The following is a 144,179-nucleotide window of genomic DNA, read 5'->3' as shown; positions in this document are numbered from 1 at the left end:
CATGGCACTGTAAGTGGAAAATTCCATACTAGATCCCATGTGATGGATCACAGTCAAAATGCAGTTGTATAACACAGCTTATTCAATATTCCTGAAGGAAAAATACAATCACTTTCAGGTTGTGAGTATAAGGTGTATATGAAACATAGATGCATTTTATGTTTAAACTTGGGTCTCATCTTGAAATATCTTATTATGTATATACAGTTATCCCAAAAGCCCCCCAAATTCCAAAATCTGAAGCTCTTCTGGCCTCAAGCATTTTAGAGAAGGGATATTCAACCTGTGCTAACAATATGTCACATAGATTTGTGAGGACTAAATGAATTAAAATATACAAATCTATGTAAGAATCCATAGGAAAAGCAATTTGTTAGCTAGTATTGTCACTTACATTTCTAATTGGCTATGGATTGCTAATGGCATAATGTTATTGTTTGCTTTCGATTGTCCACATGTACCTGCCCTTCACCAGGGTCAAGCACTCACTCTTTGCCAGAACTTAGCCTAGACATCGTCATACTCTTGAGTACAGTTCCCTGCTGTCTTGGTCAAGACTTCTCAGTTAATACTCCTCTGGTAATGTAGCAGTCCCCCCGTATCTGCAGTTTCAGTGATGCAGTGATGCAGTAATGCAGTTTCAGTTACCCACAGTCAACCGCAGTTTGGAAATACTGATATTTTGAGAGAGAGACCACATTCACATAACTTGTATTACGGTAGGTTGTTATAATTTTCCCATTTTATTGTTTACTATTGTTTTTAATCTCTTACTGTACCTAATTTTTAAATTAAGTCTTATCATTGGTGTGTATGTATAGGAAAAAACATAGTGTATATAGGGTTCGGTACCATCCGTGGTCTCAGGCATCCACTGAGGGAGTCTTGGAACGTGTACCCTGCAGATAAGGGTGGAATACTGTAGCAGGTTACAGAGAGGTTACCACAGTATTTTGAGTATGGGGGAGGGTAACAAATGGGTAACAAATGTTTTAGAAACATTAATCTGACAGTTATGTGAATGAGGAAAAAATGGAAAATAGTTATTACATGCTTATATTTGTACGCGAAAAAATAAAGGTCAGATTTAGGATGGTGCAATGCAATGGAGATGGGCAGATAAGATGGCCATGAAGGAAGATTTAACTGAGCTCTGTGACTAGCTGGCAGGAAAGAGAGGGAAGATCAAACAAGAGGTGTTTTCCTTTTAATTTTAAACTTAAAAAAAAAAAAAACCTGAAGCACAACAAGTACAAGAAAATTACACAATATAAATATAATGCATAATGGATGCTCACAAAGCCTAATACCTCTGTAACTGCCACTCAAATCAAGAAATAGAATACTACCTGCATCCCAAAAGCTCCCCTAGTACCGCTTCCCATCATACTCCCTCTCTTCTCCTCAAACTCAATTATCCTGACATACAAGCATAGCTCAGTTTAGTCTGTGTTTAACTTTATATCAATGGAATCCTACAGTATGAACCTACTTTGTGTCTGGTTTTTTGTTTTTTGTTTTTTTTTGACCGAGTCTTACTCCATCACCTAGGCTGGAGTACAGTGATGTGATCTCGGCTCACTGCAACCTCTGCCTCCCAGGTGCAAGCAATCCTCTGCTTCAACCTCCCAAGTAGCTGGGATTACAGGCATCCATCACCATGCCTGGCTAATTTTTGTATTATTAGTACAGACGGGGTTTCATCATCTTGGCCAGGCTGGTCTCGAACTCCTGACCTCATGAGCCACCTGCCTCGGCCTCCCAAAGTGTTGAGATTACAGGCATGAGCCACCCCACCAGGCCTGGTTCTTTTATTTAATGGTTTTGAAGTTCATCCATATTATTATTTGTATCACTGGTTCATTATTTTATATTGATAAGTACTACTGCATTGCGTAAATACACCATGATTTATTTATCCATTTACCTATTCATGGACATTTGGACTGTTTCCATTTGGGGATTACTATAAATGGTACTGCTATGATCAGTTATGCATATGTCTCATAGTACTTATCTGCATGCATTTTGGTTGGAAATACATCTAGGCATGAAATTGCTATGTCATAAGGTATTGTTTAGTGCTGTTTGTGTTGAATCTTTTAATCTGGATGTGACTGTACTAGGTAACTCACAGGTAGATTCTATTGTTTTACCCTATCTGTTAGTCTTTGCCTTTTAATTGGAATATTTGGTGAATTTACATTTAATATAGTTATTAATAGATTTTAAATCTAAATCTATTCTTTACTATTTACTTTCAGTTTGTTCTGCTCACTCTATATTCTTCTGTTCTCTTTTCTTGCCTTCTTTATACTGGTATTTTTATTATTTCATTTTTCCCTCCATTAGCTTTATAATTTCACACTTTTTTACTAGTCTTTTAGATGCAAATTTACTTAGTATTAAATTCTACTATAAATCAACATTTCACTTCTTTTCAGAAAATTTCAGAGACTTTTGAATACTTTAAGGCCATTTATCCCCTCCCAGCTTACATGCTTTTGTTATCATATATTTTAATTCTCAAAAAATGTAATTCCATAAGATGTTATTATTACTTTATACAAACAATATTTATTTACATTTGTTGGCATATTTACTCTGTTTTTTGCTGTTCATTCTTTCCTGAATTTCTGCGTTCCCATTTGTGGTCTTTTGCCCTCTGCCTGAAGAATGTCCTTTAGTCTTTGCTGGGGTTTACTGATGATGAATTCCTTTGGTTTTGGTTTGTCTGAAAATGACTTCATTTCACTTTCATCCTTGGAGAACACTTTTGCTGTGTATAAAATTTGGGATTGATAATTTTTATTTATTGATTGATTTCACTTTGAAGTTATCATTTTATTGCCTTCTGGTTTCTATTGTTTTTTTGTTTGTTTGTTAAGATGTCAACTGTCAGTCTAATTGTGACCTTGAAGGTAATTTTTTTTAAACTGTCTGCTTTTAATATTTCCCTTTGCCCTTGGCTTTTAGTGATTTTAATACAATATGCCTAGTTGTGATTTTCTTCTTGTTCATTCTTCTTGAGGTATAGAACTTCTTGTATCTGTGGGATAATACTATCTTTCATAGTTTTTAAAAGCTTCTCTTGGCCGGGCGCAGTGGCTCACGCCTGTAATCCTAGCACTTTGGGAGGCCGAGGTGGGTGGATCATGAGGTCAGGAGATCGAGACCATCGTGGCTAACACGGTGAAACCCCATCTCTACTAAAAATACAAAAAAAAAAAAAAAAAAATCAGCCGGGCGTGGTAGCGGGCGCCTGTAGTCCCAGCTACTCGGGAGGCTGAGGCAGGAGAATGTCGTGAACCCTGGAGGCAGAGCTTGCAGTGAGCCGAGATCAGGCCACTGCACTCCAGCCTGGGCGACAGAGCGAGATCCATCTCAAAACAAAAAAAAGAATTCTCAAGTATTATTTCTTCAAATATTGTTGCTGTCTCATTATCTCTCTGATCTTCTGAGAATCCAATTGAGATATTAGACAACCTCATAGTATAGCTCATATTTTGACTTTTACATTTTTCATTTATGTGTTTTATCTCAGTATTTTCTTCGGATTGATCTTTATAAATGTGACTAATTCTGTTTATCTTTATAATTGTGACTAATGTGCTGCTCAATCAGTCCATCAAGTTCTAAATTTTAGTTTGCATTTCCTAAATATAATTTCCACAGGCTATTTTATTTTTACAGTTCCAATTTTCTGCCAAAATTCTAAACATTGTTTTTTATTTCACTGAACATTTTTGGAGTTACTTTAAACATATGTCTGCTACTGGCCCGGCGCGGTGGCTGAAGCCTGTAATCCTAGCACTTTGGGAGGCCAAGACGGGCAGATCACGAGGTCAGGAGATCGAGACCATCCTGGCTAACACGGTGAAACCCCATCTCTACTAAAATATACAAAAAACTAGCCAGGCGAGGTGGCGGATGCCTGTGGTCCCAGCTACTCGGGAGGCTGAGGCAAGAGAATGGTGTGAACCTGGGAGGCGGAGCTTGCAGTGAGCTGAGATCCGGCCACGGCACTCCAGCCTGGGCAACAGAGCGAGACTCTGTCTCAAAAAAAAAAAGATGTCTGCTACTGTGTCTATTGTGTGCATCCTGATGTAGGATATGTTTGTATTTTCTCTTGTTTCTCTTGAGTTTTGTTCACATTATCTTGTCGTCTTGTGTGTTTTTCACATAAAAACATTTTAAAATTAAATGTTAGATCCCATATATGAAAAAAAGTATGAAAAATTTAAGCCTAGAATGATGCCACCTTCTTCCAGATGGAGTTTAACACTTATTTCTGGCAAGTAGCCATGAACACTAATACTATTCAACCACGTTAGTCAATATTCAGGGATTGAGATGGTTTGAACGTGGACTTCAGTTGCTGGAAGGGCCAGTCTATTTCCCATTCATCGTTTGTCCTAGACCATAGACCAAGTGTGAGATATTTATCACCGAATCTTTCAAGACCCTGGATTACAATTTTTCTCCCTTTAATGCCACAAGCCCTTCCCACCCCCATCCCAAGTGCTTTATTTCAGTAGAAGCATAGAGGCTTCTTACAGATAAAAATAACTCCAAATATTGGCTCCTAACTCTGAATTTCCTTCTTCCTTTGGACATTGGCCTTACAATTCTGTAGTGACTTACAAATAAATGCTCTAGTGTCTTTAAGAACACTGAAGAAATACTTTGTGAATATTTTCTAGTTGTTCATAGCAAGAGTGTTAGTCTGAAATATCTAGTTTGACATCACCAAAAGTTAAAGACTTCGAGTCTGAAAAACGTGAATGAATTATTGTGCTTCCATTAGAAATGTAAAATCCTAATGTGAGACTTGGTTTAGCAAAAATAATTTAGCTTTAAATGTTTTTAATTTGAAGTAACATTTATACACCCATGTGGCATTGTTCCATACAGGTTAAGTATTCCTTATCTAAAATGCTTGGGACTAGAAGTGTCTTAGATTTTGGATTTTTTTCAGATTTTGGAATATTTGCATTATACATATTGATTGAACATCCCAAATCTGAAAATCCAAAATCTGAAAGGCTCCAAAATAAAAGATATTTTGAGCACCAACACAACACTTACAGGAAATACTCATTGGAGCATTTTGGATTTTCAGATTTTCAGATTTGGGATGATCAACCTGTAGTTGGTTTGAAATACAGGACAGAATCTCAATAAATAAGTAAACTGACTCTTGCATTAGATTTTACATGTGGAGAAACATATTTACCAAAGCAATTATTTCTTGTGAAAGGTCTAAAGTGAAGAAAGAATGAGTGACCCTTTCATACTAAGGGGTTGCTAATATTTATCAGTCATGAGCTTGATGTTTTATTTTATCCTTTATATGCCTCTTATCATTTAATATGTTTTAAAGTATTCTCATTTTTAAAATGAAAGCCCTTGGCTTGATGGGGTTAAGCAACTGGCAGGAGGTTCCATGTCTGATGAGTGGCAACACCTAAGGGTAAATCACAGAATGTCTATGTTTTAGATTATTCCATTTCTGTTTTGTAAGTTTGAGACAAGGTGCTACCATCAGACCTTGAAAATTCGAAATAAGGGGAATTAAAACAAGTCCTACCAGCTGGGTGCAGTGGTTCATACCTATTATCCCAGTAATTTGGGAGGCCAAAGTGGAAGGATCACTTGAGCACAGGAGTTTAAGAGCAGACTGGGCAACATAGTGAAACCCCATCTCTACACAAAATAAAAGGAAAAAAATTTAGTCATGTGCAGTGGTGCTTGGCCTATTGTCCCAGTTACCCTGGAAGCTGAGGCAGAAGGAATGCTTAAGCCAAGGAGTTTGAGGCTGCAGTGAGCCATGATCATGCCACTGCGCTCTTGCCTGCATGGCAGAGTGAGACCCTGTCTCTAAAAAAAAAAAAAAAAAAAAAAAGGTGCTACCACTGAGTGGGCCTAGAAACAACAACACTCCAGTAGCAACAAGCACCCAGGACCCTGATCTTGGTTTCTAATACCATTCTCCAAAAACAGGATCCAGGTCCCTCAGAGGAATGGCTTATTCTAGGACTGGGGCACATAATATACAGGTTTAACCTGGTGCATCTTGTAATGCAGAAAAAAAAGGGAGGGCTCAAGAAACAAACTGATGGGGTATTTCAAAGGGACACAGCAGTCAACCAAAGGAGCTCCCAATGGCCAGAGCTGGAACAGCTTGAACAACAAAAAATAATATAGAACTGGATTGTAACCTAAAATATAAAATAGATATCCATGAATCCATACTGATATAAAGAAGTCATTAAAAAATAAATAAATGGGGGGAGAAGAGATAAATTCCCACATAGAAGAATTTGAGGAAATTTGTATAGGTGCTTTCTCTCAAGGAGATGGAACATTAACTCCACACTGCTTAAATGTGAGCTATACGTAGTAGGGACTGTCTTCCAAAGAGGGTGCCATGGAGAGAGGCTAAATGTGATGAATATTAACATCACCAGTGAGAAGTCATATTGATAATGTACACTTAGATACAATGTGATGAGAATGGCTCTTGACCTCTGCAGTGTTCCTCCCCCAAATCTACCACCCCAGTTCAATCAAGAGAAAAACATCAGACAAACATGAATTGAGAGACATTGCAAAATATCTGACCAGTATTTTTCAAAAGTACTAAGGTCATCAAAAAGAAGTGAAGTTTGAAAAACTGTTACAGTCCAGAGGAACTTAAGGAAACAAAAAGACTAAATGTTATGTGGTAACCTGGATGGAATTCTAGAACAGAAAAAAGGACTATCAACGTCTGAGTAAGGCATGAGCTTTTCCAGCCCTGCTGGAAATGAGAAATAAGAAAAGGCATGGGTTTTGGTTAATAATACTATACCAATTTTGGTTCATTACTAGTGGCAAATGTATCATACCCATATAAGGTCTTAACAACAGGGGATATTGAGGCAGGATACATTTAGAAATGATCTATATTATATTTTGTAAGTTTTCTGTAAATCTAAAATGATTTCAAAGCAAAATGTCTAAAGCAAAATGCTAAATTATGTAGTTGTTACATCTTACAGATAACTTATCTTTTTAAAATTTAATTTAATTTAATTTAATTTTTTGAGAAGGAGTTTTGCTCTTGTTGCCCAGGCTGGAGTGCAATAGCACAATCTTGGCTTACTGCAACCTCTACCTCCCAGGTTCAAGTGATTCTTGCCTCAGCTTCCCAAGTAGCTGGGATTACAGGCATGCGTCACCATGCCTGGCTAAATTTGTATTTTTAGTAAAGATGGAATTTCTCCATGTTGGTCAGGCTGGTCTCGAACTCCCAACCTCAGGTGACTCGCCCACCTCAGCCTCCCAAGATAACTTACCTTTTATATTGTTTCTCTGAATATTCCAAAGAGAATACTTACTGCTTTATCTTGGGAACAAAGTTGCTTTTTTTTTTTTTTTTTTTTTCTGTTTTTGTTTTTGCTTTTTTTCTCATTGAGCAGGTCCTATCCTTTTATTTTTTCTTTCTCCAAGACAGAGCCTCATTTTGTCACACAGGCTGGAGTGTAGTAGCATGATTATGGCTCACTGAAGCCTCAAACTCCTGAGCTCAAGTGAACCTCCCACCTCAGTCTCCTGAGGGGCTGGGACTACAGGCATGTACCAGCATTCCAGGCTAATTTTAACATTTTTTGTAGAGACAGAGTCTCATGATGTTGCCCAGGCTAGCCTTAAAGTCCTGGGTTCAAGCAATCCTCCCAGCTTGGCCTCCCAAAATGCTGGGATTATAGGCTTGAGTCAACGTGCCTGGCTTGCATTCTTGTAGTCAATATTCTGCCACATGTTGGCAGAAGCCTGGTAGTAAAGGGAGGCTTGGGGGAGGGCAGGACCTTCTGAAAACGTAGAGTGTTTATCTGTGTCAATGAGGAAGTCCTGTAGGCATCTTTTAAGATGGACGCACAGTTGCCACATATGAAACTTCTCCACGGTTGTCTCTCTCTCTTCCTTGGTAGTCAGTCTCTTTCTCCTTTTGTGGAGTATCTCTGAAAATCCCTGAAAACAATATTTGCTTTTAGATGTTTTAAATTAAATCCTCTATTGTCTTTTTCCTTTGAATCCTCTCCTCTCTTTTCCCATAGAGAAACTCCCAGATTTTTCACTTTAAGATTATGTTACTGAACCAGGTGATCCATCTTGAGCCTTTGCTTCTCAGGTTAAAAAAAAAAAAAAAAAAAAAAGAAGAAGAAGAAGAAAAAAAGAAAAAACCTGCCCATGCTGGGAGATTTAACAAACACTACTACCTCTTCTCTTCCAGATCTTGTCAGCTGCACTATTCCAATCACACTCAAAGCAGATCCACAACTCCCAACCCCATTCCTGTTGGATTTTAGTGCTGGCCTTTTACCAAGAGCTTGCGGCAGCTGCGCCTGCCCTCTGAGTTCCTTAACCCTTTCCTCTTCTTCACTCTCATTTTGAGAGTTAGAGATCTTGGAAAGGAGGTTCATTCATTCTTCCCACAACTATTAGCCATATTATACAGCAGCCACACTGTGCCAGGCACTGAAGTTCTGGCAGTGAAGAAGGCAGGCCAAGTCCCTATCCATGGAGAGGTCACATTCTAATGATGGGTAATAATCAGGGAGCGTTTATTATTTTTGTTTGTTTTTTGTTCATCCTTTTGTTGTTGTTGTTGTTTGTATGTTTGTTTTTCTGAGACAGTCTCGCTCTGTTGCCCAGGCTGGAGTGCGGTGGCATGATCTCAGCTCACTGCAACCTCCGCCTCCCAGGTTCAAGTGAGTCTCCTGCCTCAGCCTCCTTAGTAGCTGGGACTACAGGTGTCCGCCACCATGCCGGCTACTTTTTTGTATTTTTAGTAGAGACGGGGTTTCACCATGTTAGCCAGGATGGTCTTGATCTCCCGACCTCGTGATCCGCCCACCTCGGCCTCCCAAAGTGCTGGGATTATTATTTTAGAATAATGCCTGCATTATTGAATGGGGTCCTTATGATATAGGCACTGTTGTTATTCTCATTTACTGAGACACAGAGGTGTTTACTGACTCACACAACGTCATGCAATGGGTAAGTGATTGGGGTACCATTTAAATCCAGGGACACAGCCTGGGCAATGTAACAAACGTAGCAAGTCCTTGTCTCTACCAAAAACAAAAACAAATAGCTGGGCATGGTGGTGTGCACCAGTAATCCCAGCTACTTGGGAAGCTAAGGTGGGAGGACTGCTTGAGCCCCAGAGATTGATGCTGCAGTGAACCATAATCGCACCACTGCACTCTAGTCTGGATGACAGAGTGAGAACCTGTTTCAAATACATACAAATAAACAGGCAGGGCGCAGTGGTTCATGCCTGTAATCCCAGCACTTTGGGAGGCTGAGGAGGGCAGATCACCTGAAGTCAGGAGTTTGAGACCAGCCTGGCCAACATGGAAAAACACCATCTCTACTAAAAATACAAAATTAACCAGGTGTGCTGGCATGTGCCTGTAATCCCAGCTACTCAGGAGGCAGAGGCAAGAGAATCGCTTGAACCTGGGAGGTGGAGGTTGCAGTGAGACGAGATCATGCCACTGCACTCCAGCCTGGGCAACAGAGCAAGATTCCGTCTCAAAAATTAATAAAATAAAAACAAATACATGAAAATAAATGAAGCCAAGGACTTGGATCCCAGAACACTAGGATTCCTAGTCACTATAATATTGATAAAAGTATTATTTTAGGGTTGATAAATACTATCCTATTTTTCTCTTTCCACTTAAAACATTGTATGATGCTTAAAATATATATCTGTAGTGTTTTCTTATTAAAATTCTAAAAGGAAAAGCAGGTTTCTTTCTTCCCTTTTTTTTTTTTTTTTTTAAGGAAAATGGTGCAGTAGGCATTCACTAGCCGCTTCTGTAGCGTCCATCACCTCTCTTTCTCATTTATATGGTGAAGCTCTTCTTCCCGTCTTTTCTCCTTGCCCCTTTACAGAGCATCCAGGTGGGATGAACCCACCATCAATTCTATGGGTGGGCTCTGATTGGCATAAGCCAAACAACATGTCCTATTCCTTTGGCCACAATGATTGGTAGGGCTAAGGTTAGTGCTTCAGGCATGAACCAATCAGTGCCTCAGGCATGAACCAATCAGTGCCTGGCATTCAAATCACCACCCCGACTGGTTTAGGCTCAAATAGGAAGTAGAGATGGTGACAAGTGAGGCTCCGTCTCCTCCTGGTTGGGAAAGAGGAAGCCCATAACCCCAATAGCTGCCAGTAACTATCAGGAGGAGCGTGGAACGTGAGAGCAGTGTGGGTAAGTGGAGTCAGCGTTGTCACCAAACCGTGCCTAATTTCTGCCTCTCTTCTGGACTCTTCAGTTATGTGAGTCATACTCTTTATTGTATTTCTGTAAGTCATTTTGGAGTTTGTTATACTTTCATCCCAAACCATGTTATCTGATTACAAATAATTTCTTGTGATTTATGCATATACATCATAAATATTGAAGTAGGTTTTTAAGAAAACAAACCCACAAGAAACTTAAAAAAAAAAAATCTGAATTATCCAGAGGGCTTCAAATATCCAGAGAACATTTGCAAACAAATTGGGATCCCTGACGTATGTGCAATAAAGGTAATAATAATAATACAAATAATAAAGGAAAATAAAATACCCATAGCCCAGGTGATTTGTTTGCTTCACATGTGAAGACAATCAAGATTGCGAGTTAGTAGTTTGGGGCCAGATGTAACAGATGCTCACTTAATTGGCCCACAGCATGCTGGTTTCAGATTGTCCTGTACAGTTGTCTTGGATTTTGTTGCTAAAAACACTCCTGTTTTTGCCAAACAATACTGTTTTGGAGGTTTGCCACCACAAACAGAGAGCTTGCTGTGATGAAGATTTGTTCTTTTTGTGGGACCACAGAATACCATTAGATTATAATAATGTGAGAGGGAAGATATCGGCCTGTCTGTGTTCAGTTTATCACGCACTACTCACTAGATTTAAAAGCATAGTTTTATTCTCAATAGCTAGCAACCAAGAGTGAAGATAATAGTGATGTGATTGGGCTTTTAAAATGCACGGGAAGTTGCATTCTATCGGAGTCTGTACGCGTCCAAGGACATTCCTTCCGCAGCCAATTTAATGTTCCGTGGGATCTTAGCCTATGCAGAACAGAAGGCCAAAACTAATTGAGAATCATTGGGATGTAGCACAACAGCTCAGCTTATAGCCAGCTGGGGAGACAGAGCCTGTCGAGGAGTTAGCTCTCTAACGGAGCCATCCCATTATGTTTTCAGCTTCATTATCTGCTTTGTTGGCTCAAACCTGGCAGCTTTCCGCTCTGTTCCTAGAACAAAATATTAAGAAAATAGAGGTCACTTTGGGCAGATCACCTGAGGTCAGAAGTTCGAGACCAGCCTGACCAACATGGTGAAACTTCGTCTCTACTAAAAATACAAAATGATAATAATTAGCTGGTCATGGTGGCAAGCGTCTATAGTCTGAGCCGAGATTGTGCCACTGCACTCCAGCCTGGGTAACAGAGCGAGACTCCGTCAAAAAAAAACTAAAAAGAAGTTGGTCTGACAGTGGTAAAAATAAATAAACAGAAGTGGATAGAAGTTTTTTTCCATTTTTATTTCTTTTAACATTAACTACTCTATCTGACATTTGGAATGTGGATAGACATAAATCATAAATTTATTAGGAATAAAATACATCTGGAACTCTATTAAAACTAATGAGGACGAAACATCGAGTGTGAGTATAAAAACATCGTAGGCAAGCACAGCCCAGACTCTAGACAGACTGTGCTCCCAAAGTCAGCTTTTATGGGTTGTATGGAACTTGGAGCACATCTTCTGATGCACACAAGCATGATGGTCAAAAACTCAGCCTGCTTGTTCAGAATGGCTTGAATAGCAAAACGGTAAAGCCCAAAGCCCAAACACAGTGTGTCAAGGTTGCTTCTAGGGGAAGTGGTTCGGACTTCACACTTGGCTTGCTGTTTGTCCCGGCTGCACTGAGCTTGGGTGTTCCTTGGCAGTTCCCCAGGAGCTTACTTAGAGCACTGTGGGGGAGGCTGTTGATGAGTGGAAACAGACAAGGACTCAGGTGTGGAGGGAACTAGCACTGACGGGGATGCGAGTGTGAGCCAGTCAGGGCACAAGAAAGTTTGTGGCTCCTAACAGCGTAAGCTGTAAGGTCTCTGCTTGTGATTCATCTCCCTTTTAAAAATTCTTACCTTCAAGGGCAAAATCAGAGAGGCAGACCTTGCCTCAGGTCACTTCGTTGGCAAAGGAAATGATGGGATATGTATTCAACTCAAAGAACTGTGGGTGATGTCCAGTGAATATAAGCCCGGACTCTTGACACAGTGAACTTCAGAATTCTGATTCTGGGGACTACCACAGAGTTTTGTGTAGTAGAATAATCCCACTTCTTATCAAAACATGAGCAGAATGTTTTATTTTTTATAAATCTTAAGTTCCTTTTTTTTTTTTCTTTTTTGAGACAGAGTCTAGCTCTGTCTCTCAGGCTGGAGTGCAGTGGCGCCATCTCAGCTCACTGCAGCCGTCACCTCCCAGATTCAAGTGATTCTCCTGCCTCAGCCTCCTGAGTAGCTGGGATTATAGTCATGCACCTGGCTAATTTTTGTATTTTCAGAAGAGATGGGGTTTCCCCGGGTTGGCCAGGCTGGTCTCGAACTCCTGACCTCAGGTGATCTGCCCACCTCGGCCTCCCAAAGTACTGGGATTACAGGCATCAGCCACCGTGCCCAGCCCCTAAATTCAATTTCTATTTTAGGAAGTACACCTTAATTTTTAAATGAAAATCATAAGTACACTTCTTCTGTATAATTTGTGTATGTCAGCAAAACACATTTAGAATGAAATCAATTATATAAACATTTTTTTTCTTGAGAGAGTACCTACCTTTTGATCAGCTCTTCAAAATGTTAATAACCCTGGAAAAACCAAGATTCACTGTTGTACAAAGACAGAGTAGTAATTAATTATGGGTGCAGTTATAGTTAGAGAGTGATGGATGGTTTTTCAGAAGAGCTAGAGATTTTTCAGCAGCATCCATAATGATGACTTTGGGACATATTCATTTGAAAGCACTAATGTCTCAATTTGTTTTAAGATGACAAAAGCAAATTTAAATATGATGCTTGTGAGGTTTTAATTGCATGATCTTGCAGTTTATTAAGCGGAATGGTTATAAATACACAATTATATTACAGGTATTTAAAGGTATGTGAACATATAAGTTATCAGATAGTAATTCCTGATTATTATTATTTTGAGATGGAGTCTTACTCTCTCACCCAGGCTGGAGTGCAGTGGTGTCATCTCAGCTCACCACAACCTCTGCCTCCCAGGTTCAAGTCATTCTCCTGCCTCACCCTCCTGAGTAGCTGGGATTACAGGTGCGCACCACCACTTCCAGCTAATTTTTTGATTTTTAGTAGAGACGGAGTTTTGCCATGTTGGCCAGGCTGGTCTTGAACTCCTGACCTCAAGTGATCCACCTGCCTTGGCCTCCCAAAGTGCTGGGATTACAGGCATGAGCCACCATGCCCAGCCCTGATTATTAAATGATTATTTCTTTCTATGACACTATGTCCAGGTTGTTGTTAATGAAAAAGTATGGTGTGTGAGCTCTTTGGGACTGGGAGCTCTACCTTCCCTGTTCTTTCAATTTCCCTAAAGACCTACTGTCTTGGTCTCCATTTTTTTAATATCCTCCATAATCTATTCCACAGCCAGGTAGGATAAGTACTTGTTCTGGGTTTGGTTCTCTTGCTTGCTTTCTGTCTTCTTCCTGCCTCCACATAATCAATATCTTAGTGATTCTCTTCAGGTGTTTTTCCCTTTGTCAATATCCTCTGCTACTCCTCTAAATTCTCCTCTAATTTTTTTTCTGATATTCTGTTGTAATCTTTGCTCACTTAACCAGCTTTCTCTTGTCAAAGGCCTCCTTAAATTCCCCCACGCTCCGATGTCTTTGCTTGACAAGGAAGATCAAGAACATGAGCATTCAACAAGCATTCCCTCAACACACTGGTTTGTGGCAGGCAATATGCTGGGTGCTGGGGATGAGATGCAGAGTCTCTACCCTCCAGGAGTTGAAATCCAGGCAGGTTAAACAGTCTGGCAAGATCTCCCAGGACCTTCTGTCACTTACCAAGGAAGGAAACGGGCTGTTGAAAATGAATAGTTTGGGTGCCACCCATTCTGCCATTTTATCCCGTGATGTCCCTGACCTTTGTGTGGGTGCTAAATAAGCCATTTCTCAGTCTCGTGTTACAGAAGAAAAGCAAAACTACACAGATGGTGACCATTGTAAAAATAAATTCATTTTTAAAAGTCAGTCATCCTGAGAATAGTCCAATTTCCCCCACCATCTCCAAAAAAGCCTGATTCCTTGCCAACCACTTGAGGATGCATTAATACTTTTATTTCATTTTTCACTTTATTTTTTAGAGTTTTAACTTTTATATTTAGTTCAGGGGTACAGGCGCAGGTTGGTTACATAGGTAACCTTGTGTCATGGGGGTTTGTTGTACAGATTATTTCACCACCCAGGCATTAAGCCTAGTACGCGTTAGTTTTTTTTTTATCCTCTTCCTCCCACCCTCCAAAAGGCCCCACGTGTGTTCCCTTCTGTGTCCACATGTTCTCATCATTTAGTTCCCACTTATAAGTGAGAACTCGTTGTATTTGTTTCTCTGTTTCTCTGTTCCTGCTTTAGTTAGCTAAGGATAACAGCCCTGCAAAAGACACGATCTCGTTCCTTTTTATGGCTACATGGTATTCCATGGTGTCTATGTACCTCATTTTCTTTATCCTGTCTATCATTGATGAGTATTTAGGTGGATTCCATGTCTTTGCTGTTATAAATAGCACTGCAATGAACATATGCATGCATGTATCTTTATAATAGAATGATTTCAGTTCCTTTAGGTATATACCCAGTAATGGGATATGCATCAATACTTTGAGGAAGATTGCTTTGGACTGTAATCCATCAGTCAGTGAACAAATGTTTACTGAGCACAGGTTGTTAGGTTCCAGGCACTGAGGACACAGAAGAGCCCAGGACAGAACCTGTGCCCTGAAGAATTTGGGATGTACTGTGGAGACAGCATATGAGGGATCTAATCCATCACTACCTGCCTCATTTCTCTTAGGCCTGGTCTAATTTCCTTCAAGTCAGATAAGTCCTATAAATAGCTGGTTTGTTTTGCTCAGCAGAACCAAACTTGAACTCCTGATTTCAAAGCCCTTGGGGGTATGGTGAGGCCCCTTCAAGTGGCTCCCTCAGTTGCCGAACAATGACCTGTCTGCGGTTGCTGCTGATTTCACTGACTGTGTGGGATCACTTTTCAATAGAGAGACGGCTGTAACCTTAACCACACTGCATTGAGTCACAACAATATATTTTTTGCCAAATTCTCCAACCAGAGGGGCTGTCTCCCACTTGTGTGTACTCCTGTGAAACTCATAAAAGTGGATGTGATTCATCATATTGCTAAGGCTTTTTCCAGAAATATCTTCATTCGATTTCTGTGAAAACAAATGAAGTAAGTTTTCTCCTTCAAAAGCATGGGATACAGGCTTCAAAGCACTTAAAGGTAAACATGCCATCAGAATGAGGTTTTAACCATGTGAGATTCCGTACTTCCTTTCACCCTATACAATCTACACTTTGCTCCAATGCTTTGAGACCTCACACATGTTCCTCTATTCTCATTCAAGCCCCTAGACTAACACACCCTGGAGATGACAAAGGCTTTCTATAAATGACACTGTTGGTCTTTCTTGTTTTTACCAACACAAGGAATGAATACCATTCTGGCCAGATTGGTAGTCCTATAGATTGGGGGTCTGTCTGCACTCAGTTCTTTTAGCCATCCCTCTGGAGCCCTGTTGCTGAGTCCCTGTGCCTTTAATGGTATTCTGGGCTGATGAGGGCACCCACTCAGTGCCAAGACTGATTGTTTGGTCAACAGATGTCTGGGCCACTGAGATATCCTCACAGGGAGTCCTTTGGTCCTAAAACTTTGTGATGTTGTAGCTCTGGATAGCAGATAGATTGCTTAGGTGTAGTGACCCTGCCTTGAAATAAGAAGGCAGTCATGGGAAGTGGAGAGTGCAGAGGAGAGGATGGAGAGTGTGTTAGGCAATTTTTACATTGCTATAAAGAAATACCTGAGGCTGGGTAATTGATAAAGTAGGTTTATTTGGGTCATGGTTCTGCAGGGTGTACAGGAAGCATGGTGTCGGCATCTGCCTCTGGTAAGGGCCTCAGGAAGCTTCCTATCATGGCGGAAGGTGACAGCGAGCAGGCATATCACATGGTGAGAATGGGAGCAAGAGAAAGAGAAGGAGAAAGCCTAAGACTCTTCTAAACAAGCAGATCTCAGGTGAATTGGGCAAGAACTCACTCACCACCAAGAGGGGATGGTGCCAAACCATTCATGAGGGATTTGCCCCCATGATCCAATCACCTCCCAGCAGGCCCCACCTCCAACACGGGGAATAATATTTCAGCGTGTGATTTGGAGGGCATAAACATCTAAACCGTAACAGGGAGAGAGAGTGGTCCTAGGTATCAACCAAGGAGGCCCCAGCCCAGGTACTTGGCCTGCGTCATGGCACTGCACCCACTGACCACTGGGTCTATTTAAAACATTGAATGTGATCCAAAGAGACTTTTGGTGACCTTGTATCTGTCATGACATTTCAGCATGCTGCCATCTAGTGGATGTGTCTGTGGCTTGACTGACTAGTTAGAGGAATTTAGACCCTTGGATCATCTTCCTCTTGATCAAATTGAGCACTCAACTCTGGGAACTTTGAAATGAAATGTGATCTCCTTACTGGAAATTGTAGCAAAAGAAGGAAGTGGAGACAATAATGGACTATCTATGATCCAGTCTTCCACCCAAGCTCCCTAGGAGGATATTTTCATGGGTGGGGTGTAGGTGGCTGGCACATGATGTTAACAATCCCCTTGTGCTTGGCTTGATTGCTGCTGGAATATCAGTTTTTCCTTGCTTTCCCTATGGGAAAATCTGCTAAAGAAGTGGAGTCTCTTCAACATGTTCCCTGTAATGGGTACCATTCTCAAAGGACTCTACTTTCTCATGGCAACTGCTTCACCTCCTTCTGTCCCTCCACTCCCACTGTGATCAGAGCAGAACCTCACTTTCACTGGTGGCTCTTCTTGTTCAGTTAGAAAGTCTTTATGAGCCAGTGGCCTGCTTATTAAAATCCAGTCAGAAGAGTAGTGATCCAAATGCTATTAATCCCACCTCATTTAACTTAGTGAATTAAATACTTAGGAATACAGAGTGTATCTGGCTAGGTCAAGGTGACCAGAACAAGGTTATCTATGACTGATTATATATTTTAAAATATTATCAATATCTAAGCTTAAACATATTCACTGTGACTCAATTCTCTTCCAACAGAAATATTAATAATCCAAATAATATTCTTTGGGAAAGAACCTGAGCACAGACTAAAATTTGTCCTTCTCTCCCCTTGTACCTCCTAAAGTGAAATAATCTCAAACAGAAGTGGAAGTCATTACCCATTAGTCCTACGGCAAAGGTACATTTATCTCCCACTAATCTCTGTGTCACAACTGCCACCGTGTCTGTGAAGTTGGTCTTCTGCTTCCACAGATTTCCTAAGCCTAAAACACTTCCACAGATGACCTGGCTTCAGCTTCATGGACCACATAATATCAGAAATCAGCCCTCATTTTGCCTCCCAATTTGGGAAAGCATTGTTCTACAGTGGAGGCTTACTTACATCCTTGGCTGTGCCTCAAAATCACTTGAGTTTTAAAAATGTACATGTGCCATAATTTGACACCCGAATATTCTGATTCTTTAGACTTAGGACGAGGTCAATTGTCTGTAGTCGTAACTCCAATGATTTGTTGTCAGAACAAACAGCCGACTGTTCTAGAACTTCCAAGTCTAGTTCCACATGTTCGCTGCCTGTTGTATACACACCATTAGCCATATGGAATGGATCAATTCATACTCAAATGGTAACTCCAGAATAGCACCTCTTACTAAAAAATAGACAAATGCTCAATGTATTCCCAACAGAATTCAGTTGTGATGACTCACCACAGTTCACTGGCCAGAACACTCCCTTTGGAATCCATCACTCTTCCACTTCTACTGGTCCTCCGCCACCCCTGGCACCACTGTTACCCCAACAGCTGGTCAGTATTAAGCTGTCGTCATATACATATAAGGAATTCAATAACTAGTGCTGGGGACTAGGGGGAGATTTGTGAGTCTTGGCTTGATTCCAGATGCAATGCACATTTTGCCCTGGCCAGCTGCTGGGAGACCACAACTTCTGACTCTCCAAGGAAACAACAGATGCTATCTTCAAGGTCTTTACACCCCAAGCATTCTACTCATGCTCATCCAAGACTCAGGACTCCCTTCTGTACCTTGAACCCTTATGTATGTGTTAGAAGAGGTTCTGGGAACACAGTGACATTAAAATCAACCACTGGGCCAAAGAGCTAGGTGAAGAAACCCTTCTTCCACTTCAGAAATGTTCTGGGGCACATTAGGACCTGCCCTGCATAAACCTGGGGGAAGCTAAATCCCTCTCTGGTTGGTGGGAGGTGGTGTCTGAATTCAGTGAGCCCCTTGTGTAATTCATCCTACTAAAACCCAAGGGTGCAATTACCTTTAATAAAAGCTACTCACTGCAGCCATTTTCTCTGACTTGGAAAACGTTCCCAGACTCTGTGCCCACACCCTGGTTTCCTTGGCTTCCAGCTGGTGGCCTCCCTCGCACCTGTATTCTCTCTCTCTGTCCCCAATCCTAGCCTGGGATTGCATTTCTGATCAGCCATCCTACAGGGTTCTGATCTAAAGATGCTGCTTCCTGGGTCTCCAGTGGTCAAGCGACTTTTTCCCCTAACATCCTTTCCAGCTTCCTGGCGTAGAACATCATGGCTCAGGCCTCGTATGCAAACTCCAATTTTTTCAGTAGGTGAAGGGGCTAGCCCCAAGGACTCAGTAAGAAAAATTAATACCCCTTCCTGGATGTTTGGAAGGAGCTGCAGAAGAACACTTAATCCCAGTGGGAGTCTTCCCCTCAATTCCCCAAGCTGTGACTACCGGTCCTGAGCTCTTTCTTTATTGCTGCATCATTTTAATTTATGACTTTTCATCTTCTTTCATCTGACCAGACTGTTAGATCTCTGATGGCAACAATGCACTCCCTAAACTTCGTTTCCTCATAGTATCTGCTGTAACCTTTTACTTCAAATAGGGGATCAAATAAATATCAATACATAGAGATGCTATGAAATATGCAAACATCACTAGTGCCCTCTCTACACAAAGGTAGAGGTAAATGTGATGGGTTCAGGGGTTTCTGTGATTTTAGGTAAGATGTGCTGGTTGGCTAATCAGAGGCTTCTAGAGGGAGTCAATGACAGGGCGGGACTGCTCAGCCCTCACAGGAGGGGGATTGTATGAGTCTGTTTTCATGCTGCTGATAAAGACATACCTGAGACTGGGTAATTTATAGAGAAAAAGAGGTTTAATGGACTCACAGTTCCACGTGGCTAGGAGGTCTCACAATCATGGCAGAAGGCGAAACACACATCTTATATGGTAGAAAGCAAGAGAGAGAATGAGAACCGAGTGAAAGGGGTTTCCCGTTATAAAACCATCAGGTATCATGAGACTTATTCACTGCCATGAGAACAATATGGGGAGAACTGCCCCCGTGGTTCCATTATCTCCCACCAGGTCCCTCCCATCACATGTGGGAATTATGGGAGCTATGATTCAAGATGAAACTTGAGTGGGGACAGCAAAAGGATATCAGGGAGAGCATCTGACAAATGCAATGGATGGATGTCTTGAGAATGATTGAGTTCATATCCCAAATGAGAACCATATGCAATTTCCTATAGATTTTTCCAGATCTCCCCCTCAAAGCAATAAGGGGTATCTGCTGGATGGCTGTAACCATGTTCAGTTCTTCCTCATTCATCAACCTGTGAGGGCATTCACTGGAGTGGGCTCAGACTCTTGCGTGGAATCTTCTTTCTCCAGGCCTGAGCTTTGTTCTGCACCAGCTGTGCTGTGACATCTTTTATTTTCCCCCTTCAAAGTCCACATGACTAAGCACAGAAAGGAACTGGTCTTTTCTGATGTAATTGTTTTTAGCACAGCCTGTAAGTCATGAATCTTTACCTGTTGATTTTCAAGAAAAAAAATTTTTTCCCAATGTGTTATGCAAAATGCTGGCTATATTCTCTTCAAATAAAGTTGCATTTCTCTGTCTTTCTCTACCTAGATGAACTTCTGCTTGGATTCTCTTTATAAGCTTTATTCTCTGTGGGCAAGAAGGATCTCTTTGCCCAGTGAACATACTGTGTGCAGTTGTTTTACACAGCTCTGGTGGGTGCAACTGCTGCTTGCTTGCAGTCTGAGTTGAAAATGGATCTTCCTCTATGCTTCTGTGATACTCCCTGTGGCCGGGAATGAAACAGTTTGAAGTATTCTCACCATCCACTCACTGTGGGCTATGTGGCAGGCCTGTAGGAGGTGTGGTTAACAGGAGGATGAAGAGAAGGAGAGTTGCTGCTGCTGTTCGTAATTAGAGGCTAAGGTTGTTTGATGAGGAGGATAAAGAGTACATAAGAAATATCTTTACAACCCATAATCAATTCGATGTGATCAAAACAATAAATATAATGTAATCACTGCAGAGCCAGTAATAGTTTGTGAAGACAGGGTAGCAGGTATAAGAGGACGTAGGAGGAGGTAGAGGGCAGGAAAGTTGGTGAGGAATTCACTGGGGCAGCTGGGTCTTATGGTGGCATAATGTAACAAAGGAAATACCTGGGAATGAAAGGAATGAGAGAGGAAAGGTTAAGTACCTGGAACCTCAAAAGGTTCCTTTATTTTTTTGAGATAAGGTCTCACTCTGTCACCCAGGCTTGAGTGCAGTGGTGTGATCATGGCTTACTACAGCCTCAACCTCCTGGGCTCAAGCAATCCTCCCACCTTAGCCTCCGAGTGGCGGTGACTACAAGGGTGTGACACCATGTGCCGCTATTTTTTTTTTTTTTTTTAAGTAGAGATGTGGTCCTGCTATCTGGCCCAGGCTGGTCTCAAACTTATGGGCTCAAGTGATCCTCCTGATTTGACCTCCCATAGTGCTAGGCTTTCAGGCATGAGCCACCACGCCTGGGTGACCCTCAAAAGAACCTTGACACCACTGCCAACACTCAGAAACTCTGAGAAGTTGGAAGCTGGCTCTGAGTTAATGAGCTGAGTTTGTGAGTCTTTTTGACAAGAGGTCAGCTGCTATGCTCATGGACTCGTGCGTTGCTCCGTCTTGGGTTCTTGAGTTTGGCCTGAGCCCCAGCCCGTCCCTGTGGGTACAGGTTTTATGGGCTGATCGATCCATATGAATGCTTATTTTCCGCCATACTTTCTACCAGCAGTTCATGGAGAACTCTGCTTGCTGCCAGCCTCTATGTATCTTCAAGGACTTGTGTGACTTACTTTCTTCTGTAGGGCTATTATCAGAAGATTATATTTTCTTTAAGTGATTTTTCCACATCAGGCAGCTCTATAAAAATGGTAACAGTGGGTGGAAAATAAGTTTTACACAAATTCTTAAAAAATATCCTACCTGGTGGCATTCTTTTTCATTTGCATTTGGAGGGGACTGAAGGCTGGGTGAGCAAGTGAGAAAAAGGGACAACTTAGGAGATGCATTTTTGGCAATAGAAGGGGAGGCTTTTCTGGTGTGTGGCTTGGCGGTTCGTTGTTTTGTTTTGTTTTTCTTTCTTTCTTTTCTTAGAGACAGAGTCTCATTCTGTTACCCAGGCTGGAGTGCAGAGGTGCTATCCCTGCTCACTGTAATCTCTGCCTTCTGGGTTCAAGCAATTCACCTGCTTCAGCCTCCCAAGTAGCTGGGATTATAGGCATGCACCACCATGCCCTGCTAACTTTTATATTTTTAGTAGAGACAAGGTTTCACCATGTTGGATGGGCTGGTCTCAAACTGACCTCAAGTGATCTGCCTGCCTTGGCCTCTCAAAGTGCTGGGATTACAGGCGTGAGCCACTGTGCCCCCACCCCGCCTTGTTTTGTTTTGTTTTGGAAAGCAATAAAGCCCAAAGCTCAATTTGTTTTTGATTAGCTGCAGTTGCTGAAAAGAAACTCTTTGTCTCCAGCAAAGACAGAGAGGAGGAGTTTATGTAGCAGTAACGTGATCACGGATATTTGATGTGGCCTGCATAATGAGGCCAACAGTGAGAAGCAAAGACAGTTCTCTAGAGGACACCAAGGCCATAACAGGTAAATGAACACTGTGCTAGATTCAGAAGATGGGATTTCGGGCTGAGTGTGGTGGCTCATGTCACTAATCCCAGTACTTTGGGAGGACGAGGTAGGTGAAGTACTTGAGCCCAGGAGTTTGAGAGCAGCCTGAGCAACATGGCAAAATCCCATCTCTACAAAAAATACAAAAATGAGCAGAGCGTGGTGGTGTCTGCCTGTGGCCCCAGCTACTCAGGAGGCTGAGGCAGGAGGATCACCTTAGCCCCATACTGCAGTGGGCTGTGATTGTGCCACTGTACTCCAGCCTGGGCGACAGAGTGAGACCCTATCTCAAAAGAAAAAGAAAAAGAAAAAACAATGGGATTTTGAATGCATCTGGAATTATGGCTGAGTTGTCTCTTGTAACATAGGTGAGCCATTGAAATCAGAGGTCCTGGGTTCTGAATAGGGCTGAGCTACATCTGTTCTCATGAAGTTCTGGATAGCAGCTGCTTGTGTGTATAGCTTAGTTCTAAGAGCTAGGTTATGAGAGCCTGTCTTATATTTTTTTCTTTTGGTGTTACATAATAAGTTTCTTCTTTTCTTTTCTTTTTTTTTTTTTTTGAGATTGAGTTTCGCTCTTGTCCAGCCTGGAGTGCAGTGGCGTGATCTCAGCTTACTGCAAGCTCCACTTCCCGGGTTCAGTCGATTCTCCTGCCTCAGCCTCTGGAGTTGCTGGGATTACTGGTGGGCGCCACCATGCCTGGCTAATTTTGTACTTTTAGAAGAGATGGGGTTTCGCCATGTTGGTCAGGCTGGTCTTGAACTCCTGACCTCAGGTGATCCGCCTGCTTCAGCCTACCTGCTTGCTGGGATTACAGGCATGAGCCACCGCGCCCAGCCAATAAGTTATTTCTTTTCACAACTGAGACATTCTGGGGTTCATGTGGAAGCATTCAAAAACACAATCACTGGAAAGACTTTAGTCAAGCCATTAACAGCTTGCTGGCACAAAATAAGGAATTGAGAGACGATCTCAATGGTACTGTGAATCTTTGTGTGAACTGAGAAGGTTTTCCTAGTCACAGGACAAGGCTGTCTGCCCTTCAGTTTGTCCCCCCCACCACATCTGTCCTGTACACAGCTGGCAGCTCTCATGAGCTGTGTCCTGAAAGAATAACCAAACATCCTTTGTTTCTCACTAAAGTTCTTCAGCAATTCCCCTTCTTCCCCGATCCCTCCCAGTTCAGCATGTATATTTAAATCAAGAACGGTTCATATTTTAAGAAAGTGAAATACATAAAAAGTTTAAAAATCTCAATTTAAGTATAAATCGCATCTGTCATTATGCTGCCACCTTGCTACCGTAATCACATAATCTTGGCAGCCAATGGACAAATTTGAAACATGTCAGTAAGTCTTTGAGGTTGTGATGTCACACATGTAATTCTACTGAATGGAACAGATTCATGGAGAATCTCCCATTTTTACTGACAGCACCAAAAACATATGCTAATACAATGGCGTGAGTCGCTATTCATTAAACACTTATATTGTATTTCCAATGACAATTGTCAAGGCATGAAAGTGCAAAACATACGCCCAGGTAGAACTTCTGGAGCGCTGGCAAATTAAGACCCTGTCATGTCTTGGGGGGCAGAAGATTTTATCGTATTGGCGGCATTGCTAATATAATAGCTAATTATAATGCTATACATTATATATCATATTAGCATTATAATTAGCTATTATATATAATATATATTATATATAATCCATATTATAATATATATTATATATAGTAATGAATAATATACAATATATAATATATGTTATACATAATATAGTATATAACATATAATAGTCAATATTTGGGAAAGTTTTCTACACATGTTAATAGTTGCAAAACTGTATTCCTTTTTTTTTTTTTCCGAGACAGAGTTTTGCTCTTGTTTCCCAGGCTGGAGTGCAATGGTGCGATCTCGGCTCACTGTGACCTCTGCCTTCCTGGGTTCAAGCGATTGTTCTGCCTCAGTCTCCCCAGTAGCTGGGATTACAGGCATGTGCCACTGTGCCTGGCTAATTTTGTATTTTTAGCAGAGACAGATTTCTTCATATTGGTCAGGCTGGTCTCGAACTCTTGACCTCAGGTGATACTCCCGCCTCGGCCTCCCAAAGTGCTGGGATTACAGGCGTTAGCCACCATGCCTGGCCTAGAACTGTTGTTTTCAGGGGAAGGGAATGTGGGTGTATTAGTCCGTTTTTACACTGCTATAAAGAAATACCCAAGACTGGGTATTTGGAATATGCCCGACCATATTCCATTTTTTAAGGTCCAATTGAGAGAAATGTATTTTTATTATAAAATCACAAATATTTATGGAAAAATTAGAATATACAACTAAGCATAAAAAAGAAAAGAAATCGGCCAGGCGCTGTGGCTCACGCCTGTAATCCCAGCACTTTGGGAGGCCGAGGTGGATGGATCACGAGGCCAGGAGATTAAAACATGGTGAAACCCCGTCTCTACTAAAAATACAAAAAAATTAGCCAGGTATGGTGGCGGGCACCTGTAATCCCAGCAACTGGGAAGGCTGAGGTAGGAGAATTGGGGAGGCGGAGGTTGTAGTGAGCTGAGATTGTGCCACTGTACTCCAGCCTGGGTGACAGAGTGAGACTCCGTCTCAAAAAAATAAAAATAAAAAAATAAAAATCAACAACTCTTCTTTCCCAGAATTAAATACTATTAAAGCCTTGATGCACATCTTGCCAGGTCCTTGGCTGTGTATGTGTGTTGTAAAGTGACCAGCTGTGGCAGTCTGCCTGGCACTGGGGAGTGTCCTGGGTTACTGGGCTTTCAGATCTAAAACTGGACAGTGTTGGGTAAACTGGGAGAACTGGACCATATGGACAGACTCGTGTGCACACACGGATTTACCCACACCATAGTACGTGAAATTATTTTATTGAGGACTCAAGGGCAGGGCCAAAGAACATTAAGCTTTTTCTATGCATTATTAGTATTCTCAGTTTTCAAGAGGGAAACCAGCTGCACTCATGCCTGTAATCCGAGGACTTTGGGAAGCCAAGTTTTCAATTGCTTGAGGCCAGGAGTTGAAGACCAGCTTGGGTCTTTGAGGACTAGTCTCTACAAAGAATGATCTGGGTGTGGTGGTACACACCTGTAGTCCCACTTACTCAAGAGGCTGAGGCACGAGGATCATCTGAGCCCAGCAGTTTGAGGTTGCAGTGAGCTGTGATTGCACCACTGCACTCCAGCCTGGGTGACAGAGCAAGACCTTGTCTCTTAAGGAAAAATAAAAAAAGGAGGGAAGCTAAGGCTTAGAATGGTGTTTTTATTTTTATTTTTAAATGAGAGAGTCTCGCTCTGTCGCCCAGGCTGGAGTGCAGTGTCCTGAACTCGGCTCACTGCAACCTCTGCCTCCCGGGTGCAAGAGATTCTCCTGCCTCAGCCTCCCAAGTAGCTGGGATTACAGGTGCCCACTACCACCCCTGGCTAATTTTTGTATTTTTAGTAGAGATGGGTTTTCACCCTGTGTTGTCCAGGCTGGTCTTGAACTCCTGACTTCAGGTGATCCACCCGCCTCAGCCTCCCAAAGTGTTTGGCATTATGGGCATGAGCCACTGCACCCGGCCAGAATGGTGTTTTTAAATTAATGTCCTGTTAAAATGTTAGGTCTATTTTCCTGTTGGAGTTGAGTAGTGATGTAAGCTGTTAGACACATACATGCATGTTTTTTCCTAGTTTGTCATTAAAAAAAAAATGTTAGTTGGGGTTTTCTGTATACAGACATTATATCATTTATGTAGTAGTGCTCTCATTTTCCCTTTTTTTTTTTTTTTTTGAGACAGAGTCTCACTCTGTTGCCCGGGCTGGAGTGCAGTGGTGCAATCTTGGCTCACTGCAGTCTCCAGCTCCTGGGTTCAGGTGATTCTCTTGCCTCAGCCTCCTGAGTAGCTGGAACTACAGGTGCATACCACCATGTCCAGCTAATTTGTTTTTTGTATTTTTAGTAGAGACGGGGTTTCACCATGTTGGCCAGGATGGTCTCGATCTCCTGATCTCATGATCCACCCACCTCGGCCTCCCAAAGTGCTGGGATTACAGGCGTGATATCATTTTCCTATTTTATGTGACACTTTAGAAAGTCTTTTTCCCTCCTGAGGCCATATAAAAAGTCACTTGTGACTTTTTATCAGAATTCTTAGGGTATCACATGCATTTGGGATATACTTTAGTGTAAGATACAAGGTAAGGATTTAACTATTTTTTTTCTCATATGGATACAGGTTGACATAATCTATCCTTTTCCCTTTTCTTTAAAGTTCACATATTTTACACGCAGACACAGACATGTGTACACACATGTCCACATATATGAACACATTTCTATACCTTCTATTCTGCTCCATCAGTCTATTTCAGAAGCTGTATCCCACTATGCTAATTATTATAGCTCGAGGATAAGAAGTATTACTTGACCAGGTACAGTGGCTCACGCCTGTAATCCCAGTACTTTGGGAGGCCAAGGCAGGCAGATCATCTGAGGTCAGGAGTTCAAGACCAGCCTGGCCAACATGGCAAAACCCTGTCTCTAGTAAAAATACAAAAATTAGCTGGGTGTGGTGGCAGACGCCTGTAATCCCAGCTACTTGGGAGGCTGAGGCAGGGAGAATCACTTGAACTCGGGAGGTGGAGGTTGCAGTGAGCCCATATCGTGCCACTGCACTCTAGCCTGGGCAACAGAGTGAGGCTCTGTTTTTAAAAAAATTAACCTTAACCCTAGGAAATATGACAGTAAAGATGAACCTGTAGGTAACAATTTAGCCGTGAAAGATTTCCTCCAACTCAACCCTACCGTATGTGTCTGGGGATGGTCCGTGGGGGAAACAGTCTATGTTTCAAAGTGTTGATAATTTGCAGTTCCCATAGAGACAGGCCTTGGAGACCTACAACAAGATATAGCCTTGTAAAGCTCTTAATTGCTGTAACAGACAAGTTTTAGCCTTCTGTCTGTTTCACTGCTACATAGCACCACACGGGGATGGAACAGTGTTCTTTCATGTCGAAGGTTTGGAGCTCTTCTGTTTTTTTCCCCTTGGATTCCTTCTATTTTCTGGCTACACAAGAAGGTTTGAAGGGATAATGAGGACAGTGATACCAAAACTGCAGAAAACAAATTGTTGCAGTTTTAAGGGTATTGCAAAATCTGAGATTCTGGTCCTATTTTTGAGTGGCTCAGTGGAGTATTCCCAGTTTTCTTTTTTCATCTTTAGTTTTCCTTTTCATCCTTAACTATGGTATCAACAATTATTAAAAGATACAAAGGAAAATATCAGTGACACTGCTTAGTTGTAGTGATAGAGGGGTTTTCTTGTTTAGTGGTGCTCATAAGAGCCTAACGCTGTTTTCTTTCTCTCTGTTCAGTAAATGTAATTGAAGCTATTTCATGTTTTTTTTTTTGTTTTTTTTTTTTAAGGCACTGAGCAAAGAGACAAGTGATTTCTCATTTTGCTATAATTTCTTAGTGATAGCAAATTGATGTCTTATCAAAAACATGCCTGGCTTGTTTGCAGTTTGCTTTGGCTATTGAACTAATAATAGTAGTTTTTAAAGTTTATCAGGTTTTGATAAACATGACAGTTGTTTTCTGTTCAAGTCTTTAAGAGTGGGTAGAGTTTTTTGTTTTTGTTTTGCTTTTTCACTTAGATGTAGTGATGTAGTCTATAAGCAAAGGCATCTGAAAATAGCCTAAAAGACAAACAGCTATGATTCAGGCTTTGCTGGAGCTTATAATCAACTCCATGCATCCTAAAAAAACTTAATTTAGTTCATAAAGACTGCATTAAGCAAATAAGGTTTAAAAGTCACATATCAATGAAAGATATAAAACATGTATCAGTTTGGGCCATCAGTGCACAATAATAAAAGGGGCAGGAACTTCCTTAATAAAATAGTGGAATGTGCCATTTGTTCTACAAATGGTAAAACTGTGCTAGGAGACATTCCAGCAGCCTCCGTTGCTCACTTTTCCATTTCTTTTTCACATTCACCTTCAAACATTTGGAAATTTCTTCTATTTGCACAGTCAGTAATTCATTCAACAAGGAATGTTTAAGTGCCTGGGATGTGCCAGACACTGGGTGCTGAGGACACAGCAGTGGGTAGATCATAGCCTCTGCCCTCCTGAGACTTACATTCTAGGGAGGAGAGACACACAATAAAATAATGAACCATTCAAGGCAGAAAATGCCAAGTAGTAAAAAGTGCCATGGAGAAAAATAATACAAGGTAAAGGGGATAGCAAATGCCTGGCCAGTAGTTGTGGGTGGCAGTGGGGGATGGGGGAAGGGGGGCATGCTGTTGCGATTTTAATGAAAGTAGAGAAGAAGGCATTGTGTAAAGAGCTGGAGAAAACGCGGGTGTGACTCACATAGGTGCCCCGAGGAGGAACATTTCAGACAGAAAGACCAAGAAGCACAAAGGCCATGCCTGGCGAATTCCTGGAGGAACAAGTTGGGGATGTGATTGGGGTACAGGAAGAGCTGGGAGGGGAGGAGAGGCTGATAGGAATGATCTGAGATAGGACTACACAGTTGTGGATGCTTTTTGGCCATGAAAGGATGTTGTTGGTTTTTCCCTGAGTGAGAAGGGAAGACTTTGGGAGATTTTGAGTGGGGACATGACCTTGGCCTAAGTTTTAATAGGATCCCTGGGCTCCATTATTGAGCATAGACCCTAGGTAGTCAAAGGAGTGTGGGGTGCAGGGGTCTCATCATGAAGCTACTGTAATAAACGAGGAAGAGGAGGAGGTTGGGTGGTGGAGATGGGGAGAAGTGATTAGCATCTTCATTCACTTTGAAGACACAGCCAAAGGTATTTGCTGATGGACTGGATGAGGGATATGAGAGAGAAGAGGAATGAAGATGGTGCCATGGTTTGTGGCTAGGCAACAGGAAGAGTGGAGTTGAGCTAACAAATTGCAGCAACCATCCTTATCTGACTGATGGCTCTAGTTGTGGTTCTGGGTCTCTTTCCTTTTGTCTTAGACCCTACTTCTCTGCTCATCTCACTTTTAAAAACATTAATGAAATTTAATTTTTACAGCAGTTTTAGGTTCATAGCAAAATTGAGTAGAAAGCACAGAGAGTTCCCATATATCCTCTGTCCCCACCCACATATAACCTCCCCTACTAATGGACATCCGCCAGCAGAGTGGCACATGTACTACAACTGATGAACCTGCCGTGATACATCATTGTCCCCCAAAGTCCAGAGTTGACATTAGGGTTCACTCTGTGCTGTGCATTCTATGGATTTGGACAAATGTATTATACCACTGTAGCATCATACAGAATAATTTTACTGCCCTAAAAATCCTCTGTGTACCTAGTCATCCTTCCCCCCAAACCTTTCTCCTAGCAACCACTGATCTTTTTCATGTATACATAGTTTTGCCTTTTCAAGAATGTAAATTTCCTCCGCATCTTTTCATGGCTTGATACTTAATTTGTTTTTACAGGGAATAATTGTATGTACCAGAGTTCATGTATCCATTCACTCACTGAAAGACGTTTTGCTTGCTTACAAGTTTTGCCAATTATAAATTAAGCATAAACAAACGTCCTCGTGCGGGTTTTTGTGTAGACCTGAGTTTTCAATTCATTCGGGTAAATACTAAGAAGCACGATTGTTGGAGTGTATCATAAGAGTATGTTTAGCTTTGCAAAAAACTACCAAACTGTCTTCCAAAGGGGTTGTACCGTTTTGCACACCCACCAGCAATGCATGACAGTCTTGTCAGCATTTGATGTCAATGTTTTGGACTTTGTCCATTCTACTGGGGTATATTGGTGTCTTGTTGTTAATTGATTTCAATTTCAAGACTTTCAGTTTGCCAAGCCTTCCTTTTAAAAATGACCCTTTCCAAGCCCTTGTCCTTCTGGATCAGTAAGGCCTTTGAAACATCCTCAGTTATTTCAAAGTCCCAGATTAAATGAACCAATTGCAGCCCCCTGCAATGGGCTTTGCTAGTGGATGAAGTCATCTGAGACCCAGTGCCTGTATTTACACAGCTTCAGTCCACCTCGGCCTCCCCCTGCTCAGGTCATTGGTCTCTGTGAATGGCCCTATGACTCTCCTTCATCCTGCTAATTTCTAAAGAAGAATACCCACCTTTCCATGAATTGCTGTTCCTGTTCTACGCTTAGCCTATTAGTGTGTATGAACATTTGAGCCATCACATTTAGGCTGATAAGTTTCCAGTTTACATCTGCAATTCTAACCTTTCATCTAACTTCTATCCCTGTATTTCTAGGTACCTAGAGAAGCCTCCCATCTTGAAAATCTTGCTATTCTTTCTCTTGCTGTCTCTCAAATCCTGCACGTGTTTTTCTCTCCCTCTCCCTCAGTGCCTCTCACTTTCTGTCTCTCTCTCTCTCTCTCTCTCTCTCTCTCTCTCTCTCTCTCTCTCTCTCTCTTTAGGCTCTTCAGGTACCAGTCTTGTAAGATTACCTTCTTTTCCTTACCTCCCACCTTAAGTCCATCAGCAAGTCCTATTGGCTCTTCTATCAAAGTTTATCTACCAATTGGACAGTGCTCATCTCCTCTGCTGCCAGCACGTAATCCAGGCCAGCAGCTCTTACTGAACTCCTGCAGTAGCATTCTAACTTACCTCTTGGGTCCACTTTTGGTGCTTTATATTACACTCCCCACAGAGCAGAGTGATCTTTTAAATCAGATCCTAACACTTTCGTGTTTCATGTTCTCCAGTGGCGCCCCATAACTATGAGAATGAAATCCAAACCTCTCACCGTAGCCTAAAACTCTGATGTCAACAGACCTCTGCCTGCCATCCTCCAACTAGTCTTCTACCTTGTCTCCTTCATTTCCAACTTTCTTTTCTTTTTTTTTTTTTTGAGTTGATAATTTTCCCTATTAATCAAACAGGGTCAAATTTAATAGACTATAATGTAAAGATGGGAACAAATTATAGTTTTCCTTATTGTTTTTGCTTGAACATGCATAACTCTTGAGCCTCCATTCGCATAGATGCCAGAAAGACACTTAGATTTGACAAGTAAAGATAATGGTCTTTTGCTCTTTAAAATAGCTCCTTCCAGGTAAATTGATTCAATTAATAAACTTCAAATTCCCTGTCAGGGTCTTTCCTCCCGCTCATCCTGCCCACAATGTCACCTGAATGAAAAGAGAAGTTCATGAATTTCTGGGAAGCAGAGACGCCCTCTCCTTCCTGGTCACTTTGTAGCCTGCACAGGCACAGGGACCTGCTGAAGTGTTACATCTTGTGTGGCATCCTCCTGGTGCCTTCTGGGGAATTCTGTCCTCCTGAACTCTGATATGTCTTTGGATGGACTCCAGACCTCCTCAGGCCATTGGTTCCCTCAGCATTTTCATTTGAGAGTCTGTTGAGGGAAGCAGGGTACTCACAAGCATAAGAAACGCTATGAAGGAGGAAGCACTCAGTGTCAGGAAGCACCATTTCTATGAAAATAAAAACTATTTCCCACTTTCAAACATGCAAACCTAGTTCGCAGCCTAGAGCCTTTCTACTTGCTGTTCTTTCTACCTGGAATGCCTCCCCTTGAGATGCTTCCTTAGTGAGTTCATTCATATCATCCCCGTCTCGGGCTTTCCCTGACTTCCCCAGGTCATGCAGTTACCACCTCCCCATCAATCCCATTCACTGTCTGTCTTATTTCCAACTTTTATTTTCTTGATAGCATTTATATGTTATCAGAAATTATTTTGTTTGCTTAGATGGTTGCAGTATGCCTCTCTCCAGTGGAACATGAGCTGCCTGAAGGCACAAACCTTGTCTCATTTGCCACTGGAGCCTAGAGCTTAGAATTGTGTCTGGCAGTTAATGTTAGCTAAAAAAAACATCTGTTGAATGAATAACTATATTTAAAACTGAATGTGGCCCTCAAATAACTTATCCTGCTACTCCTTCTGATTCCAGATTATTTTTTCCTCTAATTCCATTTTCAAGCCCTGAAATAAAAAAGTCGAAATCATCTTTATGTCCTCCTTCTCTTTGTACCCCATATCCAATGAAACCCTCAAACCCCATCCTGTTGATCTTTCTTTCCTGTGCTTGTTCATCTTTCTTTTTCCCTTCCCTAGTCAGGGGCCTCACCATTAGTTTATTTTTTCCATCGTTGGTCTTTCTTTTCCTAACAATCTGATAAGTGATGCCAAACTGATGTTTCTAAACACTTGTTTTCAAGTTTTATTGTTTTTTTTTTTTTGAGACGGAGTTTGGCTCTTGTTGCCCAGGCTGGAGTGCAATGGCACTATCTCAGCTCACTACAACCTCCACCTCCCAGTTTCAAGCAATTTTCCTGCCTCAGCCTCCTGAGTAGCTGGATTACAGGCATGTGCTACCACGCCCAGCTAATTTTGTATTTTCAGTAGAGATGGGATTTCTCCATATTGGTCAGGCAGGTCTTGAACTCCCGGCCTCAGGTGATCTGCCCGCCTCAGCCTCCCAAAGTGCTGGAATTACAGGCATGAGTCACTGTGCCCTGCCTTGTTTTCAATTTTATGCCCGAATAGGGTCCAGTCCTTTTAGGGATTGGAAGCACGTGCAAAAATATCACTCGCTGCAGCTGATGTGAAGAAGCAGCATCAGGATTTGAATGTGATTAGCTATTAGGGTCACTAATCAACTGTGAGGCGTTATGTACATATTGTGGTTGAAACCAGTATCCTTGAATTTCTTCCAGAAACCACCAATTTAAACTAGAACTAGTAGAAGATATGTCCCTGGTTACCTGGTGCTATTTAATTCTGGCATAATGATTGCATGAGATCATATTAAATCTTTACAGAAGAAATTTTGCAGGTGAAACCTGGTTTCATTGTCTCTTGTACTGGAGGCTCCTTATATCGACTCTAATTGCGAGTTTCAGTGAGTGAGATGGAAGTATTCTTTAACTTAGGGAAAGGTGAAAACACCCAGCATCACTGACTTGCTGTAAGTGTCCTTTTGACCACAGTTTCCTTTTTGCTATGTATTTGCTCTCCAAACAACCTGTAATTTGGTCTTACTGCCCCTCACCCACTGTGAAGATCTGTCACGTGCGCATAGATGGTACTGAGTTTTGATCTTGGCATATTTACTTTTTCTTTCTTTTCTTACTTTTCTTTCCCTCCCTCCCTGCCTCCCTTCTTCCTCTCTTTTCTTTCTCTCTTTCTCTTCTCTCTTCCTTTTCTTCTCTTCTCCTGTCCTTCTTTCTTCTCATTTCTCTTCTTTTCCTTCCCTTTCCCTTTCCCTTCCCTTTCTTTTCTTCAGGTTGCTCTATCACCCAGACTGTGTCACGATCTTAGCTCACTGCAACTTCTACCTCCCAGGTTCAAGCGATTCTCCTACCTCAGCCTCCTAAGTAGCTGGGACTACAGGCGCACACCATCACACCTGGCTAATTTTTGTATTTTTAGTGGAGATGATGTTTCACCATGTTAGCCAGGCTGATCTCAAACTCCTGGCCTCAAGTGATCTGCCCGCCTCAGCCCCCCGAAGTGCTGGAACTACAGGAGTGAGTCAACATGCCCAGCCCAGATTTTGGCATATTTTCTAAGAAAACTCAAGAAATTTATATTATAATTTACAAATCTGGCTTTTGCAAAGTTGTCCGTGTGAAAGGACTTCCTGAATTAGTTCACAATTGGGTAAAGAGATAAGTTTGAGATTTTGGATATTGAATCTGTCTTTGGTGCAGACGCTCCCCGAGATGGCCTGTGTGTGACTTTGGTGGCCCCCAGTGACCCGTTCTCCCTAGAGCTCATGTCCTGGCGTGGTCACCTCCCTCACTGACTCTGAGCTTGGCTGTGTGTCTAACGTTGGCCAATGGAACATCAGCAAACATTATACAAGTGAAGGTGTGCTTGGCTCTTACACTTTGGGACTTGTCCTCTTGGATTGCCCCCTTCTAGAATCCAGCTTCTGTGCTGTGGGGAAGTCCATCTGAAGAAGAACTGAGAACCCTGGATGCAACCCCAGCTGAACTCCCAGTCAGCAGCCAGGGCCAGCTGTCAGCTGTGCAAACAAGGCTATCTGGAACTTTCCACCATCACAGGGACCCAGCCTTGACAAAGGCTTCTCCATTCTCAAAATATCATTGATGTTTATATCATAATTTCAATTATGGTATAACCGATAATGATAACAGGCATAATAGCAAACCTGAACGCAGCATTTGCTCTGCCCGCAGCACACAGATAAATTGTTGATTGTGTGATTACAGCTCTGGTAGTAAAAATATTAAGTTGTATTTTTTTTTTTTTTCTTGATCACTGACTTAAACCACACTTGATCAAATTTCCTTTACCCATCTTTTGACCAGTTCTTCGCAGGAGTAATTCATTCAACACATGCTTATTGAATTCCCACTGTGTGTTAAACACAGTTTATACAGTACTGAACAAAACAAGCAAACATCCTTGCTTTCACTGAGTCTATATCCTAGTGGAAAATATAGATAATAAAGAGTGGATGAGTTAGCTTGGAATTAGTTATATACTGGAAATATTCTTTGTGTTTTTTTTTGTTGTTGTTGTTGTTTGTTTTTTGAGATGAAGTCTCCCTCTGACACCCAGGCTCGAGTGCAGTGGTGCGATCTCCACTCACTGCACACTCTGCCTCCCAGGTTCAAGCGATTTTCCTGCCTCACCCTCCCAAGTAGCTGGGATTACAGGCACCCGCCATCATGCTTGGCTCTATCTATCTATCTATCTATCTATCTATCTATCTATCTATCTATCTATCTATCTATCTATCTATCTATATTTTAGTAGAGACAGGGTTTTGCTATGTTGTCCAGGCTGGTCTCAAACTCCTGACCTCAAGTGTGCCACCTGCCTTGGTCTCCCAAAGTGCTGGGATTATAGGCATGAGCCACTGCACCTGGCGGGAAATATTCTGTGACTTAGAGAATAGTGAAAACACCCAGCATTAATAGCTTGCTGTAAATGTCCTTTTGACAATGCAGAGCTTTCTTTTTTCTGATTCTTTTCCCATCAAACAACTGGTAATTTAGTCTCTTATTGAGCCTTCCCCACCATGAGGACGGGCCACATGCACATGGATGGTGCAACCTAAATACAGCAATGAGTTTACATTATGTGGCCTTTGTAGGCTGGCTGCAGCTGTCATCGTAGCACCTTCAAAGTCAGGGAGAAAGCCCTCCTTGGGTTGTGCTGGTCTGATGGCAGAGGGAGAAGAGAGGTGATTAAAGCCATAGGATGGCTTTGCAGCTTCTGCTTAGGGGTAGCATGCATCACTTCCTCTGGCATTTAATTGGCCAGAACAGGTCATATGAACACTCCTGACTGGATTGGGAAACAAACAGTTGAAAGCATGAATGTATATTCTACCACAGTTAGCAGAACATGCCAGATAAGATGTAGATAAGGGCTAAATAGAAAGAAGAAGGAGAAGAGGAAGAGGAAGAGGAGGAGGAGGAAGAAGAACAGGAAGAAGAAGAGGAAGAAGAAAGAAGAGGAAGAAGAGGAGGAGGAGGAGGAAGAGGAAGGGGAAGACGAAGAAGAAGAAGAAAAAAGAAGAAAGAAGGAGAAGAAGAAAGAAGGAGAAGAAGAAGAAGGAGAAGAAGGAGAAGAAGGAAGAAGGAAGAAGGAAGAAGAAAGGAGACCTGGAAAGAAGTTCAATTTTAAATCGCATGGCCAGGGTGGACTTCTTTCGAAGGAGACATTTAAGCAATCTAAAGGAAGTAAAGGGAGGAACCTTGGAATATCCGAATGAAAAGTTTCAATAGCCAGGTGTGGCGGCGGATGCCTATAATCCCAGCTACATGGGAGGCTGAGCCACCAGAATCGCTTGAACCCAGGAGACAGAGTTTGCAGTGAGCCGAGATCTCAATACTGCACTCCAGCCGAGAGAACAACACTCTGTCTCAAAAAAACCACAAAAAACCTGAAAAGTCTTAAGAAGAGGGAAAGCAAGTCAAAGGCCCTGAGGCAGCATGTGTGGTGATTTGAAGAACAGCAGAGACGCCAGTTGTAGCTGGAACATATGAATGTCTTTGTGGGGTAGTTATTGGAAATGGAATCAGAGAAGAAATGAGGGTGGGTGAAGATCATGTGTCAGACAAGCACAGGAGAGTTTTGAACAGGGGAGTGACACAATCTGACTTGCGTTTAATAGGATCATTCTGTCTGCTGTTATAAATAGGCGTAGCAGGGCAAGGTGGGAAGCTGGAATGTAAATGGTGGAGGCTTTATGTAGTCATTCAGGTGATAGCTAAGGTGGCTGTACCAGAATGGAAGCAGTGTGATGGTGAGAAGCAGATGGATTGTGGATATCCTTTGAAGGTAGAACTGAAAGCCTGTTTTGGTGGTTTATGGGATGGAGAGAGAGATTAAAGATGATGCTAAGGTTTCCTAACTTTCCACTCAAAGTTATTGAAATCAATTTAATCTAAAGCATCAGTTTCAAACTCATTGTCAACCTCAGCTTCCCCCATATCCCATCCTGCCTGGGTTAGTACAGGCCTGAATGGGGAATTTGGCTGCTTGGATTGAGGGTGAGGGAAGTGCTGGGGGTGGGTCCAGGAAACCACCTCCCACACTCATGGTTGATATTCCAAGGTGCCAGGGTGAGGAGGGAGGAAAGGGAAGGCGATGCACCCTTCTTTCTGGGAGCAGAAAGTCTTGTAGCCCTCTGTTGGGGGGTGGCCTCTTCTTTTCTGGCTAACACTGAGCCACCATTGGTGTTCTTTGTTCAGTGGGTTCCCAAATGCTGCTCTCTCAGGTGGGTACTTGGGCAGGTTCTTTGTGCGCTGAGGGGCCTCCCTTCTGCACAGGTTTTCGATAGATGAAGTACTAGACTCCTGACTGACTGCTGTCCCAGCTGGACCACCTGGAGATCAATCAAGCATGGCTCCCTTCCCCGGGGCCCTAGAAAGTAGAAATGCAGGCTGCCCTACTGCCATGCCATACCTTCTCCAGTTCTCTTCCTTCCTGTTCAGCAGGGCATGCCCCCTTCTCTGCTGTCTAAGAAGGTCTCTTATTCTTGCAAACACCCACTGTCTCAAAAAGTGTTTCTTTTGATGCATCGCTCACTTAGTTTCAGGGAAGGGAGGCAGCCCACTGGCTCCGAGACCCAGGATGCGGAAGGAGGGCATGGTCTCTCACCATGAATACTATACTTGTACAAAGGTGACAACCCCAGAAAGGCCCTCTCTGCTCCTCCTTTTTCCTGTCTCATTTTCTTACACAAAGAAAGGGAGGTAGGACCCTGGCTCATGAACCAAGAAGCAGAGCTGAATCCAAAAAACCAAGTAGGATTTTTTTTTTTTTTTTTTTTTTTAAGAGAGCCTCGCTCTGTCACCCAGGCTGGAGTACAATGGCACGATCTTGGCTCACTTCCATCTCCACCTCCCAGGTTCAAGCGATTCTCCTGCCTCAGTCTCCTGAGTGGCTGGGATTACAGGCATGCACCACCATGCCTAGCTAATTTTTATAATTTTAGTAGAGATGGGGTTTTGCCATGTTGCCCAGGTTGGTCTCGAACTCCTGACCTCAAGCCATCTGCCCACCTTGGCCTCCGAAAGTGCTGGGATTCCAGGTGTAAGCCACTTCACCCTGTCGCAGTTAGAATATTGCACGTCCAGGTGTCAGGGAACTGACTGCAGAAGGAAAAGTATAATCTCCTCTGTGCTTTGCCTATGAAGACCATGGACTCTCTATTCATTGGTCTTGCCTTGCAATGGGCTCAAGGACAAGTAGGTCCAGTGTTGCTACTTACTGGGGCCTTCACTTCCGGATTTTACTGTCTCATCTGTGTGGCGGGGATGCAGCATGAGCTCTACCTGGTACCCTCAGTCTCGCTTTCTAGATAGCCCCCTCCTCCCTGCTGCTTGGAAATTCCCCCATCTCCAATTCCACCTCTTTGGGGCTGTCTAGTTTTGGCTCCTAACTACCTTTGATGTTGCCTGTCCTGGTTATGATACTGTTTCTTCTTAAAAATATTTAACTAGGTGTTTGCATTTGGCCTTCTCCCTCTTCCTTTCCTGCCAATCCTCACCTCCTTTCCACGGTGTCTTCCCAAGACATCTGGGTACCAGTCGGGCTCACGCTCACCTCCTGTCCTCCATGGAAGTCGGTCATGGGCCCCCCGTCATCCTGCTCCACTGTGATCAAACCCCTCTGTAGCCAAACCAGAGTCTCAAGGTTTGGCTCGCTATTAGGAGAGAGACAGCACCCTTTCACCTAAAGCAGTCTTTCCTATCTCATTGCCAGAGGTTTGACCGATCTTGCAACGAACCTGAGAATCTCACCAATGAAGATTCATTTGAATCACCCAATGTTGTCATTTTTAGGTATATGGGAGCTGGAGTCAGTTGTGTCTTAGTATGTTACTTTCATTCCATGTCTTCTCCTATCCAGGGTTATTCCAGCTGTTACATTTACCCAGGATAGGAAAACTCATATCCCCAGAGTTTGATAGAAAAATCAGTTCCTGAAAATTTCCTTCAGTGAATGAATATTATAATGGATAACAAGTGGGTGTTAATATTAAATATCCATTCAACACACCACTATTGAGTCCCAATGTTGTTTCATAAAGTGTTACTAGAACTACAGATACAAAAATATCTGGTTGCTGTATCTGAAAGGCTCCAAACTTATTGCAGTGCTTGTTAATGTTGTGAGACCACAAACCCATTTTTAGAAATATGCTGGAGGCTGGGTGTGGTGGCTCACACCTGTAATCCCAGCACTTTGGGAGGCCAAGAAGGGTGGATCACCTGAGGTCAGGAGTTCGAGACCAGCCTGACCAACATGGAGAAACCCCATCTCTACTAAAAATACAAAATTAGCCAGGCGTGGTGGTGCGTGCCTGTAATCCCAGATACTCGGGAGGCTGAGGCAGGAGAATCGCTTAAACCCGGGAAGTGGAGGTTGCAGTGACCCGAGATTGCGCCATTGCAGTCCAGCCTGGGCAGCAAGAGCGAAACTCCGTCTCAAAAAAAAAAAAAAAAAATGCTGGAAACTGTTCCCCTCATTGCCCCGTTCCCTAAAATGTTGGATTGTTGGAGAGCTTGAATATTTTATTTTGGAACTTACTTGTCCAAGACTGCGTGGCTAGGACCTCTGTCTGTCAGGGATCCACTCTGACCTCAGAGTCGTCTACTATGCTAACTTCTAGCCCCAGGCTCTCGTAAAGAAATGCTGTACATTTCAATTAGGATTTCAGGACTCTATCAGCTAGGAAAAGATAGTATCAATTTTCTTAAAATTGTAAAAATAAGTGGATTAAAAAGGTGTGACAGTAAGTAAATGAGACTATATAGGAATTGCAGTAAATAAAAATAAACACTATTATGTTGTTTTGTTTTTCCAGAGCAGTGTGATTTTTACTGGGACATATTTCTTCTATTAAGTTTCACCATGAGTATAGATGTATTTATAGACAAAATGTTTTAATTCCACAAGGCAGCTGGAAATCGCTCACGTTTGCTTTTTGATTCAAAATATTTGTTTATAATTAGTCAATTGATTTAATATGTAACATTAGTGCAAACAAGAAGTGCAATTGACAGGGAGGAAAACATTACTGCGTCTATAAGTGCATAAGCAATGTGTTGATAGAATGAGTTGGTGTTCTTCAGTATAGATGTTTAATATTAACTCTGGTTCAGAATATAGTGAAAAAATATTTGTACTTTTGGTTTTATACTCAGATCAAAATTCCTTCAGAGCAGGTCTTTTTCATGCTTAGGAAATTAAGTTATATAACCTAACATGATAAGTACTATGTTACATGTCAGTGAGCCATGTATGTATTTTTCTTCTGTTAAATTGAAACTGATTTTCCATAGATTGAGCTGGTGTAAATTTTGTATGCAGTTCGAAGTGTCTCCTAGGTACATGTGGTAACGTGTGTTCCCCTTTCTATCCACTTCATGAGGAAGAGACCGGCAGACAGAACAAACGTTTGTTGACCAGCTAATATGAGCTAGCATGATTTATGCTTAATATCTTATTTAGTACCTATAGCCGTGTTCAATTAATTCTTGTGAATGAATGAAGATGAATATTATTTTCAACTCCTTTCTATTTATGGAAGGGTTCAGTGAATTACCTAAATTCATACTAGGAAGGAAGTGGTGAGATGTGAATCTCACCTCTGGTCTGGTCTTCATTGCTTTGTGCCTTGCAAAATTGCCTGATTGTTGAAGGTATGGGTGACGTTGACTGTCCTCATGGCTTGGCACCAAACCGTGGTTCACAGGGGGTCAGAGCACAGCAGCTGTCCAGCTGGCCTCACTTCTTAGCACTGCCATGTTCTGATTGTGTGGTTATGGGCATTCATTTTCTGCACTTCAGGTGCCCCATGTACAAAACAGGGACACTCATGCTATAGGATTGTGGAAAGGCCACGGAGCAAACCTAGTTACTGACTCAAAGGCACTGTAAGAAATGGTATCTATACTTATAACTTAAAGACTGAGAAAGTAATACTTGACAAACTGGGGGAGCTCATGCTGACATTTATTACAGTGTGACTTTTTTTTTTTTTTTTGCCTTTTTTGTTTTTATGTTTTGTGTTTTTCTATTTCTTTGACTGTCCCATCCCCATCCATTTATGCTTCCTGCCCATCAGGTATCTCTTAATCGCAACCTGCTCTCGGTGATTGTGTAAGGCGACACTTTACATGTTGTCTCCCTGAAACCACCTCTTGACCCCACAATTCTTTTAAATTTGCATATAATTTTTTTTTTTTTTGAGAAGGGTCTTGCTCTGTTGCCCAGGCTGAAGCGCAGTGGTGCAATTGTGGCTCACTGTAGCCATGATTACCCTAAATCCATGCCCTCACTCTTCCTTGCTAGACTGCCACTGAGGTCCCCACTTCAGGTGTTCACTAATCAGAAACAGGCACCTCAGTGGCAGTTTAGTGGAAACCCTGATTAGGAATAAATTCAGTGAATGATGTGCAACTTTCTACACTGAAAACTAGAGAGCATTGCTAAGGGACAAAGCAGTAAATAAATGGAGTAATACACCACGCTCATAGACTGGAAGACTCAATATCACAAATAGTCAATTCTTCCCGAATTGAGATTTAAATTCAATGAAATCCTAATTAGAATCTCATTAGAGTTTTTTTGTTTTGTTTTGTTTTGGTGGATTTGATTATCTGATTCTTCAATTTATATAGACAGTGAAAGGGACTGAAAGTAGCCAAGATAATCTTGAAGTAGAAAAACAAAGTTGGAGAAATTAATTTGTCAGATTTCAAGATTTTGTATAGTTGCAGTAATTATATGTGGTGTGTGTACAAGGAGAGATGAACCAGTGGAACAAAATGGTTCAGGAACAGACTCGCAAACACACCTGATTTTTAACAAAGGCTCCACTACAATGAAATAGAAGGTGAGTCTTGTTGATAAATATTGTTGATCAGTGTTTATTTGAAAATAATGAGCCCTAGACTTGTCTTATTTCATATACAGAAATTTAATTTAAAATGGATCATAGAGCTAATGTGAAAATAAAACCATAAGCTTCTAAAAATTAGGATAATTTGTGACTTTGCAGTAGTCAGATTTCTTTAAAAAGATATACAAAAATACTATTCATAAAAGGATGATAAATAGGACCTTATTGAGAATTTGTTCATTAAAATACAACATTAAGAGAGTAAAAAGGCAATACAGAGACCAGAAAAAGATATCTCCATTTTATGTATATGAAACAAAGGACTTATATTCAGAATATATAAAGAACTCCTACCAATCAAAAAGAAAAAGGCAACCAAATGTAAAAATGGGCAAGAGACTCGAATTAGTTTCACAAAAAAAGAGATCCATATGATCTGTAAGCATTGAAATGGCACTTAATTATCCAGCAAGGAAATGCAAATGAAAACTACAATGAGGTGTTACCACACCTTCAGCCAAATCAGCTAAAATTAAAAGGAGTAATAATACAAAGTGTTGCTGACAATGTGGAAAAACAGGAACTCTTATATTGCTGATGGGAGCATAACTTGATGCAATATTTTTGGCACATTTATTTAGGCATATCAGCTGAAGTTGAATACAGCTATACCTCCCTTATGACTCAACAATTTCACCCCTGAGTTTGTAATCAACACAAACGAATGCTACATTCACCAAAAGTCGTATATTACAAATGTTTGGGGCTATTTTCTCCATAATAACCCCAAACTGGAAATGATAAATATCCATCAACATATCCCAAATAGTATTAAGAATTCATACAATGGATAACTACATATTAATAAGAAATAACGAATCTGATGCATGCAAAAGGTGGGAGAATTTCAGAGATACAATTTTAAGCCAAAAAAAAAAAAAAAAAAAAAAAGCCTGATACAAAAGAGTATGTGTGTTACTCTAATTATATGAAAGTCAAGAACCGGTGACATTGACCTATCACAATGGCAGTCAGAATAGTGTTACTTTTTCAGGTGATATTGACTAGGAGAGGGAAGGAAATATTCCCTATCTATCTTTATCTTGGCAGTGGTTATGTAATATGTAATTGTCCATTGTGTGAATTCATATTCCTAGGTATGTGGGGTTTTTTGATGCTACAAAAAAGTTAAAATTTTTTCTCATTGCCTGTTTCATGTCTACAAAAATAGTTTTTGTGTATTGACCTTATATCCAGCAACTGGCTGAATCTACTTATGAATTCTAAGCATTTGTGTATGTGTATCTATTAATCATGTTATCTATCAATGATGACACCTTAACATTTTTCTAATTGTTTGATATTTTATTTCTTTTAATTGCACTGGCCAGAACTTCCACAGGACAGTGCCATACAGAAGAGGTGAAATGACACAGTTGTCATGATCCTGAACTTGGGGGAGAAAGCATTTAATATTTTACCATTAAGAATGTTTTGTTTTTCTAAACACTCTTTATCATATTAAAAAAGCTCCCTTCTAGTCTAAGTTTACTGAGATTAAAAAAATCATAAACAAGTTTTAAATATATATCAAATGCTTTTTCTGCCTCTGTTGAATCATGACTTTTCTCCTGTTAATGTGAAAAATGCTTATTTTTAATATTAAACCAACTTATCACTTCTGCCATACTCCCCACTTAATCATGATGTATTATGTATACACACATACATGTATATATAATTCATGTTTCATATTTGTATAGGATTTTTGTTCCCATGATCATGGGGAATATTTGTCTATAATTTTTCTTTTAATGTCTTCATCAGGTTTTAGTATTATATTAGGGTCATTCTGGATTCATAACTGGAATTATGAAGTTATTCCTTCTATTTCCTGGGAGCATTTAAAATTGGTATTAATTTTTCTTTAAGTGTTTGAAAGCATTTGTTAGTGAAGCCATCCAGGCCAGGGATTTTTCTTTGAGGAAAGTTTTTAAATTATTGATTACATTTCTTTAAGACATACAGAATTTCTTGTGTCAGTTCTGCTTCTGCTGTTTTTTTCAAATTGTCTGTTTGATCTGAATTTTAAAATTTAATTTGGTATAAGATAGCTCACAATCTCCTCCAATTATTTTAATATCCAGATAACTTAATGTTTCCCTTTTTGTTCCTGATGCTAATGCTTTCTCATTTTTTCTTGACCTTTTGTTAGATTTATCAATTAGATTGATTTTTTTCAGAGACTTAAGTTTTGGATTTGCTGACTTTTTTTCCATTATGTATCTATTTTCTATTTCATTGGTTTCCCCATTTATCTTTTATTCTCACAATTAAGTGGTTTTTAGTATATTCAGAGTTGAACAACTCTCACCATAATCTAATCTTAGAACATTGCATCACCCCAAAAAGAAATTCCATACACATTAGCAGTCACTCCTCAATCCTGTTAACCTACTCTGTCCCCCTCCAGCTGCTGCAAATCCACTATGTTTGCCTATTCTGGACATTCCACATAAATGGAATCAGGCACACAGCCTTTGTGACTGGCTTCTTCCACGTAGCATCATGTTTTTAAGGGTCTTCTATGTTGTAGCCTGTGTCAGTAATTCATTCTTTTTAAATGCCAAATAAGGTTCCATTGTATATATATACAGATGCTCTTTGACTTACTGTGGGGTTATGTCCTGATAAATCCATAATCAGTCAAAAATATCATAAGTCAAAAATGCATTTAATACCCTGATAAACCCATTGTAAGAGTTGAAAAATTGCTAAGTTGAATCACTGTAAGTTGGAGACCATCTATACTACATTTGTTTATCCATCTATTAGCTGATCAATAGGTTGTTTCCACTTTGTGGTTATTATCAAATAATACAGGTATGAACATTCACAAAAAGTTTCGTGAATATATTTTCATCATTTCTCTTGGTTATATACCTAGGAGTTGGGATTAGTGAGGCATGTGCCATCTCTGTATTTTTTTGAGCAGCTACAAAACTGAATCTGACGTCTTCACCATTTTACACCCCCGCCAGCAACGTGTGAAGGTTCCAGTTTCTCCCCATGTTCATCAACACTTGCTTTTGTAGATTTTTTTTTATTTTAGTCATCCCAATGACTATGATGTGATATCTCATGGTTTTCATTGGTATTTCTCTAAGGACCAATCTTCTTTGGGGGAAATATCTCTTCATATCATTTGTCTATTTAAAAGTATTTTTTTGTTGTCAGTTTATATATGCTGTATTCAAATTTCTTAATATAATTTACAAATATTTTCCCCATTCTATGGGTTGTCATGTCACTTTCTTGAGGGTGTCCTTTGACACACACAAGTTTTTAAGTCCAATTTATCTTTGTTGTCATTTGTGTTTTTTATCTTATCTAAGAAACCACTACCTAACCCAAGGTCATGAAGATTTGCTCCTTTGTTTTCTTCTAGGGATTTTATAGTTTCAGCTTTTATAATTAGATAAATAATCAATCATTTTAAGTTACTTTTTGCAAATGGTGTGAGGTAAGGGTCCAAATTCATTCTTTTGTATATGGATATTCTTTTATGATTTACTTCATCTTATTTTGGGTTTGTTATTGAGATAAACGCTTAGGTTCCCAATTTTCAAACGTTTTACTTTTCTAATATATAGTATTTAATGCTATATATTTATTTTTGCTATGTCATATTTTCATTAACACTCAGTAGAGTATGTTCTAATTTCCATTGCAATTTCTCTTTGACCCTTTGGTTATTCATTAGTGTGTCACTTAATTTCCAAGCTTTTGAGATTTTCTAGACTTTATTGCCAGCATATAATCTAGTTTGGAAAGCAGCCCAAGTGCATGTGGAAAGGAAATGTCCCCGTGGTTGTTTAATGTAGTGTTCTACAGCAATGATACCAAGCTAAGGTCCAGTCATGACTGCCATGTTAGTAGAGACAGCTTCAGATAATTCTAGCCCCTGGCTGCTGACTGAAGCAGACAAGCCATGCATCCGCACCTTGCCCCATTTGGATTCCTGAGCAAACAATTTGTACATTTAATAAAATGGTGGTTTTATGCCATAAAGTTTTGGGATAATTTGTTAAGTAACAATGTTAAGACCATTCTATTTCGTAGGCTTGATGTTTATGAGAAAATCTATGATTTTGTGTAATCCTTATGGAATATGGGATTATTAAACCAGAGTTTTGAGAAACTAATTCTAGCATAATATATTTTATAGATTTGGAAGTAGCCTAGACCAAAATATTGACATTTGAAAGCTGTAAGTTTAGTAGGTAGTATCACACTCCCGAACAGAATGTCACCAAAAGTTATACACAAAATCTCATGCCTTTACCTACACTTAATTATATTGTAATTGTGTGTGAAAGAAAACAAAACCCAAACAGAAATTCACACAGGAACTATACTATTGAAGGTGACGTTCAGTTCTGAAATGTGTAAGAGGATACTACATATAATTATCTGCTTTACAAGTGGAGGAAAAAAAGTGTTAATGGCTATTGTGATTTCAAATTGCTGGGCCATAAACCTATTGGAATACAGCAAATCTCTGCATCTTTGCTCACTGGTCTAGACAGCTGCCATGTGGGTTCTCGTGCTTCTGGCTGGCTGAGTTAGCAAAGCTCTTAGGTTAGCATAAGGCCTGGTCTCTTATTCGAGGTCCTGTATGACTTCATTAGCCATTTGTAGTACTCTGTGCTCTCAAGGTTGCTGGGTAGAAACATTTAGAAGTACGTACTTGTTTATTGTGAGCCACAAAGGTAAAAAATGCAAGGGTACAGTTAAAGAAAAAGGTGTTTATTTAGGCCATCAACTAGGATCATAATAAATAACACAATATACTAACGTAATAACAGATGTTCTCATGCATTTATCGTGTTTATAAATATAGACGAAAGCTGGCTTACAGGGCTGTTGGGATGAATTTGGAAAAGTGTATTTGGCAATTATACAGTAAAAGTTAACAGTGTTGACTATCAGATTCTATCAGTTTTTAGAATACATCCCCTATACATCTGTGAATAAATGGTAATGGTCTCTGAGAGTTTCTACTTTTTGTGAACATGCCAGAGTTAAGTCAATTGTCAAAGGATCCAAACTGACAATTTGTTATTTGTCAATATTTCTAATGAAAAACAGATCTTAGAAAAATGAACTCTTCTGCATTTCAGTGTAGAGGCTGATATATGACAAGCTGGAATCCTTCAAACAATAATAAAATGTGCCTCAATGAAGTAAAACCCAAAAGTAGAAGTTTATAAATAGTAACTCTGATACTCAATATACAAATGCTATAGTATTGCGTTTGTAATCTGGTAAGTAAATGACCAAATATCTGAATGCAAAAGTGATGAACTTTGATTAAAGCTTAATTTTGCTAGTAAATTTCACACAAAGGGTTAAAATAGGCTAATCTTTAACATAAAGCTCTAGGACAAATAATTTAAACATATCATAAACACTGAAAATGTGTTTTTAATTGTTATTTACAGTTAATCAATGATACCAGTGTTTAGCTTAATCCATCCAATTGCCAGTCTTGACCCCCTCTTTCAACATCTGTTATCAAGATCCTCCTTATAAATACGTAGGCAAATTAATTTAGTGAAGGAGAGCGATCTGTGGTCCAGAGTAACTCAATGTACGGCCATTTGGTTTGGAGACAGCGTTTAATAGGAGTGTCGTCTGTCTGTAGCATGGGATCTTCAAAACCCATTACAACTGCAGTCCCTTCTACATACATGACCTGTTGAATAAAATAAAGCCACCAAGGTCAATCAACAGTCTTAGCAAATTCTTACGTGGAATGAAAACAATTTTTAGAGACTAGCAAATAAGGTATTACATATTGTTGCAGATGAAACTTTACAAGTAATTTTATTTTGTTAGAAATGAGCAGGAATATCTGCTTACTGATTTGTGTCAAAGTAAATTTGTAAATGATATTTAATTGCTAGCTGGCCAGGTGATTTTTAAAAATTCAAGATCGTGTGAATCATAAAACACAGACTGTTTCTAAGAAAAAAACATTCTTCAATGGATCTATACCATCGGAAAGAAATGTTTAATTATCATATTTACATATAATTTATATAGGTCCTACTGCTTTTATACTGAGGTTCTCAGATGCTCATACTGCCTCATGAAATGGAGAGCTATAAAAGGAATATAGCTATTATGTTCTGAGGAACATGTTTCTCCTTCTAATTTAAGTACTGAATTTCTAGAGCTGAAAACAATTTGAATGTCAACAAAATTTGCTATTATGGTATTAAATATTCCTGAAATGCAATTCCATGAGTGCATTCTGTACAGCATGAAAAATCATGGAGAAAAAATTAAAAAAGATGTCAGGACAGAAAGAAAAGTAAAATAGAGGTTGAAGATCAAACTAACCAGATACTGTATATGCAGTGGCAATGATCACATAAATACATACTGACTGGCAGGTGAATACCAAGAATAATTTTATTCTGATTAGTTTACAATGAAACATATTTAAAAAGTATTTTGGACATAACATAATCAACAAAAACCCTAAGTCATTACCAAGGGCTCACTGTGGACATTAATGCACTCCTCGGTGGTTAATTTCTTTTTGCACCAAGACAAATTCTGATGCTGTGTAATTTAAAAGAAACAGACATAGACAGTCTTCTTCCCAAGTATGTAAACTTATTTTTACACATTCACTGGCTGATACACAGTGTAATTATGTTCTTCCAAAATAAAAGCCATAAGCTATTTAACTAAGAAGCCAAAAGAAACAACTTTATTATCCTTAAATGGTAGTTGCCTCTAAAACACATTAAATATAGGAACAGAATATATACTAGATCAGATAATCTTGTGTCATGAATCTACTCATTCCTAAGAAAGCGCTAAAGATATATTGTAATGTGAAATACATTTTTCTGGCATCTTTATTTAATATATTAGTTTCTAGTGTTGATGAAATAAATTGACATTGAAACTACAACTCTGGCTTTTCAGTCCCCAAAGCAAAACGGCCTTTTCTGAAAAGTTATACACCAATATAATTCAAGTTATTAAGTTAAATACAACCGGCTCTGTTTTTCACAAAGAACTTCATGTGCTCATGTCATTAGAGCAGAAGTGCTTGGGCAAGGTACCATGACCCACCTCCATGGCCTCAATCAGGCTCAGATGCCTGGTGGCTCAGACTCCATCTCACTTTGCCAGCATTCTCCTTTTGTCTGTTACCTTTTTAAATAGGACCTTGCTATGCAGCTTTAGTTTTAGCTCTTGAATAACTTCAAAACATACTTCTGTGACTTAATGACTTCCATACTTTGCTTTATAGCTGTTGTATATTACCGTCATTCTAACAGTTCATCCTATTTGTTTTCTCATCTTTTTGTTAGTGTGTCAGAAGCTTGTCCCAAGCATGATTTGAAAACTTACACTATATACAGGTAGAGTGGCCAAGCAGACCAAGGACAGGATTGGGAATCAGGAACTCAGTTCCAATCCCTGCTCTGCCAATGACATGCTGTGTGACTCTGGGTGAGTCACTTAATCTCCCTGTCTCAGATGCCTCATCTGTAAAATATGGATAATATTTGAGATACATCTGGCAGGGATTGTATAGGTGAACAATTAGTGATTATAATGTACCTCCTATTACAAAGCTGTGCAAACATCAAACTCTAGATGAAGCACTCATTCGCACATTAGAAAACAGCATCCAAATTTTCTTGACAATGTACATTCTTTGCATATCTATCTATCTATCTATCTATCTCTTTGGACCTGATAAAATTATCTAATTTATATTTTGTTATAAAGATAACAGTAAATTTTAGTCTTTTAGATTTGGTCTAATTAAAATTATGTACTTAATTTACACTGTTTTCTGTAACCTTCCACAATTTAGATACATGAAGTCAGCATGGGCAGATCAAATTAAAAAGGAATGTTAGACCTTATTCCTTTAAAATTGGGTGTAACTAATATATATACTATAATTAGTATCTACTGTAACTGATACTTGAATAAATGCAAAGATAATAGACACTCAAAAAGGGGAAATTGATGCAACTGAACTCTAGCGTTAAGCCAGGTTGAGTACAGCTGGCAGTGAATCACTATGTGCTTTGTCAGCGGTTAGCAAAGGAAAGCTGCGAAGCATCATGAGTAGGAGCAGGGGCTCTGAGTTGGACTAAGTTTCACTCCCAGCTCTGTCATTTCCTGGCTGCTTGACCTGTGAAATGGGGCTATACAGACAACACTTACTTCATAAGGTGATGTGGTGGTGTGAAACTTAAGCAAAGTACTTAACACAATTTTGGGTAAATGCTCAATAAATGCTGGCTACGAAGGTTGTTTATTTAAAAATATTTTTTTCCAACAAAAAATCTCACTGTTACCTCTTTCTTCCTTTAAATGGATCAGTAACAACTTTCACTGGACTAACTACAATGTTGATTTAGAAACATGCTACATTGCCAAAGGGTAACGATCTGTATGGGGGTGTATTTAGTCACGGTGAAGCTACTGCTCTGAAGTCCAATGTCAATCTCCAATGTAGACTAACATCTACTGGTCAAATCGAAAGATGACCAATTCTAAAATGTGTCATCATAGTAAAGAGACTCTTGGAATAATCTCAGGTAGCAATTGTATGGGAATCGAATGTTGTTATATACTCACATACTTATTTCATCAACCCAGTTGAAGACCGACGACTACGTGAATTATCATACCTTTTCATTATAATTTGACTGCTTCAATCCATTGTAGTGGTAGACAGTAAAAGATTCTGGACCACTGGAGCCCTATTATAAATAAAGGACTATTAAAACTTTAAATTATATTTATATCAGGCAATTTCTAATCAAGTGAAAGTAAAACACATGTTTCTCAAATCCTTGTCCTTGATTGGGGACTCATTTGACAAAAGAAGGAACTTAGGTTTATGGAGTTATAACTACCAGAAAGCCCTGAAGCTGAAAGTGTTGCCTCTGAAGATGATGCTGGAAAGGAGGGAAGGTTGATTTCCATTATAAGCTCTTCCACACTAACTTAATGTTTTTAATTATGCATGTATCACTATAACTTTTTCAAAAGACAAGCTTCTGAAACAAAAATATTTCCTAAAATTTCTCTCTCTTTCTATGTAAATAATTTGTTCCTCTCAATGAATTGAGAAAAGCAGTAGCATCACTTTTACTCAGACTAAATACACTTCCAGTATGTACCAATACTTAAAATTTGGCCCACAATATTGAATTAGTGGTTTCTTTTCCAAAAAATATCCAATATTTGAATATTGTCAACCATTAATTAGTGAAAAGAGCACTGTGAGAAATGAAAGCATACTTTAATGCTTAAGGCAACTTCAGTAATATTCAATAAAGGACATTCTATATATCACTAACAGAGTAAGCTTGTAGAAAAATGGGTCATGTTATTCCCACTATCTTAACCTTGCTTTTCAATTAGCTAAAGACCATGTTCAACCCTCCTAACTTGGTGTTCAAGGCCATTATGGGCCTGGCTCCCAGGGATTCTCCTTAGGGCCTCTGCTGGATAGATCCCCCTTGGCTTCCTGGCCATATCCAATGGATACAAGCAGGCATATGGCCCTCCTTAGAATTTTTCCAACTGGAATTAAGGGAAGACAGCTGCTGGCAACTGGAGCTTCAGCTCCTACAGAAAGCTAGGCTGTGAGAATGTAGCCACTTTAGAAGAGGGGATGGGAGGTGGAGACGCTCCCGGTGCTGTTCAAGGACTCCAGGAGCACCTTCCCAGTGCTTCTTCAATTCACCTGAGCTACTCCTTTCCCTTCGTGTATTTTCCCCCTCACTTATGCCAATTTAGGCTGGGGTTCTGTGACCTGCAATCATGAGTCTTAAAATCGTACAGGGCTTTATCTACCTTTTTAGTCTTATCTCCAATTACTCACCTTTCTGAATTCTGTTTTGGACAAGCATGACTCATTTCCCTATGAAAAGATCTTTTGTTGGCCTTTTGCACATTCATGAATTTTTTTTTATTCTCTAAAATGCCCTCCTCTCCTTCCTTTTTCCAGACCTGGTTTAAATCTTACTTTTTCTGTGAAGTTTTTCCTGAACACACTAGTTGGTTTTTTACTACACTAGAACTTAACCTTTATCATAACAATTGTCTAAATAATTTGAGAATGAATCATATAGTACTACCTTGTATCATCTCGTCTATTGTTATTTTGAAAGACTGTTTAACTTTTTATGTCTTACATTCCCAACCAGAGCCTAAACTCTTAAATTTTTTTTGTATCCCACTCAAAATGACTTACAGAAAATAGAAAAATCAATTTGATCCTTTCCTTAATTACATGAGTCAATGCAATTAGTTACATAATTTGACTCTTGACTATCAGAGTTAAATTATTTAAACTTAAAAAATAACCATTTTCCTGTAATCGAATACAATTTATATTCCCTATTTCCAGTAATTAACTGGCATAAAATACAGAAATACCAACAAAAGGTAGTGTAGCCCAGTGGCAAAGTGCGTAGACTCTGTGGTTCGACAGACTATGATTCAGATTCCTGAATCAGCTACTAAAATACCTAGTGTAAGACCTTCAACAATTGTCTTAAGTTCTCTAATGCTCAATTTCCTCATTGTCAAAATGGGGAAAATAATAGTATGGAGTTTAGAAGGCACACAGTGCCTGATGGAGAGTATGTGCTTGGGAAATGGGAGCTGCTACTGCTATTCTTATTTAAACGAATGACCTTGAAAAGCTTATAAATATTCCAATTTTTTTCCTCCTGCGTCAGCCTCTACCTCATAGCAAAGAAATGTTCTTCCGTAGGACCTACTTGAAGCATTGTAAAGATTACTGAAGTTAAATATTTTCCTGGCTGTCCTTGTCACTCCAGTTTCACAACTTCATTTATTTGTGGTTGATTAAATAAATGTTTACTGGGCCAGGTGCAGTGGCTCATGCCTGTAATCCCAGCACTTTGGAAGGCCAGGGTGGGTGGAACACCTGAGGTCAGGAGTTTGAGACCAGCCTGATCAACAAGGTGAAACTCCATCTCTACTAAAGATACAAAAATTAGCCAGGCATGGTGGCAGGCCACCATGTGTAGTCCCAGCTACGCAGGAGGCTGAGGCAGGAGAATTGCTTGGACCAGGGAGGCGGAGGCTGCAGTGAGCTGACATCGTGCCACTGCACTCCAGCCCGCTTGACGGAGCGAGACTCCATCTTAAATAAATAAACAGTTTACTGAATGATCACTATATTCATCTGTTAGGGACAAGACAGTATGTGATTAATTGCCAAAAGGAGTGCTGAGTCACTATGCATTTTGTGGCTACAGGAGAAAGGGGACATCAGTGGTATGTAGGGCATGATCGGAAAAGATCTATGACACAGAGGGTGTCTGAGCTGCTACAGGATGGGAATAGGTGGTACTATGACAGGTCTTCCTCTAAAGCAGCTGTTCTGTAACTTGGGCCTCCAGATCACCTGCAGGGCTTGTTAGACCACACTGCTGCACCCACCCTTAAAGTCTCTGCTTCATGGAGAAACCTGAGAATCTGCATTTCTAACAAGCTCTTGGAGATCACACTGAGAACTCACTGCTCTAAAGGTAATCAGGAGCAGGATCACATGCTCTGGGGAGGGAAACAGCATGAACTATACAGAGGCAATGAGACAAACCAGGCTCAGGTGGACAGTGTCTTCAGAATAGCAGGCAACAAGCAAACAGTGAGAGAGGAACACAGAGGGAACAAACAGTACAACCAAATGGAAATGTCTGTTACAGGCGAAGGAGAAGGGACTGGAACCCTCTTAATACCTAAAAAATTACTACAACTGTCTCACTTTACATTTTTCACTTCAAAATCTTCCCCAAATTAAATAAAAAACAGGAATATTGTATTTTTACTGTATTTATAACTAAGAATATTTCTATCAAATGTTCCCATAGCCTTGAAATAAAATTAATACTGTATCAAAGTTTAAAATGCTATAATTTATTATTTATCCAGATATCTAGAACATCAGATTCCAATAAAAAAAAAATCTAGTAGTCAGAATGTCAACAAAGAGGATATCACACTGAAGGGTCTAATGTCGGAAAATACAATCTAATTTTTCATGAAGTCTTTGCCAAAGTTTTAAAAAGTCCAGTAGTCTACATTGTGATATCCTCAGTTACTTTTTGAATCTTACCTCTTTAACAATTTTATCTAGAATTTAACAATCTTTCTTAACAATTACATCTTGAATTTTAGTAATTTTCCCTCTAGCTTAAATTATTTCTATTTGTCAATCTCTCTAATAATAGCGGTAAAATAAAAATTGGAATGTCTGTTCCAACAATGAACTTTAGTGCAAACTACACTGATATCTGATAAAATGATCATGATGTATATTATCTACTTAAGTAATTTGATTTAGTGGTAAAATGCTTCACTTAGAGAACAAAGACAGGTGTTGGATATAGAACTGGCTTGCCAGTGATACAGATATAACCCAAAAACATTAACGTTGGCACAGATGCCTCTGCTATTCCGGGTAACTGAACTCCTATCGAAGCCCAGTGGAAGATATGTTCCAATGGGAAACAGCACAGACCCACTTAGGTTTTCTTCCACGCAACTGAAATTCTCCTGGAGCTTAGCTTCATTAGGTAGGGGCTTCTACTACCCACAGCCACCTTGACCTTCTCTCACAGTATTTAACAGTTTCCCAAGAGAAAAAAAGTGGGGGTGGGAGTGGAGAAAGATAATCTTTCTCTTTTTACTCCACAAACTTCTGAACTGTTCTCTCCATATCATTACGTGTATAGACTGGTGTCTGCATCATCTTCTGCTACCCTACCCATCAAGGCACTGCGTTACTGTATTCGAACACACATTCCCTCTGTCTGGGAAGGTTTCCATGTAACAGTGCTTTCTCAGTCTCATATCTGCGCATTAGGACATTGTACAGAAAGAGAAAATGCTGCAAACAATCACAGGTAATCATCCCAACAGAGTAACAGTAAATATATTTCCTCAACTATGTTACCTGATCAGGAAAAAATTCTTGAAGAAATGGGCCCAATAATATGATTCCTAATCCTTCTGGATCTAATTTATTCTTCATGAGATTTATACTATGGGGAGAAAAAAGAAAAACAGTGGATACCAGAGGAAAAAAAAGCTGCTTTTCTTTCATGATTAAATTACTGGTACTACAACACATTCAACTGCCAAAAATACTAAGAGCTGTTCTTTTTAGAACCTTAATGACAAATACACAGGAATGACATCTAATTTGCCAAAACTTGGTTATTTTTAAACTAGAGTAATCTGTTACTATTTAAAATTTAAATTGTGACAACTTTGGAATATTGTTCCTTATTAGGTAAAGTAATTTAAAAACCAAGGCTTATAAACTCAAGCTTGTAACTTCCCAAAGGCAAATTCTCTTTGCTTCATAGGTATGCCTGAATTTAACAATCAAATAAGGCATTTAACTAACAAAAGGTTTATTTTAAGCCCAAGCAGAAAAAGAAACACGGTCAAAAGGCAGTGGAACATCAGATAATAGAAAACATCTCTTAAAAAGTTTACTTTTAAGAACTAATAGAAGCTTAAAATTCATAGACAATGTAATTTGAAGGTTAAAGAGCTACATTAATTCTCAAAGAGCTAATGTGTCATGAATGACAGTGAGTGATATATACTGTATTGGTCCGGCAGCAGCCTAAACTGCGTACCAGCCCTTACGATGTAGGTGTACCAAGACTGGTGACAGGTGGTGTTATGTGTGACTAGAAGGCAGAAAAAAGCAGACTGCAGTTTAATTGGTTTAAAAATGGAAATAGTTTTCAGAAAAGTTTTATTTTCCATGCTATCTCAAACTATAAAGGACGAGTTAAATCTACCTTACTACACAACATGTAAAGTGTTATGTTTGGACATTTCAGGTGATTCTAGTCAACCACCTTCCTCAGGGGCAACTTCTCTCCTTTGAGTTTGCTGCTTTGGTCTGGGTCAGTTACCAGGTGTGCCTTTCACAAAAGGAGCTGAAGCTATTCTTGTGAGGGTCAACTATTTTTAAGGTTTATGAAAGCTGCATCTGTGCTGACATAGCCGTCTCTCTGGGAAACACCTGGGTCAGGCTGCCTCACAGTCCTGCTACCTGACATGTAGTATTGGCCTTATGAGATGCTTTTGTGGGCCCGTGGCTATCATTCTTGTATAGCATACTGTACAAAGGATATGGCATTTTAATGAGTCTGAGTAAGGCCAGGAGGTTATGATGAAGCAAATGAAGGCAGGGTCATATTACATTTAATTCATTTAATCCTTAGGATGGCCCAGTTATTTTATGGGCCATCCTGTATTATAACTGTAACTAGGCCAAAGTAGAGTGAATACTTCAGTCCAATCTTTCAGCTACTTCAAGAAAAACAACCTGAATCAAATGTACTAACTTTATGATTCAAGGTACGTTTTCTATCTGATAAAACAAGGAAAATTAGGTAGATGACATATAGCTACGTAAGAATTTGGGAAAAAAAAAAAAAAACCACAACTTTTTATTCTTTCTCTTCCTTAGTCTGGTCAGTAGCAAAAATTACTTGAGTTAATTCTCTTTTGCAAATTAGAGCAGTGTAAACAAGATGGTCTCTACTTGGAAATAAAGTTAGAAGAAGTGTAGTAATTAGTATCATACCATTTGTTGGACTAGGTCAACACTCTGAATTTCTCTTTAAATTGAAAACAATTATTAATATTCATTTGTTAATATTTCTATTGAGAATGGATGAAATCACAGCTCTAGTAAGATTGAGACAGATTAATTCAGATGTGGTTGGTTTATAAATGTTTATATGTATTGCATACTTTCAAAGAAAGCATGACTGAACTCATCTAAAAACAGAACAGGATCAAATTGTAAAAATGGTGTCTACCAATATTTCCTGTTGCTTTTGCTGAACGCTTTCATTATGTTCGATAAGCTCACGTTTTCTCATTCTTAGAAAAACTTACGGAAGGAAAAACTATGCTGAAAAAAGGAGTACAGATCCTATCTTAACTTTTATTCCCATATTTGATCAATACATATATCCACTTAACAAGAGTTATTTTTTCATGGATAATAACTAAAGATCTTAATCTACAGAGGAAGTTGTAGATGTAACAATGTATAAAACATAACAGTGAGAATGAAGACAATGACAGGATCCTAAGAAATACTGATATACCATAATATATTGCAGCCACTCCCACAAGTTTCAGGTCAGTTAATCATTTAGAAATGTTAGATATCTTTGATCATCTTTATTTAAGAGGGAAAGTCAGAGGCCTGGTGGTTGTTTAAGCAGGGCAACTAGCACTACATAGAACCGTCATTACTTTACTGAAGATACTAAAGTCACATAGAATTTTAAGACATGGGGAAGTCTTTGCAGAGAAAAAACTTTTTTTTAGCATTTTTTAAAAAGCAGGACAATAACTGCTGGGTGGGAACGGAAATTCAATTTAAGTATGTCAAGTCTGCTATAACATTGGATTAGTTCGATTTCTTTCTAAATCTTTGCTTTACATGGACTGCTATGCTTCGTATATGCAGATATAGATTTTTAAAAAGGTAAAAATGTACAATATGTCTTAAACTTAAATGAATCTTTTTGAGTTGGCTAAATAACACTTCCTGTTTAGCTTACTATTCAGGATCTGAAACAAGGTCCAATGCTTTCATCACATCTTCCAGAAGTGAATCGGGTATGAATCCATTATCTGGGGGGAAAAAAATCAGAAACAACTTGAAATAAGAATTTACTTCAAGAAATGCTGTTACTGCTGATCAGATTCCAGGAAAAAAATCGCATAAAAAATACAAAGAGTTAAGGAATAGTATGTTGCTTATTTTAGGCATCATACCTATTGTTATTAGAGATTCTCTTCTATTAGAAGTTTTCTAGGAAACATCGGCAAATATTTACTTTCTAGGTTAGTTTCAAATAAAAAAATTTTATAACTTGAGAACTCCGAGAAAGCTTAAAGTCAAATTATTTGACCTTTAAACAGTGTTATAAACAGTGTTACAGCGTTAAGCGGGGAAAATATTTTTCTACTTAATCTTTCAATAAACAAAGTAAACCTTTACATTCCCATTTAAAAGTTCATTTAAAAGAATTCTTTACCAACAAATTCCCTTTGTCACAATGTTATTTAGTTTCCTGAAGGAATGTTAGTGATCCACTGATATTTAGACAACTGACAGATTAACAGCAAAGATATTCTAAAACAGACTTGGTGATTTAAATAAAAGCTGTAGGTTTTTTTAAAAAAAAAACACCAAAAAATCCTGAAATGAAGAGTCAAACTAATGCTGATGATGACTACTTTATGGAACATGGCCCAAACTCTGATGATGCAACAGACCATGACACACACAAAGTCCTTGTGGGGTAGTTTGAAATGAGAGTGGTTTTAAACAAGTAACTTGTTTATTCCTTAAATGTACAGTGCCCAATTTCCCCTATCCATTTACTCATGCCTGAAGACTCAGCTTTAAATCAGCTTCCAATGTCCTTCAGGGATTAGATGATTAAAAAAAAATCTTGCCATGGAGAACAAGATGTCCAAAAGCCCTGCTCCTACAATTAAACTATAGAATAAAGTGTGCAGTTGCTCTTTCAGGATGTGGAATTATACACTATCACTATCAGAAAGGAATGAAGTTATGATTGTAGATGGTCTTTTCTATTCTTAAAACCTCATAAGGAGCTGTTTATCCATTTGAAGACAGATTGGCCTTGACTAAAAGGTTATGAGTCATCTACGATAATTAAAAATGTGCAATTTTTTAAGTGAAGGGTTAGAGTAATTCCAGTTTGTTAAGTTACCAGTAATTTGAGGTATTGAGAATAAAGAAGACCTTGGTTGAAGGCACTTGTAAAAACATTCAAGCTCTGTGGGCTTAGCTTTGATGAGTCTGATCACGATTTTGCTTAAGTTAGGTCACAGCTAAAAAGGCTCAGCATCTCCAAATGTGAAACAGGCTTTATGTGGCCACCAGCAGACAGGAACAATTAGGTTTCTGTGTTTATAGGCTATATCCATTTGGTAGTACAGGTGGAGTCTCCCTCATCCAAAATGCTTGGTTCTAGAAGTGTTTTAGATTTCAGATTTCTTCTGGTTTTCGAATATTTGCAAATATATAATGGTTGAACATCCCCAATCTGGTCCAAAATCTGAAATGCTCCACAGGGTCATATAGGCACTCAAAATTTTGGAGGATCAAACTTTCGGGTTAGGGGTGTTCAATTTGTACAACGTTCTTCAGGAGCACTAACAGCATATACTTTGTCACAGCTGTCAGCCTTTCGGCAGAAACTATAACCTGCAACTCAGCTCCCACCCCAAGAAAAAGTTAATTGGCAAATGACAACAAAAACAATGTGACCTTCTTAACAACATGCTTAAAATACTAATTTTAAAACTAAAGATGTAATAGAATTTTCTCAATAATTCAAAGACTTTTAATATAGTCAAGATTAGAAAGAGATTTCAAAATTATTCTCCTTTGTAGAAAACTTACTTTGATATGTTAATCATACCTACAAAAAAATTCTTTAGAAAAAGACCAGAATCGTTAAGTGTAAAAACAGATGAAACGTAGGTCATCTGACATTTCGTCAACTGACTCCCTAGAGAATAAGGAAACAGAGGCACAAAGACGAAAAGACGACCTGAAAGTCAACAGCAAAGGAAATCTCAGAATACCATTTGATTAGTCAAGCAGATCTATGAAGAACTAAAATAAAAAAATACAACTTGCATGCGTTGGTAAATTAACTACATAGATATCAACACAAAAGAATGGGGACTATGAAAAGAGGGCAGAGCAGCCAATGGCTAGCACATACATACTGTAATACTGTCGGATTGTGGCTGAAAGGAGGAAAAAAGCTGTTGGTTTAAAATTTTTAAAGATTTTTACCAGTTAAATATCCAGATTGCTAAAAGTGTCAAGTCCTTAGAGATTGTGGGGAGGAATAACTCAATGCAAAAGAGTGCTGATGAAGGAGAGTGAAAGTGAGGCGTGTCATTTACTGGAAAAGACAACTGTTTCATAACTGGGAGGAAACCTGAGTTGGGCTTTCAAAGGAAATATAAAACAATCAGGATTTCTGTTCTGAAAAATTAAGAAAGAAACAGGAGAGACCAGCAGGTCTCAATTTTAACAGAGATACTAGCTAAACTGGACACTGCAGGAAGAAGGCAAATATCAAATACTCAAAATTAACAGAGAAGCTGGAAAAAGGTTTCTCAAGAGTTTTGCAACAAACACCTTATAAGGGAACTGTGAAGCCCAGCATACTTGAGGCTAACATTTTCCATATACTGTGGGAGAGGGAGACTATGGTTTCTTGGGAATCAAAAAAAATTAGAATTTAATGTCATTGTAGTCAAATATTAAGTGATTTTATTTTAAACACTGTATATTTATGTAGCAATATACCATTAAAACCTTAATATAGATCTACAATTTAATAAATACTCTTATTGAAAAAGCAAGTGACCTCTTCCCCAAGGCCAAGTCACACAGACACCAGAGTTGAGCTTTTCTGGACCTCTTTGGCATTACTTCTGGCTGGCCCACCTGGCTCCCCAGTGGGCAATGAGTTTTGGAGGGCAGGGAGTCCAGATCCCCAGGGCCTACCACAGTGCTTGACTCATAGCTGCTCAATAACATTTGTTACTTTTAATGATACAAGCTCAGAAATAAGTAGCTCGTTTATAGCTCGTACTGCAAATTCATTTGTATTATGTGATGGAAAAGGTACAAAATATGGTGGCAGTATACAGAAAACTGTTAGCTGGGGCTGCCTGACAGAAACAGTGATGACAGTGACAGGAGTGCAGGGAGGCCACAGCAAGGGCACAGGGAGGAGCATTTATTTAAAAGGAACAGAAAAGACAAGGCAATTCTGGAGGATGTCTAGGGAGTGGTGTATATTAAGCTCAATCTACAATAGTCCAATTATTCTTAAAGACTGGGATATTTTAAAAGAAATGGTGTTGCTTCCTGACATGTAATTGTACAAGGGGGAGGGGATAAAGGAGAAAGAAGAAAACAAAATCCATTATGTATAATGTGAAAACCTGTGATGAGCACTTCAAACACTCCCTATGCAGACCTTGATGTCTTTGGAGATTATGGAATAAGCTCTGTGCCACACATTTTTAAAAAACAACACAACGGTTAAGGTATTGAGTACTGACTAATTCATATGAAGTAGTTGCTATTAATTCCATTTTACAGATGAAAAACTGAGTTAGGAACTTGTCCAACATCACACAGCTAGTGAGGAGTAACAGAGATGGTATCCAGAGGCACTAGAGAATTCTTGTTCAGTATCTTTGATCATATTAATGTATCTTCATCCTTATCATTTTACAAAAATTCCTATAAAACATGTACCTGAATACAAAGCACATATCCAAACACTTTCTTCCACAAAAAAGATCCACAAAAATAAACACTGTGGCCTTTCTCCGAAGCTCATGTGGAACACTTTGAATAGGCCTAATACCTGATTCTCTTTAAGCTGAGTACGTATGCTAGTCTCCCCTTTCTGAATGTGAGATTAAACTGAGCCAATTATCTAGAGGAGATACATCAAGGTCCCGCAGAAAGTACAATTTTGCTAGTATTCTAAATGAGAAACTAACAGTTAAAAAATATATTTTTGACCTTGTTTTATAAGTATGCTTGATATCAAAATAAGTATTGGGCTCCTAAGATCCTCAAGATTCTGAAACGGGCAGAAATTGCTCAACTAGAAATGAGAGTATCAAATCCTTACTCCGTTAAATTAACAGTTCAAAGTAAACTTAAATTTAGAAAGGTTAAAAAGTACCTCTTTATGACTTTAGCCTTTCAGAAAGATACTGGTAGTAGAGAGAAGGGGAAAGATTGCTGCAACACTTAAAATCTAGTCTTAGTTCTCACATTTAGGTATGTGGCTCTGGAGAAGCAAGGTTTTAATGAGGACATGGAGGTAAAGTGCTGTAGAAATTGTAACATTCCATGCAAATGCCACACATCATTCTTAGACAGATCCCCACTTACATACCAGGTTTATGTTCCAAATGATCAGTACTAAATCACTTGTTTAGGTTATGGAAGATGTGGTCTCATAGAGGCAATGCTATAAATGATGATTCGCCTGTACATGTCTATTTAATTAGGAATATACCCACAGCACAGTGTTAACAGTGTGACTGCAAATCCACCCAGTCAGATACCCGGGTTTAGCAACCAGGGGTGGGAGCTAAAAGTGAGATTAAGATATAAAAATACTCCTGGGTACCTTCAGTGTCCTTCTAGGTCAGTTATTCTACGAGCATTCTGAAGAGTGTGACAAAGGATAACTGTCCCTATACCAGTCTCTGCTAAATGGAAACTATATCTAAATGCTTGTAAGAACTTTTTGTATACTAAGTGTTCTGAGAAAGCGTGATTTGCTTACATCTTGAAACAAAAGCATACCATTTGGAGAAAGAAAATTAGCCGATTAGTCTGTAAGTGATTGAAAAGAATAAAAACTGAAAAATTAATCTACTTTTAATCCTTCTACTTCTTAGAGCTATCACATAGCTAAACCATGAACAGTGTGAAATTTAGATGAAAAGTAGATTTTATCTTCTTCCTAAGTCATATATAGAGGCATAGTTTCTAAGCTATCTGAATAAATTTTGCTTGATTTAATAATTCAGTTTATAGTCCTGATAAGTTGTTACACATAACTCTGTAGATTAAAACCATTTAATAATTTTCTTTGTCTAGTAGAAATACAGCAAATTTATTTTCATATGCATCTCTCACAACTCAATTCTGAAATAACTGCACTGATTATAAGTTATGTTTTAGTATTGGTAATCTGAGAAGTTCTAATTTTCCTTGGTACATTGTAAAAGAATAGTACAAGCCTGCTACCTCATTAGTGATTACTGAAAGCAAACAAAGCTACTACTTTTGACAACTGTCTCCTATTTTAACAACCTTAACTTCAGTATCTTTGCAGCACTGATGAAATTTTTTTAGTCTTACAACATCAGCCTTCTAAAGTTTAGGGCTCCTATGTCTGCTCTGAAGGCATTTTTTCATGCCTTTATTCTTTAATAGTTACTATCTCCTAAGATTTTCTGATCCTCTCCTTGTATGTTTCTTTTCTCAAGAAACTCATTCATTCCCAGTTTCAACTGTGGTTCCCAAATCTTCACTAGTAAAACACAACACAACACTTAACGATTACATGAAAGCCATGTGTTTGGTTTTGGGAATGTTCGTAGTTATACTGGGTTAAGAATACGACTATTACCTTGGACAATCGCTTGAACCACTGGGCAAGGTGCTTTCTACATTATTCATTTAATATTCATAATGCCTCTAAGAACTAGGTACAGTCGTTCTAACAATGATACCTAAGAAAACAGCAGACCTAAAAGTAACTAGCCTAAAGTTATCTGCTAGTAAGTGCTAACAGTATATTCTTAGAATTTGCATGACATGGATTTTCAGAGAGGAAAAGAGCAGAAAACTAAGTGTAAAAAGTTGCAAGATAGAAGAAAGTATATTCATAAAGATAACTGAATCCATTTAGGTGTCCACAAGGACTTCACTGATCCAGCAACTTCCATTTCTACATGGTACTTTGTAAGGGAACTTTCAGGTATGACAACTTAGTTTTGAAGTTATACTTGAAAGGTCAGTGAGTTAGCTATAATAAAGTCGTAACTGTTACCTAAATATGTAAACACAAAAGTGATCAAAACAACCTCGGTGACAATGACTCAGCAGACATTTTAATGATATATAAAACTATACTTTGTTAGGTAGAATAGCTAAGCATAGGCTCCAAAGTGAATGATTCAGATGATCTTCCTCTGCTTCTTTATCCTGGGAGGTCAATTATACAGAAATATCCTGGAAGATCTGTTTATTTAATATTCGTTTGCATAAATAAAGAAGAAAATGACTTACTTTTCAAACAGTTTGTTCAAAAGGTGGTATTTTTCCCTGTTTGGGGTCAAGATTAATCAGAGGTCAACTACACCTTCAGTACTCCAAGAAACCCAACTCAACAAGGACTTGTGTGCTATTTCATTTGTTCACATTTTCACTATTTTCCTTTTAAAATGTTCAAGAAACACAACTTACGTTTCATTAAATAACCCAATATATCTTTTGAATAAAATCAGGTAGGTATCAATGTATTTCAAACATATGAAGACATAAAACACAGAGATGATGTTAATAAAATCTTTTACCTTCTGGGTCGTAGGTTTGAAAAACTCTTCTGGCTTGTTCTGAAGGAGCTTCAGGGGCAACTAAAGCCATATCCTGAAAAGATAAGAAGCACGTTGTCAACTAGCTATAGTATCATGACATTAAAAAGAAAACAGATACTAGGGTAGGGAGACATAATGACATTGGAGTCAGAAGACTTTGAGTTACATTTGTATCACAGATGTGTAATGAGATAGGTCATAAACTCTCCAGGTCATGTATTTTACATTTGAAAAATGGCAATAAAACTTCAACCACAGAAAATTGTTGTGAACAATACATGTGAAGCTTTATATAAATACTTAAAATACCGGGGAAAAAAGTCTAATATACGGGCAATTACTATAAAAATGTAGCATGAAAAAAAAAAAAAACACAAAACAAACACAAAAACAAAACCCGAATCATTTTTTTCCACATTTTTTTGTTCAGGTAAGAAGAAATAAAATATACTCTAGTTTTCAAATATTCGAAAATAAAATCCAGAGATTTATTATAGCAAATAATGATACAATTAGATAGCAATGCATTAAAAATTTTAATTTAGTAACCTAGTCAAAGCTCAATCAAGTTCTACATGTCCAGAATTTTAATTTTTCAGAACTCAAAGGAAACACCCTAGAGACAGAAATTTCTTTCCCCCATAAAACAAATTCTCTACCATGACTAATTTCTCACAGAAAACATTTATCAGGATTCAAAGCACAAAATTTGTGTTATCTTTGATTCTTTACATTTACCCCACATATCTAAGCCATTACGAAATTCTACTTGACACACATGAATCTAAAATGTAGGCTCTTGTTGTTTACCTTTGGTTAGCTTTTACCTATAATTATCTTTGCCTATAATGGTGTTCACTCAGACAAACGTCATCAGAGAGTAAGTTTCCAAGTATCCCTTCCTACTACCTTGAATCCTTTTTATGGGGTACAAATGTTAAAATCTAAAATGCTGTTCCCCTGTGGACACAATTTTTGCAAGAAATGTACTTCTTAACTGTTATTCTAATATCTCACCTGTTCACGGGTGAAGAAACTAAGAATCAGAGGAGTTCTAACTCAACCATGAGGACTCGGTTCCTGAAAACCTTATTTATAAAAAACAGGAATGGGAACTAAAACAAGGCAACCTGTGCAAGCCCTTACACATTTTTCATGTATTATAATAAAAGGTAAAGCAACTTAAAAACCACTTGATATTTTTTAACATCTGTAAAATTTTGTAATGTACAGTTGTCTCTCATTTACAATCCCTGGCTAGAAACTTCTTAGGCACACCCTTCACTGCATTTCCAACATTATTTTGCTGATAATGTGTATGCCCAAGTGACATGTTTTTCCTTTGGCTTAACTTTCAATGCCTTTTTGATTTTATGATCTAGTCCTTTATTGCTGGACCCTTGAACTGTATCTAGTCTTTTGCTGTTACAAAAAATGCTGAATCAAATAAACGTGAACATGTAACATCAGAAACTTGCAGTTATATTTGCACAGCAGGTCACCAGAGTGGGATGGCTGGGTCAAAGAAAGGTTTACTTTAACCCGAACAATATTTTTTTTTTTTTTTTTTTTGAGACGGAGTCTTGCTCTGTTGCCCAGGCTGGAGTGCAGTGGCGCAATCTCGGCTCACTGCAAGCTCCGCCTCCCGGGTTCACGCCATTCTCCTGCCTCAGCCTCCCGAGTAGCTGGGACTACAGGTGCCCGCCGCTGCGCCCGGCTAATTTTTTCTATTTTTAGTAGAGACGGGGTTTCACCATGGTCTCGATCTCCTGACCTTGTGATCCACCCGCCTCGGCCTCCCAACCGAACAATATTTCTTAAAAACCCTCTTTCCTTTTTCTGATACATTACCAATATAGCCTTAGCTCTATAATTAACTTTTATCCCAAAGCTAGGATTGCAGTGTTGGCTCTCAGATTTAGGGAGCAATTGCTGACACATGGGTTATTATTATTCCTCAGTTCCCTTTATCACTCCCAAACCTTAGTTGCAGATTTCTACATTTATTCTAGTATAAGCTTTAGCTCCCTTAACTATTTCTAACACATTTTTCTTTTTCAATTGTCTCCATTTGACTGTTGAAATTTGTAGACGAACACTATAACCTTTGAAATTCTGGCTGAGAAGGTACATGGTTAACAGATCAAATTTTATGCAGAGGGGAACTTACAGGGGCACAAAATCAGGATACAGTTACTCTTTCTATTCACCATCTGTTCCATTCTCAACCTTTTTTTGGGTCACTAATAAGTGAGGAAAAGTTTTAAAATGAGTTTTAAGATATTGCTGGAAATTTCTAAGTATTACTTAAAACTATGATCTAAATAGAAGAAAAGGGAGTATCAGGTTATTTTTTTCTGGGTTAAACTAAATCTTTATGGGGGAAAGGTAGTAGAAATGTAACTGATGCATTACTTCAATATTGCTACAAAGTAAAGTTTGGGAAATTGTTGTTGTTTACATAGTTAAGGGAAGCAAGTAAAATTCCAGATTTTAGCCATAGAAGGTTTAGATCAGATTCTCTGGCATTAAGGAGCTGAAAGTTCTGGAGTGTAAAAATAATTTAAAGCAAACTACCTGATGCCTTTTCTCTAAGTGCCATGTGTTTTTTAAAAAAATACTCTGCTAGTGGTTGGGTGCTGGGGGTCATGCCTGTAATTCCAACACTTTGGGAGGCCAAGGCGGGCAGATAACGAGGTCAGGAGTTAGAGAGCAGACTGGCCAACATGGTTAAACCCCGTCTCTACTAAAAATACAAAAAATAGTTGGGTGTGGTGGCGGGCTCCTGTAATCCCAGCTACTTGGGAGGCTGAGGCAGGACAATCATTTGAACCTGTGAGACCGAGGTTGCAGTGAACCGAAATCATGACATTGCACTCCAGCCTGGACGACAGGGCAAGACTCTGTCTCAAAAAAAAAACAAAAAAATAAAAAAAACTACACCAACGTAGAACGAAATTAAAGTAAACCTTAAAGAAAAGTATACCACTTATCTCTTTCTTGCCTCTGGTTATGAATAGGCTATACAAGCTCGCCTGCTATAGAAAGAGCAGTTGGAACTCAGGCAAATGTCCTGGTAGACTCTAGTTAACACATGTTCATTTAGAGCAGGGTTTGGTAATCATTTTTCTGTAATGGGCCATTGAGTAAATTTTTATGTTTTGCAGGGCACATGGTTTTAGCAGCAAAATACATGACCATGGCTATGTTCCAATAAAACTTAACTTTACCAAAACAGGTAGTGACTTGATTTGGCCTGAGGGCCATCTGCTGACCCATGATTTAGGTAATATATTACATACTTTTTTCCCCCCAAATGCTCTAGTATTTATTTTTTTGAGATGGATGGAGTCTTGCTCTGTTGCCCAGGCTGGAGTGCAGTGGCGTGATCACACCTCACTGCAACCTCTGCCTCCCAGGTTCAAGCAAATCTCTGCCCCAGCCCCCCAAGTAGCTGGGATTACAGGCACTCGCCACCATGCCCAGCTAATTTTTGTATTTTTAGTAGAGATGGGGTTTCACTATTTTGGCCAGGCTGGTCTTGAACTGCTGACCTCTTGATCCACCCGCCTCGGCCTCCTAAAGTGCTGGGATTACAGGCTTGAGCCACTGCGGCCAGCCCTTAACATTTATTAAACATGCCAACTTTTTGATATATGGGGGCAATAAAGACATCTTAATCACCTTTACAGATTTTTACAAAGAATATATTTTGGCTATTATCAGAAATAGAAAAGAGGGCAGGGAATTCTAGCTAGAAGGAATGGAATCATGAAAGGCAGGGAGATGTGACTTCATAGCACACAGGGAAACTGAAAAATGCGAACAGGACTCAGAACTGTGACAGAAAAGGAGGACTTAGGAAGGGAAATGAGCTTCGACAGAAGAATGAATTTGATTTTTGAACTTTTAGAGTTTGGAGGTAATGGTTAAACATCCAAGTAGAATACATGGAGTTATCTTAATACTTGGCACACTACAAACACTCACTGTTTGCCAACTGCGAGCTTCTCGTGAGCTATTAGAAATAGAATACTAGTGTTAGACTGAGGTTATGGCTGGGGAACCTGCCAGGGAAAATACTGAAAACTGATGAAAGCAGATTCCTTCAAAGAACTAAGAAGCAAGTACAGTTGATCCTCAAACAACACGGATTTGAACTGCATGGGTCCATTTATATGTGAAATTTTTCTCAATAAATATATTGGAAATTTTTCTTGAAAATTTGCAACAGTTTGAAAAACTCACAAACTGTGCAGCCTAGTGATATTTTCAAAAATTAAGAAAAAACTAAGTATGCCATGCATGCATAAAATATATGTAGATACTAGTCTATTTTTTTTTTTACTACCATGAAATGCCACAAATCTATTACAAAAAGTTAAAATGTACCAAAACAGGGGCATACAGACCATACCTGGCACCATTCACCATCAAGAGATGTAAACAAATGTAAAGATGCAGTATCAGATCATAACAGCATGAAATTAACTTTAGTGCATACTGTACTACTGGAATAATTTCATCACCATCTCCTGATGCTATTGTGGTGAGCTTGTGTTGTATCTGCTTAAAGCACAAGTGTGGTGCTAATCATCTCCGCATGTGCAGCCCATCGCTCCAGTGAATTCCACATCACAGTAAAAAGTGATCCGAAGCAGTCCTCACATACTTTTCATCATGTTTAGTGCAATACTGTAAATCTTGAATGAAACCATGGGACCCATATGAAGTGCCACTAGTGATGATGGAAATGCTCCCAAGAAACAAAAGTCTGGACGTAAGAAAAAGTGGAATTGCTTGATATGCACCATGGATTGAGGTCTGCTGCTGTGGATGCTCACTATGTCAAGAGAAATGAATCCAGCCTAAGAATATCATAAAAAAAGAAAAGGAAATTCGTGAAGCCATTGCTGCAGCCATACAAATCTTCCACTTTTTGCAAAATACCTCCTTGTACAAAAAATGCGACTTGTAAGTGCAGGATTGCTATAGGAAAGGCACACCTTTAGATTCTAATAAGATTCAAGAAAAAGTGCAATCATTATACGACAAGTTAAAGCAAAACAAAAGTGAAGGAGCTAAAGGTGGAGAACTTAATGCCAGCAAAGGATGGTTTGATAATTTTAGAAACTGGTTTGGCTTTAAAAATATCAAGGTAACAGGAGAAGCAGCTTCTGCTAACAAAGAGGCAGCAGGTAAGTTCTCAGAAACCATTAAGAAAATCTTTGAGAAGAAAGAGTATCTGCCTGAACAGGTTTTTAATGTGGACAAAGATGCCCTATTCTGGGGGGAAAAATGCCATAAAGAACACTTATAAGTAAGGAACAGAAGCAAGCACTAGGATTTAAGACAGGAAGCAAAAGGCTACTGTTTTATGCAAATACAGTCAGGGTGATGATCAGGACTGCCCTTATCTATAAAACTGCTAACCCCAAGCCTTGAAGGGAAAAGACACCACCAGCTGCCAATCTTTTGGTTGTACAGGAAGGCCTGGAAGAGAACGCTTTCTCTGGATCGGTTCTATCAATGCTGTGTACCCGAAGTTACATAGTACCCTGCCAGTAAGAGACCACCTTTTAAAGTTCTTCGGATATTGGACAAAGTCCCTGGCCACCTAGAACCCCATGAGCTCACCACCGAAGGCATCAAAGGAGTTAACTGCCCTCTAACGCAACATCACTAATACAGCCTCTAGATTAGGAGGTCATAAGCACCCTTGAGGCTCATTACACACAGTACTCTGCAGAAAAGATGGTTATTCCTATTAAACAGAACCCCAACAGCAAGAACAACATGGAAGTCTGGTAGGATTACACAGCACTGAAGAGGCCATCATTGTTACAGAAAAAGCTAATCCATCCAGCCCAAAACATATTCCTGCTAGAGAAGACTGTGTCCAGATATTGTGTATGACTTCACAGGATTTACACAGCCAATCAGGGTAAAGGGTTTCAAGATACAGATCTCGGAGAAATTCAAGAGCTAACAGACACCACATCAGAGGAAATAACAGAAGATAGTTTGATAGAGATGAATGCTTCTGAACCAGTGCTGGACAATGAGGAAGGTGATATATAAGAAGCAGGACCAGAATACAAACTGACATTCATCTTAATTTTAACATATTCTTTTCTCCAGCTTATGAGAATCCAGTATATAATACATATAAAATACAAAATATATGTTAACCTACTGTTGGTTAAGGTAAGGCTTCCAGTCAACAACTGGCTAACAGTAGTTAAATTTTTGAGGGAGTCAGAAGTTATATGTGGATTTTTGACTATGCAGGGGGTTAGCACCCTAACTCCCATGTTGCTCAAGGGTCAATTATGTTTTCAAAAACGAATTGCATTAGTCTATTTTCACACTGCTATAAAGATACTACCTGAAGCGGGGTAATTTATAAATAAAAGGTTTAATTGACTCATAGATCTGCATGGCTGGGGAGACCTCAGGAAACTTACAATCATGCCAGACAGTGAAGGAAAAGTAAGCGCCTTCTTCACAAGGCAGCAGGGAAAAGAGCATGCAGGGGAAGCACCAGATATATATCAACCAACCAGATCTCCTGAGAACTCACTATCAGAAGAACAGAATGGGGGAAACAGCCCTCATGACCCAATCGCCTCCCACCAGGTCCCTCCTTGCGATGGGAGATGAGATCTGGGTAGGGACAAACAGCCAAATCGTATCAGGAATTAAGGCAACTTATTGGTTGAAGTTAAGTGTAAAACAAGTAACTCAAAACCCTGTTTGTGGGGAAATGATAACAAACCCATTTGTTAGCTATCTAAACAGAAACTCTTTTTCCTCCCAACAAACAATCCAGCGATATTGGTTAGGTTCCAAATAACAAAACCACCAACTATAACTGCCATTACTAATAAAACAAACTGTGTCTTAAACAAGAAAAAAAAATCATGTTTTCCTTTTTTGGTCTCAGTCATATACTACTAACAGCTAATTTGGTCAACTCCTTAGGCATTAACTCTTAATCATATCACTTAAAAAAGATGTGTTTATACTACAGGATGAAAAAAGAAAATGAAAAGAGAAAAAACCCAAGAGATTATTGTAAATTCAAATGGAAATATTCCAGAAGTTTTCTTTCACAAATCAAAACCAGTACATAGTCTTCTAAAGTGATTACTGGCTTGCTTATTTTGAGTGTTTACAATGCTTTTTGGATTACCATAGAAAATGATCTTTTAGTTAAACCTTGTTTAAATTTATGTAATGTTTAAATGTTTAGAGATGTAATCAGAAAAAGTTACAAAACCACCTTCTATTCCCATTAAAGTGTTTCATTTTGCAGTTCTTTTAACTCTGTAATTTTAATTCAAATTATAAACACTAATTTTTACCAATTTATTTAACTTAAACACTTGTAAACAGGGTTCCTAGTAAAAAGATCTGTAGAAAAATCCATGTAGCAAACTTAACATTCAATATACTGCATATTTGCATAGCAAGTTTGAAGAGCAAGTATAGAATTCCATTCAATTGAAAGTGTTTTACTGCCGTATTTTTCTTATTGTACGTAAAACGGTTAGAAAGAATGTAATAACTTTATAAATGTGAAGAGGAGGATTCTACCCCTCAGATTTTCCATTTCCAAAATGTAATATAGCAACAGTTTTTAGGTTCCATATGTAGTATATTTTCTCTAACTATACACAAAACCATAATTTCTTAATCATTTGGCAGGCTTAATAGATGGTAGAGAAAAACCCAGTCTGTGCACTCAAGGTCGCAGTCTAACAGAAGAGAGAAAAACATGCTACTCTATCTTTACTTCCATGAATATTATTAAAATTATCCTAAGAAAATTATATTCTAGGATGAAGTTCTAACAAATATACACTAATCCTATACTCCCCCCCAACACACACAAAAAAACCCCCCATGAATGATAATTAAGTAAAGGGATTCCAAGGTCAGCAAATATAGTTGCATTTTCTTTTCTTCATCCCTAGTTGTAATACTTAGGAGAAAATTTCAACATGTACTGCATTTGGAACTCTTTTAGGTACCCTCAGTAGGAACAGACCCTACACACATAAGACTCAACTATTACATACTGTTTTAGTTAGCAATTAAAGCTCTGATTTATCATCGAAATTATTTTTATTGTAAAAGCAGTTCTTTATATTAGTCTGATATAATCACATGATTTTATCAGAGGAATTTATATTCAACCAATTTACTGGTCAACAGGGATTGCTAAACAATATAGCTTTTAAAATTATCTAGCCTCACTCAGCTTAATTGCAGGGAGTTGGGGATGGAGGTAGGTGGACCAAGCTGTTAATGGGACTAATAGCCTACAATCATGAAACAGATATCTCCTTTTCACGCAGCTCTGTATTATCAGTGTAACTATTCACTGTTCACCATAAACCTTTTAAAATGTTGTAACATTAGCCATCCTTCCAAACACCTACTGAAATATAAGGCCTGTGTACAGTGGGTTGGCTGGGGATAAGTAGTTCACGACTGAAAAGGTCTTTAAAGTTTATTCATTAAGCCTTTCATCATTATGAAGAGCAATCTGCTGTCATGATTCATCAAAGAACCTCCGAGAGCATCGTCATCTAACTTCAAGAATGATTGCTCATATATTTATGACACTTTAGCTTGCAGACAACATTTTATAGTGTTAAAAGTCCCTCCAATAAATAAATAAATAAAAGGTAATTGGTATATAATTTACCTTTAAGTAAAATTTTACTTTATAATGTTTCACCTTTAGTCTTTGCTTACTATCTATATTTATGACCAAATAATTTGGGAAATAGATTTTAAGTCAATTAAATTATCTCAAAACATAGTGCGTCATTAGCACCAGCAAGATTAACAGAATTCAGTTAATCCCAATATCTGAAAGCAGGAAGGATGGTGGTCTTTTTTCTTACTCTTTCATTCTTTTCCAAATAATGTGTAAAGCCCAGGTCACCTCCACAGTAGCCCACTGCTGTGAGGCACCAATCTGTGTAATATGGGCAGAGAAGCCAGGGTAGGAAACACGGCAGAGAGCCCTCTGAGGTTCCTCCTCTAGAAACACAGACTCTAAATGCACAAGTGGAAATAAGGCAGTGGGAGAAGAAGTTTCTAACAGATGTGATCTACTCTTGTGCCGTAATTAGTAAAATCATTAATGAGTGAGCTGCTGACTCTCCAAATTATCATAATTGACCAACTCACTTTAAAAAATCCGTCGAGCTTTTCTTGATGTTAGGTGATGTTCTTGGAGGTTCTTTGATTATTCATGAAAGCAGATTGCTCTTCATAATGATGAAAGGCTTAATGAATATACTTTAAAGACCTTTTCAGTAATAAACTACTTATCCCCAACCAACCCACTGTACACAGGCCTTATACTTTAGTAGGTGTTTAGAAGGATAGTTAACGTTACATTTTAAAAGATTTCTGGTGAACAGTGAATATTTATACTGGTAATACAGATAAAGGTACCTGAAAAAATAAAGTTACTCTTTATTTCAAAGTTAGGACTCTTTGTATCACTGGAATTAATTTAAACTGTTCAATCACCTAGATACAAGGTAAGCGATGGTGGTAGATATTATTGTTCCCAATTAGTTGCTGCTTCCTCCTTCTAAGAGGATTATTTGTCACTGTCTGTTGCTAAGTGACGTGAAGTACCTGTCTGTGAAAGGGGCCTACTTTCGTGCCTATGTGACATCAGATTTAGCCAGAGAAATACAACTGGGAGTGACATTATGCCAGCTCCTAGCAGAAGCTTTAAGTGCCACCATCTGGTTTGGCCAGGAGTCTTGTTCTTTTTCCTCTGAGAACTGCACATTCCAGGCAGAGGCTACTCCTTAAGCCCAGATTTTAAAATAAAGGAGACACGTGGAGCACACCTGCAGCTGACATGTAAGTTACGAGGGCGGTAAGCTTTGGGCTGGGTGTGTTGGGGAGAGGGTGGCAGTGGTGTGTTCCAGTACAGGCAAAAAGAGGGTACATTGTTTTTAGAGATGTTAAAACATTCTCAAATTCCTTTTTGCCATCACCACATGCAGGCAAATCTAAACAATGTCAGTGGTCAAATACTCCTTCTACCCGCAGGACGGGTCGTTCTCATCGCCCCCTTCTTGAATACCACTGTGTACATGACTGAAATGTCAGGGTTGTTGGTTACTGCAGCAAGCTGGCGAAAGGGATTAAAACCTAATATACTGGCTTGGGCTGTATGTTGCTTGTGCCACATGTATTCTATTTGATCTTCCTATTGAGAGCAGTCTACATTTTCCTCTTGTGTCTTCCCTCATGCTACCCAGGGACTCTGACCTTAACAATGTAAGCTGCACATGGAGGAATCTCCACATATGCAGACTTCATGTTTCCTATGAAAATGAATGCTTAAGAAGATGACTGAAACTGTAGTCCACTCAATACCAATTAATTTAATCTTGGGAGGCTTGGATTAGTATGAACAAAAAGTGAGGGCCCCCAACCAATCCTACCCTCCTTTTCTACAATTTTAAACAAGGTTTGCATGATTAAAAATTACTCACAGTACTCACATTTATAATTTAAAATTTTATCACAGCTGAACAGAGAAGCTTTGATTGTTGACTGAGAAGGCCTTTCTACTTCCATGAATTTGCTTTATATTCATGCCATGGATATTCCTGTTTAGCTTTCTATATCAAGACAGACTTTCATATAGTAAAGATGATTTGGAAATAAATCTGATTATTTAAGCTGGTCCTATAGCTGATTGTCAACCTTTGCTTTCATCTTAATATCCTAGCACAACTAGTATGGTTTAGCTATAATCAACCAATTACTATTCCCCAAATACAGTATTAACTTTCCCATTACAACACTACATCTATACAGCCTTCATTTCATATCAGTCTCAAAGTTACCATGTCCTTTCATTCAAGTATAATCTCTTCTACACCGACTTCTTCCCTCTTCCAGGCTCTACTCCACTCTAGCATAATGAGTTGTTTTCTTGAGGGAGGGAAGTTAAATGCACAGCTCAGAAGCCAGAAGACTGGAGTTTGAATCCTGCCTTGGTACTCACTAGTATCTAACTTTGGAGATGTCATTTTTCTCATTGGCCCCAGACTGTAACACGTAGATGAAAACGACACGTGGCTCACAGGGTTGGTTTGAGGATTAAATGAGGAATACTCCTGAGATGATTAATTAGTATACTGCCTAACACACAGACAACATTCAGTAAATGTTCACAGTAAACTATTACCAAGTATTATTAATCCTTACATTTCAACAGTACTTAGCACAATGCTGAATGTGTGTGACAGTAGGTAGTGTGGGAAATCAGGTAGTGCCACAAGAAGGTAGTAAGTTGGAAGAATACAAGCAACAAGAGAGTAGGAGAATCAGTGGACACAATACGAATGATGGAAGGCTGGACCAGGAATGCTGAGCAAGATTTTGATAAGCACATTCTGGGCAGAGGGTAACATAAGCAAAGCGTGTGCATACACACGCAAAAATCTCCCAAATTAAACTCAGTAAGACTTAGTGATGGTCATCTATTAACCGTATAAGACCTTTTTTTGTACTCTGCTATCAACTCTACTGGCTATAATTTTTTTCTATCAATTCTAAACAGATAGCTCAGGGTGTGGGCTTAAAGTTACTGACTCTTAATTAAAACTCACAGGCTTCATTCCTAACAGAATACTTCTAGGCCCTTCCATCAGTATTTTATCTTTAGACAATTACTTGGATACTATTGTAGGAGAAAAAGAAAAATTCAGTGGAAGAGAGAGACTTCTTCCAGGAAGGCTGACATCACTGATGACTGAGAAGTAATACCTAAAAGAAAAAGAAAATTCGGGGAAATCACAAACACCAGATATACAAATACCGCTGCATAAGGCAAAGAGTACATAAGGGTAATTGATGTTCACTTGGCTTAAGGAGGCAAGAACATTTATATTTTGAAAGTTTTCTGGTCAAAATGATTAGAAATAAAAAGCTTTAGTATTATGGTGGCACAAGTCATTGGCGTAATCCTAGACTGCTGATGGGGGACAGCCCCAAAGTGTGCTAAGCAGCTAGGAAGGAGTTTGTGATTAAAAATTTACATATTTGTAGTAATTCAAATCATTGAGAATTAAGATGTCCAGATGTCTACCCAAACTTTCCAAGTAGTTCAGATATGAGATTAACTTCAGTATTCTTTAAGTTGCTATTTTAAGGTGTTAAAAGTCACGTAAATTATGATTAAACTACAAATACATTAGCATTTTCCCTATTTCCTTTCTGTACTAGGTAAGGCACAAAATCTCAATATACGCACAAACTCCAGAATTTACTTAAGATAAAAGGATGAGGTAACCAAACTGCAATAAAACACAAAATGCCAACTGTGAATTTTCTTGGAACAGTAAAGCCTATAAAGCATCACTTTACTACTTTTCCTTAACATCGTTTTATTACACGCAGAGAAATGTCAAAGTAGAACTGTCCAATTTTTAAACACCTAAGAGAAACAGGCTCTAACAGTTCACCGCAGTATTCTTCCTGCTACACTAAAGAGTAATAAAAGCAGCTTGTGCTGTAGAAATAATTCTCCCTACATTCCCAGTAACAGATCCCACTGGAAGAACAATCTCAGCTCACACAGCAACAGTTAAATAATTTTTTCCTCCTTAGCATTACATTCAGTTTCTTTATATAAACAGTTGTGTCATGGATTTTCATGTGTTCATACCTGACAAGAAAACTGCTTTATCAAAGGAAAGGTCAAAGGTCAGGTTCTGCACATACACAGAGTCCCTTTATAACCATAAAAGGCAACAAAAAAGGGATGTAAAACTCATCTCCCCAACTTCAAAGGAGAGTTTAAATGGGGTACCAAGCAAATTAGCCACTGATCTTCTGAAGATGAAACTAGATGATATACGTAGGGTTCAACTATTTTTATATTGGATCAACAGCTGTCACTCCACATTGAGATTTAAATGCACAATAAAAACAAGGCATTTATTATGTCTTCCATTTTATACATTCTAAATTCTAGGAATATTTAAAGTAGATTTTCAGATTTAAAGTGCCCATTTTGAATTTGCATTGAAAATTAATTTCGTAATTAGTTCCCAATTTAAGGGAAATTAAGAAACTGACCTAAATAAATTATTCTTAAAACCCAAATATAAAAATAAAAGATGAAGAATCAATGGGGAAAATGATGGTTAGGGAGAAAAAAGAGGACAAATGCCCTAGTATTTGAACACTTAAATAATTATGTATTATTATGAAAGACCTGACTCCTTAAATATTTAACATATTATAAAACAAACGTTACACAGCCTTCATCTAATAAGAGCTAGTTTTTTCTTCTGAAATTAAGGAAAAACAATTCAAAAAGTTAAGTTTAAGTTCTGTATTCCTTAACCATCTACTTTTCAAAGTACATTTCTTTTTACCTGTGCAGCAGGTTCGCATATTTTCAAGTAACCTCATTGAAAGTGCCACAATACGATTTCTGAAGACGCATGCCCACGGGGCACATTCTGTCTCCATGTACAGACTTTTGTTCTGCCATAGCTCAGATGACCTGCTTGGAAAGTTCTCCATCGTACTTAATAGGAATTAAGTTTCCCTCTTTGAAGAGGTCCATTTACGTACTGCATTTCACCTCACCCGTATCCTCTTATTAGAAGTTCTGTGGGAACCCTGCTGCTTGATGACTCTGCAGTTCCTATAAGGTTCCTGAAGTTAGATTCTGTGATATTTCCCTCAGTAGTAACTATACAGCTCTCATTTACATAGGACGGCTTAGATGTATTTCTCACCACCAGACTCCTTAGGATACTATGTCAAGGAGTACAATAACAGTTCTGTTGTTTGATAGAGACAGAGGGTTAGTAAGAAAAGATGACTTTATATCAGACATAAAAGATGATTTATAAAACATGGCAGTTTAAATTAAAAAACTTAAAGTTACATTTCTTCATGAAAGAAATGTTATAAATGATCAACCTGAACATTTTTACAACCTGTTCATACAATTATTAATTTTTAATGATGATTTTCAAGTAAAACTGACTTGTGAAAAATCTCTTTTAATCCTACAAAATGTGTGGGATGATTATAGGTTAGGAGGAGGACTCCAGTACAATTAAAAAGGTAAATTCTGGGTCACTGGATATATCAAATGTAAAGTGACAAGTACATTAAGTAAATACTTTGGCACTGAAAATTAAAATCATGAACCTATACTAGTGCCCTTTAAAAAAATATTTAATTACTTTAAGTCCTAAAAGTAAATAGTTCATTTCAAAAACAAAAACAGATAGTTACGAGGTTATTTCACTGGACAGAAACAGTTTTCTTAACCATCCTCAAATCATGAAAGTAAATTTTTAACATGTTATACAGCATATAGGTAGTTTGACAAAGCTTATTTGTAAATACTCATGACAGCTGTTTCTATTCAATAATATGGGTGGTTTGAATTGGTCAGGTGGGATAGCAAAAGCTAGTTTTTCTATTTGCCCTCCACGTAAGATACAGATCTATTGAATTCTGATGATCCAAGACTATTCAGCAATCTTAAGTGCACTTCCCAACCCCCAACTTATCAAGTAATAACATGGTTATCTCACAATTTTTTAAAGATTGATCTACAGCGTGTTCAATAATGTATCTGGTCAACAAAAAGCCACTGAGCACCTACACTATGCCTGGCACCGCTCTAGGAACTGGCAAACAGTAGGTAACAAAACACAAGAATCCTGCCTTCACAGAGCTTACTACTGAGAGACAGATAATATAGAAAACAAGTAAATACAGAGTATGAATCTAGTACCCAGAATATACTAAAAACTCTTATAACTCAATAACAAAAAGACAAACAACCCAATTAAAAAACAGGCGAAGGACTTGAACAGACATTTATCCAAAGAAGATGTAGAAGTAGACAACAGGCACATAAAAAGATGCTCATTAGTCATTAGGGAAATGTAAATCAAAATTACAATTACCACTTAACACCCACTAGGATGACTATAATAATAATTTTAATAATCCAGTATTGGCAAAGATGTGGGAAAATTCAGTTTTCAAACTATGCCGATTATTTTGATGACGCAAATGAACATGGGCCACAAGCTTCGACTTCTAAAGGAAAGTAGGTTAGGAATAAGGGTAGAGAAGAAAAGAAAAAACAACTCACTAAGAAAATCAAGTCAAATTTAAATAAACATAATTCACAATAAAACCAAAGTTGAAATGTCAAACATATTTTTTTCTGAGGAAGAACAATGCTGTAATTTTAAAACTTAGTCAATATAATACACTACTTTCATCATATTTAATCGCTGAGACCTTAGTTTGTCCTGTATATAAATATGCGAAAATACATTTTTAAAATTTACTTACAAAATTTAGAAAAAGGAGCCAAAGCCATCAACCACTTGCCATCACAATATTTTCAGTGCTAGTCCTGAGACTATGTATAGATTAATATTTGTGAAAATTTTGGAGGTGATATTCACTTCTAACACAACACACAGACAAATTATTCCAAAACTGCAATGTATTTAAAGTAGTGGCATATATATTTGAATGTCACTGATTTAAAGGAAATACTTTTAAATCATGAAAATTGAACTCAAAAGTGCTACTATTTAAGAAAATGTCAATTTGTGCTTCATCTTACTTGTAATATAGTTAACATTACTCATAATTTTTGCCCAAAGTCATTAATTTGCTTCAGGAAAAAGATAATATATGTGCACTTTCTCCTATTACTAGGGTCTAAACCATAAAGCTTTCATTCCTACAAAAATTTAATTACGTGTATAGAACATATAAAACTAGAACTTATAATCTAAAACTTAAGAATAAAACTTTCTAATTAGATGCTTAATTCAGTTTTCCATGTACATTTGCAATAATGCTTAATTCTTCATTTTACTTATTTATTTATTTTTTGAGATGGAGTCTTGCTCCTTCGCCCAGGTTGGAGTAAAGTGGCACAATCTCAGCTCACTGCAACCTCCGTTCCCTGGGTTCAAGTGATTCTCCTGCCTCAGCCTCCTGAGTAGCTAGGATTACAGGCGCCCACCACCATGCCTGGCTAATTTCTGTATTCTTAGTAGAGATGGGTTTTTCCATGTTGGTCAGGATGGTCTCGAACTCCTGGCCTCAGGTGATTCTCCTGCCTCGGCCTCCCAAAGTGTTAGGATTACAGGCATGAACCCCTGTGCCCGGCCAATTCTTCATTTTAAGAAAGCAAAATCTTACTTTGTAAATTTCAATGTTCTATTATTTCTGGGGAATAGTATAATTATCCCTTCTCAATTATTCATGCATTAAATATTACTGGCAACATACTTTATTAATTCACTTAACACATATCTTTTTACCCCATACAGAAGGTTAAATTCAATACAGCTTCTGATATTTTACTCTGTCTTAGCTATCACATTTCTACCTTCCTACCCATGCAACATTAGAAAAGTTTTTAATTCCTCTATGGACTGGTTCCTTTGGCATAAAGTATAGATGTGGGTCAAAGGATTCTGACAGCTCTCACTAGTGCTAAATTTAAATTTAAAAACTAAGCAGTTTTTACATGGTGCATCAGTCTACGTAATAGATTGTCTCCCATCACTGCTCTTTGGAAGGAAATACAAGAAAGTGATGTCAGAGAAGCTACAGCATAGCCTGTCTCAGCAAGCTCAGCATGCCTGCCTGAGAGGTATCTCTCATTTCCCCAATCCCACTTATTATGTGATATGCATATAGTGAACAAATTGCTTTAATAATGAGCAGTTACATTCAACAACAGCTAAACTGTTACATACACATTTTCTAAAGCTCTAAGATCTAATCATTAGCCACACCTATCTTATTAGACATTTCTACCCCTCTGCTGCCAAATCCAATCCATCACGCAGTCCTGTCATTCTACCTCAGGAGCAAATCTCTGAAATTCATGCTTATTCCCTCTACCTCACTACCCTGGACCAAATTACACTCGTTGTTTACCTGAAATACAACTAGAGAAGTCTCTTTTACCTATTCCCTGGGTTATCCTTCAATATATCCATTCTCTACAATTAGCCAGAGTTATCTTTTCCAAATGTGAATTTAATCCTGTTCCCTTCCTTCCCACCTCCCCCAAAACTACTCCCAGTACCAATTTTTCATAAGTCCAGTTGTCGTAACTCTTAGTATCAAAGAGTAACATGGCTTGCTGTTCTTCTAGCCTCATCTTCCACCTTGTCTCCCTAATTCTCAGTGCTCCCTCCAGCCCTTGTCTTTCAGTTTGTTCTCACCCCAGTTCATCTGTCTGTCTGTCCTTCCTTGTTTAGGCATGAATTTGCTCTATTTGTGATGTAGAGAATGCTCTTTCCCCTCTCTTCCTCTGCTTTAATCTGATACCTCAGGTTCTCATTTGAGGCATCGATTTTTCAAGGAACCATCCCAGTTTTCCAAAACTACAATAAATTCTTACACCATTACGGACCTGTGCTTTGTCAGCACTCATCACACTTGTAAATTTATGTGATTATTTGAACATCCTTGAGTAACTCAAGGAGAATGTCCGCCTCCATTAAAAACAGGCCCATATCTACTTTTGCTCACCACTGTATTCACAACAGCTGGCGTAATGCCAGGCACATACCAGAGTCCAGTAAAAAGCTGATAATTGAGTATATGAATGAATGAAGACACTTGCAACTATTACCACCTTCACCGCATAAGGCACATGAAGAATTCCACTGTTCTTCACAGGCATTTCACAATGCCAAATTATGGATTGCCTTGAAAATTATGAACTTAAAATAGACTTTTTTACTTAACTGTAACCAGAACAAAAGTCAGCACATGAAATACACCAACAAACATATCAGTTTTATAAAAAAAAAGACATAATATTTACAAGGAACTGCTGGGGAAATATTAAAACAATGTTGTTTGTTTCAGGCCACTGAATGTATAATAAAGCAAACTCACCAAACTCAAAAAAACAAAAACAAAAACAAACAAAAAAAAAGAAAAAAGAAAAATCCACAGCCAAAACTGCTTGCTCAAATGCAGAAATATTAAAGAAGGAAGGGCCGAATAACGGTTCTTCTTATAATTTTCAGAAGAGCAAAATTTCCAGTATTTTTTATGTGGTGAAGACTATAAGAACATCAGTTTATATTTAACAAATCCAAAACAGGACTCAATAAATGTGATCAAGTATTATTGTTCTCATTTGCCATTAAGGTGATCTTCCAGCTTTGTTTTACTTTTATTTCAAGGGGAAAAAAACAATTCTTCACTGGTAACTCATTTTAAAGGTAACATTTCAAACAATCCAAATTCGATATTCTAAGAATGTATATAGATACTGCACAATGAAGCATCACAATGAGTCGTGTAAAATATTCTTAGGGGATATAAATGTCACTGGAACCCAAATGTGGGAAATCTGTCCAAAAGTTTTATTCATTCAACTAATAATTCCTCCCACCCCTAATGTGCTAGACTATATACCAGATCCTGAGACTACACAGGTAAGTCTCAAAACAGTAATAATTAGTATAAAATTCAAGAGTTCCTACACCCACATGGCAGGAGTTTGTGTTTTTCTCTTAACTGCACGTCTCTAATTCAACATGTTACTGCACCTGATGGGGAACTATGAATAAAAAGGTGGGCGAGAGACAGCCCCTGCCCTAGACAAAGTTAACTGGCTGCCATGGAACATGCAGAAAACAGTATGGGAATTAGAAACTGTGTGCTGTGTGACACATGCAACAGCACAATGGGCAAGTGGTATGGGAACCACAAAAGTATCAGGACAGGTAGGAAGACTGTATGTCATAAAAAGAAGGGCCTATTCCACTCTTAGGAACTCCCTCAACATCACTAACTTTTTCAGATAATGTCCTCAGACTCACCGTTCATTTGACACTGTTCCTTGTATTCACCTTCTGTGAAATCTCTCCTACTGTTCTGACAACCAAATCATTTCTTAAATATCAATTATAAAACTTAAGATTTAAAATATTGTCATCTTTTATATTTAACCCTTTTAGTTTCATATAATTAGTTTTCCTTAGAGAATGAGGTTGCAGATAAACATGATTAAAAATTGGTTTGAAAATACATTTTTGTGTGTTAAGTCAGAATTAATTTTCTTTTATGGAAATGTATAAAACGAAATCCTCACTCAGGAATTAGTAATTGTCAGTTTTTGTAGTTCACATTGTGCTTTTTAACTTCCTACTTCAGGAGGGAAATAAATAGCAAAAGCTTTCAGACTAAATGCAATGTATCAGTAACTCTGTACTTTTAGCGTTTAATTTTAAAGCTTTCTGTGCTTAAGAAAAGGTAATTATGTATCTTGCTCTATAACCCCTATCTGGACTTTTGCCAACGCAATAAAATTAAATACAGTAATACATAATTACATTCACGAAAATTAGCATTGTCAATTCAGACTAGGGTACAATTTATACCATTTGTACTTTCTACAGAAACAAACAATAAACTTAGATTGACAAATGTATGCTCAAAAAGCTCAAGGAGAAATCAGGAAAGCACAATGAAGAAACCTCAAAAATACAATTCTGTATCTTTCTACGAACATTCAGCCACCTATCAAGTTACCTATGATCCCAGAGATGTTTAATACATGTTTCTTGAATACTAAAAATGATGATGATGATGACGACCACAGCTAAGATTTACTGAGTATTTAATTTGTACTAGGCACTGCTAATTACTTTGTATTTAAGCCTGACAGCAATTCTAAAAGCTAGGTACTATTATGAATCCCTATTTTAAAGACACAGAAAGGGGGCTGAGAATTGTTAGGAAGTGGCAAGGCTGGGATTAAAACCAAAGTTGTCTGAGGACAAAGCTCTTAACCACTCAATTGTGGAAAAACATGACATATAGATTATAGTTGAGATTTAAAAATAGTTTTGTTATAAGAATTTTGAAACAGAAATATTCAGATATGGCGGAGCACAGTGGCTCACGCCTGTAATCCCAACACTTTGGGAGGCCGGGGTGGGCAGATCACTTGAGGTCAGGAGTTTGAGACCAGCCTGGCCAACACGGCAAAACTGTCTCTACTAAAAATACAATTAGCTGGGTGTGGTGGCACGCACCTGTAGTCCCAGTTACTTGGGAGGCTGAAGTAGGAGAATCGCTTGAACCCAGGAGGCGCAGGTTGCAGTGAGTCGAGATTGTGCCATTGCACCCTAGCCTGGGCAACGGAGTGAGACTCCATCTCAAAAAAAAAAAAAAAAAAAAAAAAAAAAAACACGAAAAGAAATATTCAGATATATTTCAGCTATTTCAATATTGTAATCAGGTATAAATTAAAATTGTGGGAAGTAATCAATCTTAAAAGAGCATTTGACTTCAATACCATTGAAGTACTAATAGATTTTAAAATTTTTTTCAAAGGAGATGCTGTAATTAAAACATTTTACATCATGTATCATCTAAGTTAATCTTGTATCCTACTTACAAAAAAAGCAATGTAAAACTTCAAAATTCAGTTGCTTTCTCCATAACAGTGATTTCTGAAAAAATTCAAAAGCTAAAGCTCTAAAGAAATAAAAAGAAATTATAACTAAATCATGACAGATTTTGATTAAAAGACTCCAGATTTAGAGCAGGAAAACAGTATGTTCTTCGGTATTAGTTTTTGAGATTTTTGAACAATTCATTTGTTGTGGGAATAGACTGAAGTTTGCACAAAGATCCAAACCAAATATGAACTTATAATACTTGTTTGCCTGATGTCATAACTTAAAAAAAAAAATCCTGCTATAAGCATACCTTGGCAAAAAATACGGTGAGGTGAGTCTCACTGCCAACAATCCAAATAGGGAATTTTGGAGATTTCAAGTAAGAACCAACCTAGAACAAATGTAGCAAAATAAAACAAATAAACAAATTAAAAATTTATACTGCCTCTTAAATATTTGCCCATAAATATCTGAAGCATAAAGTGTCCAATTTATATTTAACTGAAATAATGTATTGTGCCCGAGCATCTCACCCACAGAGATCAAATGCTGAATGTAAAAATGAGCATAAAAGACTGTCGGTACTGAGCTTATATTGTACTTTGACATTAAAACAACAACAATATAGATTTAACACAGCTGGAGATAACTATTTAGCTCTAAGAGTCATTCTCAGGTTTTGCTAAAGTTCCTAGATAAAATGACCACTTCTTAGAATTTCAGCATGAAACCTCAAACCCTAAAACTATAAACTTGTTGATAATAACTTTATAAGGAAAATAATTATAGTTTATCAAATGAGTAGATTTATGAATAATCAAAGGGAAAGAACATCTTTGTTCCCAAAGAATCAAGAAAAATTACAGTTTAAACCATTTAAGTATGTAAGTGTCCTGTTATTTGACTCTTCATAATAAAAGGTAAGTTCAAAGTTTCACAATAAGAACAGTCTCTTTAAAATGTATAAAAAGCCCTATTTGTACCCTGCTCTCAAGGTTATATAATCTGTGAACATTACTATACCAAAAACTTGAGAACACAATTGTGTGTGTGTGATTGAGGGAAAAAAAGCATAATACTGAACAAACAGAATAGACTTATGAAACCCAACACGCTCATGTCATTCAATCCCACTCTCATATGAAGACAGAAACTTTAAGTTAAAAATGACGAATCTTACCAATACAATTTGCTGCATTTTCCTTTTTCTCACAGACTGCCTATAATTGGGGAATTCCAAGTGGCTGTTTGCAGCAGTCAGGCCAAAAACTCTTTCCTAATCAGCCAGCAGCCCCTGCTTCAACCACCACCCTGGCCCTGTGGAATTTATTCTTATCACTAGGAGGGAAGTGGAAAATAGGTATTCTTTTGTATCCATGGACAGAGAAACTAAGTATCTTTGTCCTATGATGGGAGGGATGAGTTAGATGTGCTAATGTGGCAATGTTGAGCCAGTAAAGTAGGAAGGATGGTTTGGGAACAGCAGAGAAGAATAAAAGAAAAGGAACAAAGAAAGAGGGAAAGGTATGATCACAGTTCCAGAGTGGACAAGGATTTTAGAGGTGAGCCGTGCAAGTCCTTGAATTTATATATATGGAACCAGAGAAATACACAGGATCTGTGCCTGGTCTTATCTCAAGCAACTAAATAGTACAGAGCTAGAATTAGAACTTAGGTTTTCTGACTTCTACTCTGATAGATTTCCATCACATCACATGGTGCCTCGTGTGGTGAACAGATTAGATATTAACCTTTCTTTTAGAAAAAGTGTGCATTTGAATTAAGGTAGAAGTAAAAAAAGATAAAAGAATAAATGAATGCTAAACTCATGGAATGTTTTATAACAGTAAAAATATATTGAATGCATAAATAAGTGTAATCACTTTGAACAACAGTTTGACACTTCCTCAGAAAGTTAAAAATAGAGTTACTGTTTGACCAGTAATTTTACTTCTGGGTATATGCCAAAGAAAAATAAAAACATGTTCACAAAAAATTCGTACATCAATGTTTACAGCAGCCCTAGTCATAATAGCTAAAGTAGAAACAACCCAACTGATGAACAGATAAAACTGGTTTAACATGCAAAAGAATATTATTTGGTCATAAAAAGGAATGAAATACTAACACATGTAAAAACACAGATGAACAATGAAAACACTAAGCTAAGTGAAAGGAGCCAGAAACTAAAGGCTACATACTGTATGATTCCATTGGTACGAAATGTACAAAAGAGGTAAATCCACAGAGGCAGAAAGCAGAGTAGTGGCTTCCAGGGGCTGAGTGGGAGGAGCATGTGACTGCTAACGGGTTTAGGGGTCTTTTTGTGGGTAAGGAAAACATTTTGGAATCAGATTGGGGTAATGATTGCACAGCATCATGAATCTATTAAAAAGTCCTGAATTGTATGCTTTAAAATGGTGAATTTTCTGGTATGTGAGTTATAAATCTATTTTTTTTTTAAAGTAGAGTCAAAGTAGCCATAGCCACCTTATTCTTCGTTGGGTTTGCATGTGTGTGTTGAGAAGGAGAAAGACTGCAGGAGGGAGAAAGAGATCATTTCATCACCTTAATTGTATTAATGCTTGTATGGCCAAAATGATATTGCAAAATGTTAATTTTGCCTTTAAAGGGAAATCTGCTACACTTATCAAAGCATGGGGAAATGTTCAGACTTACAAAATTAACAAAAGCACAATGACTTCCTTAATGCCATTCCTCTAAGCATCTGATAAAAAGTAAATGTAAAATATACATAGAATTTGAGAAGTTGGAGATGAACACTGTAGTGTAATACAGATTTTCAAAAAATGCTGTCTTGACTCACTTTTGAGGCCCTGACTAGAGGCCAGTCATTTCCTTGAAAAAGATAGCTAATTAAGTTCTTACTCCAGCCACTACCATTATAGGTCTCCCACACTCCAGGGATCACCCTAATCACCCTGGAGTCAAGTACCAGACTATTAGGGATAACCCAAGAGGCCCCCAGAAGTATTCAAATTAGCCAATCCACAGGGGAGTCCAGGCAATCTAGCTGACCCCATCCTACTTGAGGTACATAAGCTGTTCCTATGGCTCCAGCTTGCTGTACCCCAGTCCCCAGATGCAATCCTGCATGTGGCCCTGCCTGGCTGCCCTCTCTCATTTGCAGTTGGAAGGAACAGAGTTTTGCCTTTCACATATGCAAGTGTTAGTGTGTTTTGCTGCACCATTAACAGAGTCCTTATATCTTATTTAAAACCATAGTTAACTGCTAAAACACTACAGCAATATATAAACAGAAGAATATACAGCAGCAATTGACTTCCCACTAAGATCTTGAGGAGAAAAATGTCCTTCTGTTCTACCTAAAAATTAAAGCAAAGTAAAGCTCACATTTAGAAAACCTTACAATTCTGGTGAATATGTCCATTTATTCATTCAACAAATATGTCTGAGCACCTAGCACCTAATACGTACCTAGCAATGTCCCTGTTTCCAAAGAGTCTCTATTCCATTAGGGAAGACAATAGAAAAGCAAACTCAAGATTTAAAAAGTTAAGTAAACAAAAAGGGTCATTAATCATTCCTATTAAATATTGTGGAAAGGAGTAACTGAGGGAGTGGTCAAGAAAAAAGTCTCTGAGGTACGATCTGAAGTCCAGCCTGAAGGGGACACTGAGCCATCCATCTTAAGAGCTGGATGACTCCAGGCAGAAAGGACAGCAAGAACTGGAGAGGGCTGGGCATATCTGGGAAAGTGAGAGGACACCAGTGTGGCTGGAGCACAGCAGTAGAGAAAGCAATGCAACTGCAAAGACCATCAAGGTCTTAAGGGATACACAGGAAATATTTCCAAATATAAAATCTCCACCCCCTAGCATCATACAAGACGCAGGCATGTAAGCACATCTCACCTGCCCCAACCCCCGCCTCCATGCTTAACTTTCTTTAGGATCTATGAATGTCTCTGTATATGCGTTAGGGGGAAGGGGACGCACTTTGATTCTCTAGTTGCCAGGCTGTTTCAGAATAGCTTTAGCTTATACAGTTAAAGTCACTGAAAATACTGTTTAACAATATGATCACTACTAAAAGAGTAAGGGCAGGACAAATCCGATTTGATTATCATATGCATATCACCCAGTGTTCAAGTGTTACCATGAAAAAGGAAAGCTGTCTGACAAAAAAAGAAAGAGAATAAACCATGGTTATTGTTATTACATATAATCATCACCATCCGAACCACTGCTATGGAACCCTGTTCTAAAATAGAAAAGGAAGGCCGCTGCCTTAGGCTCATGCCGTAATCCCAGCACTTAGGGAGGGAGGCCAAGATAGGAGGATAACTTGAGGTCAAGAGTTTGAGACCAGGCTGGGCAACATAGCAAGACCCTGTTTCTATTTAAAAAAATTTTTTTAATGAAAAAAAACTAGACCTACTTCTTTCTCCCAAATTGTGACATCTTATGAAGTTCAAGTCAGTAATGATTTACATCCCATTTAAAATTATTAACAATATCCATTTCAGGTGATTTCAGATTGTGTAGGAGGAGAATGAAATAAACAGCAATAAATGAGAGTTCCATGGCAGTTCCTAACCCTAGTACATGTGTCAAAGAGTTTAACGCTGTAAAATGCTTGAATTTTTTTTTAGTATGAAATCATTTTTCAGACGGAATAGATAAAAGTCAGAATTTCAGGCATCTGGCAATTCTTTCTCTTTGTCTAATAAAGTATTACCAGTTGTTTTGGTGAAGCATATTCTTCATTAGGTAATAAAGAAACAGTGCTTTCTTCATCCTCATTTTGCCAAAAATAAATTCATATTCAATAACAGACGTCTGTAGTTTTTTTGAATTATTTTGTACTGGGTTCTGCCCCTCCTCCCACAAAAAATAACAATAGACCTGGCATAGGAAACTCAGCATAATCAGCCAGCTTAACCACACTTAATAACCCTGCTGGTTTAGGGTGGGGGATAGGAAGGAAGAAGAGAGCGGTCTGAATATTGCTGTGCTCAAATGTGCTGTCAGAGGAACAAAACAGTATCCACAATAGTGGACATCTGAACAAAAAAAACATTCAAAGTACCTTAAAAATCAATTTACCTTACAGTATCTTAAAGCTTCCATTAGTGTTAAAAATCCTACAGCTGCTTGTTCATGTATACCAAGAAGTTCTGCAAAAAAAAAAAACAACAAAAAAAACAACAAAAAAACAAAAACTTAGCATTGTAGTAGTGTGTATAAATTTGAAACGTACTTATATGTATATATATTTATACTACACCAAAACTTTTAACTTTTACCGAAAACTATACTTTAAAACTTAGCATGTATTTATTAGAAGGTAATGTCAACTAATCATTACAGTATTGCTCATTACAAAATACCATTAGATCAGGTTTGTGGTGGGTAAATGCGATACTTCACATGTATATTAAATATATTTATAAAACGATATTCAGTGTTAACTTTTTAAATGAAAGAATTTACTCCCTGAAATCCATGCAATTATTGACAAAAATACAAGAAGAAAAAGAAACTTAATACCTATGTAAAACAGCTAACTTGAATTGACTTTCATTTTGAAAAACAAAAATGGATATGCTAATCACTGGTAAAATTTATCATTGGGTAGCAGTGACTGTACTTGCCTAATACTTAAAACATGGGCATTTAATGCCATCCCTCTTTCCTGTAAATAAACACAGGCCGTGTGCTTAAGACTGGGGAAATAAAGATGAACAGAAAATGATCTCCACCATAGAAAGGCTCCAACTTTACCAAAGACAGATGAAAAAAACATGTGGTCTCTCTGTACACACACGGAGTGGTATGAGAGTATCTGCTTACAGTGTTAGGGAAGGCTTATAAAAGTGCTAACAGGGAGTTGAATCTTGAAGCATATTATAGTTTTCCAGGCCAAAAAGAAGATAAGAAGAAAATTCAAAGCAGAAGAAACAGCAAACAGGTATGAAAAAATCAATGCATTTAAGGAATGAAGAATTGGCAAAGTTTCCTTAAATGTTTCTGGCCTGGGGAACATGATAAATAGTGATTAACAGAGAATTAAGCAGTAGGTTCTGGACTCGTGTCAAGAGGTAACATGAGTTTGGTTTTAGACAAGCTGGGACTGAGGTACCTTTACGTGCTCTAGCTAGAGAGGGATAAACAGCTGGAAGTAAGGCTCAGGAATACAGAGGAGAAAGGTCAGGGTTGGATATAAAGATTTGGGAATCGTCAGCATAGAGATGAGAGTTAAAGTTATGGATGTGGGTAAGTCAGAATAGACACACCACAGAGAACAAAAATGTGATGATAATGAAGTCTTTTCATAAACAATACCCTTCAGCTAACATACATTAATATAATAATATATTTGGGTCCATAATATATCTAAAAAGCATTTCTTTCTGGTTAAAAATTATGTTCACTGTGAACATAATATATATATAATTTTGCGTCCTTTTTACCATCTGGTCATGTTTTGTCCATTTTTCCATTAGGATATATTTTCTTATCAATTAATGTAATAAGAATATTAACTCTGTCATTTTTGTGGCCAACATTTTACTATGTAGCCTTAACTACAACATCTAGATGGTGTAAGGCAAGAGCTGACAGTTTAACTTTCTGGATTGGTAAATCCAAAATTAATAGAAGGTGCATATACATACAGTTTGTACTTTGTCACTAGCTTCTTACAGGCACAGATTGGGGAGAGCAATGCTTCTTTAATTATGGTTTAGGATTCCTTAGGGACCACAGGACCCTTTTAGAGACTATGTGAGATCAACATGATTTTCATAATATGATGTTAATTACCTTTTTACAGAGTTTTACAGAGGTTGAATGATCTGTTATGTTGTATCAGACTACATTTATAAGCATATATGAAGATCCGGCTGTCTACTAGTAAGCCAAGCATTAAAGGGATTTGCAAAAATTTAAAACAATGTCACTCTCCTTAATTTTTGTTAATGATTTATTAAAATGTTATTTATGTTAATATTAATAAGGGGTATATTTTGTTTTTTTAAATTATGTTTTATTTCTACAAATTTAGGAGGTAAATGTGAAATTTTTTTAAAAACATATACTACATAATGATCAAGCCAGGGTATGAAGAATTTCCATCACTCAAGAACAATGGTTTTGTTAAGCATAGTGAGCCTACTCTGCTATCAAATATTGCATTTATTCCATCTTACTGTATGTATGTTTGTACTTTAACCCACTCCCCTCATGCTTCCCCCATCGCCCGCTACTTACCCTTCCCCGTCTCTGTTATCTACCATTCCACTCTCTACCGCCATGTGATCAAATTTTTTTAGATCCCACATATAAGTAAGAGCATGTGATTCTGTCTTGTTGTTTCTGGCTTATTTCACTTAAGATTATGACCTCCAGTGCCATCCATGTATACTGCAAATAATAGGATTTCATTCTTTGTTATGGCCAAATACAGTTCCATTGTTTATAGATTCCAGTTTATCCACTGACATGTTGAGGGACACTTAGGTTGATTCCCTATCTTTGCTATTGCAAATGGTGCTGCAATTAGCATGCAAGTGCAGGCATTCCTTTGATAAACTGATTTCTTTGTCTTCGGGTAGACACTGAGTAGTTTACCAGTGCTGGATCAAATGGTAATCCTAGTTTTTTTGAGAAATCTCCATACTGTTTTCCATAGTGGCTGTATAAGTTTACATTCCTACCAACAGCATATAGGAGTTCTCTTTTCTCTATCTTCGCCACACTTCTTTTGCTGTTTTTTAATAGCCATTCTGACTGGGGTAAGATGACATCTCACTGTGGTTTTGATTTGTAGGATTTGTAGTTCTCTCATGATCAGTGATGTTGAACATTTTTTCATATACTTAAAGTGAATTAATACATATTTAAAAATTTCTCAATGTCTAACATGAAAAACATTGATTATTTGCTTTGGGATCCTTCATAAGAACATAAAGGGCATGAGATTAAAAGGTCTTAGAATCTTCAGGTTCAAGCAAAACAAGGGAGAGAACAGCCCAAATAGGTATAAATGGATACTTCATATCTTTGCAAACTTTTCTCTCCCTTTCCTTCTGAAATGTAAGCAACTTTAAATGTTTTCATGTAAAAAGAATACACACATTGGGAAACAGTTTCACAGTTTAATTTCTAAAATCAGTTACCACCACCTAGTGTTACAATTAGATACTACATCATCTGTCTCCCTGGGTTTTTAAACAAATGTCTAATAATATTATCATGTTACTAAATACAGCAAACTAGTTGTTCATAATTCTTGGGCAATGAACTATTCAGATTTGATCAGTAAACACATGCCTAGACACCTAGTTTGGATGGTAACATTTTAAAAATGTATTATGCCTATTTTCTTAAACAGAATATGTACTTAACATTTTTACCTTCTTATGATAGTTTCAAGAGCATCATCACACTAGGAAAATTTACTTTTATGCCAAGTTGTAATACAGTGAGGATATAATATTCTCACGTTACAATTTACAGAATTTATTTGTATGAGACTTTCTCAATAAGCCTTGAAAATGTCTATTTTCAAGTATCCCTAATCTGAAAATCTGAAATCCAAAATGCTCCAAGATCTGAAGCATTCTGAGAGCCAACATGACTCTCGAAGGAAATGCTCATTACAGCATTGTGGATTTCAGATTTTCAGATTAGGGCTGCTAAACCGGTAAGGAAAAATGGAAATATTTCCAAATCTGAAAAAAAAATCAGAAATCTGAAATGCTTCTGGTCCCAAGCATGTACTCCACATTTGCAAAAAATTCTAATTACTTTGATTATATTCTTGTCTTCTTTGCCAGAATTAATTTAATATCTTTTATTATCAGAGACGGGGTCTTGCCATCTTGCTCAGGTTGGTTTCAAACTCCTGGCCTCAAGTGATCCTCCTGCTTTGGCCTCCCAAACTGCTGAAATTAAAGGCACAAGCCAATATGCCCAGCCTGATTATCTTATAAAAGAGAATGATACAAACCATGAAGACTCATTCAGTTTCTGACTGCATTTTTAGGAGTTCCACATACTAAGTGGAATATAACCAGAGAAGCACCAAAGAAACATGATATTTTTTGGCCTAACTATAATATCCATTTCTGTTTACTTTTTAATTGACAAATTAAAATTGTATATATCTATGGTGTACAACATGTTCTGAAATATGTATACATTGTAGAATGGCTAAACTGAGCTAATTAACATATGCATTATTCTATGTATGAGTCCATCATCTTTCAATTAGCTATGCATTGGACTGGCTGTTAATACTGATTTCTTTTTATAAAAACAAAACAAAAAAAACCCACAAAAAACTATGAAACTTCTGGGTTTCTGCATTACAAGAGTTGACTCTTTCCCTATCCCATAAAGAAAATAATAAATAAAAATAACCATCAAATAAGCATACAAAAATGCTATGGACAAAAATAATATACAAATACTGAAGAATTCCTTTAAGATAAAAAAGAGACCATGAAAAAATTAATCTCCAGAAAATCAAAATCAAAGAAAACTTTAGCTCAACATACATGTAACGGTACAAAATGAAGACGGATGGCAGGTAGAGAGGAAACAGACCACAAAAGGATTTGAGAGCCTTAGAAGGAGTTTGGATTTTATTTTAAGTGCATAGGGAAGCCAGCCATCGAACGGTTTTAAGGGAGAGAGAAACATGATCTCACTGAGTTTGAAAAATATCACACTAGCCACTGTGAAAGAACGGGCAAGAATACATTTAGTTTGATTACTTCTATTGTGCCTTATTTCTGTTCTATTGGAGAAACAAAAGACGGTTTCAAAAGCTGGGGCAGAATGAAGTATATGGATTCAGGACCATATAATCTATATAAAACACTAAGTAATTTTTACTAAAGAATGTACAAAACAATATAGTTGGGAAAATAATATTGTGAAGATATCATTTCCTCAAAATAACCTATAAACACAATATAATCAATCCAAATCTTCAAAGATGTCTTAAAACCGGAACTTGAAAAGCTGAGAGAAAAGTTCAATTGGAATAGATAATGTAGAAATGACTATGACAATTTTGTAAAAGTATAATGTCAGGAAACATGCTAATGAATATCGAAGTATATTATAAAACTATGTAATTGTGAAGTTTTGCATAAGAAGTCACTAGTAAATAGATCAGTGGAATAGAAGAAATAAAAACATGTAAATATGGAAAAACGTGTCTAACAAAAAATGTATTTCCTATCTGTGGAGAACTGACTGGAATTAGGACATTAGATAATTCTTTGAGAAAAAGTCAAAAGGCAGATCCCCAACTCATACCATTCATAAAAACATAATCCAGATAGACTAAAGAGCCAAACATTAAAAAACAAAAAGCCCACAAAAGTATTCTTGGAAAATACTAGAGAATATTAGTTTAATCTTGGGGTGGAGCCAGGCATGATGGTGCACGTCTGTAGTCTGAGCTACTTGGGAGACTGAGGCAAGAGGATCACTGGAGCCCAGTTCAAGGCTGCAGTGAGCTATGACTGCACCACTGCACTATGGCCTGGGTGACAGAGTGAGACCCCGTCTCTAAAAAATGAAAATAAAAAATCTGGGGGTGGGAGACACATCAAACTGATACAACGGGAGGAAAAAAAAAAAGCCCAAATAGAAGCCATATAAAAAAAAAGACCAAATGATTTAACCTCATAAATATGAAAGCCAGTCAGACACAGTAGCTCATGCCTGTAATATCAGCACTTGGGAAGGTCGAGGCGGGCGGATCACCTGAGGTCGGGAGTTCGAGACCAGCCTGGCTAACACGGTCAAATCCCATCTCTACTAAAAATACCAAATTAGCTGGGCGTGTGGGCATATACCTATAATCTCAGCTACTCGGGAGGCTGAGGCAGAAGTGCTTGAACCCAGGAGGCAGAGGTTGCAGTGAGCTGGGATGGCACCACTGCACTCCAGCCTGGGTGACAGAGTGAGATTCTGTCTCAATCAATCAATCAATCAATAAAAGCCTTGGGTATAAGAAAATATATCATTAACAAAGTTAACGAGAGAGAAGGCTGGGTGACAATACTTGCAGCAAAGGTCAAATAGAGAAAGAACTAAGAGAATTTATAAATACCTCCTAGAAACCGAACAAAAGAAAATAGCTCCTTCTCCCCAAATGCCAAAAAGATGGGAAGAGGAAATTCACAGAAGAAGAAGACTAAAAACTGACAAACACGTGCAGAGATGATCAAGCTCAGGCTCAACGAGCACCAGAGAAATGTCAATTAAAACAGTCTATCATTTGTCAACAAACTGACAAAATGTTAAAGATGGACAATTCTAAGTGTCAGGCAGGATGCAGAAAAATACGAACTCTCCTACACACTTGAAAGAATAAGTTTATACTTTTACCAGTTGATAAAGCAAATTTTAGAAGAACATCTGGCATTATCTATCAAAATTTAACAGCTGTTCCTCAAGAAGTTAAACCTTATGAGTTACTGTATGACCCAGGATTGCAACTCCTTGGTCTATGGCAAAGAAACACTAAAATATAGATCTCATAAAAACCTGTATATGAATGTTCCTCACAGCATTACTCATAATGGCCGAGTGGAAACACTCCACATGTCCATTAGTTGGTGAATGAATAAATGTGGTACATTTGCGCAATGGTATGTTATTCATCAATAAAGAGGAGTGAAGTACTGGTACATGCTAAACCATGGTCAACGTGAAAATACTATACTAAGTGAAATCAATCAGTCACCAAAGACCAGATAATGTATGATTCCATTTCTATGAAACAGCCTGAACAGGCAAATCTATAGAGCAGAAAGTAGATGAGCAGTTGCCACGGCTGGCGTGGAAGGAAGTATAAGGAGTTACTGCTAATGGGAACAGGGTTTCTTTTTGGGATGATAGAAATGTTTTGAAATTGATTGTGATGATGGCTAAACAACTCAGAAAATATTTAAAACACTGAATTGTACATTTTAAATGGGTGACAAGCATATGTGAATATCTCAACAAAGCTGTAAGTAAAAAAAAAAAAAAATTAACAGATGCCTACAATTTCAATATACTTTCTACTTTCAGAAATCTAACCTGTAGGTATATATACTTAAATATATACGGAAATACTTATATACAAAATATGTTTACTACGGCAGTTTCTTAGAGCCAAAAATGGAAGCAATCTAAATGTTTACCATAAGGAAACAAGGCAAAAGACAGACTAGGAAAAAAATACATTTACTGACATCAGACATACATTCATTCAGCATTTACTGGACTTATTTCCTGCTCTGACAACATAGTAGGAGGTAATACAGAAAGAAAAATTATAACTAAATTGTTACTAGTTGAAAATTCTTAGGCAAGTTGCTTTACCTCTCTAGACTTCAGTTTCCTTCTTTATAACATACGGAGTAATACTTTCCTTGAAGGGTTGTTGTAAAGATTAAGATCCTATTTCTAAAATGCCTACACTGGCCCACAGAAAAAACTTAGTTTCCCTCAAAAGCCTACGCACCTCGTTTATAGAAACAAGAACATGTACACAAATAACTATGATGCGAGGTATAATAGAATGAAGCAGACTGAGGTAAAGCACCATATATGATCAGAGGGAGGAGAAAACTTTTCCTGCTGTAGGGGTAGGTGGAGAGACATTAAGTAGGAGTTAACATTTTAATGGAGCCAGATGGAATGAGCAGGAGGACATTTGGGGGAAAGTACCATTAGCTGTCTGAAAAGAGCAGTGGTTCTTAATCCTGACTACACAGTATCACTTGCTTAAAAATATATAAATGCCCAGATTCCAGCTGAGAACAATTCCATTACAATCTCTAGGTGGTAGGGCCTAGGCATGTGATTTTAAATTTCTCCTAGTTAATTGTGATGTGCAGCCAAGTTTGAGAACCAGTGGATTAAGGCACTGGATTTGTGAAGGAGACTAGTAAAAGATTATAAACATAGGGTTGAGTAGGAACACAGACGCTCTTGAACGCTAAGAAGCTGAAACTGTAGTTGGTAAGCATTAGCAAGAGAGTCACGGAAGGCACTGAGCAGAGAAATAACCTAACAGGACATGTAAAACAAAATCATTAACCTGTCAGTTTGTAGAATATACTGGAGTGGAATGACAGATAGTCTAGACTATAGCAGGATAGTCTAGACAGGTGAGAGTAATGAGACCACAACAGACTTGGCAAAGGAAGAAAAAAAGAGAGCAGCTAGCATTTCTGTGCTTGTGCTAGGCAGCGTATGTGAATATGTCTATTTTTAACCTCAATGCACAGGTAAGAAAACCGAGGCTCAGATAACTTAGTAGTTTGCACACAGTCAAACAGGAGAGGCATAAACTAACTGGTGCCATCACCACTCCCAAGGTCTCTACTTGTTCCACCATGGCGCAGCGTTCTGCAGTACACTTGTCCTCTGTGAGAGAAAATTCAAGAATGGAGAATCTCGAGGACTCAGCAAGTCATTAGATACCTGACAGTAAGGTACAAATAACTAGCAGGTTTTCAAATAAAGCTTGTTGAATAAATTAACATCAGAAACATTATGGCACACTGCGTAACAACCTTTGCCCTCGAGTGTTTCAATTTTCTACAAAGGGCAGTTACAACTATTGATGATTTTAAATTTCTCCTAGGTAATTGTGATGTGCAGACAAGTTTGAGAACCAGTTGTTAAGAGTGCTCATTATGCAGCAGTGGCAAACATGTATTGAACAGTGTTTAAGGACTTGATGAATATCTTTTTTGCCATTTTCTCACCTCATTCTAACTATCCTGTGATAATCATTCCCACTGGAGGATGAGAAAGAGGCACTGAGTGAAGTATCTTGTTTAATTCCACAGTTTAATAAATGGCACAACTGAGATTTCAACCACAGTAGTCTAATTCCGCACAGCTAACATACTTAATCATTATGATATACTGCCTCTTACACTACATGTTAGTCTTGAGTGCTATAATACATACGTGAGATGGCATGGGAGTTTATCTTATTTAAATTCCACAGTATACCTGAGAGGTAGGTATCTGCCCCATTTATAGAGAAGAAGCTGAGACTGAGATTTTAATCCAAAGATTCCTGTCCGTGGTACAGAGTTAGTAAATGAGTCATGCAGTGTGCCACTTTCAAGGAGAATGAGGGGTAAGAAAACGCTATGATTTTAGCAGATAGTGAGGTCTTTGCTTTAGAAGAGCAAATGACACAGATTTCAGATCATAAAGAGTAAATATTTTAGTAATGCAGGCAAGGAAATTCTGCTGGTAAAAGGATGGAGAGAAAGAGGCTTTGTTGTCTGGTCGTTACACATCACGGTTTTTGTTTTAAGCAGCAGAAGCCACCTAAATTTTGTGTAGACCAGGGAAGAGAGTCACATTTAATAGAAGAGACTATAAATGGAATCAACAGCAACTCTGGAAAGATATATAGTTCTTCTAAAACAGGAAAAAAGAATATGGTGAAAAAAAGACAGCTTGAGATTCTAAAGTCGGCTGAGAGTGAGTGGGCAGAGGTAAAGTTAGAGACAGATAAAGAGGAGAAGGGATTTGAATCCACTGCCTTAAGCAGCTGTAGATAAATGAGTTATAAGGAGTAGAAAAAACGGTTACAATGTGCAGTCAGCAGTGAGAGTTCAAATGAGTTAAGTAGGATTAATTTACAGTACGCCCAACCAATAAAACTGATAATAAGGTTTCTTTTCTAGCAGTAATCACCAGCCTGGCAGCGGGAGAGAAAATGTGTCCTATGTGTTATCTCGGAAAAACCAACAAGTTCAGTGAAAGATAAGTGGGGTATTTTTCTCATTTTTAAGTTTAATGATTGAAAACAGTTCGCTTCAAGTAAACATTCCAAAATGCAGGAAATATACCCGATTTTCTTTTCCAAGTTAGCTATTTCAAAGTTATTGCTTAGTTTGGCTTTTAAACTACACAGAAAAAGGGTCCACAGCAAGATGACAGTCTTGAAAAGCATTATTTCAAGAAACAAAAACGATGTATGTGTACATCTCAAGAACTGAAACTGATAATTGACTAATACATTCTGTAAAGGAAGTAACGATTTCACGGCAAGAGCTGCCTAAGGAGCCTCCTATTCCTTTTTTCTTTTTTGAGATGGAGCCTCGCTCTGTCGCCCAGGCTGGAATGCAGTGGCATGATCTCAGATCACTGCAACCTCCGCCTCCCGGGTTCAAGCAATTCTCCTGCCTCAGCTTCCTGAGTAGCTAGGACTACAGGCGTGCGTCACCACGTCTGGCTAATTTTTATATTTTTAGTAGAGAAGGGGTTTCACTGTGTTGGCCAGGCTAGTCTCGAACTCCTCACCTCAGGTGATCCATCCGCCTCGGCCTCCCAAAGTGCTGGGATTACAGGTGTGAGCCACCGCACCTGACCATGGAGCCTCCTATTCTTGAAACCTCATTCTGACTGTTAATCCTGCCAATGAAAGGTACCTCATCTCAGTCTACGAGAGGCTGGGTGAGGAAAAGCCGAGGGAGGCAGAGGAGTATTCCGGTTTGGGGACTAGGATAAGCTATCGAGAATCCGGAGAATGCGTGGAAAGATGAACCACACTGATGGGTACCAAGTGTGAGAGAGAGTGATGCGCTAAAGACAGTGTGGGAAGGGTCAGGCCAGAGCACACAGTAAGAAGCAGCAAGGACAGAGGGTCAAGTGGGATGAGGCACCTCGACCCAAGTTCAGCAAACACCTATTGCTTCCCTAATCATATGAGATAAGATACCTGAGGGTCCAGAAACAACTGGAAGAAGAAGAAAGAGGGGAGTGTGCAGAAGCCATCACAGGTGAGAGCGAAACAGAGAGACCTAGAAAACCTGTATATTACCCAAGAGAGACTGAGATGAGACTTTTTTTCACTGACAGGATTAAATGCTTTCAGCTATGAATCAGAATAAGGGCTGAAGAACAGGATAAGCTCAATTACAGAGAGCTGAGCAAGATAATTTGTAGTTTTTGTTCATGAATTTCACTGTTTAAACTCTGACCTTTATTAGAAATCAGCAAAACTTGGTTCTCATTCTAACCTCACCACTAAGTAAATAATTTTGCATATGAATTAAATAAGAAGTGACCTTAGTTCTTAAATTTCTTAAATAGTAAAATGGGTTTTACTATGGTGCTTTTTAATTCTGAAGTTTTAATTTTAATGATTTTTCCTTAATATTATACCCTTTCATGTTTCTGTTAATTAACTACACATTTCGGAATTAGAGAAAAATTCAAATGGAAGATCATGAATCACTTCAATGGGAGCAAAAAGTGGTAACTATTATTTTCTCAATTATATTTGCTCTGCCTGTGAGCTCTGAGAACTCTGGAGCTTCGTGTCCTATACTACATACTTCTTGGAGGTATACTGTGGTTACTCAATTTAAGTTAAATGAATAAATAAATGAATTCAGACTGACCCAGTAATAAACTGAAGGCAATTTTATTCAGTTATGTATCAGCTCTCCTTAATGGAATGGATTGGCCAAAATGGGATCCATTTCAATGTGCCTGGCAACACGTGAAGCCACAGGAAAGAAATAATTGAGACCAGAAATGGAAGTGGTAGTGGAAGAGTTGGTAGTTTAAAAGTCTCAGACAGTATTAAATTTGCTCTGTGTTTTAAAGTATGCACATTAAAAGTAACATAGGCAAAAACCCAAAGTAAGTATTTCACATCACCAGGCTTTGTAATGCTCAATTTTAAGCAAAGAATGCAGTACTATCTCTGAATAAATATGCACTGTGTTTATATATATTAAGAGTCATAAATCCCAGTTTTATACCAGAGAAAATGAAAGGCTTGAGAAGTAACTTGACTAAAGTCATACATTTGGGATTTGAACCCAAGATCGCCTGGCTCCAAGATTAATGGTCTTAACATTATGGTGCCTTGAAAACTGTAAAGGATTCTTCTAATTAGAAAGCACTTAACTTCTAGGTAATGTAGAGCCATTAAATAGATGAATAAAAATCAGCTGTATTCCACTGAAATATTATTCATCAAAGAGAGCAACATAACAAAGAATGTACTTACTCATTCCTGAGCACTCTCTGTCACCATCCCATACATTAGAAACAGCATGTCCCGTCAGCAGGAGATTAATTAAACTTTGGCTATTAATAAATATTAAAAAGCAATTAAATATGAATATAACTAGTTGCCAAATCAAACAATTCCTATAGCAAGGTATAAAGTAATGACTTTTCAGATTAAATTATGTAAGAATTTACAAAGTTAGGGAAAACCTTACATGTTCCATTTTATATATTCGGCCTTGCTAAATGTATCACTAAGTATATCAGCACAGTGGTATTTATTGTTCTACATATTCACATACATTTAACAGCTTTACCTAACATATATTTAAATGGATAAAAAATGATAGACTAATAATTTACTTAATATTTACAATCTTTAAAAATGAATATATAATTATTAATATTTTGTCTTTGATGAAAGATACATGAATTTTCATCTTTGAGGCAGAAAGGTCTAAAAAGGACTCATGTATTAGAGTAGGTTAACTATCACTGTTTCATTGACTTTTGGTAAAAATAGCCATAAAAAGCTTGAGAAGGAGGGTGGTCCGAGAAGAAAACTGGGAATTTTTTTCTCCCAAGCAGAGAAGCATTTACAAAGATATAATTATTTCTAAGTCAAAATGAATAAATTTTATCATTAAAAAATCATAAATGGATTTGTTAAAATACCTCCCCACTGTTATCTTAAAACAAAATATTTGCCACAATAAATACAACGCATACATAAAATGAAATTAACATTTCATACATCAAGCAAACAATGCATAAAACAAAGAAGTGCTCAAATCCATAGATGTTATACTGTTAACACCACTGACAAGCAAAATTACCTGACTCAGTCATGTTTTATCGTAAGTCAGGTTTCTAAAAACTAGAGTTCACATGAGGAGACAAGAGATTTTAGTTAATTACCTGCCATGTCCATATACAGGATCTATCAAGGGTTCACTTGCATCTTCAATTTCATTTTTTATGTTTTCAATGCCCTAAAGAAACAAAGAACTCATTGACTTATTTCAAAAAACGAAAATGAAAATTATGATAGTTGAAAAACTGACTAGTTTACACTATAAACTAATACAATTATTTAAGTAACTTTTCTACCATGAGTAACTCAGATTTGAAGTGGGGGGACATTTGAGATAACTGTAAAAAGTAGTTCCTCAAATATCTTTTATTTTCTTTCATGGGTTCTATATAAAGAACACTCATGGATGAAATATGTACTGTTGGTTAAAGGGGCAAGGAGAGAGAATTAACTTTTAATCGGAGAAAGGAGAAATTATTTAATAAATGAATTATTTAAAAGTTAAATGAATATTAACCTGTTAAGGAAACTGATTTTTTTTAGATCATGTAAAAACTTATTGCAGTAAATACATACACACATGAATACTGATAGAGATATAACATTAAATAACTTGCATTTTAATTATTTAACTGGTACATAAAATGGAAGGTTTACTTCTGATTGTAAGTATTACTTCACAAATACTGGTCATTCAAATGTATACTTACAAAATGCAAATTAGAAGGCCAGGAAGTGCCTTCTTTTCTTAAAAACCAATTTCCTGATATTTTCTACACCTCCAGAAGGGCACTCAGCTCCCAAAAGTTCTAGATACTGGGTAAGTACCAGAAGACCTACTTATTGTAACCTCATCAATTCCAAAAAGGACAAAGATAAACTGCCATTCATTGTTCTATTCACTTAACTTTAGCCGTTGGTTCTATCATTTCTAAGAATTAAATAGATGATTAATTAACAACCAAGATTTTTAATGAATGACTAAATCTCGCAGGGGGAAACAAAGAAGCATGAGCTCTTGCATGTGCCATCCTCGTAAACAAAACAAATCAGGCTATGATAATGTCAAGATGAATACTATCAAGAAGCGACACAATCACTAATGAGGAAGCGGATATCATTTTAAAGACCAGGTCAAGGAAGGACAACTTGCATGATAATTTATTGTCTGTAAAGAAGAAGAAACAGGAGATATCAAACATTTTGAGCATTATAAAGTTAGAGAATACTGAACAGTCAAGAAGAACTTAGAAGAAACCAGTCATCTTAGATACCACTTTCACTGCTACTCCCAACATCTACACAACTAAGCACTTTTGGTTCTCTTATTTATACTTAATAATCCAAATAAGTATTTATTTACATTTCTAAATATGCTCCCTTTCTTTTCCACTCCATGACCTGTCCTAGTTTAGGCTTCTCTTATTTCAATACCCACTTTTCTAGTTTTCCTGACTCTAGTCTTGTACTACAAACACCAACTCTTATCCATCACAACTCCCTATCCCAATTTAATACATCTTTTATCAACAAAAAGATCTTGTCACTCCTTTGTTCAAACTGTTTACTGTGTTCCAATTCTGAGCAGATGAAACCTACTCTTTGCACAGTGTATGTAGAAAGGCCTTCATACTCTAAGTCTTTTCTTACGTACGTGCCCAGTCTCATCTTCCACAATTGCCTCCCTGGTGTCTTATGCTGCAGTTAAGGCTCAACTACTTAGAGCTCCCTAAACCTGCATTATACCCTCAATCCCTTACACTTTTATACTTGCAGTGCCCACTGCTGGAAAAAATTTCCTCCAGCTTTTCCATACAGAAAACTTGCCCTCATGCATCAAGGTCCTATCTCTATCAGATGGTCCCTACTAGAAACAGTGTGCCCTTGATTCCATCTAATAGGTTCAGACAGAACACCAAACGCCAAAACACACTGCCATAATGGAATTATTAATGTGTCATTTTTTTTACAACACTAAATGCGTATCACTAAAAATGTATCCCATATTATTAATACAAACATAGTCCTTAGCATAGAGTCAATGCTCAAAAAACATTTGTCAAATAAAAGAAGTCTGATTTCAGACATGATAGATATAATAGGATAGTCAACTGAGACTAACACGTTACTAGAGCTATGAGACTGGTATTTGGGGAAAAAGAGTAAGGACTAGAAAGGGACATATTGGAACTATTAAATAGCTATTTATAAAGGTAACCTGAGTAAATGATATATCCATAAAAGGTATACTGGATCCAGGGAAGAAAATTTCTGGAATATAAAAATTTAGAGGAGGAGAGAAAAGAGCAGGAGGTAACAGGTAAAGAAGGAAAGGAAGCTATCAAAGAAAACAAAACAAAGTAAGAATTGTGAGACGTTATAGAAAGAAAACTCAAACAGTGATTTATCACAAAAAAAAAAAAAAAAAGAAATCAAGAAAGGGAATGAAGGTCAAAAACAGCTTCCAGAAGGGGTTAAGGGGTCAAGTGCTACACGGAAGGATCAAAGGAAACACAATTTGGAAGAACTGACAGCATTTCACAATTAGAACATTATTGATCATCTCTGTAGTCCAAAAGAGCAGAGGTGAAAGTAAGCATGAAACTGCTTAAGTAACGAGTGAGTGCTGAGGAAACAGAAATTAACTAATTTTCAGCGTAAAAGATTTTTATTCTAAGAATTTAAAAACAGCATCAGGAATAAAATTACTCATCACGGCAGGAAAAACAGCACTAAATAACATTAATCAAAGGCAGAAAAAGCATTTTCTTGAACACACCTTTGTCAGTAATACAGAATACAGAAAAAGCAATACTCCAAATTTATTTCCCCACATTGAATACTGGTCCAAGACAGCATCTTTTAATTCTGGTAAACTTCTGAATGATCTTTTTCTGGGGGAAAAAAAGAATTAAGTATTGGTATCATGATGAGGTTAACTACATTCATAAAAGGGAAAATTTTTAAATTTTCTTATACATTAAAACATACACATACAAACAGGAAACTTTGGGGACATTTCTAAATTTTTCAAATACAAATTTAGCCACTAAAACCAAAAGCTATTTCTGACAACTATCACAATATACGATATGTATCATTAAGAAAGAACACCTACTTGGCAGGGAACCTCTTCATCTCTTAGGTGAACTGTCTGGCATCAGTAAATTCTTCAATAATATACAGTTATTTAAACAATAGAGTGGCCTTCTTGTAAGAGGGGTAAACACAAAGAACACTTCACTTTTTAAATCCTAGAAATTACTTAACAAATATCTGAATGCCAAAGATAACTTACATTTGCGGCTTCTTTTAAAAGAAATTAATGTTACATTTTAAACCAAATGCCACCCATAATTCTATCAACAGCCATCTTTACCTTTAACTTTGTAATAAAAAGTTTAAATGCTCTAACAAAAATATGGGCATTCTTAATAAAAGGTATAGAAAACAGATACTGCCAAATAAGAAATAATTCTAATATTTATCCTACTAAAAATGTTTATATTTGTTAAGGACACAAAAACATTAAGCTAATGTTTCATTGTAATGGTGAAAAAGCTTTTTAATATTTTTAAAAAGCGTATTTGGATAGTTAAGGACTCAGCATAATTTAAACATTTACAAACTATTTTAATTTAAAGGCAAATTAATCCTGAAGCAATGGATTTAAAATTTATGTTTAAGTAGCGCATTTCTATGTAAAACTAAGAACCTTTGCACAGTATGAACAGACTTAAAGTGGCAATGTGTCCACAGAGTAAGTATTTTAAATGTTCCAATGTTACTTACTGAATTAATGCATGAAATCGCTCAAAGCCAAGCTCTTCGACAGCCAAGGCAGCTATACATAAAAGACACTTTTCAGCACTACACATGGCAAATAAATGACACAAGATACACACAGCAGGCTGTAAATACTTTCAAGCAATCAAAACTTTCCCTATTTCCTTACTCCTTAAAATTCTCAGTTTATTTTCAACTTTATTATAACATTAATTTATATTTCAACATCTTTGTCATCATGAATATAACTAAAATGGATATAATACTGAGAATGTAGAAGGGTGATTAAATAGACATTTCAGTTCAGCTATGCTATGGTAGTTTATAAAGTATGAAAAATTACTGATAATCAGTGCTTCACACATCATAATGTGTCCTGCACTTGTAAATAATCTTTCAGATTATATAAATCCAAGTAATATCATCAGAGCTAACCTTCCTTTTCATAATATAAAATTTTAAGGTTTAATGCTTAATTATTAAACAAACGTGTATAAAAAGGCAAAACACTCTCAAACTACACAGGTTCAATGACAGCTTTAAGTTTGTTTCCTCATTTATTTGTATAACTGTTAAAAAGTTTTCAGTAACTTATTTAGATTATGTTTATTAATCAAAGGAAATCAAAGCATTTTAATCAGAGGTAATGTTTATTGAGCAGTTTACTAAGTGCCAGGCCCTTTTTAAAATGCCCTACATCTCTTACCTCATTTAATAAACCCTCTAAGCTCCATTTTACAGAAGAGGAACCTGAGGTACACAGAAAAATCCTCTCAAGAGTACATAGGACTAAACAGCAGTGATGAGATTGGAGCCCAGATAGTCTTGGCTCTGGGGAGTTATTTATCACAATGAATAACTTCACATATATTTTGTAAAGTAAAACTTACTACTATCAAATATAAATTCTCACTGGTGAGTTAAGAAAATTGATTCAATATGAAGTCAAAATTTTAAATTTTTATTTACAATTTAAAATGTCGCATTATGCTAGCTTTCCAAAGCCTAGTTGTAAGTGTTTCATATTTCGTTTTAAAATCTTTAGCAGTCCAAATGGATTAAGTTATCTCTTGGTTTATGTGGGAAACAAACTGAAATTGAACCTGAGTATTCACTACTGCGAACAACTGTGCATTACCAACAAGCCAAAACTATACACACCACATAAGCCAATGAAATTAATGTTTGTAGAGAAAGTAATATTAACAAGAGGGGAAAACACTTTACATTAAAACTTTCAGAAAATGAAAATTCTACCTAATCTTTTCCAAATTATATTATTTGTTCTGCAATGTTAGATGATCTAAATAGTTTTACTGGGTATACTACAAAAGTAGACATAAAGATAATAATTTAGAGAAAAGAGGCAAGCAAAATAAAAAGCTTAGCAGGCAGGGATGGTGGAAAAATATAAAACACAAGAAAAAGAACATAGCTGGGAATAAAGGAAAGAACAGGTAAAATAGATTGTTACATGGAATAAAAATTGTAATATAAATACAGTTCATTTGTCACTAAGGTAAATTCTCAAATTTTCAGTTAACAAAGTATTTCAAATGTATACAATGTTTAAAAAATTTAAAATATGGTTTACTTCATGGCAACTTTTAAAAGAGATACAAAGTAAACTGGAAAATTACTAAAATGTTTTTTGGAGCGTAATTCAATATAATATGCCCATCTAAATTAGTTACTGAAGTACCAAAGTGAATGCATTATAAGGCCCTTCAACCTACAGCAATGTAACCTATCACTACAGAAATGCATAGCACATTCCATAGTGCGCACTCAGTATACTACTAAGCTACTAATGGAAAATGTTATATAAAAAGATCTTACTATTTTCTCACACATCAATATACAGACTGGCTTTAAGCATATAATCTTCAAAAATAATTTTTCAAAAGATCAACAATTCCTCTTTCAAAATTTTAATATCCTAAATGAAACTATTTTTTTTTTTTTTTTTGAGACCGAGTCTCGCTCTGTCGCCCAGGCTGGAGTGCAGTGGCCGAATCTCAGCTCACTGCAAGCTCCGCCTCCCAGGTTCACGCCATTCTCCTGCCTCAGCCTCCCGAGTAGCTGGGACTACAGGCGCAAGCTCCGCCTCCCAGGTTCACGCCATTCTCCTGCCTCAGCCTCCCGAGTAGCTGGGACTACAGGCGCCCGCCACCTCGCCCGGCTAGTTTTTTGTACTTTTTAGTGGAGACGGGGTTTCACCGCGTTAGCCAGGATGGTCTCGATCTCCTGACCTCGTGATCCGCCCGTCTCGGCCTCCCAGAGTGCTGGGATTACAGGCTTGAGCCACCGCGCCCGGCCCCTAAATGAAACTATTAAGTGTGTTTATATCCACACAGTAAAACCTGGAGAATATGTTAAAACCAATCTTAATGACACTTTGGACTACCATCCTTGTGACTGTTTTCCACTTGTTGTTTTCAAATGTCATTATAAACTCTAAAATATGTTCTTTTTGAAAGGCCATGTTTCAAAGGCTTCAAAAGGAAGTATCATTCAACTGTTTAAATGTTCAAAATTATTCCTTGCAAATGTACTACTGTTAGAATTTGCCAGGCTTAAGGCATTTTAACTGCAAAGGTAGGAGAAAAAAGACACTGACAACACAGAGACATTTTAGTCCAGGGAGGCAACAGCATCTTACAGATAATACTATATGGAAAGAAGAATGTGTATCACATACAATTGAAATGTACTTTCAGGTAGGTAATCTCTCTACAAAAAATTTCCACAGAGATGATAGTTAATGTGATGCTCTGTGGGTAGAATAAGTCACTTATTTAACGTAAGCACTTGGGACTACCAATTATCAAAAACCATCAAGTAGCAAGATTACTCCTGAAAAGCAAATCAGAAAAGCAACTCTTAACTAGCTTCCGTGCCACTACCTGTCTCCATTTCACATTAGCAGCTTTCGGGTCAATTACATAAGAATTTTCAAAAGTTAAAAACCACGGAATATATAATTTTTATGAATAATTAGAATAGCTATTATTTAACTTATCTTCAATCAAGGTATGAAAAACTTAAGGCATAACTAAAATTGCCTTAAAATAATCTATATGTATAAAAATAATCCAAATAATTCAGAAGGAAAAGCAACAGCTTGCAACGAAGAGAAATGTCCCCATCTTTGCTCTGGAAAGCAAGTAAAGATAAATTTACGAAATTTTCTGATGTCAAAAAAAACTTTTTTTGCAATACCAAAGCAAACATTAAGGCATCTGAAACTGAAGTATATCATTATTTCTAAATAAGAGTTCTAAAGCTCAAAAGAGATTATTATCAAGCAGAAGTTAACCAGAACACTTTAAAAAGTTTATTTTAAGAGATGCATTTTTTTGCAAAAAAGTAATATCTTCTGGTAATTAAAATAAATGAAATGGAAATAAAAAATATTAAGGCTCAGTAATTAAGCTTACGCTAGAAAAGAATACATGTTATGAAAATGTAATGTTTTATTCAAAATATTCAATAGATTCATTAAAACAAAGGAATAAGAAAAAAACTTCAGGAAATAAAGATGTATCTTACAAGAATGTTCCACTTGGCAACTAGACTCTGCAGGACTCCCAGAAATACTAGCAGTTTCCTCAGTTGTCTTTCCTCTTAACCATGAAACCAAGCAGTATGATCCAGAGTGGTCACAACAAGCACTTTCTAAAATATCACACAAGGTATGACAAAGGAGTTCCTTCTGTTCTTCCTCTAAAAATAACCAAAGCATAAGTTATAACGGTTTCCTCTGAGAAAAAAAAAATTCTGCCATGAATAACAATAGTAAGAATGTGTTGATGAAAATCAAGCATTTTAAAAACAGGGAAAAAATCTCTAAATAGATGTTAAATTATGTTTTAGAAAAACAATGTGTTTGTGGATTGAAATATCACTTTAAATAAAGCCATCCAAATAAAACCATCAAGTAGAAAAAGAATCCTGAAAAATGCAGAATTAAACATTATGAAAATCACAATCTGACACTGATCATCACTTTCTTAAACCTTTAGCAACTGCAGCATTTAAGCCATGAGGTTTCCTTTACTGCAGAACTGAGCACAATGGAACGGCCTGTTGAGAACTCTATTTTCTCCCCTCACTTCTGAATTAGTCTCAAGTCCTGGATCACCCTGTCCCAAAGGGATAATAGTGAGATGAGATACTGTCAGCACCTATGTTACCACAATGCATTACATCAGCAGACGCCAGTGGTTAGAATACAGATTTGACAGAAAATAGCGCAAATGCTCAGACCATCTCTCTCTGAACCTTAGCCGCACTCTCTTTTCAAGCAGTATTACTCTCAAGAAGTAGTATCACTTTCTGAAGCTTTCAAAAATTGTATGATGTAAGGAGGTTTCTATCTCTCCTAATGGATTAACAGTTCTTTAAAGGCAGGAACGATGTTGTTCACCTTATAATCACCACAGTATTTATGACACTTATGACAACGCTTTACAAATATTTTATCAAAGTGAATATAGTTCTATGTAAGAAACAGTATAAATTTTATTAAAAGTTCAACAATAGTATCTCAAATAGTTTCTTCTCTACTAAAATTTTTTTTTCTATTTCACCTATTAATTTAAAACTTATGGAAGTGATATCTTACCTCTTAAATTCAAAATCATTAGTAGATTCTATAGTCATGGTTTGGAATGTAAGCCGTTACATCCTTAGATACAAAACTGGGATTGTAATTGTCCTACTTTCTTCCAGAAGGTATTGTGAGGTTCACAGGAAATTGTGTACGTGAAGGAAAGATCTTTGTAAACTGTCACGTGGAATGCAAATTCTTATTATAAGGTAGCATCACATCTCTCTGGGTACAGAAGCTCATGTTACAGAAGCTATGACAGCTTCATTTGCAACTTCATCCAAAATTATTTGCAGTATTTGCATTGTGTAAGGCATTATACTAAAACATGCAGGAATATAATGATAATTCTGAGGTATTGCCCACAGCTAAGTAAGACCAAAAAAGAAAAATGACTATTCTTTATTGTATGCTGCCACCTAACAGTTCTAGGAAATGCACCATGTTTTAGCAAGAAGCCAAAGGTTTTTCCCTTAATTATACCATCATGTCTTATAACACCCAGTTAGAAAACCAAATTTGGAAATATGAAGTCACTGTTCATGACACTTTCTAAAACATTTTAAAAGGAAACCTTAGGAAAAAAAAAATCCCATTGATACTTAATTTTCTCAGATAATTGTAATTAAACTATTGCCAATGAATCCTGCATAGATCATCTCTATTAAAGCAGAGGATGAAGCAAAAGTTTTTAAAAGACAGCTATCATACCTGAACAATCCCGCCAAGAAGACTTCTCAGAAGAAAACAGGAGCTTCTTCAAAAGAAATGCCTTCACACAATTGAAGCAATAATTAGTGAAATGCATTATAACCATACATATCATTCTTCAATTTTAAAATGGAAAAAAATCATTTGTATCGCCTTTCTAATCTTTTGACTAGTTCTGTAAAGATACCAAATGGGTTCCCCTCACATTTGACAGAAACTGTGCAGAGTTATTTATTCAGAGTATACTACTATAAACTTGATTCTAGATTCATAAAATTCTTTTTCTTCCACAGTACATATTTTCTGACAAGTAGAAGAACTCACTCACATAACAGAATAACTGAAAAGCACAGAAACTTACTCCTCTATTCACAAAGTGAAAGCCCTGTAGAACAGGAACAAGTCTACATTTCATTTAGATTCCTCCAGGTAAAAGAAATCTAAATATAAAAGTGGTTCTGTTCCCTTAGCCTTCATCTGTGACACAAAAGTAACACCTTTACAGTCACCACTTTATTATCGGGAGCTCAAGATTAACTAAAAAAGCTACAAGATTCAGAAGAAAAGACAAATGGATTTCTAAACTTCCCCTTAAGCGAGTCAATGATGTTACATTGGCTATTTGATAAAAAGCTGCATAGGGAAGTGTCTCCTTCTCAAACTGTAGTTCAACAGTAGATACATCCCAGTTACCTGACTTGTTTAAACTGCAGATTCTTGGGCTCCACCTACTCTATCTGAATCTCTAGAGGGCAGGTCCAAGAAAAACAGGTTACAATGATGACTTTTCCTCACCTGTGTTTGAAAGTATTAGTGTACAGATTAGGAAGACTGCTTTTTAATCAGGCAAACTTAGGTTTGAATCCTGGCTCCACTATTACTAACTAAAAATAACTGTACAAACTTTAAAAGGTTACAGTGAGGATTATACGAGAAAATCTATGTAATGCACTTAGCACAGTACCTGGCACCAATAAACAATTCAAGGTATTACAACAAAAAATTAAGTAATATTCCATTTACATAGGCATAAAGTCTACAAATACTGTAATCAAGTGCTTCTGATTTTTCCCCAAAATGGCAACAACCATCAAGTGCAACAGTATAACTACATCACAACATTTTAGAAGTGAGATGGGGAGATTCATTATTTCACTGCCAATATAACTGCTGTTAGCATTCTGACATACTTCCTTCTCATGTTTTTTAATACCTAGTTTTAATTTTATTACAAGTGAATCATAATGGGCATATGAATGTATTTTCTGTTTTTCTACAGAATTCATAAGTATAATTCTTAATCACTACTTGTCTATCAAGCTATTTATCAAAATTTACTTATTAAATTACACTATCGCGCATCACATTCCTTGTAATTTTTTTACTACTTTAATATATAAGCTCCTTCTTAAATACAACTTTTTCCATATTAAGTATTTCTTTAGAAAAGATTCACAGAAACACAACTATTGCATCAGAATCTGCATTGTCATGGTTCCAATTATAGCTTAAAATTCCTTCCCAAAATCAAAGTACAAATTTGTAATATATGGCAGTATATGAGTGTGCCAGCATCGTCCCACCCTTACATGCACTGGCATTTGTAATTTTATTTTTAAAGATGAGAAAAAGTAAGAAATAGAATCTAGTTACAGTTTTATTTTTACTTTTCTGGCTTCCTAGTGAGGGTGAGCATCCTGATTCTTTGGCCGTAAAGCATCATTCCACCTGTTACAACTGCACATCTATGCCCATTTCACCCCTGAATCTTAGTGTTTTTCTAATTAACTTCTACAAGTTATTTATGTAAGAAAGACAATATCCCTTTATTGCTAATATTTAATGAAAATATTTATTAGTTTGGAAGTCACTGTTTCTCTTAGAGTGTTGATGATAAATTAAGTTTTCTTATGGTTAAATATTATTCCAAAAATATATTTGATATATGGTACAAAATGATCTAAACTTATCTTCCCCTCAAAGTGCTAACAAGTCATCTGGATGGGATTTATCAAACTTTATTTTATTTCACCACTGATCTTAGTTCCTTCTTTATTCCTGGTGTGATAAATTCTGGGTAAATTGTTACAGGTAATGAGGTCTATGATTATATTAGCTATTTGGTTCCATTATTTTGCCTATTCTTTTTAAAAGGTATTATGCTCTAATTTTTATACGCTAAAAAAGTTTTAATATATGTACTTGCTCACTTCTAGTCATCTTTAATAACTTAGTTTTGACTTTTAAACTGAAATATTAATACACACAAAATTCTTCACAAAGCGTACGTGACTCGGCCAGGCGCGGTCGCTTATGCCTGTAATCCCAGCACTTTGGGAGGCCAAGGCGGGTGGAGCACCTGAGGTCAGGAGGTTGAGACCAGCCTGGCCAACATGGAAAAACCCCATCTCTACTAAAAATACAAAAATTAGCTGGGTGTGGCCTGGCGCGGTGGCTCACACCTGTAATCCCAGCATTTTGGGAGGCCAAGGCGGGTGGATCACGAGGTTAGGAGATCGAGACCATCCTGGCTAACACGGTGACACTCCATCTCTACAAAATACAAAAATTAGCCAGGCGTGGTGGCGGGCACCTGTAGTCCCAGCTACTAGGTAGGCTGAGGCAGGAGAATGGCGTGAACCCAGGAGGAGGAGCTTGCCGTGAGCCGAGATCGCGCCACTGCACTCCAGCCCGGGAGAAAAAGCGAGACTGCATCTCAAAAACAAAAAACAAAAAAAAACAAAAAAATTTGCCTGGTGTGGTGGTGCGTCCCAGCTACTCGGGAGGCTGAGGCAGGAGAATCACTTGAACCTGGGAGAGCCGAGATTGCATCATTGCACTCCACCCTGGGCAACAAGAGTAAAACTGCATCTCAAAAAAAAATAATAATAAAATAAAATAAGTAAATAAATAAAACTTTACGTGACTCTTTTTTTTTCCTTTTTAGAAATGGGGTCTCGCTCTATTGCTCAAGCTGGAGGGCAGTGGCATGATCATAGCTCACTGCAGCCCTGAACTCCTGAGCTTAGACCCTTTCCTTTGAGCCTCTTGAGTAGCTAGGACTACAAGTGTGCACCACCATGCCCAGCTAATTTTTTCTTTTTTTTTTTTTTAAGAACAGGGCTGTCACTATGTTGCCCAGCCTGGTTTTGAACTCCTGGCCTTAAGCAATGCTCCTGCCTCAGCCTCCCAAAGTGCTAGGATTACAGGTGTGAGCCACTGTGCCTGGCCTATGTGATTCTTTTTTTTTTTTTTCTGAGATGGAATTTCACTCTTTTGCCTAGGCTGGAGTACAGTGGCATGATCTCGGCTCACTGCAACCTCCAGCTTCTGGTTTCAAGTGATTCTCCTGCATCAGCCTCCCGAGTAGCTGGGATTACAGGCGCCTGCCACCACACCCAGCTAATTTCTGTATTTTTAGTAGAGATGGGGTTTTACCACGTTGGCCAGGCTGGTCTCGAACTCCTGACCTCAGGTGATCCACCTGCCTCAGCCTCCCAAAGTGCTGGGATTACAAACGTGAGCCGTGGTGGCCCGGCCATGATTCTTAAACTTAATTACTACCTCAAAGATACAGGAAAGTAGGTTCAGGACTTTGAATATAACCATTACTGCATAGCACCCCACTTGCAAAAATAACTACCACTACTGAAATATACTGTATTTTACAAAACAGGAAACTCCTGTGGTATACCCTCCATTTAACTATATTCATGCACTACTTGCAATAAAAACCTTGCTATTACGGATTAAGAGGGGCAGTATTTATATAATCTAATTTACATATGGACACAACAAAGGAATCTTCAAATTCAGATAACATTCCTACAAATAACCAAAATTTGTTTCAGTTATTCAGTACAACAGGTATAATTGCTAATTTATAGTTAAATTTCATTCTTCACTTTCCATAATTCCAAGGCAAGATTCGGACATTCAAATTTTTCTTCATTTTAAAAAAATTCTCCTAATGCAAAAAAAAAAAAAAAAAAGGTCTATAAAAGATATATTTTCGAATCAACCATAATTTTTCTCTTTACAAAAATGTATTTTTAGCAATGTAAATATATGGAGTATAACTTCTGAGAAACAATTTACTTTGTAGCCAACAGTTTAACAATGCATTTTTTTTTTTTTTGAGACAGAGTGTGCTTTTTCACCCAGGGGAGTGCAGTGGCACAATCTCGGCTCACTGCAAGCTCCGCCTCCCGGGTTCACGCCATTCTCCTGCCTCAGCCTCCCAAGAAGCTGGGACTACGTACGCCTGCCACCACGTCCGGCTAATTTTTTGGATTTTTAGTAGAGATGGGGTTTCACCATGTCAGCTAGGATGGTCTGGATCTCCTGACCTTGTGATCCACCCACCTCAGCCTCCCAAAGTGCTGGGATGACAGGCGTGAACCACTGCACCCAGCCAGAATGCATTCTTTATACCCAAAGAATAATAAATGCCACATTAAATATATATTTTCAAAACATAATGGTTAAAACAATAAATTAGCTGTAATTTTCATAACAGTTCTTTTATAACAGTTCTAAAGTTACACTGTCATTCACAGACATCAGTATTGCAGTAAACTGAGAATTCAATTCTTAGTTTTAACAGTTTAACAGTTTATAGTGAATCAGCCTTTGAAATTCAAACAATGTAACACATCAAGATTCCAAATCAAATAAAGACATTTTGATAAATCCTATGTTTTGTGCAAAGAAAAACATTTGGTTTTTGAAATTGTTTGAAATCAGTTGTTATAAATTTCAATCAGAAAAGTCAAAGTTATAGCATAAAATAGTATAAGCTGCCAACTTATTTCAAATTTGAAAAAGTTATAGGCTATAAAAATATGAAATCATCTTCAACTTTAAGAAAATAACTTTTATAGACTGAACAAATGAAAATAGTACAATTACAGCAATTGTACCTATCTAAAGTATAACATGTTATTACTTAATAGGATCTCTATATTAAAGATGTCAAGAAACTTCCTAATTTTCTCAAAGTCATGAAACACCTATTATCTTTCCTTGAAAATATAGTCAAAAGGCTAGTGTTGTGCAACTCATCAATATTCTGAATTCATTTTTGTTTTGGATATTTATTGTAATTTACAAGAGCAAAATTTAAGAGTTAACTGATCATGTCTCATAATTACTATATGGAGTACAGACATTAAAAAACAACAAGTATGAAAGATTTCAACATGTCCCTCTAAGGAGTTGGTAAAGGAGTCTATGTTACCTGAACAGGTGCAATAACAGCACAGGGGCCACCTTCAAACTGTTCTAATGCAGATCCCTCTGATTCACTAAACACAAACCCTAAAAATGAAAGCAAGTAGTAAAGATTAAAAATATAATTCAAGTAGCAGCTAAAAGAATCTTTCATGTACTTTGCTTTGAGAACCATCACTTATCACAACAGCAAAATACCTTCAAGTCATGAGATGTAGATTAAGGAACCTTTTGAAAAAAAAATCAATAGAACCTATGCTCCCCTACCCCAAAATGTACGTTAAGAGTACATATACCCACACAATTTTGCACCCAGGAACTCCTCTAGGAGGATAAAGTATGGACTTTAGTAAAATGACACTAAATCTGACTTTTCATCTGAGGAGGACTAGTTAATCTACTAAATTCAAACAATTTTTAGAACTCTTTAAATACCATATCATTGTATCATTTCAATCTTTCACTCACATTCTATAAGCTAAAAATTAAATGGCATCGGCCAAGATGGCTCATGTCTGTAATCCCAGCACTTTGGGAGGCCAAGGCAGGCGGATCATGAGGTCAGGAGATTGAGACCATCCTGGCTAACATGATGAAACCTCATCTCTACTAAAAATACAAAAAATTAGCTGGGCATGGTGGTGGACACCTGTAGTCCCAGCTACTTGGTAGGCTGAGGCAGGAGAATGGCGTGAACCCAGGAGGCGGAGCTTGCAGTGAGCCGAGATCGCGCCACTGCACTCCAGCCTGGGCGACAGAGCAACACAATGGCATCATAGACAGTACATGTGTTTATATTGGCTCCACCTTAATTTAAATATTACCTAACCAGCATTGACTGATAGCAACTAGTGGAAGTTCTTCAGAGGGCCCTAGGTGAGAAGTTGGGAGAACCCAGTGACCATCTGGATAACCCTTTGAAGATCATTTCACCTGCTTAGGCCTCAGTGTTCTCATTAAAATAATCAATCCCAATTCCAAAATGCTAAGAATCTATAAATTCCGTTAATTGTTACTATTCAGTCATTCAGCCAAATCACTTCACGTTAATGAACATCTGATATTACGCCAAACATCTAGGATATATGCCTGGATGACACAGTCTCTGGTCTGGAGGAGCCACTAGTCCAGGTGAAGAGAGACATACAAACAGATAATTACTAAAATAAAGGAATAAACGAATGTTGTAGCAGAAGAATGCAGAGTATTGTGGACACAGAAAGGCATGCTCTAGTCTATCATAACAGGTAACTTCCAGGCTTATCTTGAACAGCAATTTGCCAGAGAGGCAAAGGTGAATGAATAAAATTCAGCTACAGAAAATACCTTAATTAAAGAAAAAAGGTTTTCCAAGAGGAGGGAATGTGTATAAATCAGAGAAAATTTAACATAGCTAAAGGGTAGCATGGGGGTAGGATGGAGTTGCCAGCAAATGGGCGGCAGGAAAGATGACAAGTGGTTAATATTGCAAAGGGCCAAAGGGCCAAAGAACCAGGACTTAACCAGCAGAGATCTTTCAGTAAAACAGTAATATCATCTTACTGGGCTTTTTTCTTTTTTTTCTTTTTCCTTTTTTAAAGGAACAGAACCAGGAAGAAGTTGTTTCAACATCCCTATAGAGATGCTGCTGACCTAATGAAAGCAACATTACGTGGAGAAGAGAAAGTATATTCAAGTAATATTTCTGAGGTAAAAATAAGATTTATTTAGTATGTTTAAGTAGGGCAATGTCTTGGTACAAAAGAAATTAGAGCTGTTTATGAAGTTTCTAGCTTGAGACACCAGATGAGAGCAAAGGAGAGGGTGCCATTCCATCCCACCTCCTCTCTTTATCTTCAATTTCTTCCAGAAAGCATATAAACATTTAACTCACATATTAAAACAAAACCTTAAGATTCCACCAAAAACTCCAACCAGCACTCCATCATTCTTGTCCTCCCAAAGCCCAGCCAGTCATCTATATATACCCTGTCTCAATTTTCTTACCTATTTACTTAACCCTCACTAATCTGGTTTTCAACCCATGAGTGAACCAAACTCATTCTCACCCAAGTTCATCAGTGACCAGTACAGGCTAGTTCCCAAGTCTTATCTTATTTAATCTCCCAAAGAATCAACCTGAAATGCTGACCACAAACCTGAGAAACCTTTGTCCCTTGGCTTTTCATTCCAAGTTTTGCTTTTCTAGTTCTTCTGTCTCCATGATCACTGCTTTTAAGTGCTAATGTTCCCCAGGTCTTGGCTTTAGGATCTATGCTCATTTCATTCTATGCATTCTTCCTGAGTAATCTCATCTACTCTCAGAAATTCCATTACTGGTTATAACCACGTAATTCCCAAATACAGCCCAGATTAGAAACTCCAGAAACAGACAGAGTCTAAGTCCCTTAACATGGTCCTGTATAATCTGGCTTCTGCCTGCATCTCCCTCTTCACCCTTTGCCATTCTTCCTTTCAGACTCTGTCTCTTACCCTTTGTACATGATGTTTCTTCTGCTTGAAACACCTGCTAACCATTTCTCTGGAAAACTCAAACTTATCTTTAGGTTTCACCCTAAGATAAGGTCTTCCTGCTTCAAGGCTTCAAAACATATCTTGAACATGTTCATTTCCATCCCATCTCCAGTCCACCTTATAGTTCAAAGCACTATAATCTTTGACCTTAAATACTGTCAAGAGTTTCCAACCATGTCTCCCTATTCCTTCCTCCCTCCTGTCCAGTCCCCAAGTATTCACCATAGTTGCCAGAAGAATATTTTAGAAATGGAAATCAGATTTTGACACAGCCTGCTTAAAACATTTCAATGGCTTCTCATTGCAATTAAAATAAAACCCAAACTCCTGTTTGTGGTCTGGGAGACACTGTATGAACTATCAATCCAGCTGACTCTGTTTACACTTACAGTCATTATCTGCTGTGACCTTAGGTCCTCAGAACATCCCAGAGACTTTACCTGTAGCCTCGATGCTTACTGTTCTCTCTACATGAAAATGCTCTTTCCTCTATTCTCCATATAGATAAATCCTTATTTGTCAGGTCTCACTTTAGGTGTTAATTCCTCAGAGGGATATTTCCTTACAAACCTATCTAAGTAGTCTCTCCCGTCATCCCCCAGCACAACCAGTACTTATCATAATCTGTAGTTATTGTTTGTTTACCTGTTAATCATCTGCCTTGCCTGACCGGTGTTGTATCTGTGTTACTGATCACTGTTTTCCCACAGTACGTTGTATAGCTATTGCTCAATTAATGCCTGTTGATGTTTTGGCAGGGAAGATAATGGCGGTGTTTGTTTCTAGGAATTCCAAGTTCAGTCTCAAAAATGTGAGATAACCATTTGGCAACGTTTAGAAATCGGAGATGTAAGTGTGTAGCTCAGGGCAGGACTCAGGATTAGAGGCAGCAATTTCAATCATCTTAAACATGTCAGTTAAAGTGCATGAGAACCTGTAGAACAAAAATAATGAAGCTGGGAACATTAAAAAGTGAGCAGAGGCTGAGTCGGCAAAGAAGACTGACAAAAATTAGAAGGATAAGAGAGAAGCACATTAACTGAGCTCTTAGAAAGGAAAAATCAGAAGCAAAGAGTAGTCAACTATGACAAACACTGCTGAATAAAGATATAAATTAAAATACTAGATTAAGCATGTCACTGGGATACTAAAAACATAAATTTACAGCACTGGGAAGAGTAGCCAAATTTTAAAGGTTGAAGTGTAATTCGGATTAGAAAGAGAAATAGTAAAAGCAAACTACAGTTGGCCGTGCATATCCATAGGTTTGGTGACCACAAATTCAACCAAACACAAATGGAAAATATTTGAGGGTGATTAAAAAAAAGGATGGTTGGGTCTGTCTTAAACATTTACAGACTTTTTCATATCATTCCCTAAACAATACAATGTAATAACTATTTACATAGCATTTACATTGTATTAGGTATTGTAAGTAATCTAGAGATGATTTAAAGCATAGGGGAAGTTGTGTGTAGGTTATATGCAAATACTGCAGAGCGTCTATGGATTTTGGTATCTGCAGGGGGGTCCTTGAACCCACTACCCCTCAGACACCAACAGACAACTATATCCAAGTTTGGCGGAAGGGAAAAAGAATGATAGCTTGAAGGGTAGTTGGATAAAGAATTATTACTTTGTAGGCTGAAAGGCATGACTTAGAAAAGGGAACGAACGATTATATGGAAAAGAGGAAGTTTAAGGTCTCCAAGTCCTGAAAAAGAGCTGAGAAAGACTTTTAAAGGTGGTCCACAGATACCTCTGGAAGTCTTAGAGACCCTTCAGGAGGCCCACTGGAGGTTACAATTTTTTTTTTTTTTTTTTGAGACGGAGTCTCTCTCTGTCACCCAGGCTGGAGTGCAGTGGCCGGATCTCAGCTCACTGCAAGCTCCGCCTCCCGGGTTCATGCCATTCTCCTGCCTCAGCCTCCTGAGTGGCTGGGACTACAGGCGCCTGCCACCTCGCCCAGCTAGTTTTTTTGTATTTTTTTTTTTTTTAGTAGAGACGGGGTTTCAGCCTGTTCGCCAGGATGGTCTCGATCTCCTGACCTCGTGATCCGCCCGTCTCGGCCTCCCAAAGCACAATTATTTAAATGATAAAACTAAGACATGATTTGCCCATTTCGCTGTGTTGACATTCACAGTGATGGTACAAAAGCTATGGTGGATTACATTGCCGGTTCCTTAGCACAAATCAACACAGTAACATCAAGCTGTCCTACTGGTCACTGTCCTAAAAAACACCCCCATACAGAGCCAATTTAAGAACACACTTACTGCTGCAGTCAAAACTACTAATTTTATTACATCTTGATCTTGAATACAGTGTCTTTTTAAAAATATATTCTGTGGAACAAAATGGAAGCTACCCATAAAGCACTTCTGCTACATACTGGGTATGATGCTCAAAAGTTATCTCAAGGAAAAGTATATGTGTAATTTTTTTTTTTTAATTGCAAGCTGAACTAGCTACTTTTTTTTTTTTTTTTTTTAATGGAGTGTTACTTTTACCTAGTATAACTACCAATAAGCTACAATTATTCAGACTTGAGTATCTGGCTGACATTTTCTCAGAAATAAGTGAGTTTGACATTTCAAGGAAAATAGCCAGTGATAAAATTTCCAGCTTTCAAGCAGTAACTTGGAAAACTTGTGTCCACCACTGTGAGTCTGACAGCTTCTCAGTGCTTACAGATTGTTCTGATGAGCTCACTGGTAACAGAAACAAACGTGACTTCTAGTGTGGTTATCATGACATACATCAACATTTGGAAGACTGTCAGTAGACCAATAATTTCCAAATCACTGATGCATACTGTTACAAATTAATGCACAGGTAAGAGATCCACTTGAACTGCAAGACAGACCAAAAGATTTCAATTTAACAGAGGATGAAAAGTTATGTGATTCAGTTTTAGATTTCGTATTGCAACTAATCTCTACAATACTCTGATGTGTCAAGTTTTGGTGTGGTATTAAAGATTACGTGTAATTATCCAAAAAGGCTACTACCATACTTCTTATACCTTTTCCAATTACATATGTGAGGCCAGATTTTCTGCATCCACTTCAACCAAAACAATATATTGCCACAGACTGGAGAAGCATATGTGGGAATCCAGCTGTCTTCCAATATGATAATGTAAAACAATGCCAAAGTCTCACTAAGTTTTAACTTTTTCATATTGAAGCCCTCAACAATTTTTAACACTGTAATGGGGACCTGAGTTCCAAAAACTTGAGAGCCACCGGCTTAGGAGAAGAAGTAAATTTGGAAGACTTTTAAGTTAAACATATGAGCAAAAATGAAAAAGTGAAGAGGTGTTACATATTGAGAGTGAGAGGAATGAGAAAGGTACAGAATTGAGGAAAGTGTTAATTCCGAAAAACATAAGGAAAGAACTAACAGAAGCACCAAGAGCTCAGCTAAGACTTAAGTATTGGTGCTGGACACAATTTTCTCCAGCAATACATAGCAGCCTGGGAGATCAAAAATAGGACAAATGGAGAACTGGAATAGAGAAGATGCATGGAACAAAGTTAATAAGGAAAGTGACAACTAAGGTTTCTGGTTATGTTAAAACAACCAAATTTAAGGTCCAACCGAGGAAGAAGAGATGAAATCTTCACTGTTTGGCCAGCTCTTCTCCTACTGAGAATGAGGAAAGGGCCCCTAGTGTTGTACCCAAGTGCAGAGGTGAAATTAAGATCTGCTAAACTTTTCGTGCATGAAATTAAAGTTTGAATTAGTAATGGATCTTGCCTTCCTTAAAAATTTAAATAACATAACCCAATTATCCATGGGTGGGGCTTTTAGTTGGAACTGCATTATAGTGAGTTGCTTTTGCACTCTGAATATTAAAAACCCATGGAGAGAATTCTAAGCAGTTATGCTTCATACCAATTTCTGTTTAATTCCAATATACATGTTTCAGTGTGTTAAGTGATAATGGACAAAGGCTATTAGAGCCAAAATGAAATAAAGTCAGCTAAATGAAAATTAAGTATTCTATCCTAAAACAGGACTATGCTAAGGAGACTTCTCTTTCTATAATAAGGTTTTACTTAAGTTTGAATTCCTTAGGACACAGCATTACTTTTCTTGTCAAGAGTTCTCATACTCAATTATTTCCTAGTTTTAGAAGGACTTAACTTACCGTAAATGGCTGTTTTTCCTGATTAGGTCTGAAACTATCCATCTTAAAACACCTAATCCTACGTATACAATTTCATATCACATTACACAGTACCAGAGATCACAGAAAAGTCTTTCTCATTTTCACATTTTATAGCTCAGAACCAGGGTAAACCTGAGCCATGAACCTCATCGCAATTTTTCAATTTCTTGTTTTCATATTACTTACTATATATATTTATACACACACATTATGCACACCATTTTGACAACTATAGCTTCTACAATTCTAGTCTTCCATGTAAACAAGGCTATAGAAAGACTTAGTTTGACATCCAGGCTGAGTCAAATATCTCAACTGGACCTTTCATCTTAAAAAATGAGGATAACTACATTTATTCTTTGTTATCTTTCAGGGATGTTGCAAAGATTAGGTAAGATTTTCAAAAGCTGTAAAATATAGTATAAATATATTATGATAGACACTTTGAAGTATTTGAAAAAACAAATTATATATTCAAAGTACTAAGGAATTAATTTTGTCGTATATGCTTACCAATTACGAATTACAAAATATTGGCTGTTATGCAAATCATAATTTAGGTATGCTGAAGAAAGGAAAAACCTACATAAGAGAATGTTAAAACCTTCCAAAAACAAAAAAAATTTGAAACGATGTGATCCACAGTATTAACTTCACTTTGGAAGAAAAATTAATGATGCTGGTGTATCATTTTATTACTTTGATAGAATAGTAAATCACATTAAAATAAATACCCAAACATGCCTTTAAACCTTAAATTAACCCAAGTGTATTAACTCTTAATATATTTTATATTTATATTTTAATGGATCCTTCCTTTTTCCTAAGTTATTTGTTAAATCTCATTTTTTTTTCATATTATGTAACAAAAATTGTGCTACACTGAAAGCCCAAAACTCTAGTTTCAATCAACTACACCTACACGCCCCTCTTCCCCTGGGGAAAGAGAAAAAAAAAAATCCACCCACTGCACTGCTACAAATAGTGAAAATAAATATCTCTCTTTCTGACTAGTCTTTAGGAGAAACAATAAAATAACTGGAAGAAGGAAAATAATTGGAAGAATGAAAAATGGCTTCTAAGAGTTTACACTCTCCATCAGGCGTCAGCAAACTACAACCCTCATCTGCTTTCATGTTTTGGAATGCAGCCACACCCATACTAACTATGGCTGCTTTTGCTGCAATAGCATTGATGAGCTGAGAGGCAATAAAAAGGCCACTCACCCTTTAGAGAAGTTTGCCAAACACTGAGCTAAGCAATCAATATTGAAAAGAAAATAAATTCAAAATAACTCAAAATGTTTTTATTTATACAAGAAATACTACTTCTGTCAGGTCTAGCTGATTCTTATTTTGGTTCTGTTAGGTTATGGTCAGTCTGCCCGCTTCTTACCATCTCCAGTGCCACTACTCTGGTCCAGGATGGCATCTTTTCTCCCCTGGATTGCTGCAATTGTCTCTTCTCTGATCTTGTCGTCCCAATCCACTACAGTCTATCCTCAAATACAGCAGGCAGATCAATCCTTTAAAAGCTTGCCAGGTGGTATCTCTCCTTTGCTCCAAACCTTCGAAGGACCCCCGTTTCATGTACAAGATGAGCGAAAGTCCTTCTAATAGGCTAGAAAGTTTTACATGATTTGGGCCATTTTATTTCTTATATCATCTTTTATTATTCTCCTTTTCCTTTATTCCCTCTCTTGCCACACTAACTTCCTTCTTGTTGCTGGAACAGACCAAGCGTAGTTTGTGTGAAGTGTTTTGTAACTACCATTTGTTCTGCCTGGAGCACTCTTTCTTCCGACTTCTGCATGACTAGCAGAGTGACTCCAAGTGTTTGCTCAAATCTCATCTTAAAATAAGGCCTGCCCAGGACACCCCACCCAGAACTCCATATCTCCTCATCTTCAAACTATTTATTGTACATGTGTAATTTATGCTACATTATGTTTACTGTTTGTCTTCCCTCCCACCCTACTGACTCTCAACTGTAAGAGCTTGGAATACTGGTGTAGTTTGTGGGAAGGGAGAGGATAAATAGTGCTAATGAGCTAAGGAAGTGAAAATTATATGCTATTCTTTAAAAAGTACTATAGGCAATTGAGCAGGAGGGAAGCAGAGAGGAGAATAAATTTTCAAGTTAAAATAAAACCCTGCCAACTTTAAGCCCTTAAATTACATGGCTTATTGCCTTTAAAATTAAAACTGCCCAAAAAAAGAAAAAGAAAAACACCCCACATTTTTTTAAAACGAACAGGATTTGTAGAAGAGAATTATCTAAAAATGTCAAGCCAATTAAAAACAACTATGTGCCACTCCTGCAGCTTATTGTTTTAACAACCATATCAAAAGAATTTAAGTTGGTCAATCAATATAATTTCATAGATGAAATATCTCTAGATATAATTGCATAAATATTCACGCCAAACATCTTACACCTGTATCTTGCTTCCAGAAGACTAATGAGACTGCAGTTGTCAATTGGAGACAGTCACAGACTATGAAATAAAGCCAGAGTTGATGTCATATTAGTAATGCAGCAAAGCAGTGTCTTGTGTCTATTCCCACAATCCCAAAGGACTGCCACAGCAATATATAGCAATGGCCTCAAAGAACAAACAAATGAATACAACAGTTAACATACCAAAACCAATAACAGGACCCCTCTGATTCAGAGGTGATAACTTCAAAAATATATGTTTGGTTGCCTTAAAATCTCAATCAGTGTAAGGCCTTGAAGAGTTACATATTCAAAATATAACTAACTGCACTCTATAAACGAAAAAAGAAAGAAAGAAAGAAATCCTTTATTTTGAAATGGTACTGACGGAACTAATCCTGTTAAAGAATTTCTGCATGATTAAAGGTGGCAGAGCATTCTAATAAGTCATTATAAAGTCCTATTGAGAATAATGATTATCCATCAAATAAACAACTTATTGTAATTGTCGGGAAAAAGCCAAAGGGTGAATTTGGCTTAGTCTACAATTAAAATAACTTAAAATAAATATAAAATTATTTTTTAAAATAGTATAAAACGAGCTACCATATACTGAGTGTTCACTATATGTCAGATAGTGTGCTAAGCGCCTAAATTATTTACATGGCCTTTAATCCTCACAACAACTTTATAAGGTCTATTATCCGTACTTTACAGAGAAGGAAACTGAGGCTTAAATAAGTTAAATTGCATGAACCTGAATCTATTCCAAAGCCTGTGCTCTTAACCATTACTGGAACTGCTGCCCTGAATCTTCCTTGCATTTGCATTACAGTATAAATATAAACAGGGCTGAATATTATCTTATTCTACTCTGTAAAATGTTTTATAAATGTTAACTGATTACAATGGAAGTAAATTTTTTCTTAGTCTTTCACAGTATTTTAGAGCTGTTTACTATTAGAATAAGTAAGTCAAAGCGGGAAGTGTTGAAATAAAATCTCCCTCTAAGGTGCCCAAGATTAGGTAACTGACATAATTCAATGTGGAAAAAAAGAGCCCAGGTCATTACACGTAGGGTTTGGAAACTCAAAGGAAGATAATAAAAACAGAGGTGTATTAGGAATTCAGACCTGGAATCCATTCCCAGTTCTATCAATTTGTGCAAGTTTGGCCCAGTCATTTACCTTCATAACTAACTGTTTTCATCTGTAGAGCAACAGTGAGGGACTAAATATCCCAACTTATAATACATGATAATTGTAATTTTACCAGCTCTTAAAACAAACATATCTGGGAGGGAAGGAGAGATTACGTAAATCTTGAATTTTTTTTACAAGACACGCGTTTTGAAATGGGGGTTTATATTTACTATGCCAAAATTCTCCCCAGTCTATTTAGGGAACAGATGTTCTCTAAACAGATGTTTTAATAATATTGTTTTACATACATAAAGTATTGATCCTTCTGACTCAAGGTTATGCTTTTAACCTCATCATCATCTTTCCTGAGTCACCTTTAGGAATGTGTCAGTTGTTTGCCTATCGAAACTTAAGAATTAGGGATAGTTACCAGTATAAAGCGCCCAGCCTGTTACGGTGCAGGAATTCAATAAATGCTTCTTTTATTTCATTATTGTTTGTACTAAGACTCTTTATATAAGTAAAAATCCTATCTGGGTTACAAGTATACCGATAGAGGAAGTACTATGATCCATATTCCTTTTTTAACAGTGACAGATAATAAACCATATCCAAAACGGGGATACTTTGGGCCAAGAGTACACTTTTTAGCAAGCAACAGTGTTTACACACAGAGTACCACACCTTACCACATAATGACAATACAAATAAAAAACTGCTTTTTGAATTAGCCACTTGGACTTTCCCGTGGACTTCCCTCCTTCTTACCAAAAATAGACCAACCACCACCAATAGAGAGCTCTGTTAGGGGGTAAAGATGGGGAAGGCCACAGCACCCCCTTGAGAAAGTGGCACCAGGGCACGGGGTGCACCTTCCGTGTCACGCCCTGCAACCCAGCAAGGGGCCACCCCCTCCTCCTCCCCAGCCGAAGCGCAGCCCGGAGGATGGAAGAGGCGCTGCGGGTGTTTAGTGGCAGCTGTAACCTTTCTCCTACTCAACCTCTCCCCACCAAGGCAAGGCAGGGCGTGTCTAGAAAGTCCAGCTTCAGCGCTGAGCACGGCGACTGGGACAGAGTGCCGGGCGCGCGAGGGGCTGGAGCGAGAGGCGTCACAGGCGGACTCTCGCAGGGCAAAGGAAGCAGCGGCTGAAAGTGAGAGAGAACCGCCAGGGTACCTTGCGTCCAGCGGCAGAAAATGGTGTCCGAGAGACCGGGGCTGCTCTTGGTGCCCCACACCAGCTCCATCAGCTCTTTAGTCAGTTCGGACATGATGGGAAAGGGGCGGGCGGGTCTTCGCTTTGCGGACTCCTGCCCCGGAACATGGGGAAGGGGCAACTCCAGAGACAGCGGCTGTGGGACGGCGGCGGCAAACGAGTTGGAAGGTGAGGCAGGAAGGAGAAGGGGCTGAGAGCCACTTGCAGAGACCGCGCCTGTCAACCCAGGTCCGCGCAGCAGCGAGTTTTCCGTACCGGAAGTACTGGTGCCACTTCCGACTCCTCTTTAACTCCCGCCCCTTAGAAGCTGAGGGCCCGGAAGTGCCCTCCCCGGAAGTGAAATTGGAGGCGGAAACAGCCACGGAAAGCGGTGGAAGTAGCTTCTCTGCTTTCTGAACCGTCTGCGACCCTTTGGTGGGGTGGTAGTTTTTTATTGGGAGGGGGCGTCGGCGTATTTCTAACTTCCAGGAATACCTCCTTCCTCTAGGCACTGCTCTGGGCTCAGCTGGAGGCTCTGAGGCCCAGGCCCTAGGAACTGGAACATATGCCCCTTGCTTGTATTTTACAATATTAATTTTGTAAAACTAGAACTATAAGGAAATGGTTGAGTCACAGTGCGGTAACCTCCTTGCCTTTGTAAGGCGCTTCTCAGAATCTGAAGGCTGTCCACCTCTGTACTTCAATAAATCAAAGTCAGACCAACTAGTACCTAAAAACATGGCAAAAGAATGTGGCATAATGTGCATTAGAAATGCTTCTACCAGCTGCAACACAGAATTACAAGGTATTTGTAGGGAAACAGATTCAAAGCAACCTGTTTGTAAATGTTACAGCATTTTCATCTCCAGTTTTTGAGACTGCAGAGTGTGTGGGCAACACCTGGACTAAAGTTTAGGTTTTACTAATTAACTAGCAGTTAAATTGAGTTCATGTGAAAACTTATGTTTGTGCTGCTTTAAAAAAGAGGGCTTGTATTGCCCAAGCTTTGAGTTTAAAACGAAAGGGCAAAATCTGATTTTAAAATATATATATATGCTTTTATTTTGGTTCTGTAAGGTTTTTGTACTCCTTGGAAACCATATTACTTTGGGATGCAGTAATGCATAGTTAAGAGGCCAAGCTGTGGGTCATACTGCCCTACATTCCTACCTTTTGCACTTACTAGCAAGTTACCTACTCTCTACCTAGGCTTTTTTCTTTCTAAAAGGGAGATTGCATACATTTCATATATTGTAAGGAATAAATGGAAAAACTAACACATGCAGAGGATTTGGTGTACTTCCTAGCACATGGAAGGCATTTATGCAACAGTGGATTTTTTTTTTACCTGAAGAAGCCATTTTGTGGGAATTTGATGCAACAGTAGTTCTGACTTTTTTACTCATACATTCTAGCCAATTGTATTTTAGTATAATACGTTATGTTCTCTAATTCCAAAAACATGCAGTTTCATTGTAGAATACCCTTGCATTTGGCTAATTAAACCATTTGGCTAATTTAAAATCTTTTAGATTGCAAATAAGGTTTTGTTAATTTATACTTTATTTCTAGCTATTTTTTTTTGCTATTTGTACATTATTTCTAATTTTATTTTAATTAATTTTATTTGTTCAGTACTCTTTACTGTAATCAGGGGGACTTGCCCAAAGTGCCTGTACTAGAGCCATAGCATTCCTCTTGATCTTTATTCCCTTTAGAATATTCCTTGCCTTATTTTTGCAAATCAGATCTTACCTATCCTTCGTGTCATAGTGTGCATGCCACTTTTTAATAAAGCTTTCTCCAATCATTACAATTGAAAGTAATAATTATAATTTCTGAAGCTTCATAGTACCTTATCTGTAACTTGCTTATGACAGTTCCTATCATCATTGTATTTGCAAAGAATTATTTGTTTTTCTCTTGGGATATAAATTTGTGGAAGCAAAGAGCTGTCCATAATCCTAGCAAGGGGCCTTGAACATCACTGGATCTCGATAATTGTGATTCAAAGGAACAAAACTTGCCTTTACTGGAAATTAAGAATTCATTGTCTCTCAGCAAGTGAGAGATCGGGGAAGTAGTACTGACTGCTCCAGTTAAATATCTAATATTTGCATGCTGATTACAATTTACATAATTCTTCCACTTCCTGAGAGACACAGAAGAGTCTATGTACATAGAGCTCATAACTGGCAGACTTCTAAGTTCAGAGGTGTTTCCACATTTGACTTTCTCCATTAATGTATGGAAATATTAATGGTATAGTATATATAACACCACATTTGTTTCCGTTCCATTAATATACAGATAGTAGTTATAAGTTTGATTAGTTATGAAAAAACAAAAAATTGTATTTTCAAAATGTATTTTTTTAAATGAGAAGGTTTTTGATCTATGATTTTTCTTAGTTTCCAGCTACAGTGATGCTAGTAAAATTTTGGATAGACATTTATAGGAATGTCCTTTCCACTTTCACATTATAATGCCTTTTTTTTTTTTTTTCCTTTTGGAGGCAGAGTTTCGCTCTTTTGCCCGGGCTGGAGTGCAGTGGCACCATCTCGGCTCACTGCAACCTCCGCCTTCCGATTTCAAGTGATTCTCCTGCCTCAGCCTCCCGAGCAGCTGGGATTACAGGCACCCACCACCATGCTGGCTAATTTTTGTATTTTTAGTGAGATGGGGTTTCACCATGTTGGCCGGGCTGGTCTTCAACTCCTGACCTCAGCCTTGCAAAGTGCTGGGATTACAGGGGTAAGCCACTGCACCTGGCCCACATTGTAATTTTTATTTGAAATCTTTTAAATTTTTTAATTAGCAGTACATATCTTTAACAAGGAATATTCTACTGTTAATTTATTGCTTAATTATTCATTAGGTATAACATTTAAATATAAATTAATATTCATTAAAATTGTTCTTATTCAATAATTATCTATAAAATAAATATTTAAATGAATCACGTTTTGCATCTATACCTGGTGCTGGATGAAAATGCCTTTCTCTTGTTTTAATGACTTGGAAAATTATGTAAATGTTCTTTGATGTATTTGTAACACTTCATATTTTAGCATATTGTTTTTCTCAGGACTGTCTATGGTTTTGATTAAACTTGTATCACTGAGGTGTATATAGGTTGTATTAATAATCTTTCACTTCCTATTTATATGTAAGTTTTATTAATAATACTTCTGTTTCTTTCAAATTCAAGTCAGGGTGCTTCCATAAAACTGGGCTGAGATTTCCATTATAATGAATTCTTTTTATCCATCTTTACTATTTCAGGCAACAAAATTAATTACTCAGCATTAAACTCTAAGTCTCTGTTTAATTATTTTCCTGTCTTTTCTCAAAGTTTTTTGCCAAATAAAAGCACAACAGCTTTATTACCTAGTTCCTAGCAACTAACATGAAAAGTACAATTCTCCAGTTGGAAACCCTGGACTCCTAATTTAGTGTATTTACATTACTCCTTATCTAGAATAAATCAAATCTTTCAAAAACTCACCCTGTAATAAGATTAATAACTTTTAGGTGGGTCATTAAAACAACCCCATACTCATTTATTAATAAAACTTTTTCATTTGTATGTCCTCTGCCTTCCAATAGCAGCATAAATCTAGCAAAGCAAATGAAACTACTTCCTTCTGCATCATCCTAACCTTATCTCAGCAGGATAATACTTGTCCAGTTGAGCATACAAGTCCCTTTCAAACTCACCAACATCATATTCAAGGGTAGCATAGTGCATCACTCCCCAGTGTGTCTCCTACCGACATTAATACATGGTGGCAAAGGGGATCTGTCATTAAATGCTGGGTCAAGTAAACTTAAACAAGCCTTGCAACTGTCCAAGAGTGGGGATCGTGTTTAATGTTAAAAGACATTTGAATCATTTCATTCACTGAACTTCTTAGATCGTTTATGTTCTGCAAAATACTGTTAGGGAATCATGGGTCTAATGACATAGTCTCTTGAAATGGAATTAGAAAATCTGAACGTTAGTCCCTATATGGGCAGTAAGTGTGATGTTCGGTGGATCATTTAACTAGCTGTACCTTGCTTTCTTCATCTGTAAAATAAGAGAAGTAAATTTAGATTATCTCTTAAGGTCGTATTTGCTGCAGGTCCTGTTCACTTCTGTGATTCTGAAAAGTGGCTGTCTTTAATTTGAAATGTATGGGAATAATGGGGAGAAAAAGAATATTGAAAACGTATATGGAGTAGACAAATAATTATGGCATTCTTTACTAAGACATAGAATAAAAGAGGTTATTTGCCATTTTAGCACTTGTGTTAACATGAAATGAAAAGATAAAATTCCAACTTGTACATTAACACAAGACTGTATAAAGTAAGCATATAATATTTACACACTTGGATGTGTCATAGGTACCTCAAACTCAATATGTGCCAAATTAAACATGACTCTTCCCACAAACCCTGCTTTACACTCCATGTTTCATATATCCGTGAATGGTGCCAAGATCTACAAAAAGCTCATTCCTTAATGTTCTCAATTGTGATAGAATGAATAAACACCCTCTTTGAGGTTCAGTTACCACATTCATAAAGGGGACTTACTAATAATTGCATCTTACAACGATTGTGATATTTAATAGGGAACATTAGGCACGAAAGAAATACGAGCATTGAAAAATACTATTCCTGTGTTAGCTTTATTAATGATTTAGGCAAAACATTATAAAGGAGCAAAGATAGCATATGAATTATTTCTGCATTGAAGTGGGGAAAACCCAGAGAAGTTTGAGCTGGATAGAATCTTGACTAGAGAAGAAAGGGAGGATGCACATTTTATGCTTGAAATACTCTGGTGGCAGAATCTTAGCATTTGTGTTAGTGAAGAGAGATAAGTCAGGAATATCAGGCTATGGAGGGTGTAATGGACAGAATTCTGTCCCTCCGAAATCCATATATTGAAGCCCTAACCCCTAATTAAACTGTGTTTGGAGATAGAGGCTTTAAGAAGGTAGTTAAGATGAAATGAGGTCCTAAGAGTGGGATTCTAATCCAATAGGACTGATTTCCTTCAAAGAGGAGAAAGAGATACCAGAGCATGATGTCTCCCTCTATATAGAAAAGGCCATGTAATGACACAGTGAGAAGGTGGCCATCTACAAGCCCGGAAGAGAGGCCTCGCTAGAAACCAACCTTCTCAACATCTTAATTTTGGACCTCTAGACTCCGGAACTGTGAGAAAATAAATTTACACTGTTTAAGCCACCCAGTCTGTGCTATTTTTTTATGGCAGCCCAAGCAAACTAATACAGTCTGTTAAAAATATTAAATGTTAAATACAGGCATGCCTCAGAGATATTGCAGATTGAGTTTCAGATCATCACAATAAAGTGAATATTGCAATAAAGCCAGTCACACAAATGTTGTAGTTTCCTAGTGCATATAAAAGTTATGTTTACACTATACTGTAGTCTATTAAATGTGCACTAGCATTATGTCTAATAAAGACAATGGACATATATACCTTAATTTAAAAAATACTCAATTGCTAAAAAATGCTGATGACCATTTGAGCCTTCAGTAAGTTGCAATCTTTTTGCTAGTGGAGGGTCTTGCCTCCATGTTGGTGGCTGCTGATTGGCTTCTTACAAAATTGGAGTCAATCCTCTCCAACCCAGCTGCTGCTTTATCAGCTAAGTTTATGGAATATTCTAAATCCTTTATTGTCATTTCAACAGTGTTCATAGCATCTTCACCAGGATTAGATTCCATCTTAAGAAACCGCTTTCTTTGCTCATCCATAAGAAGCAACTCCTTATCCATTAAAATTTGATCGTGACATTATAGCAATTCAGTCATACCTTCAGCCTCCACTTCTAATTCCCGTTTTCTTGCTATTGCCAACACATCTGCAGTTACTTCCTCCACTGAAGTCTTGCTTCCTTCAAAGTCATCTATAAAAGCTAGAATCAATTTCTTCCAAACTCCTGTTCCTGTTGATATGTTGATATCCTTCCATGAATCACAAATGTTCTTAATGCCAGCATCCAAGGTGGCAACCAGTGACCATGCCTCTTGATAGTCATATCCTTGGGTAGTTCCTTTCCACATTGAAAAGACCCCAACTGCCTGACCAATTGGATATTGTGAAAGTAACGGGATGTGATTTTCAAAGGCATTGCAGTTTCTACCTGGTCTCGTGTCTCTGTTTCTTTGAGGGAAGCCAGCTGCCATGTTGTGAGGGTACTCAAGTTGTCTATGGACAGGCACACATAAAGAGAAATTGAAGCTAGATGTTCCCATCCCCAGTCTCTAAGATCGCCATTGGTTATTATTAGGACCTTCACCAAGACAAAGCAAATTCAGCTTTTTCTGCAATTCTCCTACTCTCAAAAAATAAATTATGTCTTGGCCTTCAGCTTTGTTTGTTTCTGCCACTGCAGGAAGTAAGTTTTGTTTGGTTTAGTGTGTTTGCTTTAAATGCTGCCAGGGACCATTTTTGACTCTCATGTTTCATCTTAGGTTGCTGATTAATAAATACAAGCCTGTCATTTTCTTTCTTTATCGTTTCAATGGTACTTAAAAAGCAGACAGTCTTTGTAATTCAATATCAGTTAGTGATTAGCCACGGATTGTCCCTGTGGCTCTAGTTTGGTCAAGGATAATTACGAATTGTAGAAAGAGACAGTTATAAACTTTTAACTGCCAAGAATTTTCAGTAGCTGGGGGATGGATATACCGACTGGTTCAATGAAAGGAATTTAGGTGGAAACTCACGCATCCATATGCATACCGAAAATCGAAAAGTCTTAAGCAACAACATATTTAATGAAGAAAAATTTCTCTTTTAGATTGGCAACAATATAAGGCATTCTACAACCGTCACTTCTATTCAATATAATAAAGGAAGGCCAGAAGAAGAAATAAAAAGACTAATAGAAATAAAGCTTCATGATTCATAGCCTGTCTCATGTTCAATTTTGTAATTAGCATTTTTCTGGACTTCTATAGCACACTCTGCCCTTAATCCTTAAGACCTTTCTCTCGAACTGTTACTTTTTTGCATGTCTCTGACTCCCTCACAGCAATGATCAAATCCCCTCTGGATGAATTGAGACTCCAATAAAAACATATCAAATCCAGCAGCTTAACTTTTGCCAATATGGCAAAAAATTCATGAGGGATACATTCCAAAACCCCCAGTGGATACCCGAAACTGCAGATAGTACTTCATGATAAAAATACTATGTTTTTTCATATACATACAAACCGATGATAAACCTTAATTTATAAATCTGGTATAGTAAGAGATGAACAAAAATAACTAATAATAAAATAGAACAATTATAACGATATACTGTAGTAAAAGTTATGTAAATGTGGTCTCTTTCTTTCTCCTTCCCAAAATATCTTATTGTATTATACTCAACCTTCTTGACCATGGGTAACAAATATGGAAAGAGAGACTGTGGCTAAGGCAGGGGATTATGGTACAATACTGAACTCTTCTTCCATAATCTGGAAGAAGAATGACAATTTCTGTTGGGGAAAACTCAGAAACTGAATGGATTTGGATGCCCAGAAAAGAACGTCTGGCAGTTTTGAACTAAGTCAGCAATAGTAAAACAAAATGGATTCTATGAGTTGAGACTGCTTTTAACTTTATCCCAGACTCTCTCCCAATTTTCTTGGTTCTCTTAGAAGGTGTCCAAATTGGCTTGGCTAAAAATCGATATTGGAATGTTGCATATAAAACCCGGGGAGGAAAAGGCATATGATCATTAGCAAACTCCCTGGTTGAATTCATGTCATGATCACCAGCATGGCTTCTGTCCAGGCAGAAGGTTATGCTTGCTGAAGAATGAATGACCTCTGCCCCTGGGCATCGTGTCACACATTCTGTGGCTTTGGGAAGCAGCCTTAGGCAGGATTGGAGCCTAGATGGACAGACAGAGGTCTTTTTTACCTTCAAAAGTAAACAACAGTAGAGCCCCCAAGGCTGCTTCTACATTCTTTGGTTTATATTTTTGAAATGTGTTATTAAAAATGTCAAATATATGAAAAAATGGAGAGAAAGGGATAAAAAACACCTGTCACACCTAGATTTAATAATTAAATCATTTGTTTCATCTATTTTTGGTAAATTTTAAAATAACTGATTATACATGTCATAACAATGTTTCCCTAGTTATTCCAGAATGCATCTCTAAGAATTAAAACTTTCCCACAAAACCACATTATCACGTCCAACAAAATTAATAATTTCCTAAAATAATTTATTATCAGTCTTTATCTGCATGTCTCCATTAAGTTTTACAATACCTTTTAGAGCTAGTTTTGACAGGCCACGATACAACCAATGACAACATATGGCATTTCTCTAAAGAATATTTTAACGTAGAACATTCCTCTTCCCCTGTTTTTTCATGACAATTTGTTGAAGAGACTGCATCAATTTTCCTTTAGAACATTTGATTCTGATTGTTTCCTTCTCTGATTGTTTCCTTGTAGGAATGTTTCATTTGTACCTTGCTTAGGTTTTGGAATTTCCTGTAAATCAGAAGTTTAGATGGAAAGATTTGATTCAATTTAATTTGAGTACATTAATTAGATGGCAAAACAATTCGCAAGAATATCTTAAGAATGTTATGTTTTTCTTATTGCGTCACACCACAACTGGTCGGTCATCTAATTACTAGTGTTGCTAATATTGATTATTCATGCAAGGTGTCCCCATGCAAATAACCTGTGGGCTCCACCTTAGCTCTGTGTCATTTCAATTCTCTGTTAGCCTTTTATTTAATGGTTTAGCAGCCACTAAAAATTCTTGCCTGAATCAATTATTCCATTGAGAGTTGCAAAATGATCACCTTCTGTTTTTTGGTGGTTGTTTTTCTCACTTGTTGAGTTGGATGACTGATTCATTATTTTTCAACCTTCCTACTGCATTCTAATATAATATTTAGTGCTACAAAGTTACAATCTAAATCTCACACAAATGTTGATATATAATATTTTTATAATTATCATTCAGTGCAAATGTTTTATGATTCCCTTTTTTTTCCTTAACCCATTTGTTATTTACAAATAGGTTTTAAACCTTCAGACATCTCTTAGAGTTATCTATTTATTATTGTTTTAATTATATTTTGTTCAGAGGACAATTGTTTTTATAATCCTGATACTTTGGTATTCGGTGAAAGTTGCTTTTAGGCTTAGTTCATAGTCATTTTTTAAAAAAGTTTCATGCATAACTGAGAAGAATATCAGCTCTCTCTGATTTTTTGGTATAGAGTTTTATGTATTGCTAACAGTTTAAGAGATTAATTCATTGTTTTATCCATCCACAGCCTTAAAAAATGTTTAAATCTAGTTAATCAATCATTTAGAAAGGAGACTGTTAAATCTCCCACCGTGGAGGTGGATTTGTCAATATTTTTCTTGCTGTTGTATCGAGCATTGCTTTATATATTGCTATATTATATATCTGATACCCACACATTTAGAGTTGTTATACCTAACAAATAATTCATTTAATCTGTAAGATCATATTAGAATAAATAATGGCAGTGTCCAATATTTAGTTCCCCTTTGTGTAATCTCTATAATTAGTCTTCATATGTATTATGTTTTTATAGTCAAGGTTTGTTCAGGTTTACTGTCCTAGTTGTCACTTTCTTTGCTTACCTTTCCTTCCTTTTGGATTTAATTTCCCATTTCCTAAAGCATATAGTTTTTGAATTCTTTTAATGAGAAATTTTATTATCACTAAACATTGATTTGTAAAGAGGGTGCTTATTTTTGTCATTCTTTTTTTTTTTTTGAGACAGTGTCTCACTCTGTAGCCCAGGCTGGAGTGCAGTGGCGCCACCTTGGCTAACAGGAGCCTTGAACTCCCAGGCTCAAGTGATCCTCTTACCTCAACCTCCAGTGTAGTTGGAACTACAGGCACATGCCACCATGCCTGGCTAAGTTTTTGGAGGGCTGGGATTACAGGCGTGTACCCCCACACCTGACCCATTTTGTTATTATTCTTATGTGTTAATTTAGGTGAGATAAAATTCCAAGGTCTAAATTCTTACTAGCCATGTGCCTTTGAGAGTGTTGCTTTACCTAACTGTTCCTCAGTTTTCTCACCAGTAAAATGAAAATTAAGAGTATGCCCACCACTGGGTTTGCGCCTGTGGTCCTAGCTACTCAGGAGGCAGAGGTGGAGGGTGGATTTTATGTATTTTATTTTTATTTATCAAACATTTGCATGGCATTTACTATGAGCCAGCCCTGTTTAAGAGTTACAAATGTTAACTCATTTAACTGACATAAGGTAGGTAGAGTTTTGTTTTGTTTTTTTTTTAGGGATGAGACTTTGTTTCTATTATGATGAATAAATTAAAAATAAAATAAACTGTTTTTGGAAATATGCTGGTCTAGATAAATAACCAGTAAACACATTTTAAAATTACTTGTATAACATGGCAAACATACTGTCAAAAACTTACACTTGCAAGAAAGTAACAGGTATCCCCATAGGCAAAATCTGAAGCAGAACCCAGAAAATCAGAGCAATAAACCAAAGAACTCATTATTTCTCAGCTGCACTGGAGGAAAGTATACATGCTTTGTGGAGTGGGAAGTAGTTTCCAAGTTGTTTGGTTTTAAGGGCTAAAGCCAGAAGATAATGACTTGAACTTGTGTGATTTTACCAGTTGAAACTGAGCCAGTCAAATGGCTGTACCATTAGTGAAAGTGTGGAATAGGAAAAAAATCCTCGTCTCTAATAAATTACAAATAAAATACATGAAATAAATGAATAAGGTGTGAGTTGCTTTCTCTCATTCCTTAAAAGATAACATTCTACAGTTGTCTGCCGTTTATTATTACTTTTGAAAGGTTGGTGGTTTATCTAATTGTCATTCCTTTTTAGGAAATGTGTCTTGTTTCTCTTTTTGCATTTGGGATTACTCCCTCATCTTTAAGTTTCTGCTATTCCACTGGATTACCTAGGTATTTCACTTCTATTTATACTGCTTGGGAGTGTTATACATTGTCAATTGAGGAATTTGTGTCTTTCATCATTTTGGAGAACACTTCAACCATTTCGTTTTTAATATTTTCTCTCCATTATTTCATTTCTTGTTCATCTCTGGAAATCTGAATAGACATACATTGGGCTTCGTTCTTCCATCTTCCATGGCTCAATTTCTCTTTCCCATTTTTCATTTCTTTCTCTCTGGAGCATTATATATCTGCAATAAAGTCTCCCATTTATTAATTCTCTGCTTAGCTCTATCTTATCTGTTTTGTCCAACCTATTAGGTTTTCAATTTCAATAACGTATTTTTATTTATACAAGTTCCATTTGATTGTTTTCCAAATTTGTCTGAACTTTCATGATAGTATTTCATAGCTCACTTACAATAAAATATTTTCTTGTTAGTTTTCTGATTTATGAGTTACGCACTCATGTTCAATGGAGGGTTTTTTGTTTGTTTGTTTTTTGCAGGATTCCTATCTGGTTATATGGTCTAAAGAGAGTATGTGTCCCATAAAAAGGTTTTGAATGTGCTTCATCCACGTACTTCCAGTGATATTATGCAGTGATGCAATCACAGGCCAGTTTTATGTTGCTTTCTCAGCTGAAACATTCCTGAACCACATAGATAATGGACTGAAGAACTTGAGCCCATGCCAGGAACTCCATTATCAAAAATTCTCAGATCTGACATTTTACTTATCCATCTAGATTCCCAGGTCAAGATATGCAAGCATCCATGCCTTTTTCCTGGGCTGGCAGATATTCTTTTTTCTATTCCACAGTTTCACTAATGGTACAGCCATTTGAATGGCTCAGTTTCAACTAGTGACATCACTAGTCAAGTTGAAGTGATTATATTTTGGCTTGAGACCTTCAAACCAAACAACTTTGAAAACACTTGCCACCACTCAAAATACATATTCTTTCCTCCAGGAGAGCTGAAAAATGTTAAGTTCTTTGGGTTGTTGCTCTTATTTTCTGGGTTCTTCTTCTGGTTTTGCCTACGGGGTTTCCCTTACTTTCTTGCAAGTATAAGGGTTTTTTATTTTGCATGAGTTTTTAAAATTGTTTAAAAAATTTTTATTATACTTTCAGTTCTAGGGTACATGTGCACAACATGCAGGTTTGTTACATAGGTATACATACATGTGTCATGTTGGTTTGCAGCACCCATCAACTCGTCATTTACATTAGGTATTTCTCCTAATGCTATCCCTACCCCAGCACCCCACCCCCCGACAGGCCCCAGTGTGTGATGTTCCCCACTCTGTGTCCACGTGTTCTCATTGTTCAGCTCCCAATTATGAGTGAGAACGTGCAGTGCTTGGTTTTCTGTCTTTGTGAGAGTTTGCTGAGAATGATGGTTTCCAGCTTCATCCGTATCCCTGCAAAGGACATGAAATCATCCTTTTTTATGGCTGCATAGTATTCCTTGGTGCATATGCGCCACATTTTCTTAATCCAGTCTATCATTGATGGACATTTGAGTTGGTTCCAAGTCTTTGCTATTGTGAATAGTGCCACAATAGACATATGTGTGCATGTGTCTTTATAGTAGCATGATACATAATGCTTTGGGTATATGCCCAGTAATGGGATGGCTGGGTCAAATGGTATTTCTAGTTCTAGATCCTTGAGGAATCGCCACACTGTCTTCCACAATGGTTGAACTAATTTACAGTCCCACCAACAGTGTAAAAGCATTCCTATTTCTCCACATCCTCTCCAGCATCTCTTGTTTCCTGACTTTTTCATGATTGTCATTCTAACTGGCATGAGATAGTATTTCATTATGATTTTGGTTTGCATTTCTCTGATGATCATTGATGATGAGCATTTTCTCATATGTCTGTTGGCTGTATAAATGTCTTCTTTTGAGAAGTGTCTGTTCATATCCTTTGCCCACTTTTTGATGGGGTTGTTTTTTTTCATGTAAAAATTTTTAAGTTCTTTGTAGATCTGGATATTAGCTCTTTGTCAGGGGGTAGACTGCAAAAATTTTCTCCCATTCTGTAGGTTGCCTGTACACTCTGATGATAGTTTCTTTTGCTGTGCAGAAGCTCTTTAGTTTATTTAGATCCCAATAGTCTATTTTGGCTTTTGTTGCCATTGCTTTTGGTGTTTTAGTCATGAAGTATTTGCCCATGCCTATGTCCTGTTGGCATTGCCTAGGTTTTCTTCTAGGGTTTTTATGGTTTTAGGTCTTACATTTAAGTCTTTAATCCATCTTGAGTTAATTTTTGTATAAGGTGTAAGGAAGTGATCCAGTTTCAGCTTTCTACATATGGCTAGCCAGTTTTTCCAGCACCATTTATTAAATAGGGAGTCCTTTCCCCATTGCTTGTTTTTGTCAGGTTTGTCAAAAATCAGATGGTGGTAGATGTGTGATGTTATTTCTGAGGCCTCTGTTCTGTTCCATTGGTCTATATATCTGTTTTGATACCAGTGCCATACTGTTTTGGTTACTGTAGACTTGTAGTATAGTTTGAAGTCAGGTAGCATGATGCCTCCAGCTTTGTTCTTTTTGCTTAGGATTGTCTTGGCTATGTGGGCTCTTTTTTGGTTCCATATGAACTTTAAAGTGGTTTTTTCCAACTCTGTGAAGAAAGTCAGTGAAATAAAATTGTTTACAGACAAGCAAATGTGGAGAGATTTTGTCACTACCAGGCCTGCCTTACAAGAGCTCCTGAAGGAAGCACTAAACATGAAAAGGAACAACTGGTATCAGCCACTGCAAAAACATGCCAAATTGTAAAGACCATCGACACTATGAAGAAACTGCATCAATTAACGGGCAAAATAACTATCTAAGATCATAATGACAGGATCAAATTCATGCATAACAATATTAACCTTAAATGTAAATGGGCTAAATGCCCCAATTAAAAGATACAGACTGGCAAATTGGATAAAGAGTCAAGAACCATCAGTGTGCTATATTCAGGAGACCCATCTCAGGTGCAAATACACATATAGGCTCAAAATAAAGGAAGATCTACCAAGCAAATGGAAAGTGAAAAAAACAGGGGTTGCAATCCTAGTCTCTGATAAAACAGATTTTAAACCAACAAAGATAAAAAGAGACAAAGAAGGTCATTACATAATAGTAAAGGGATCAATTCAACCAGAAGAGCTAACTATCCTAAATATATATGCACCCAATACAGGAGCACCTAGACTCATTTAAAAAAAGGCCTTAGAGACCTACAAAGAGACTTAGACTCCCACACAATAATAATGGCAGACTTTAACACCCCACTGTCAATATTAGACAGATCAACAAGACAGAAGGTTAACAAGGATATCCAGGACTTGAACTCACCTCTGGACCAAGTGGACCTAGTAGACATCTACAGAACTCTCCACCCCAAATCAACAGAATATACATTCTTCTTAGCACCACGTCGCACTTATTCAAAAATTGACCACATAATTGGAAGTAAAATACTCCTCAGCAAATGCAAAAGAACAGAAATCACAACAAACTGTCTCTCAGACCACAGTGCAATCAAATTAGAAGTCAGGATTAAGAAAGTCACACAAAACTGCACAGCTATATGGAAACTGAACAACCTGCTCCTGAATGACTGCTGGGTAAATAATGAAATGAAGGCAGAAATAAAGATATTCTTTGAAACCAATGAGAACAAAGACAAAACGTACCAGAATCTTTCGGATACATTTAAAGCAGTGTGTAGAGGGAAATCTGTAGCACTAAATGCCCACAAGAGAAAGCAGGAACAATCTAAAATCAACACCCTAACATTACAATTAAAAGAAGTAGAGAAGCAAGAGCAAACAAATTTAAAAGCTAGCAGAAGGCAAGAAATAACTAAGATCAGAGAAGAACTGAAGGAGATAGAGACACAAAAAAACCTTCAAAAAATCAATGAATCCAGGAGCTGTTTTTTTGAAAAAAATCAACAAAATAGATAGATCTATTTTGCTATTTTATTAGCAAAACTAATAAAAAAGAAATGAGAGAAGAATCAAATAGATGCAATAAAAAATGATAAAAGGGATATCACCACTGATCCCACAGAAATACAAACTACCATCACAGAATACTATAAACACCTCTATGCAAATAAACTAGAAAATCTAGAAGAAATGGATAAGTTCCTGGACACATACAGCCTCCCAAGACTAAACCAGGAAGAAGATGAATCTCTGAATAGACCAATAACAGATTCTGAAATTGAGGCACTAATAGCCTACCAACCAAAAAAAGTCCAGGACCAGACGGATTCACAGCCAAAATCTACCAGAGGTACAAAGAGGAGCTGGTACCATTCTTTCTGAAACTATTCCAATCAATAGAAAAAGAGGCAATCCTCCCTAACTCATTTTATGAGGCCAGCATCATCCCAATACAAAAGCCTGGCAGAGACACAACAAAAAAAGAGAATTTTAGGCCAATATCTCTGATGAACATAATGGCAAAAATCCTCAATAAAATACTGGCAAACCAAATCCAGGAGCACATCAAAAACCTTATCCACCTCAATCAAGTCGGCTTCATCCCTGGGATCCAAGGCTGGTTCAACATACACAAATCAATATATGTAATCCATCACATAAACAGACCCAATCACAAAAACCACATGATTATCTCAATAGATGCATAAGAGGCCTTTGACAAAATTCAACAGCCCTTCATGCTAAAAACTCTCAATAAACTACATATTGATGGAATGTATCCCAAAATAATAAGAGCTATTTATGACAAACCCACAGCCAATATCATACTGAATGGACAAAAACTGGAAGCATTCCCTTTGAAAACCAGTACAAGACAAAGATGCCCTCTCTCACCCCTCCTATTCAACATAGCGTTGGAAGTTCCGGCCAGGGCAGTCAGCTAAGAGAAATAAATAACAGGTATTCAATTAGGA

The 144,179-nt window shown here is 37.6% G+C and overlaps 1 protein-coding gene across 2 annotated transcripts; it reads right to left on the bottom strand.

Annotated features, from left to right (window-relative positions):
• Window positions 1-46,543: 46,543 nt before the first annotated feature.
• Window positions 46,544-128,579, bottom strand: MINDY3 (MINDY lysine 48 deubiquitinase 3). Of its 2 annotated transcripts, XM_025396469.1 has the most exons (15): window positions 128,253-128,573; window positions 116,814-116,893; window positions 111,575-111,635; window positions 109,804-109,977; window positions 106,258-106,309; window positions 105,245-105,359; window positions 102,570-102,643; window positions 101,650-101,729; window positions 89,688-89,758; window positions 84,908-84,988; window positions 64,073-64,145; window positions 57,454-57,526; window positions 54,804-54,891; window positions 50,494-50,565; window positions 46,544-47,513 (listed from the first exon to the last, which is right to left on the bottom strand). In XM_025396469.1, the coding sequence occupies exons 1-15, from the start codon at window positions 128,344-128,346 to the stop codon at window positions 47,364-47,366; spliced, it is 1,338 nt and encodes a 445-aa protein (XP_025252254.1). In that variant the 5' UTR covers window positions 128,347-128,573; the 3' UTR covers window positions 46,544-47,363. The 2 variants fall into 2 exon arrangements, with proteins under 2 accessions (XP_025252254.1, XP_025252255.1); XM_025396470.1 differs by lacking the exon at window positions 106,258-106,309 and having other exon boundaries at window positions 128,253-128,579.
• Window positions 128,580-144,179: the final 15,600 nt, after the last annotated feature.

This window comes from Theropithecus gelada, chromosome 9 (genome assembly GCF_003255815.1).
Source record: "Theropithecus gelada isolate Dixy chromosome 9, Tgel_1.0, whole genome shotgun sequence".
In the NCBI taxonomy this organism is placed as follows: Eukaryota; Metazoa; Chordata; class Mammalia; order Primates; family Cercopithecidae; genus Theropithecus; species Theropithecus gelada.
The sequence above is the reverse complement of the archived record's forward strand: the minus strand, read 5'-3'. Positions and strand labels throughout refer to the sequence as shown.

Coding starts and splice junctions, on each gene's coding strand:
- MINDY3 (XM_025396469.1), bottom strand. CDS start 128,346: ATGTCCGAACTGACTAAAGAGCTGATGGAGCTGGTGTGGGGCACCAAG. Junction 84,989..89,687: donor AAGCTTTAAGATACTGTAAG/GTAAATTGATTT, acceptor CATTTGTTCTAG/GTTGGTTCTTACTTGAAATC. Junction 54,892..57,453: donor CTTGTTTCAGATCCTGAATA/GTAAGCTAAACA, acceptor TTCTCCCCATAG/TATAAATCTCATGAAGAATA.